This window comes from Pan paniscus, chromosome 6 (genome assembly GCF_029289425.2).
Source record: "Pan paniscus chromosome 6, NHGRI_mPanPan1-v2.0_pri, whole genome shotgun sequence".
Classification (NCBI taxonomy): domain Eukaryota; kingdom Metazoa; phylum Chordata; class Mammalia; order Primates; family Hominidae; genus Pan; species Pan paniscus.
Window position 1 is genome coordinate 90899545 of NC_073255.2, and position 143782 is coordinate 91043326.

Consider the following 143782-nt stretch of genomic DNA (forward strand, 5'->3'; position numbering starts at 1 on the left):
CTTGTTTAAGCCCCAGTTTGGGAACTTGAGGGAGAGAAGGGATTTCTTTTTTTTTTTTTTCTTTTTTAATGCACGTACTTTGGTTTTCCGTGCAACCAACTCCTAAAGCCACGACTTCACTCCCCACTTGGCAGGGATGCCCGCCTCGTGCTGTTGACCTTGGCAGTGGGTCTGCGGGGACTGGAGCTCTCACACCATAAATTCCTGTCTTCTAGGAATTCAGCCTGGGAAAGAAAAGAAACACGGAGGAGAATATTTGATTAACATTTTTCCAACGTGACCACATCACAGGGGCGTGTGGCCGGAATTCTCACCCTGGACTGGGTAGGGCGGGACTCGGCTCGTGGCCCGGCTGCTGGGGAGGGTGGGCCTGGGTTTTGGGGGGCCCTCCTGGCCTAAAGGAAGAGTGGGGTCTGGGCTGGCATTTCCCCCTTGGGATCGGGGCTGAGGAGGTTCCTGGACAGAAGCTGGGCCAGGTCGGCCACCCAAAGGGTGAGCAGCTCAGGGAGCTTATCTTCAACCTCAGGACCACCAGGGATTGGACCCTGAGCTCAGGATGGACCTCAGGGGTGGGGGCCTCTGGCCTTGCCTTCACCATCTGCTCCTGACTCTGGGCAGAGCCCTCTCTGATCCCAGATTGAGTCTTTTTTTTTTTTTTTTTGAGATGACGCCTTGCTCTGTCACCCAGGCTGGAGTGCAGTGGTGCCATCTCAGCTCACTGCAACCTCCACCTCCCAGGTTCAAGCAATTCTCCTGCCTCAGCCTCCCGAGCAGCTGGGATTACAGGTGCCAGCCACCTTGCCTGGCTAATTTTTGTATTTTTAGTAGAGACAGGTTTCACCATATTGGCCAGACTGGTCTCAAACTCCTAGCCTCAAGTGATCCACCCGCCTCAGCTTCCCAAAGTGCTGGGATTACAGGCGCGAGCCACCACACCTGGCCTACGTCTTAACTCCAACTCCAGACTGAGACCTGGCTCCAGGTCTACCGTGTCCTCTGAGCCCGGCTCATGATGACTTGTGGCCCAGACCCCAGCTGGTTTTGGGCTTCCCTCTGTTTGAGCTCTTGCACAGCAATCCTCCATACCCCCTTCACTGTCTGAGAACTTTTTTTTTTTTTTGAGACAGAGCCTCGCTCTGTCACCCAGGCTGGAGTGCAATGGTGCGAACTTGGCTTACTGCAAACTCTGCCTCCCGGGTTCAAGAGACGATTCTCCCACCTCAGCCTCCTGAGTAGCAGGGGTAATTTACAAGCGTGCACCACCACGCCCAGCTAATTTTTTTTTGCATTTTTAGTAGAGATGGGGTTTCACCATGTTGGCCAGGCTGGTCTCGAGTTCCTGACCTTAAGTGATCTGCCCTCGTCAGCCTCCCAAAGGGCTGGGATTATAGGTGTGAGCCACCGCGCCCAGCGCTGTCTGAGAATTTCTGACCTTTTGTCCTCAGCCTCAGGCTAGCTCTAGGGGACTGTCCTTACCCTTGTGTCTCCAAATGTCCAAGTCTATGGCCATCTCTCTGTGGATGAGAGGCCACTTCTGCCAAAGGGTGACCCCACCCATGCTTGGTTCCCCTTCCCTCCCCTCCACCTGCTCAGACGTCTCAGCCCACGAACCACCTTTAGGGTTCCAGCCACGCCTCCTTTTATTGGCCCCTTCTCGTTGGCATTTAAGCATTCCATAAACAAAATAAAAGAAACCCCTTCTTGAACCCCACTCCCACCTCTAGCTGCCCCATCTCTCACCTCTCTGTCACAGCCAAACTCTTCAAAGAGCTGTCTGCACACGTGTTTCTACTTCTCACCTGCTGCTCACTCCTTGGCCAGCTCCTGCCTGGCTCTGGCCCCCACCCGCCACCCAAACACTCTCACCCAGGTCAGCAGTGACTTCCATGCAGCCCAACTTGATAGCATTGTTGTTTTTGGTATTTATTTATTTTGAGACAGGGTCTTGCTCTGTTGCCCAGGCTGGAGTGCAGTGGCATGATCCTAGCTCACTGCAGCCTCCAACTCCTGGGCTCAAGTGATCCTCCTGCCTCAGCCTCCTGAGTAGCTGGGACCACAGGTGCATGCCACCATGACTGGCTAATTTTTTTTTTTTTTTTAACTTTTTGTAGGGATGGGGGGCCTCACTATGTTGCCCAGGCTGGTCTTGAACTCCTGGGCTTGAGCAATCCTCCTGCCTTGGCCTCCCAAAATGCTGGAATGACAGGCATGAGCTACCACGTCCAGCCCAGCTTGATGTATAGAAATGCAAATCTTTGCCAGGTGCAGTGGCTCATGTCTGTAATCCCAACAGTTTGGGAGGCCGAGGCAGGAGGATTGCTTGAGCCCAGGAGTTCAAACCTGGGCAAGATAGTGAGACCCCATCCCTATGAAAAGTAAAAAAAAAAAAAAAAAAAAAAAAAAAAATTAGCCAGGCATGGTGGTGCATGCTTGTAGTCCCAGCTACTTGGGAAGCTGAGGTGGGAGGATAACCTGAGCCTGGGAGGCGGAGGTTGCAGAGCCCAGGAGTTCGAGGCTGCAGTGAGTTTTGATTGCACCACTGCACTCCAGCCTGGGTGACAGAGTGAGACCCTGTCTCAAGGAAAGAAAAAAGAAATGTAAATCTCATCATGCCACTTGCCTAAAACCAGTAACTTCCCACCAGCTGTAGGATAACAGAAAATCCCTTTTGTGCCCGCAGGGCCCTGTGATATCTGGCTCCAGACTACTGCGCCCATCTCACCCCCAGCTCTCTTTCTCCAGCTCTGCTCCAGCTATCTTCTCCCCCTTCCCCCGGCCTTAAGCCACTTTGTTCCCCTCTGAGCCAGGACTTGGCGTCCCTCTCCTGAAGCCCTCTCTTCCTCATCTCTCTTCTCTTGCGACTGTGGCTGGCTGATGTCTGCTCAGCTACTGTCTTCACTCAGACATCACTTCCACTAGGAAGCCTTCTGTTATCTCCAACTCTGGCCTGGGCTCTCCCACATCCTATATGTCATGATTTCCTGGTTCTCTGACTTCCAGTTTGGAAGCCCCCCAGGAGCAGAGGCTGGGTCTGTGTGCCCACCGGTGGTTTTCCTGTTCCAGGGATAGGGCGGCCACTCAGAAAACATTTCTGGAATGAATAAAGAATGGGCTTGTCTATGAAAGGTCCCCCAGTAGACCATGAGCTCCAGGTGGCTGCGTCTCTGGCTTATTTTTCTTTGTTTTCCTAAGGACTGGGGAAGCCCAGGTACATAAGAAGGACAGTGGAGATTGGCTAAACTAACGAATGAATGAAAACAGGGGCTGGGGGGTGGTGAAGAGGGGAACAGAGGGGCTGCTACCCTAGAAGTTCTTGGACCATGGAGCTGTGAGCAGGGAGGCATGGGAACCAGGAGACCCAAGTGTTTCTCCTTTTCAGAGATGGGGGAGATACTGAGGTCAGGAGTTTGAGACCAGCCTGGCCAACATGACGAAACCCCATCTCTACTAAAAATACAAAAATTAGCCAGGTGTGGTGGTGCACATCTGTAATCCCAGCTACTTGGGAGACTGAGGCAGGAGAATCACTTGAACCCAGGAGGCAGAGGCTGCAGTGAGCCAAGATCACACCCCTGCACTCCAGACTGGGCAACAGAGCAAGACTCTGTCTCAAAAAAAAAAAAAAAAAGATGGGGAGGATATTGGGTCACTGGTGGGAAAACAGGGCAGAGAAACTAGCCTCAGGCTGTCTTGGAAGAGGAAGAGTGGGTTGGGGGTGTAGGGATACCCCATCAGCAGGGAAGAGGTTCACAGCATCATGGCACAGAGAGGTGCCTGTCCTTTGACAAAGAGAATCTGAGGCCCAGAGAGGGTTGGCAGCTTGCCCAGACACACACAGTGGCTGGGGTTAGAGCTGGACACTGGAACCAGGACCCCAACCTTGGGACATGGGCTCAGCATCCCCAGGAGACTGTGCCACTCTTGGCTTTAACCTTCACTTCCTGTGCCCACATCGTCATACCTGGTGAGCCCACCTGGCTGTCTACACCACCTGGCTTTTCCAGAGCCTCTTTTCTCCTCTGCAACCTGCTTATAATACCCGCCCATCAGCCCTCCTGAGGCAGCTTAGTCATGGGCCTCAAATTCCCTGGAACCCACTGACCTCTCCCTGCCCACCTCGGCCAGGCCCTGCCACTCTCATTATGCACTTGACCCTTGACTCCTCTGTAGTGCAAGCTTTGTACTAAAGTGCAAGCTTCCCTTTCTCTGAGTTTTGCAGGCTATCCTTCCAGTTCCTCCTGTTTGGGATTAATTCCTACCCTATCCCCCAGAATCATTTACATGCTGATGTAGGGTAAGGAGTGGGGGGCAGCCAAGGGTTGGAGGAAAGTTGAGACAGGGTCTCACTCTGTTGCCCAGGCTGGAGTGCAGTGGGGTGATCATGGCTCACTGCAGCTTCAACTTTCTGGGCTCAAGTGATCCTCCTCCCTCAGCTTCCCGAGTAGCTGGGACTGCAGGTGCACATCACCAAGCCCAGCTAATTTGAAAATTTTTTGTAGAGACGGGGTCTTGCTATGCTTCCCAGGCTAATCTTGAACTCCTGGCCTCCAGCCATCCTCCTGCCTCAGGCTCAAAGCCCTGGGATTACAGGCGTGAGTCACTGTGCCCAGCTGGAAATATTTTTTCTTAGAACATCACCAAACGATCCTACATTTCATTTAAAAGAAAACACCAATGACAACTGTTTTAGAATTCCAGGACAAGAGGAGAAATGAAATGAAGTAAGACCTTGCACATACTGATATTAAGAACAGCATTTACTGTACACCTACAAGTGTGGCAGGCACCAAGCCAAGTGCTTTACAGAGATTACCAACCTGTACTCACTACGGCCCTAGATGAGGTTGTTGCTGGGGGAGTCTCCATCACCACCTCTACCTCATATGTGAAAGGACTTTTGCTAAAGAAACACTCCTGTCCTTGCTTTCCATCCCTGTGTCTCCTCTCTCAGTATTTTCTGCTGTGCTCCATAGTAATTTTCTGGGCATAGGGTTTATCTGAGAAAGTGTGTGTGTGGTGAAGATCTAGGGGGTCTGGTACTACCTATGACTAGGGGGCTTGAGTCTATCTAAAGCAGGGGCGAATGTCAGGAAGCCCACTGAGGCTTTGTTTTTTGTCTTGTTTTTTTTCCATCATTATCCCTTTCATTTCCTTTTCCTGTCTTATTGCATTGGCTAGGAACTCCAGTGCAATGCTAAATACAAGTTGTGGCAGTGGATAGCAACCACCTCTACTCAATAATAAGGCTGACGTTTTATCAGCCTTATTATCAGCCATCTGATGTCTATATCTAGTTCTCAATTTGTTCTGAATGTGTGAGGGAGATACTACAGGCCTCTGTGTTAGTTTATTCTTGCACTGCTATAAAGAAATGCCTGAAACTGGGTGATTATAAGGAAAAGAGGTTTAATTGGCTCGTGGTTCCACAGGCTATACAGGAAGCGTGGCTGGGGAGGCCTCAAAAAACTTACAATCACGGCAGAAGGGTGAAGGTAAAGCAGGTACGTCTTCACATGGCTGTAGCAAGGGGAAGAGAGAGAGAGGGAGGTGCTACACATTTTAAACCACCATATCTCACAAGAACTCACTCACTGTCACGAGAACAGCACCAAAGGGGAAATCCCCCCGCAATGATCCAATCACTTCCTACCAGTCCTCACCTCCAACTTTAGGGATTACAATTTGACATGAGATTTGGGCGGAGGCACAGAACTAAACCATTTCAACCTCCCAGAAGTCCATTTTACAGATGAGGAACTGTGAGGTAACTCGCCCAAGGTCACACATTTATTAAGAGGCAAAGGTCTTATGTGGATCTCCACCAGTTTGACTTCAAAGCCCATAATCTTAACTACTGTGCTATAAACTCTTCCATAAAACATAGTCTAAGGGAACAAACATCTAATAGCGTGATGCTGGAGTGAGATCAGGGATACGCACCATTGGAATAGGTTACAAAGCAGCGATTATGTATAAGAACCAATCCTACATAAAAATGCAATCCATGATAACACAAGCACTACACAACAATGGGAAATGGGGCAGGCATTTGAGGTGGAAGCAAATAAGCTAACGCTTTGTATCTAACACTAAAATGACCTCCAGACAGATTATAAAGTGAAAACTTACATAAATATGTAATAAAATTCTAGACTAGCTAGTAGGAAATAAATTGAATTCTTTTTTAGCCTCTGGAAAAGCGTTCATAACTTTTCTTTAACTTCCTTAACATTCCTTAAATTTCCTAAGGAGTTTTATAAATGTTCTAGCAAAAGAAGAAATCACATGGAAAAAGACAAACCTGTTTGGCCATGTGGTGAGCGGTATTGTCGGGTGGCGAGGGGGTCCCCGAGAGCACCACTACTGCGGACATGTGCAGGAGTGACCGAACGCGTAGGAGGAAGCCACAGCGACCAGCAGTGTCCGTCATTTTTGAAGACCGAGAAATGACACCAACATACTTTCGTGATTGCCATGTTGTGCTGTCTGGGATCCCCCCGCCCCGGCAGCCTTTGGATGGTCACACAAGTCACACCTTTAGGAACACTTACACCCTTGATTGTGCACAAGACCACACACCCTTGGAGTTCCGCAAATGCACTTTCCCTCGGCTTCATGCACCCATTGGTCTCCCACAGAAGTGCTCCTTTGGGGCTGGTTGCGGTGACTCACGCCTGTAATCCCAGCACTTTGGGAGGCTGAGGCAGGTGGATCACATGAGGTCAGGAGTTCGAGACCAGCCTGACCAACATGGTGAAACCCCCATCTCTACTTAAAACAATACAAAAATTAGCAGGGCATAGCGGCTCACGCCTGTAATCCCAGCACTTTGGGAGGCCAAGGTGGGCAGATCACTTGAGGTCAGGAGTTCGAGACCAGCCTGGCCAATATAGTAAAACCCCATCTCTATTAAAAAATATATAAAAATGATCTGGGCATGGTGGTTCACGCCTGTAATCGCAGCACTTTGGGAGGCCAAGGGGGGCAGATCACTTGAGGTCAGGCGTTCAAGACCAGCCTGGCCAACATGGTGAAACCCCATCTCTACTAAAAGATACAAAAACGAGCCAGGCATAGTGACATGTGCCTGTAATCCCAGCTACTCAGGAGACGGAGGCAGGAGAATCACTTGAACCCAGGAGGCGGAGGTTGCAGTGAGCTGGGATCATGTCACTGCACTCCAGTCTGGGCAACAGAGCGAGACTCCATCTCAAAAAAAAAAAAAAGTCATCGATTACAAGGTGCAGCAGTTGTAAGGTTTCCCGTGCCCTCTGCAGAAGCGGTACCACTCCCGCAGGGGTGAGTGCACCCACACTGCAGCCACGCCAAGTGCCTGCCCTTCTCCCTCGGCCCTCGCTTCTCTCTGCCTGTCCGGTAACCTATGCACGATGCCTGTCCAGCCACACACCCACAGCAAGGCAGAGACCTCTGAAGAGGAGCCAGTGTTGGGAGACCATTGTACCCGCCGCTGGTGCCCCGATAGCCGACTGGGCTGCGTGTCCCCAAACCAGATGGCTAGGCTGCTCCCTCACCCAGGGTCCCCTGTGACCAGGGACAAAGCTTCAAGCCAGGTTCAGGCCTTCTCTGGGCTTCAAATGCACTGGCCCTTCCAGGGACTTCCCCTGCAAGACTGATTTCCTGGGCCCTTGCCCCAGGCGGGACTGGACAAGGAGCCAGCCCTCGGGCACCCGCCTCGTTGCCGCCCACCTCGAAGTCTTCGTGGAGGGCAGAACATGTTTTTAAAACACAAAAAACCCATCCTGTCTGAACCGAACATTTTTCCCTGCTTGTTGAACAACACCATTTACATTCCTGGGCCAGTCGGCGGCCAAGATATTTATAGCCCTGTCCTGGCACTCCATCTTGCCTAATTGGCGCGGCCTGACGGGGCCCCTATCCGTCATGGTAAGTGGGCCTCTCACCAGCCTCCAGCGGGCCCTCTGCCAGCCCGGACGTTCCCAGGTCTGGGTTGGGGAGGCAGCCCTCACCCTGTCTGCTGCCCAGGCCCCTCTCCAGGGGGCTTGGTCATGCCAGGGAAGCCCCCAAGAGCAAACAACTGGCCCAGGCCATCTGGACCATCCAGACCAAGGGCGGCCGGGGATCACTGACGGCATTTGCCCAGACTTCCCAGGCATCCATGCTGTCCTCAGCCTCCCTGCCACCCTCACTCCATCCCCCTAGCTTACAGAGAAAGCCCTGTCATTCTGCTGCCTGATGACCTCATGGTCCCCTGTCCTGCAGGATGGAGCCTCAGCTCCTTTGTGGGCTCTGGAAGGACCATCACTGTCTGTCCAGTGACAGCCCTGCCACTTCTCGCTCTCTGTCCCAGCCATGAGGAGGGACTTGATGCTTCCCAGCAAGGGAAGATGGGCTCCAGGCTTTATTTATTTATTTATTTATTTATTTATTTATTTATTTATTTATTTATTTTGAGACAGAGTCTCTCTCTGTGGCCCAGGCTGGAGCGCAGTGGCGCAATCTCGACTCACTACAATCTCTGCCTCCTGGGTTCAAGTGATTTTCCTGTCTTAGTCTCCCAAGTAGCTAGGACTACAGGCATGCACTACTAATGCCCAGCTAATTTTTGTACTTTTAGTAGAGATGGGGTTTCACCATGTTGGTCAGGCTAGTCTTGAACTCCTGACCTCAAGTGATCCCCTCTGCCTTGGCCTCCCAAAGTGCTGGGATTACAGGTGTGAGCCACGGTGCCTGGCCAGCCAACCCATCTTCTGAGGCTCAGTTTCCACATCTGAAAAATGGGAAGCAGTAATACTCCTTGTCTCATAGGGTGTTTGAGTTAGATCCAGTAGGAGAAGCACTGCATAAGTACTAGCTGCTTGAAAAAATGTTTTTCATTTAGAGACAGGGTCTAATGCTGTTATTATTATATTACGTCATTACGCTCTCACGCTGTTATCAGTTGCAAATTCATTCAACGATGTGAGTGCCTCCCAGGGGCACAGCAGTGAGTGAGATGCATAAGGCTCCTGCCCTCATGGTTCTTACAGTTTGGTGGCAGAGACAAAAGGTGAACATGTCATTATAAATTAAGGTGAATTCTCATGAAGAAGACACACGAGGGGCTCTGAGGGAAAAGACTGGGGGAAATCTAGTTTGAGTTGCTGAAGAAAGTAAGCTCTGGCCAGGCGTGGTGGCTCACACCTGTAATCTCAGCACTTTGGGAGGCCAAGGTGGGTGCATCACTTGAACTCAGGAATTCGAGGCCAGCCTGGCCAACATGGTGAAACCCATCTCTACTAAAAATACAAAAATTAGCTGGACATGGTGGCGGGCAACTGTAATCCCAGCTACTCGGGAGGCTGAGGCAGGAGAATCATTTGAACCCGGGAGGCAGAGGTTGCAGTGAGCCAAGGTCGTGCCACCACACTCCAGCCTGGGCAATAGAGTGAGACTCTGTCTCAAAAAAAAAAAAGGAAGTAAGCTCCAAGCTGAGACCTAAAGTATGAGAAGGGACCAGTGGGGAAAGAATTGCAGGGAAGAGCATCCAGGCAGAGGGAACAGCATATGCAAGCACACAGATTCCAGGGGAAAAGAATTGGGGGACACTGAAATTGGGGGAGGTGAGGCAGCACCAGGTCATGACGAACCTCAGAGCCATTTGGGGGGTGTCGATTTTGGTGCAAGTGCAACAGGAAGCCCTTGGGGAAAGGGGCGGTTTAAGCAGGAGAATGAGATGGGGCCTGATTTACATTTTCTGCAGGTTATTCTGGCTGGAGGGGGTAGAGAGGAGGCAGGGAGGCGGGGAGGAGGCTGTGCTGGCCTCCAGGGCCAAGCTGGTGGTGACTTGACACAGGGGTGGCAGCGAGAACACAGGGAAGTGGATTTGGGATTTATTTTGGAGGTAGAATTGACGAGTCTTGGCGGTGGCCGGGGTGTGGGTGGTGAGGGCGGGACGATCCAAAGATGCCTCCCAGTTTTCTGGCCGGAGCCACCAGGCAGACGATGGTGCCATTTCCTGAGATGGGGAAGTCACAGGGAGGGGCAGGCTGGAGAAGAAACCAAGAGTTGACTTTTGGACGCGTTATGTTCGAGCTGTTATTGGTCCTGCATGGCTAATGACTGACAGAGCTCCGTGGGCCTCAGAATTACAGAAGTCACCCCTGTTCCCCTGTGGCCCCTGCTCATGTGTGGCCCATGAGGTGTTTCAAGACACTGAAATTATTCGAGCATCCTCTAGCCCCTCCTTCTTGGGGCCAGCACCACCTTCCCAGCAGCAGAACTGACTCTCTCCAACTACGTTGTTCTTTTTTCTTTTTTCTTTTCTTTCTTTCTTTTTTTTTTTGAGACGGAGTTTCTCTCTTGTTGCCCAGGCTGGAGTGCAATGACGTGATCTCGGCTCACCACAACCTCTGCCTCCCGGGTTTAAGCGATTCTCCTGCCTCAGCCTCCCAAGTAGCCGGGATTACAGGCATGCACCACCACCACACCTGGCCAATTTTGTATTTTTAGTAGAGACGGGGTTTCTCCATGTTGGTCAGGCTGGTCTTGAACTACTGATCTCAGATGATCTGCCCGCCTCGGCCTCCCAAAGTGCTGGGATTACAGGCTTGAGCCACTGCGCCTGGCCCCAACCACTTCATTCTGAAGCAATGAAGGACCTCAGCCTTGTCCACAGCCTCAGTGGGAAGGTGTCCACATCTCTGTTGGGATCCCCTGACTGCTGTGAGCTCCAGGCCATGGGCCTGTCCCCCTTCCCTGTCCCCCTAGTTCAGCCCCCACCCCTGGGTCTGCTCTGCAGAACTCTATCAGTTTTTTAGAGACAGGGTCTCTGTCACCCGGGCTGGAGTGCAGTGGCGGGATCCCAGGTCCCTGCATCCTTGAACTTCTGGGCTCAAGCCATCCACCAACCTCAGCCTCCTAAGTAACTGAGATCATAGGCATATGCCACCACGCCTGGCTTTTAAATTTTTATAGACACTGGGTCTTGCTATATTGCCCAGGCTGGTCTTGAACTGGCCTCAAGCAATCCTCAGCCTCCCAAAGTGCTGGGATTACAGGCATATGCCACCATGCCCAGCTAATTTTTAACTTTTTATAGAGACAGGGTCTTGCTAATGTTGCCCAGGCTGGTCTCCAACTCCTGGCCTCCAGCAATCCTCCAGCCCCAGACTCCCAAAGTGCTGGGATTACAGGCGTGAGCCATCACACCTAGCCCTGCAGAACTCTTTAGAACCACGTAGACTCCAGTTTGAACCCCGCCGCTGCCATCCATATCTACTAGTTATGTGAGTGTTCTGCGTCGGTGGAATGGAGTAATGAACAATGTTCCCTTAGGGGTGTGGAGAGCATTCATTGAGATAATGCTTATAAAGATTTCATGCCAAAGCTACTGAAAAGCAAGTGTGAAATTTGTTGATTTTATTATTTATTATTGCCTGATCTCCCACCCAAGCCCATCATAAAGGTCTAATTATGAAATCCGCAAGCCAGAGGCCCTCACCACCTTCTTGTCTTTTTCTGCCTCCCCCACCCCTCCATCCCATAGCAACCTTACAAAGCTCTGATGGTGGGATTCCAGGCATCGTCAACCAATGGGAAGGGAGGGGGCACTGAGTCACCCCATACTGGCACGTGGCAGCCTCTGGGGGCTGTGAGCAGGGCTGGCCTTGTCTGGTGACTGGGGAGGGAGCTGGCAGAAGGCCGGGGAAGGGGGACAATGGGCCTTTGTCTTTGCCGAGGTTTCTCCGTCCAAGATGCTCTAGCCCCTAGACAAACATGACCTCATTCCTCCTCCAGGCTCCAGGACCCAGGGCAGAGACAGGCGGCTTGGAGTTGGACGCACCCACCCCATTTCACAGACTGGAAAACCAAGTCGCAAAAGGAAAGAAGAAAAGGGGACACCGAGGCTCCAGCCCTAGGACCCAGGCAGAAGTCATGGCCTCCTGGGTTGCTGAGCCCACGGAGGGGACTCACAAGAGGGTCTTCTAGGCAGCAAAGGTCTAGCTAGCCCGCAAGCTCCCGGGACAGACAGGTTGCGCTTGGATCTGCTACTCATAGCTGTGTGGCTCTAAGCAGCTTACTCACCTTCTCTGGGCCCTGGTTTCTGCATCTGATGTAGGCCTGGCAGCCTCTTTCTTGCAAGGTTATGGTGCCCTTGGAGATCGCTGCTAAGGATTCAGACAGGCCTGCTTTAAGCCACGGCACCTGCTCCCACTGCCCTGCCTTTAAAGGGGTGATCTTCCAGGGAAGACAGTGGAGATTAAGGTCCATCCCACGCAAGCCTCCGGGGTCCACAAACATCCCTCTCTTGCCAGGGGCTCTGCAGTGACAAGGCCTGGTAGGAGTCTGGCATATCTTTCTGGTAGCTTCCTAAGTGATGTTCTCCCACACTGGCCTTACTGGGCTTTCATCCCCTGCCCACAGCAGCCCTCACTTCCTATGCCGATCCCCACTCCCCAGAGGGTCTTCTCCAACCTGATCTCCATCTCCACAACCATCTGGGGACACGCCTGCACCTGAAACCTCAACAATTCAAGTTGCAAGATGCCAGCTGGAGGGACTCCCAGCCATTCTCTCAGTCTCATCTCTAAGATGGGATAGTGGGACTGGGCATGGTGGCTCACTGCTATAATCCCAACACTTTGGGAGGCTGAGGCAGAAGGATGGCTGGAGGCCAGGAGTTTGAGATCAGCCTGGGCAACATAGCCAGACCCCATCTCTAAAAAAAAAAAACTAAAAATTAGCCGGGCATGGTGGTGTATGATCCCAGCTACTTGGTAGGCTGAGGCAGGAGGATTACTTGAGTCCAGGAGTTCAAGGCTGCAGTGAGCTATGTTTGTGCCACGGTACTCCAGCTTGGGCGATAGAGCAAGACCCTGCCTCTAAAAATAAATAAGTAAAATGGGGCCGGCTGCGGTGGCTCATGCCTGTAATCCCAGCACTTTGGGAAGCCGAGGTGGGTAGATCACCTGAGGTCAGAAGTTCAACACCAGCCTGCCCAACATGGCAAAACACCATCTCCACTAAAAATACAAAACATTAGCCAGGCCTGGTGGTGGGCACCTGCAATCCCAGCTACTCAGGAGGCTGAGGCAGGAGAATCGCTTGAACCCAGGAGGTGGAGGTTGCAGTGAGCCGAGATTGTGCCATTGCACTCCAACCTAGGCCACACAGCGAGACTTCGTCTCAAAAAATAAATAAATAAATAAATAAACAAATAAATAATAAGTAAAATGGGATAATGGTAATTCTTGGGGACTTGGGAGCATTGGGTGAGAGAGGAGACTCCAGATACCTGCACAGGGCTGGACACAGAGTAGATGCTTATGAAATGACAGGCTTATTAATACCAATTATTCATCCTTCTCAAAGGTCATTCAGAACAATCTCCCAAGTCACTTACAGAAAGTAAAACCAGAGAGGGTTAGTTCTCAGCCGTTGTCACACAGCCTGTCAGTGTCAGGGCACAGTGCAGACCCGGCCTCTGGGTGCTGCCTTGGAGGTTCTCAGGCCGGGCCCTGGTTCTCAGCCCAGGGACCAGGTGAGGGAGGAGGGCGAGTGAGGCTGGAGACGACCCAGGCTCTGGCCTTTCCCTTGGCCCCGTCTTCCACCGCGGCTGCCTTCCCAGTGAGATAAACAAGGGATCAGTGGGAACAAAATGGATGAAGTAACGGGGAAGATATGAGAGGCCGCGCCCAGCCCCCAGCCCGCCCCACCCGCCTGCCCGCCAACAGGGACTGCTTCAGGAGAGGCATGGCTGGCCCCTGAGTCTCAGCCCGTGCCAGGCACTAAGGGTGCTCAGCGCTGGCCAAGCCCTGCCTGATCCCTGGGCTCAGGTGGCAAACCCCCCGTGGTGCCCTTGGACCCTCCCTGGGCCCTGTCCCTAAGCCCCGCCCTCCCTGAGCTGGGATTATTTCAAATCCCCTCCACCAGAGTCTTGGAGGAGACAATTGCACGCTCCCCAGTGCAGATTCAGAGCCCCAGGGCTGTCTGGAGCGGACATGGGATTTGCCACCCTGGCTCAGCTGGTCTGGGGTTCAGCCTGACGCAGCCTGTCTGTGTCTCTGGGGCACCCGCAGTGCGTTGCTGCCTGAGGCCAGCTCCCTGCCATGGTGGAGGGGCTGCGTCTGCCCAAGGCCTCTCCAACCCCGGTGCCAGCTCCCTGCCCCTGCAAATTTCTGCCCATCCTGACCTCTCCAAGCAACCCCGGAACTCATGGGGGGCGTCTCCAGGGCCGGATGGAAGGCTGGCACTGCTGCCAAAGCCTGGACACCCACCCAGCCGGACACCACCCCGGGTACCTTCCCCTGCTGAGACGTAGACAAAGAGCGAGTGTGTTGGCCGGACAGGGCTCCACCCGCCGGCTGTGAGCAGCCAGGACCTGCAGCCTTGGGCCAAGGACCCCAGAGGCTCAACATCTGCCCTCCTTGCCTCAGAAGGAGGCGAGAAATGAGCCCTCCGCCTGCCAGGGAACACCACTGGAGTGCCCACCGGTGCCCTGAGCTGGGAGCCTGGCACAGATGGGGTGTACGGTGGGCACCCCAGGGCCTGCCTGGCTCACTCCGACCTCAGTTGCCCTCAGCAAACAGTCTTCAAACTGCCCCAGGCCCTGACCAGGCTAAGACGGGGCTGTCTCTCTCCCCTCTCAGGTTTTTTGCAAACAACAGAGCTGGAACGGTGGAGCCCCAGGCCCTGGAGTCTGCATTTTGTGACTCCTTGGGTGATACGAAGGCAGGTGGTCTCTGAGCACACCACTCTGGTCCCTTCCCCATTTCCCCATCCCCTCCCCGGCTTCAGAGGGCCCTGTCCCTACCTGGAGAGGGAGACTCCTTCATCCCAGCTTCCCCGGTACTCAGGTCCCCACTTTTCCGGCTGACTTTCTGCCCCCCACGCCCCAGGCATCCTCTGTTATGACCATGGAGAACCACATTTGTTTCCCCAGCACACAACCACCTTCCCTCTTCACGAGCTGGTTCCTCTGTCGGAAATGCTTGTTTAGTGGTCTCCTTTCTACCCAAAATATTCCCACTCAGCCTCGCAGGCCAGCTCCTATGTCGCCTCCAAGAAGCCTTCCTTGATCTCCGCCTGGTCCTTGCGGTCCCTCTGTTCTAACATATCTTCTACTAGTGCTCATCACACCGGAATAAAATCGCCTCCCCTCTGGCTAGGCGCTTGTCAAGAACTGAGGCCGTGTCTGAACCTCCCACACTGAGCCAGCCAAGGGCTGCTGGCTGAGCAGGACAAGCCACGGGACCAGGCCACCCCCCAAACTATGACAGCACACTTGCCCAGACTCAGACATCTCAGGGGACGTCACGTGTGGAGTGTGGGGGAAAGGGACTGACATTTGCTGAAGTCCTATGACGTCCTAGGTTCTCTTGTCCCCTTTCTTCAAAGGAGAAGACTGAGTCCCAGGGAAGAGAACTGACTCGCCCAGGGTCACTCAGCTTAGAGGTGGTGAGGTTGGCCTGGGAACCCCTGTGATCATTCTCCAAACCTCACTGACCCCAGGGGATCACAGTCTCCAGCTCACCCCATCCCCTAGCAGGACACACACTGCATGAAGTTAAGAAAAATTCTAGGCTGGGCACGGTGGCTCACACCTGTCATCCCAGCACTTTGGGAGGCCAAGGTGAGAGGATCGCTTGAGTCCAGGAGTTTGAGACCAGCTTGGGCAACATAGCAAGACCCCACCTCTACAAAAAAAAAAAATTACAAAAATTAGCCAGGCATGGTGGTGTGCACCTGTAGTCCCAGCTACTAGGGAGGCTGAGGTGGGAGGATTGCTTGAGTCCAGGAGGTCGAGGCTGCAGTGAGCCAAGATTGCGCCACTGCACTCCAACCTGGGTGACACAGTGAGATTCTAGTTCAAAAAAAAAAAAAAAAAAAAGAAGAAGAATTCTGAGAACAATGACTTGCCCAGAGCCAGGGGACTGACTTTAGAGAGTGAAACCGAGAAACTGGCACTTGCGACATACATGGTCCTTGCATGTGTGGCATACAGTGGTTGCACGTGGCGAGACTTGCCAGCTCATGAGTGCAGGACCCCTGCCCCTCTGGCCTGGGAGCCAGCTGCCCCGGGGGCCACGGGCTCCTGAGGCTGCTCCCCCGAGAGTCACCAGGCAGGGTCTGGATCGCAGAGTTGACACTAAACACACCCTCGTGCAGCAGACAGGCGTGGGAGGCACCCCCGAAGAGGCCAGTGCTGTTTTGAACAGAGCGGGGATGAGGTGACCCCTGACTCCCTGCCAGAAAGCCACTTAGCGGCAGCCGCTGGTGCACCGGAGACACCCAATCTGTCAGCACAGGCTGCGTGACGGGCCGGCGTCCAGCCATGGCCGCGAGGGGAGCCACCAGAGAGGAGCCAGATGGGCCCAAGGCCCTGGCTCAGGGGGAGGCAGGGGCTGCGGTGGCCATCCGTAGGGAGCCACTCTGTCTCTTTTTTTTTAAATTTAAATTTAAGAGATAGGGTCTCACTCTCTCGCCCAGGCCGCAGTGCAGTGGCGCAATCATGGCTCACTGCAGCCCCAACCTCCTGGGCTCAAGGAATTTGAGGCTAATCCTCCCACCTCAGGCTCCTGAGTGGCTGGAACTACAGGTGCACTCCACCACATCTGACTAATTAAAAAACAAAATAAAACATAAAAACAAAAAACGTTTGTAGAGATGAGGTCTTTCTACATTGCCCAGGCTGGTCTTGAACTCCTGACCTCAAGTAATCTCCCCGCCTCGGCCTCCCAAAGTGCTGAGATTACAGGTGTGAGCCACCATGCCCTGCCCAAAGTAAAGTTATTTTGAGAATTGTCTGTGTTCACTGTTTACACTTTTCACTTACTACTTCCCTCCTTCATCCCCTCCAACCTGGCTTCTATCACCCCTATTCCACCAAAACTCCCCAGCTCAAGTTCACCGATGACCTTTCTGTGGATCAATCTTGTGAACCCTTTTCACTCCTTATTTTACTCAAAATTGCTGCAGCATTTCATGTTAGCTTTTTTTTTTTTTTTCCTTTTTGAGACAAAGTCTTGCTCTGTCACCCAGGCTGGAGTGCAGTAGCACAATCTCGGCTCACTGCAACATCCACCTCCTGGGTTCAAGTGATTCTCCCACCTCAGCCTCCCAAGTAGCTGGGACTACAGTGCGCGCCACCACGCCTGGTTAATTTTTGTACTTTTAGTAGAGATGGGGTTTTATCATGTTGCCCAGGCTGGTTTCGAACTCCTGACCTCAGGTGATCCACTCTCAAAGTGCTGGGATCACAGGCGTGAGCCACCACACCTGGCCACTCACACTAGTTTTTTAATTTTTTTTTTTTTTTTTTTGAGACGGAGTCTCACTCTGTTGCCAGGCTGGAGTGCAGTGGTGCAATCTTGGCTCACTGCAACCTCCACCTCCCAGGTTCAAGTGACTCTCCTGCCTTAGCCTCCTGAGTAGCTAGGACTACAGGTGCGTGCCACCACGCCCCGCTAATTTTTATATTTTTAGTACAGACAGGGTTTCACTGTGTTGGCCAGGCTGGTCTCGATCTCTTGACCTCGCATTCACACTAGTCTTAACTTCCCACTTTGTGAATCCATTTTCTCTTTTCCTCTGTGACCTGCATTCTGATTTTCCTCCCCTCTCTTTAGGCTGCTCCTTCCCCAGTTACTCCCATCTCTCGCTACTCTCCCTTTTCCAGCCCTTAAAGTTGGGGCTCTTTAAGGCTCAGTCCTGAGTCCTCCTCTCTTCTCACTCCCCACACCCTTCTGTGGGCTGCGGTTCACCTTGTTCCCTTTCTTCAATTACCAGCTATGGTCAGTATCAACTGGGCTACAGGCTGGAATCTCCAGGGGTGTATTGGAAAAATTCCAGGCCAGGCAGAACCCTTGGCCATTCTATTGGTCTAGGGGTGGAGCCCAGGCATCATTATTTTTAAAACCTTTCAAGCTCTCATTTTAATCTGCAGCCAAAGTTGAGAACCACGAGAAGAGATGCTGCTAACTCCCAAATCCTTCACGCCTATCCCCAAAGGACCCCTGATGAGCTTTGCTGTCACTATAGATTAGCTTGCAATTTCCAGAATCTTACATACTTTTTTGTTGTCTGGCTTTTTTCATTCATGGTGATGATTTTGAGACGCATCCATGTTGCGGCATGTATCAATAGTTTCATTCTTTTTTTTATTGCTGTCGCGTTTCATTATATGCTCATAGCCGGATTTGTTTATCCTTTTACCCATTGATGGATATTTGGGTTGTTTTTAGTTTTTGGCTTTTGCAAATAACTCCGCTATGAATATTCATGTATAATGTGTGCAAAGACGTCCTCATGTCGTTTGGGAAACACCTACGGGTGGAGTGGCTGGGTCTTTTGGTAGGTGTATGATTAGCATTTTAAGAAACTGCCAAAAGGTTTTCAAAAGTGGCTGTGTTTTCTTCCACACCCCCCGGTCATGAAGGAGAGTTCCAGGTTTTCCCCATTTTTAAATTGGGTTGTTTTTCTTCCTAGCATTGAGTTGTCTAAATACAACTGAAAAAAATATTTCAGTCTGTGGTGCATCTCTTTATCATTTTTTCCTTCCTTCCTTCCTTCCTCCCTTCTTCCTGCCTTCCTCCCTTCTTTCCTTCCTTCCTCCCTTCTTTCCTTCCTTTCTCCCTCCCTTTCCTCCCTCCCTCTTCCTTTCTTTCTTCCTTCCTTCACTCCCTCCCTCCTGTGTTCCTTCCTTCCTTCCTTTCTTCCTTCCTTCACTCCCTCCCTCCTTTGTTCCTTTCTTCCTTCCATCTTTCCTTCCTTCTTTTCTTCTTCCTTTTCTTTCTCTCTCCTCTTTCTTTCAACAGGGTATCACATGGTTACCTAGGCTGGAGTACAGTGGTGCAATCACAGCTCACTGCAGCCTCGAACTCCTGGTCTCAAGGTATCCTCCTGCCTCAGCCTCCCAAGTAGTTAGGACTACAGGCACACACCACTGTACCTAGCTACTTAAAAAAAGTTTTTTTTTTCTAGAGACAGGGTCTCACTAAGTTGCCCAGGCTGGCCTCGAACTCCTGGCCTCAAGTGATCCTCCCACCTTGGCCTCCCAAAGTGCTGGGATTACAGGTGTGAGCCACCATGCCTGGCCTTTATCATTTTCTAAATAGTGTCTTTGAAGAGCTAAAGTTTTTTGTTTGGGTAAAGTTCAATTTATTTGTTTGTGTGTGTGTGTGTGTGTGTGTATTTTGTATTCTTTGTGCTTTTTGTATTGTATTTCCAAAGTATTTACCAAGCCCAAAGTAACTAAAATTCTTTTTCCCCTGAGTTTTCTTCTGGAAATGTTTTATCATTTTAGCTTTTACAAATAGTTACGTGACCTATTTAGAATTAATTTTGGTGTATGGCGTATGGTAGGGGAAAACTTCTTCCCCAGTCGGCTTTCCTCATTGAAGAATGGTTTGCTATGACTCCATTTTTTTTTTTTTTTGAGACAGGGTCTTGCTCTATTGCCCAGGCTGGAGTGCAGTGGGTGATCTCGGCTCACTGAAACCTCTACCTCCTGGGTTCAAGCAATTATCATGCCTGAGCCTCCCAAGTAGCTGGGATTACGGGCATGAACCACCATGCCCAGCTAATTTTTGTATTTTTAGTAGAGACAGGCTTTCACCATGTTGGACAGGCTGGTCTCGAACTCCTGACCTCAAGTGATTCACCCGCTTCGGCCTCCCAAAGTGCTGGGATTACAGGCTGAGCCACCGCGCCCAGCCTACAACTCAAATCTAATCCTGTCACTCCCCTGCTTACACTGTTGTCCCCAGGCAAACCTCAGCCCCTCTGGCCCAGCTTTGTAGACGACAACTGGCCAAAGTCCATGTCTCCAGCTTTCATCTCCCTGTTCTGTGGACACTAAAACCCATTTGCCAAACATATCAAATGTCTCTTTCGCCTGAGGGCTTTCCTTATGCTGCTGGTTCTGTCTGGAAGTACCACTCATCATCCATCTTTTCTGTCACTACAACCTTTTTTTTTTTTTTTTTTTTGGAAACAGTGTCTCACTCTGTTGCCCAGGCTTGAGTGCAGTGGCGCGGTATCTTGGCTCACTGCAACCTCCGTGTACTGGGTTCAAGCGATCCTCCTGTCTCAGCCTTCTGAGTAGCTGGGATTATAGGCAGTCACTACCACACCTGGCTAATTTTTGTATTTTTAGTAGAGACGAGGTTTTACCATGTTGGCCAGGCTGGTCTCGAACTCCCGACCTCAGGTGATCCGCCCGCCTCGGACTCCCAAAGTCCTGGGATTTCTACAAGTGAGCCACACGCCTGCTATACAACCTTTGGGGTTTGTTATAGGTCCTTCAGGGGTTAACTTAGAAGCTGTCTCCTCTTCCCACCCCAAGAGCCTTGGATAGGGCTGATGGTTCCTCCAAGCCCCAAGTCCTGCTGAACACTACTGAACACTGGATTTATTTATTTATTCATTTATTTAATTTGAAGGCAAAGTCTTGCTCTGTCGCCCAGGCTTGAGTGCAGTGGCATGATCCTGGCTCACCGCAACCTCCGCCTCCTGGGTTCAAGCGATTCTCCTGCCTCAGCCTCCCGAGTAGCTGGGACTACAAGCACTACAAGCCCAGCTAATTTTTTGTATTTTTAGTAGAGATGGGGTCTCACCATGTTGCCCAGGCTGGTCTCAAACTCCTGAGCTCAGGCAATCCACCCGTCTCGGCCTCCCAAGGAGCTGGGATTACAGGTGTGCGCCACGGTGACCCTGAACACTGGACTTAGAATGCTCTGGTATTGCCTGCCTGCTTCTGCCTCTTGACTGGGCTTCCTCCAGGCAAAGGCAGGTGTTCCTTCATTCTGAATGTCAATCAACATATTTAACCACCTGCACCACCCTTCCAGGCCATACCAGCTAATAACCAGCCCCGCCACTTGGTGGCAGCATGCAGCATGACGCAGATGAGGCTGGGGCCTGGCTGTGGAGTGAACGACCCTGGACATGACGCCTTTGCACACCTTGCCCTGCATCAACCGCATGGCTGTTTCCCTTGGGAGCTCTTAGTGGGAGGAGGAGCTAAGGCTGGGAAGGGAAGCAGAAGCTGAGGTTTTGGCAATACAGATTCAGGAAGTTGGGGAGAAATGAGCCCAGAAGCTCAGAATGGGTGGGGTGCAGGGCCTGAGTTGGGACACAGAGGGCTAGCCCCAGGTCAGGGTTTGTGCCCCCATAAGGAGCTCCCACATGAGGCCCCGGGACCCGCCAGCAGCAGCAGGTCTTTTGCACCATCTTCCCAACGCTGTTTAGGCAAGGGGTGAACCTGAGGTCACCCAAAGCCTCCAGCCGCTCTCCCAAACAGCCGCCTACCACTGGGGACCCAGGAGGCCAAGTCAATAACCCGAAATCATAAAATCTCAAAGGCGTTGAGCATTTGGAAGGAGGAGCAGACGCAGCAAATGGGGCCTTTTCCCAGGCAGCTCGTGTGGAACAAGAGAAACAGATTTACGAGCGTCTGGTTGAAGCCAGGTTGTGGGGTGGGGTGGGGATGGGGGGTTTGGTGGAGACGCAGAACATTTCTAGTGCACAGGAAGGATGATAAATGGGAATGAGCTGCACGGGCTCCATGGCTGTGATTTAAGATGCGTGAAATGCGGGCTCTCTCTTTCGTGTGCTTTGTTACAGATTTGGAAGAACATAAATGTATGTATCAGTGTTTCATGGACTCTCCCAAGACCTGCAAACTCCGGTCCTCCTTCCTCTGAAAGGTGGGCCATCTGAGAGCGATGTTGGACATGGGTGTGTACCGGGGAGCACGGGCTGGTTGCCCATCCTTGGCCCTGAACTTGGACTCCCAGATGTAGCCACATGGCCCAGACCTCCCCCCGACCCGGCGGCACAGCGGCTTGAGAAAGGCCCGCCTCTGAGTCACAGGCAAGGCTCTAACGCTGTCTGTGGACTCTGGACTGAGACCCACAGGCTTGAAGGGGAAAGGGCACCCAGTTTACAGTCATGTTCATGCACACGCACACCTGCACACGCACACACCTGCACATGCATGCCTGCCCACACATGCCTCCACATGTACACCTGCACGCACATGCCTGCACACACGCTTGCAAACGCACACCTGCACACACAATCTGCACACGCACACCTGCACACACATGCCTACACACACGTGCACACGCATGCCTGCACACACATTTGCACACGCATGCCTGCACACACACTTGCACACACATTGCACACGCATGCCTGCACACACGTGCACACACATTTACACACGCACACCTGCACACACACTTGCACACACATGCCTGAACACACACGCCTGCACACTTAAACTCTTCCTGGTGCCAGATTTTGTCACAGGGAAGAATAAGGAGCCAGGTTCTCTAGAACCATCCCTCCCTCCAGCCTGTCTCTTGAGGATCAGTTGATTTATGGGGTCAGGGTCTCCTGACCCATTGGGAAACCTCCCTGCCTGTCTCTACCTTCCAGCACAGTCCAGGAGATCTGTGGGGTTGATGTCAGCTCCTCAGACACCCTCAGCTGGTATGAGACAGGTGGAAGTTTCTCAGGGTCTGCAGCAGCCAGGTGAGGGGAACAGGGAGAGAGGATAATCCAGCCTGATCACCCCAGGCTCTGAAGGTCTCTCGGGGGAGGCCCCTGCCGGCTCAGGTCTGTGGAAATGGGTTAGAAAGGGTCAGAAAGCCCCGGAGATGGTTGCCCCATGTCCACGTCCTGGGTGCCATGTCCTTGGGGCAACACTTCTCCCTTTTCAGCCACTACTGTCCCACCTGCCATTTCTTCAGCCAGCCCCAGAGGGCCCGAGGCTGTTCTCCAGTGTGCAGATTCCAGGGCCTGGTGCAAGGTGGGGTGCCCTGGGGGGCCACAGGGGTACAGAGGCTGCAGCTCTGAGCAGGGCTGGGGGTACCCTGGGAATTCAGCCCCCGCCTGCACAGGGAGGAGTCCTGGGCAGGTGGCCCTGTGAATCGATGTCTTCCAGGAGTTTGCAAACCTTGTGGCCCTGCTTTCGGGAGCCCCAGGGGATAGTCATCTGACCGCCATGGCCAGCCTTTAGAACTCCAGTCCCGAGGGACAGAGATGGGCTTAGGAAGTGTTCTGCAGCTCTGCCTGGCTGTCAGCACACCATAAAGAATGAGAAAGCGCTGCAGAGCCCTGCCATCTTGCACACGCACTGCGGGGGTGGAGGCGTCCTCCTGCACAGAGTCCCCGTGCTCCCTCCCCTCGGCCCTAGAGTTAGAATCCCTTCCAACTGTGGTCTCTTGTCTATACCTCAACCAGGGGACCAGTGCGGGTGCCTCAGCCCAGGACCGCCCAGCGGCAATATGACCACTCCAGTCCTGAATTTCTAGAGCTGGGAAGGGCTACCCTCCTTTTCCATCAAACCATCCAGGGCCAACGTGCGACCTCGAATCACCCTCCCTGGCTAGGACTACCCAGCCCCTCCGTGGCCTCAGGCTGTCTGAGAACTGCCTTTGACTTTGTTTCCTGGAGATGGTCCTGAGGGGCAGCCCTGGGTCTCTTGATCATTTCTGGGAATATCAGGGTGAGTGCCATCCCCTTTGCATTTGCTACAGAAAGTTCTGGGCCTCCTGAGGACTTTTCTGTCCAGCTCCATAAAACAGGGTTTGTTTTTGTTTTCTTGAGACAGGGTCTTGCTCTGTCACCCAGGCTGGAGTGCAGTGGTGCAATCTCGGCTCACTGCAGCCTCCAGCTCCCAGGTTCAAGTGATTCTCCTGCCTCAGCTTCCCAAGTAGCTGAGATTACAGGCACGCACCACTACACCTCGCTAAGTTTTGTATTGGTAGTAGAGACAAGGTTTCATTATGTTGGCCAGGCTGGTCTCGAACTCCTGAGCTCAGGTGATCTGCCTGCCTCAACCTCCCAAAGTGCTGGGACTACAGGCGTGAGCCACTGCGCCTGGCCCATAAAGCAGGTTTTTAACTAGAAGATTCACGGAGGGACTTTGGGGAACTTACTGAATTTTGCATGTATCTGTACAGATGCGTTTTTTTCTTTTTCTTTTGGTCTGGGAAGAGCCCTGAAGATCAGCAACCATAGCTGAAGGAGGGAGGGACAGACAGGCCCTAGAACTGCAGCCAGGGCCTGGCACAGCCTTTCCAAGTCCAAAGCTATAAGGCCGGGTTCAATACAACTTCCCTTTCACCCCAAGGGAAACTGAGACCCAGCAAGATGGGGACTTGGCTCAGGGCATACACCTGCGCAGAGGAGAGCTGGCCTGGAAGTCCAGCCTGGGCTGCAGTTCTCAGGAGGGCTGGGGATACCCTGAGAATTCAGCCCCTTCCTGCACAGGACAGCAGAACACTTCCCACCTGTGTCCTTAGCTGTCCTGGGAAGGTCTCATCGGCAGGTTCTGGGGTGGAATGAGCCTCCTGTAAACCCTAATATGCACAGGTACACACACACATGCAGACGTGCATATAGACATATACACACATGCACACTTATGCTCATATGCACACATCCATATAGACATATACACACATGCACACACACAGACACATGTGCATATAGACATATACACGTATACACACGTATATATGCATACAGACATATACACACATGCACACATATACACATATGCACACGTGCATGCACACACATGCACACACTCCCCCTCAGCGTGCAGCAGAAAGAGTGTCATTTCCCCAGCAAGCTCGCCCACCGAGCCCTCGCTTGCTCCTCTGTGGGTGTCTGGTCTCCCACCCCGGCCGCAGCAAAAAGCTCCATGAAATGATTGATGAGAAGCCGGGGACAGGGAGAGAGGCCGCAGCAGGATGGCGTGCTGGCAGACTGGGGCATCACCTGGAAAAAAATCACAAGGCTGTAAACACAGGCAAACAATAGGGAAGACGGGCCCTGGGGCTTCATAAAGAGCGTGCGGCCGGGACAGAGCTCAGGGCCCGCTTGGCTCGGGGGCGGCTGAGGGGACGGCAGACCGGGGGCTGCTCCGGGCTTGGCTGGGACGGACGTCTCGGGCCATGGCTGGCCCGTCCAGCTCAGAGTTGGCTGGGAGGCCTGGCCTCCGCACAATAAACAACACAGAAAGATAAATCGAAAATGTGTCTGGAACTGGTGGGGAGAAGGGAGAGGTGGGCGGGGGTCACTGGGAGGCCTGTCTCCTTCCTTGGCCACTGCCCCCTCTGGGAGAAGGGCCCAGAGCTCTGGTGGGGAAGCTCAATCTTGGACCCCACAGGCCTGCTGGGGGTTGGAGGTGGTAGGCCCAGAGACAAGATGCCTTGAACATGTAGAATCAGAGGGCCTTTGAGGAGAATTTCCACCTGGAAAATTCCAGGGGTGTGTGAGGGCTCTGCATGGAGTTGAAGTGCTGGAGGGCAGAGAGGGGGGCCTCAGGCCAGGGCAGGCCGGCCTTGGGGAGCCCACAGACCCTTCTGAGCACGCCTGTGGGCCTGGGGACACAGTCTTAGACTGGACAGCCATGTTCCAAACCACAGGGTCTGGGGGCCGCAAGAAAGTAAAATTCTATACTTTTTTATTTTGTTTTTGAGATAGAGTATCGCTCTGTCGCCCAGGCTGGAGTGCCCTGGCGCGATGTCTGCACACTGCAACCTCCGCCTCCCAGGTTCAAGCGATTTTCCCACCTCAGCCTCTCGAGTAGCTGCTCTCATCCTTATTTCGCCCCTGGGTCACCCTGACTCAGTCTCAGAATGTCCCCCCTCCCCAGGCGACCTCACACACGCAATGCCACCTGCACTGCCCCAACTTCTCGGCCTCTACCCCTGCTGGACGCTTGCTCTTGCACCAGCATGCTGGACTTCTCGCCTTGCAGGTACAGGCCCTGAATAGCCCCCATCATCTCTCCTGCCAACGTGTCCTCCAGGAACCGCTTCGGTTGCCTGGGCCAGAAGCCAGGGAGCTGAACTTGACTCCCACATCCTCATGCCCGCTATTGCACCCAAGAAATTCTTCCTCCCCACCTGTTCCCCCAGTAGTCCAGCACCCCATGCAGTCCAGGCCTTAAAGCAGTTGCCTCCTCACAGGCCCCCGGCCTGCCCACCAGGCCACCTCAGCCAGGAGGATCTGTGGGAAACACTGGGTTGCCCCCATCAGACGTCAATAACCTATGCCTCTCTTTGCTTCCCGGGTGCCCTCAGCTGCCCCCAGACCCTGTGGTTTGGGACATGGCTGTCCTGCCTAAGAATGTGTTTAATCTTTAAGAAATGTCTCAAAAGTATGGAATTTGGGCCGGGTGTGGTGGCTCACCCCTATAATCCCAACACTTTGGGAGGCTGAGGCGGGTGGATCACCTTGAGGTCAGGAGTTCAAGACCAGCCTGGCCAACATGGTGAAACCCCATCTCTACTAAAAATATAAAAAATTAGCAGGGCGTAGTGGCGCACGCCTGTAATCCCAGCTACTCAGGAGGCTGAGGCAGGAGAATCACTTGAGCCCAGGAGTTGGAGGATGCAATGAGCTATGATTGCACCACTGCACTCCAGCTGGGGGTACGGAGCAAGATCCTGTCTCTTAAAAAAAAAAAAAAAGGAAGTCAGAATGGGAAGGAAACCCTCATGCTCTGGGAAGGGGTCTGAGTGAGGAGACACAGCTCTGGCCCAGAAAGTCTAGTCTAGTGGGGAGGTGGTGGTGTGGGACACAAGGCCATTCCCTGAGAAGCCCTAGTCAAGGGTGGCAGTTGGGGACAGGGACCCTCAGAGCCTGGGGAGAGATGTGGTCCCAATCCTCAGGCCCCACTCATCAGGCCTCCCTGGGAGGGTCAGCGGGCATGGGTCTGGCTCCAGGTACCTTCAGCTCCTGAAGGGCCAGCTGGCACAGGCACGAGCCTGCATCCACCCGCAGGAAGCCGGTGCCCGGGAAGTGCCAGAGGGATGCCAGGCACAGGGCCAGGATCAAGGACAGGGTTGGCCCTGCCAACAGCTTCAGGGCCAGGGCTGGGTGTGCCCGGTTCTGGTCCCTGCAGGGCTGCTGAGGAGGGCAGAGGGCGAGGGCCTGTGGCAGCTTGTAGGCAGGAGGGTACCCCCTGTACCCGCAACTCAGGCAGCCACCTCTCTCAGGTCAGGGACTTCCAGGACCACCTACTGCCCTTGCATTCCCACAGGGGCACATGAGTGGGGCTTCTACAGGCTGGAAGGTCCCCAATCCCTGCTTGAGGATGGGCCCCAAGTGTTCCACATTGAACTAGAAGCTCTAGAAGAATGGGATGCAAAGTGACCCACTATGTGCTTTCTCAGCCCAAATCATTGCTTACACTACCCTGGTGGGGAATGGCGTCACCCAGCTTCGTAGACGAGGAAACGGAGGCTTAGAGAGGGTGAGCATCTTACTCAGAATACACAGCTAGGAGATGGTAGAGCTTAAATTCCAGCCCACGCCATCCTATGCTCTAGGCTACCCCAGAGCAGGCTTCCCTGGGGGCAGGAGCCGGGTTGCCTCCATCAGACACTGATAACCCATGCCTCTCCTCGCCTCCCAAGTCCCATCAGCTGTCCCCGGACTCTGTGGTTTGGGGCATGGCTGTCCTGCCCGACAATGCGTCTGATCTTCAAAAAATACCTCAAAAGTACAGAGTGGAGGAATGAATGAATGTGTCCCCAGGGCCCCGTTAGACCAGTGTTGGACACTGGGGCCACAGAAAAAAGGAAACCAGGCTGATGCCTGCCTCTAGGAGGTTTTTGTTTGTTTTTTATTTGTTTTGACATGGAGTCTTGCTCTGTCGCCCAGGCTGGAGTGCAATGTCACAATCTCTGCTCACTGCAACCACCACCTCCCAGGTTCAAGCGATTCTCCTGCCTCAGCCTCCCAAGTAGCTGGGATTACAGGAACGCGCTACCATACCCACCTAATTTTTGTATTTTTAGTAGAGACGGGGTTTCACCATGTTGGCCAGGCTGGTCTTGAACAACTGACCTCGTGATCCGCCCGCCTCAGCCTCCCAAAGTGCTGGGATTACAGGTGTGAACCACTGTGCCTGGCCTAGGAGGTTTTATATTGGTGAAGAAGACAGGCTAAGACCCAAATCGGTGCCCCCAGTGTAACAGTTGATGTGTCACACCAGTGTCACATGGGTGTCGCATGGGTGCACAGCAGCCTAAGTGGGGCAGCCTCGAGGGGGTGGTCAACTCCCTCAGGCTGGCAGGAGGTAGGGAGGAGGTGTGAATGCTTCATGGAGATGGGGATGTTTTAGCCAAATCTTGAGAGAAGGCTATTCCAGGCCTGGGCTGCAGGGGCACTGCTGAACAGCCAAGACTTTCCAGGAGTCACCTCACCTGGAAGGCAGGTGAGGTGCACAGGGAGAGGGACCCAGAGAGCACCGATGCCTTAGGGGCCAAGACTCCAGGAGCCTTGACTATGCGGCTAAGGAGCTGGAACTTTCTCTGCAGTACACAGGAAGCTGGGGAAGGGCATCAGGCTCAGGGGACACAATCATACGGTTGGACTTGCCACTTTCGCATGCTCACCCTGACTGCCGAGGGGTTTGGACAGGCAGTGTGAGCCTGGTGGCAGGGGATTCTGGCAGAGGCTGGTGCAATGATCCCAGTAAGGGATGGAGAGGTCTGTGCTTAAACACTGCCACATGGCTGCAGGGTGAGAGCGAGAGTGAGAGCAAGAGACAGAGATAGAGAGAGAGAGAGAGAGAAAGAAAGAGAGAGAGAGAGCACAAGCTGTCTGGAAAATTGTGAACCAAATTTCATGAAGGAGTGGAACTGAAAGTCAGGGGGGTGGTTATAGAGGGCTGCCTGGACTCTGGGGAGACTGTCAGTTTCACCTGCTGAGATGAGACACCCAGAGGATCGGGGGAGACTTGCAGAGGATGAGTGACTGGGGCCACCCAGTGGGATATATTTGGGTATGTGGACCTCCATTTACCTCCTCTCACCTAGAAAGTCTCCCCTAAAACACCCACTTACTGCCAGTCCCCAGCTCCCCTCTCCTACCTTAGATCTCATCTCCTTCTCCTCACCTCTTGGTGGGCGCTGGGCAGCAAGGGAGCCAAGCCCAACCCCGGCCCCAGAGGCCTCACTCCCCCTGCTCAGTGAGGCTCTGTGTCCAGACGCCAGCTGCCTGCTCAGCCCCGTGGCTGGCTGCGGCTGGCATGGACCCAGGGCTGGCTTATGGATGGTGCTCCAGGCACCCAGGCCCACTGGCGTGGGAGTTGTGCCTGGACCATGGGGAGAGAGGGCGATGGCCTGGGGAGCCGGGCGTTCTGGCCACCCGCGGTGCAGCAGGCACCAGGCCCTGGCAGAAGCAGGCTGGGCTGGGGGTGGCAGGCAGCCCTGGCCCACAGGCGGCTGGCTGGCTGAGTAGCTGCTCATCTTGTTTTCCATCTCCTCCCCAGATTACCATCCAGCCTTCCCCCATGGGCCCTGGGAGGAGTGGATGGGGACAGGGGGCTTCCGTGCACGTCTCAGGGGCGTCGGATGAACCTTGAATCCTCCCAGCTCTGCTTTCGCTGTGCACCTTGGGTGGTTGCCAAGCCCGAGCCTCAGTTTCTCCACTATGACATAAAGTGTCTGGGGCAGCTCTAGATGAAGGTGAGGCAGGCATGACTGTGGCACAGGAGGGTGGCTCTCCTGGCAGAACTGCTGCCAAGAATCCTGATGTTAGACGGAGTCTCGCTCTCTGTCGCCCAGACTGGAGTGTAGTGGCATGATCTCAGCTCACTGCAACCTCTGCCTTGTGGTTCAAGTGATTCTCCTGCCTCAGCCTCCCGAGTAGCTGGGATTACAGGTGCATGCCACCATGCCTGGCTAATTTTTGTATTTTTAGTAGAGATGGGGTTTCACCATGTTGGCCAGGCTGGTCTCAAACTCCTGACCTCAAGTGATCCCCCTGCCTCGACCTCCCAAATTGCTGGGATTACAAGTGTGAGCTGCCATGCCCAGCCTTGACTGTCCTGTTCTAAAGGCTTCATCTAGTGAAAGACTCCTGGACCCCTGGACCCAAAACAACAAGGACAGGAAGGGAAGCAAGTCTGGGACTTGTCCTGGAGTACCAATCTCCATAGACATCGGACCATTTTGCTGATAGTGCAAAAGAGCATCAGCTCAGGATGGCAGGAAGGAGAAAAGCCTAGGTATCTGCTCTGACTCTGTCCTTGCCCTGCTCTTCTCTGGCTTTGATTCTCCTTTGAATGATGTGGATGTGCTGGTGGGCTCCGAGGACCCTCCTAGTGCTTGGCTTTAAGGATCCCAGATCGTTCTTTTATTTTTTAGACAGAGTCTTGCTCTGTCGCCTAGGCTGGAGTGCAGTGGCACAATCATAGCTCACTGCAGTCTCGAACTCCTGGGCTCAAGCTATCTTCCCACCTCAGCCTCCTGAGTAGTGGGAACTGCAGGCATGTGCCACTATACCCAGCTAATTTTTTTTTTTTTTTTTTTTTTGAGAGACAGGGTTTCACCATGTTGCCCAGGCTGGTCTCGACTCCTAGCGCCCAAGTGATCCACCTGCGTTGCCCTCCCAAAGTGCTGAGATTACAGGTGTGAACCATCACACACAGCCTCCAAGATCCTCCTTATTTACTGGCCAGGCATTCATGCTCTTAGAGCCCCCACCCCACACAGTGACTTCTCAGGTCTCCAACACTTGCCTGATCAGATAGCCTCTCCTGAGACCCCCTTCTTCCTCTTCTCTGGTTTTCCAAGGCCTCCTGGTTCCCTGACACCCACCTCAGCCCATCCCTTCCCAGCATTCTTGCCCTTGAACTCCCCAAGGACATTCTGCGAAGTCCTGCTGTCAGGCCTGGAGTTGCTCCCTCCCTCCCAGCCCTGCTCAGCTGCCATGAGCCTAACCTCCCCCTTACCTGGCCCAGTCATGGGCTCCAGGGCAGGGGCTGGGCCTCAGCATCCCTGTGTGCCCCCTTGAAATCAGGCATATAGTCCCAAAACAGCAGGAGGTTAGAAAAGGAACCAGAAGGCCCTGGCCTGGCCCCGAATCCCTGTGCTGTCATTTCAGACTGGATGACCTCAGGAAATTCTCCCCCTGAGTCCATGCCACCCCTGCCAGTTCTGTGCCTCCCTCTGAAAAGTGGGGCTACACCACCCCTGCCTGCCTGCTCACAAGTGAGAATTGAAATCAAGTGCTGGGCCTGGCATGGTGGCTCATGCCTGTAATCCCAGCACTTTGGGAGGCTAAGGCAGGAGGATCACTTGAGGTCAGGAGTTTGAGGCCAGCCTGGCCAACATGGTGAAACCCCCATCTCTACCAAAAATACAAAAATTAGCTGGGTGTGGTGGCGGGCGCCTGTAATCCCAGCTACTCAGGAGGCTGAGGCAGGAGAATCGCTTGAACCAGGAAGCAGAAGTTGCAGTGAGCCGAGACTGCCACTGCACTCCAGCCTAGGTGACAGAGTGAGAACCTGCCACTAAAAAAAAAAAAAAAAAAAAAAAGAAAGAAAGAAGAAAAGGAAAAAGAAAGCAAGTGCTATATGTGAATGAGCTCAGGTAATCTGCATAGACTCTACCCCTTAACTTAAGCCCAGCAGGCTGACACTGCAGTGAGCTATGATTGCAACACTGCACTCCAGCCAGGGTGACAGAGCAAAACTCTGTCTAAAAATAATAATAATAACCAACCATTTAAGATGCCCTTATGTGGTAGATTAAGTGGTGGAGTGTATTGTTTATCCTCTGTTGATAGATGAGGAAGCTGGTGCTTGGCAGAAACAGTGAGTGACTTCCTCAGGGTCTCCAGGCTGCTGAGAGGTGGGGGCTGGAAATGCTCCCAGGTAGTCTGAGACAGAAGCCCTGCTGGGAAGTCCTCCCTCAGGAGACAGGAGCCTGTGGACATACCTTGCGCCCTGTTGCACCCTCTGTGAACGTGAGGAAGTGCTGCTCTTTTCATCTTAGAGATGAGAAAGGGAGGCCTGGAGAGGAGGCAGTGACTTTTGGAGGCAACCCTGAGTCGATGGCACAGCTGAAGCACTGACTTCTGCTTTTAGCTCTTCCCTCCTCCTGGAATTTCCTGATTTCTTTGAGATCTGAAGTAAGGGGTACAAGGCTCCTGGGCCTCCATGAGCCAGGTGGCCCTGATGGTGAGCCACCCACAGATCCGCAGGCATCGATTGCAGGTGCCAAGCCAGTCGGCACAGACCTCCACCATCGGCTATCATTGCCATGCAAGAAAAGAGTCCCAGCTCACAGGCAGACATGAGCCACAAGGCAGGCAGGACCTGCAGCCTGGCCACACCCATCATCCAGGGTCACCTCTCTGTCCAGACCCATGCCTGGTTATTAAGCATTTAGTGATGGCAGGAGACCCACCTGGAGGCTGGGTGGGTGATGGTGGCAGTGATGATGGTGGAGTTGGTGAAGATAGTGGAAGTGAGGATGAAGGTAAGGACAGGTATGAAGGTGAAGGTGGAAGTAAGGATGGAAGTGAAGGTGGAGGTGAGGATAGAGATGAGGATGAAAGTGAGGATAAAGGTGAGGGTGGAGGTGAGAATGGAGGTGAGGATGGAGGGCAGGAGGAAGGGGAGGACAGAAGTGAAGATGGAGAGAAGAATGGAGGGGAGGACAGAGATGAGGATGGAGGTGAAAGAGTGACAGTGAGTGAGAATAGAGTGAGAATGGAGGGGAAGATGGAGGTGAAGAAAGGAGAATGGAGGGGACAATGGAGGTGAAGATGAAGGTGAAGATGGTGGTAAAGGTGGAGGTGAGGATGGAGGTGTGGATGGAGGTGAAAGTGGAGGTAAGTGTGGAGGTGAGTGTGGTGATGAGAGTGGAGTTAAGGGTGGAGATGAGGATAGAGGTGTAGGTGTAGGTGAAGGTGGTCTTGAGGATGGAAGTGAAGGTGGAGGTGAGGATGGAGGTGACAATGGAGATGAGGATGGAGGTGAGGGTGGAGGTGAGGATGGAGGTGAGGATGGAAGTGAAGGTAGAGGTGAGGATGGAGGTGAGGGTGGAGGTGAGGATGGAGGTGAAGGTAGAGGTAAGGATGGAGGTGAGGGTGGATGTGAAGGTGGAGGTGAGGGTGGAGGTGAGGGTAGAGGTGAGGGTGGAGGTGAGGGTAGAGGTGAAGGTAGAGGTGAGGACAGAGGTGAGGATAGAGGTGAGTATGGAGGAGAGGATGGAGGTGAGGACGGGTGAGGACGGAGGTGAGAGTGGAGGGGAGGATGGAGGTGAGGATGGAGGAGGTGAGGATGGAGGTGAGGGTGAAGGTGAAGGTGGAGGTGAGGGTGGAGGTGAAGGTGGAGGTGAGGATGGAGGTGAGGGTGGAGGTGAGGGTGGAGGTGAGGGTGGAGGTGAAGGTGGAGGTGAGGATGGAGGTGAGGGTGGAGGTGAGGGTGGAGGTGAGGATGGAGGTGAGGGTGGAGGTGAGGGTGGAGGTGAGGATGGAGGTGAGGGTGGAGGTGAGGATGGAGGTGAGGATGGAAGTGAAGGTGGAGGTGAGGATGGAGATGAAGGTGGAGATGAGGATGGAGGTGAGGGTGGAGGTGAAGGTGGAGGTTAAGGTGGAGGTGAAGATGGAGGTGAGGGTGTAGGTGAGGATGGAGGTGAGGGTGGAGGTGAAGGTGGAGGTGAGGATGGAGATGAAGGTGGAGGTGAGGGGGAGGTGAAGGTGGCGGTGAAGGTGGAGGTGAGGACAGAGGTCAGGATGAAGCTGAAAAGGTGAAGATGGAGGCAAGGATGGAGGTGAAGATGAAGGTGAAGATGAAAGTGCAGATGAAGGAGAGGATGGAGGTGAGGATGGAAGTGAAGGTGGAAGTGAGGATGGAGGTGATGATGGAGATGAGGATGGAGGTGAGGATGGAAGTGAAGGTGGAGGTGAGGATGGAGGTGATGATGGAGATGAGGATGGAGGTGAGGGTGGAGGTGAGGACGGAGGTGAGGATGGAAGTGAAGGTGGAGATGAGGATGGAGGTGAGGGTGGAGGTGAGGATGGAGGTGAGGATGGAAGTGAAGGTGGAGATGAGGATGGAGGTGAGGGTAGAAGTGAAGGTGGAGGTGAGGGTGGAGGTGAGGATGGAGGTGAGGGTGGAGGTGAGGATGGAGGTGAGGGTGGAGGTGAGGATGGAGGTGAGGATGGAAGTGAAGGTGGAGATGAGGATGGAGGTGAGGATGGAAGTGAAGGTGGAGGTGAGGGTGGAGGTGAGGATGGAGGTGAGGGTGGAGGTGAGGATGGCAGTGAAGGTGGAGGTGAGGATGGAGGTGAGGGTGGAGGTGAAGGTGGAGGTAAGGGTGGAGGTGAGGGTGGAGGTAAAGGTGGAGGTGAGGGTGGAGGTGAGGATGGCAGTGAGGGTGGAAGTGAGGATGGAGGTGAGGGTGGAGGTGAAGGTGGAGGTGAGGATAGAGGTCAGGATGACGTAAAAAGGTGAAGATGGAGGCGAGGATGGAGGTGAAGATGAAGGTGAGGACAGAAGTGAGGACAGAGGTGAGGATGGAGGTTAGGATGGAGGTGAAGATGGAGGTGAGGATGGAGGTGAAGATGAAGGTGAGGACAGAAGTGAGGACAGAGGTGAGGATGGAGGTTAGGATGGATGTGAAGGTGGAGGTGAGGAAAGAGGTATAGGTGTAGGGGAAGGTGGTCTTGAGGATGTAAGTGAAGGTGGAGGTGACGATGGAGATGAGGATGGAGGTGAGGGTGGATGTGAGGGTGGAGGTGAGGACAGAGGTGAGGATGGAAGTGAAGGTGGAGGTGAGGATGGAGGTGAGGGTGGAGGTGAAGGTGGAGGTGAGGATGGAGGTGAGAGTGGAGGTGAAGGTAGAGGTGAGGATGGAGGTGAGGATGGAGGTGAAGGTGGAGGTGAGGGTGGAGGTGAAGGTAGAGGTGAGGGTGGAGGTGAGAATGGAGGTGAGGGTGGAGGTGAGGGTGGAGATGCGGATGGAGGTGAGGGTGGAGGTGAGGGTGGAGATGCGGATGGAGGTGAAGGTGGAGGTGAGGATGGAGGTGAGGATGGAGGTGAGGGTGGACGTGAGGGTGGAGGTGAGGGTGGAAGTGAAGGTGGAGGTGAGGACAGAGGTGAGGATGGAGGTGAAGGTGGAGGTGAGGACAGAGCTGAAAGTCACGGTGAGGATGGAGGTGAAAATGAAGTTGGGGATAGAGGTGGAGGTGGAGGTAAGAACGGAGATGAGGATGGAGGTGAACACAGAGGTGAGAATGGAGGTGATGGTGGAAGAAATGATAAAGATGGTGAAGACACTGGCTGTGGCAATGGTGGGATGGGGATGCCATTGTGGGTCATGAGAAGAGCTCTTGACTGACATCCCTCCATGAATCTCGAAGCTCACCCAGCCACAGAGTGGATCCCTTCATTTCAGTCCCAGCAGCCTCCTCCAACCATTTCAGTCCCAGCAGCCTCTCCCAAGCAGTCAGGATCCCTGAAGAGCACCTGGCTGTCCACAAGACAATAGGCAGGAAGGGGATCCAGTGGCCCCCCAGGCTTAGCTAATGTGAGTGAACACCAGGCAGGAGCCAGACAGCAGATGGGATAGGAGTTTCCAAGCCAGTGCTTGGGGACAGGCCCACCCATTCAAACACAAAGCAAGGCCCTGGCCACAGCCGGGAAGGATTGCAAGGGCCTTCCTGAGCAGACACAAAGCAGCCCTGAGCCGCTGGGGGTGATAAGGAGCGGAGGCAGGGCCAGGCAGAGGGTCTGCAAAGAATTACACTGGAAAGCTGGAAGGGGGACATTGGGTCTAGTGGTTTGGCCTGAGGAGAGCTGTCAGGACAGGGGAGGATGAGGTTGGTGGAGACGCCTGAGGCAAGGGTGTCTGGGGGTCTTGTTGGCAGCATGGTGGCAAAAGCTCCAGAGGTAGCCACGCGTGTGTTCTAAGGCAGCCGCTGGGAATCCCACTACCTCTGGCTCGCAAATGCCTCTCCTATTGTTAACATGAACACAGACCTGTCAGGCCCTCCATGATCGATGCCTGGACTTTTCCATTATCTACGGGCAGCCTGCCACTCACGGTTCCCCGGGCGTGCCCACTTCTGGCCACCGCCAGGACCCCAGTGAAGGACTGGCCTGGAGGAGCCTGGCTGGGAGCATGGGCCAGCCTTCCCGACTCGCTGCCCAGGCTGTGGGCCTTGCCAGGTGTCAGACTCAATTTCCTGACCCTTCCTGCCCAGAGAACAAAACATGTCATCTCTCCACCCAAGCTGGGTCCACCCAGGACACTGGCTTGGCAGGAGGAAGACCTCTGGGGGTCCAGACCAACTGACCAGGCAGGCAGGGTAGGGGCGGAATGCAGACAGGTCATGGGTCCAATTTGTCACCCATGGGACAAATTGCCAAAGGGAAGGACGCCAGGGGATGGGGTGGCCAGGGAGGCTGCAGGAGGTATTGGAGGGACCCCCAGGCCCAGAGTCCAGAGACCCCCCATTCAATCCCGACTCACCCTGTCCCATGGGCAAGAATCAGGGCCAACTCCACTGGCAAATCAGGTAGTTGTGTAACTGGATTTTTGAGGTCCACCCCACCTTCCATTAGTCAGCAAAGATCCCTCCTACGGCCAACCCCATATCCTTACACAATTTTGCACTTATTGCTTTTATTAAAAGAATAGCTTTATTGTGATAAAATTCACACACCATACAATTCACCCATTTAAAGTGTACAATTGAGGCGGTGGTTTTTAGTATATTCACAGGGTTGTGCAATCATTTCCACAGTTTATTTTATTTTATTTTATTATTTTTTGAGACGGAGTCTTGCTGTGACGCCCAGGCTGGAGTGCAATGGCGTGATCTCGGCTCACTGCAACCTCCACTTCCTGGGTTCAAGTGATTCTTCTGCCTCAGTCTCCCAAGTAGCTGGCACTACAAACGCATGCCACCATGCCCAGCTAATTTTTGTATTTTTAGAAGAGACGGAGTTTCATTATATTGGCCAGGCTGGTCTTGAACTCCTGACCTCAAGTGATCAGCCCACCTCGGCCTCCCAAAGTGCTGGGATTACAGGCATGAGCCACCACACCCAGCCTCACAGTCCATTTTAGAACATTACATTATCCTGATAAGAAAACCTCTGCTTTTTGGTCTGGGTACAGTGGCTCCTGCCTATAATCTCAGCACTTTGGGAGGCTGAGGTGGGGGAATTACTTGAGCCCAATAGGAGTTTGAGACCCGCCTGGGCAATATAGCAAGACTGCATGGCTATAAAAAATTTAAAAATTAGGCCAGACACAGTGACTCATGGCTGTAATCCCAGCACTTTGGGAGGCTGAGGTGGGCGGATCGCCTGAGGTCGGGAGTTCAAGACCAGCCTGACCAGCATGGAGAAACCCTGTCTCTACTAAAAACACAAAATTAGCTGGGCGTGGTGGCACATGCCTGTAGTCCCAGCTACTAGGGAGGCTGAGGCAGGAGAATCACTTGAACCTGGCAGGCAGAGGTTTCAGTGAGCCAAGATCATACCATTGCACTCCAGCTCGGGCAACAAGAGCAAAACTGTCCCCCAAAAAAAAAAATTAAAAATTAGCCAGGAGTGGTGGTACACACCTATAGTCTCAGCTACTTGGAGGCTGAGGTGGGAGGATTGCTTGAGCCCAGGAGTTGGAGGCTGCAGTGTGCTATGATGGCACCACTGCAGTCCAGCCTGCACAACAGAGCAAGACTCTGTCCCTCGTTTAAAAAAAAAAAAAAAAAGCTTAAATCCCTCCTAATCTCTGGGCAGCCTCCTGGTCTTTGAGCCTGGAGTGAAGCTGAACCCACAGGTGAGAGAACAAGAGGCCCCAGGTACAGGGAGAGGGGATTGCAGAGCTGGAGGCAGGTGGCCCAACTACCACCCAGCGGATATGAATAAGCACCCACTGACTAGGTGCTGTCATAGTCATTGGACAGCTCTGGGTCCCAGCTGTGGGCAAAGCCCAGACTGGGTGCTTTGGGATTCCGGCTCTGTGCCTGGCATCACTTCTGGCCCTGTCTGAGTAGCAGCTTCCTGCAGACAGATGTGGCCTTGTGCCCTGTGCTGGCAGGCCCTCCGGAGAGCTGAAGGTGCCTTAGGACCCAGGCCCATGCCTGCTGACCTCCACTGATCAAGAGAGGCCTGATGAATGGGGGCTTTTCTAAGTGGGACCACATCTCTCCTCAGGTCACAGTGCCCAAGAAAGGGTCACAGCTTCCCCCTCTGATTGGGGCTTCTCAGGGAAGGGTCCATGCCCCACTCAGATCAGAGTTTCCAAAGCATGGTTGTACCTCCCTCACCAGACTTACTTTTTGGGGGAGCTCCCTATGTCTTCCCTCCGACCTTTTGCAAAGCATGCCTATGCCTCTCCCCTTAGGGTAAGGCCATGTCCTTTCTGTTATACCAGCTTCCTAGGAGTTGCACCCACTGTGTGGCCTTCTATCTGAGACACACTTTCCTCACCCGTAAAGTAGGGAGAGTCATATTTGTGTCATAAAATTGCCATGGATGGAACAAGAATAGCATAACATCACAATATTAACCATCCAATCAATACTTACTATAGCCATACTATGGAATGTTATTGGCAATGAAAAGAAACAAGAACTAATACATGCCACAACATGGATGGACTTTGAACCCATGATGCTAAGTCACAAAGAATCAAAGATGGTATTATTCCATTTATATGAATAGACAAATCTCTAAAGACAAAAAGTAGATTGGTGATTGCCTAGGGCTGAGGGTGGGGCAGAATGGAGGGATTGGGGGATGAGGGCTTCTTTTAGGGATAAGGAAAATATTGTAAAATTGATTGTGATGATGGATGTACAATTCTGTGAATATACTAAAAGTCATTAAAGTATACATGTTAAATTAATGAATTGTATGGTAAAGTAAACTATTTTGATAAAGCTGTAAAAGGATGTACAGACATGTGAGGAAGTAGGAAAATATGACTTATAATTTTTAAAAAATCAATGAAACAGATCCAGAAGTGATCAAATTAGTTTGCAAGACTTTAAATTGGCTATAGAAATATGTTCAAGATTTTAAAGGGAAAACAAACATAATGAGGAGAGAAATAGAAGATTTAAAAGAGAACCAATGGAACTGCTGGAGCTGAAAATATAATGTCTAAGATAAAAAAAATATAGGATGAGCTTAACAGCAGATTTGACACTACAAAGACAAGATCAATGAATCTGAATATATCCAAACTAAAGCACTGAGGGAAAAAAGCAAGCCAAAAAAATTTTAACAGAGGCTTGGTGACCTGTAGGACAATATTAATCCATCCAACACACATATAACTGGAGTACCAGAGGCAGAAGAAATAATTGCTGAATTTACTTCAAATTGCAAATTTGATTAAAATCATAAACCCAAAGATCCAAGAAACTCAAAGAGCTCCAAGAAGAATAAATATTAATTCAAAGAAAACCACACCAAAACATATCACAATCAAGTTGCTGAATACCAAAAATAAAGAGAAAAATCTTAAAAGCAGCCAGAGGGCGAAATGACACATTATGTAGAAGGAACAAAGATAAGAATGACTGCTGACTTATTGTCAGAAACAATGAAAGCTAGAGGACAATAACATGACATCTTTAGAGTGCTGGGGTTGGGGGGGAAGCTGTTAACCTAGAATTCTTTACTCAGTTAAAATAGTCTCCCCTAAATGAAGACAAAATAAAGGTATTTTCTAAAGAAACAAACGGTGAGAAAATTTATTGCCCAGCAGAAATTGCACTACAAAAAATTATAAAATTAAAATTTCAGGCTAAAGGAAAAAGATACACATAAACATGAGATACAAGACAATGAAAAACACTAGGAATGGCAAATATGTGGACTAATGTAAGAGATACTTTCTCTTATTTTCATTTCTTTAAAAGATAATTGGCTGGGAGCAGTGGCTCATTCCTGTAATCCCAGCACTTTGGGAGGCCGAGGCGGGCAGATCACCTGAGGTTGGGAGTTCGAGACCAGCTTCACTAACAAGGAGAAATCCCATCTCTACTAAAAATACAAAATTAGCCGGGCGTGGTGACACATGCTTGTAATCCCAGCTACTCAGGAGGCTGAGGCAGGAGAATTGCTTGAACCAGGAGGCAGAGGTTGTGGTGAGCCAAGATCACGCCATTGCACTCCAGCCTGGGCAACAAGAGTGAAACTCTGTCTCAAAAAAAAAAAAAAAAAAAAAAAAGGAATTGTTTAAAGAAAAAAATAGCAGTGTATTGTGGGGTTTATAACTTCAGAGATGCATGACTACAATAGCATAAAGGACGGAAGAGTGAAATCAAAGTATGCTGCTGTAAGGTTCTTGTATTATTCATGAAGTGTTAAATGCAGTTTAAGGGTAGATTGTGAAAAGTTAAAAATACGTGAAACGGCAGTTGTCTGACATGAACCACAGGCAGTGCTGAGACGTGATCCCCAAGAGAAGAGAAATAAAGTGAGTTCTAAGATCTGGAAAATTTGCAAATATTAGGAAATTATCATACTTCTAAATAACCTATAGGTCAAAGAAGAAATCACATGGGAAATTAGAAAATATCTTGAATTAAATAGAAATGAAAAAACAACCTATTAATATTTGAGGGGTGCAGCCTTAAGCAATGCTTTGAGGGCAATTTATAGCTCTAATTGTTATACACAAGAAGAAAGCTCTAAAATAAATGAGTGATGGTTCTACCTGTGTGTGTGTGTGTGTGTGTGTGTCTGTGTGTGTGTCTGTGTGTGTGTGACAGGGTCTCGCTCTGTTGCCCAGGCTGGAGTGCAGTGGTACAACCAGAGCTCACTGCAGCCTCGACCTCCCAGGTTCAAGCAATCCTCTTACCTCAGCCTCCTAAGTAGCTGGGAGTACAGGCATATGCCACTGCACCCAGCTAATTTTTTAATTAATTCATTTTTTTTTTTTTTTGGTAGGGACAATGTCTTGCTATATTGTCAGGGCTAGTCTCAAACTCCTAGGCTCAAGTAATCTTCCTACCTTGACCTCCCAAAGTGCTAGGGTTACAGGCATGAGCCACTGCACCCAGCCAAGGGTCTACCTTACATGCTAGAAAATGAAAGAGCAAATTAAACCTGATGTAGAAAAATACGAATCATAAAAAGCAGAAATCAATTGAATAGAAAATGAACCAATAATGAAGAAAATCACTGATACCAAAAGCAGTTTCTTTGAAAAGTCCAAGTGTTGATGTATTCATTATCTATTGCTGTGTAGCAACACAACCACCGCAAACAGTGGCTTTAAACAACATGTATTTATTTTCTCATAGTTTCTGGGGGCCAGGAGTCCAGGCACAGCTTAGCTAGGTCCTCTGCTTCTAGCTCACTAAGTTGCAATCAAGGTGTCTCATCTGAGGCCAACTGGTGGAGAATGGACTTCTAACTCATGTGGTGGTTGACAGAATTCAGTTCCTTGCAGGCTGCTGGACCAAGAGCTTCAGTTTCCACCTGGCTGTCAGCCAGAGGCCGCTCCCATCTCCTTGCCACATGGCAGCTTACTTCCTCAAAGCCATTAGGTGTATGGTGGGGAGGACAAGAGTGTCCTAGCAAGATGGACTATTATCTTACATAATGTAATCACATACACATCATCATGTACATGCCTTCACCTGTGTTATATTCTATGATTTAGAAGCAAGTCACAAGTCACATCCACGCTCAAGGGGAGGCCACACAAAGGTGTGATGGCAGGAGGTGGGACTCATAGGGCCACCACAGTCTCTCACCACCACTGATAAGACTCAAGCTATATTCTTTAAACCAAAAATGGAGAATACTGCATTATCAATATTAGTCATGAAAGAAGAGACATTACTAAAGCTTCTGTGTACATGAAACAGATAATAAGGGAATGTTATGAGCAATAGCATGCCAGTACATTTGATAGCTCAAGTAGCATGGACAAATTCTTTGAAGACACAAATGACCAAAACTGGCTCAAGAATAAATAGAAGTTTAGAAGGAAAACATAGCGCTGTAAATTCCTATATTAAAAATGAAGCAAGATCTCAAATCAATAACCTAAACTTCTACCCTAAGAAACAAGAAAAAGAGGAACAAAGTTAAACTCAAAGCAAATACAAAGAAAGAAATAATATAGATTAAGGGGAAATAAATGAAATAGAGACAGAAAAGCAATAGAGAAAGCTAATGAAACCAAAAAGTTGGTTCTTCAAAAAGATCAACAAAATTCACAAATCTTTAGACTTGCCGAGAAAAAAAGAGAAAAAAATTCAAATTACTAAAATTGAGAATGGAAGAAATGACATTACTATTTTTTTTTTTTTGAGACGGAGTCTTGCTCTGTTGCCCAGGCTGGAGTGCAGTGGCACAATCTCAGCTCACTGCAACCTCTACCTCCTGGGTTCAAGTGATCCCCCTGCCTCAGCCTCCCAAGTAGCTGGGATTACAGGCACACGTCAACACAGCCGGCTAATTTTGTATTTTTAGTAGAGATGGGGTTTCACCATGTTGGCCAGGCTGGTCTCGAACCCCTGATCTCAGGTGATCCACCCGCCTCGGCCTCTCAAAGTGCTGGGATTACAGGTGTCAGCCACTGCGCCCAGCCAGGACATTACTATTAACCTTACAGAAGGATAGAGAATTATAAGGGAATACTATGAACAATTGTATCCCAGGGACAAATTCTTACAAAGCCTCAAGCTATTAGAACAGACACAAAAAGAAATTAAAAATCTCAAAATATCTATAACAAGAGATTGAATTAATAATTAAAACAAAACAAAACAAAGCAAAACAAAAACAAAAGAACTCCTTGCAAAGAAAAACCCAGGACCAGATGGCTTCACTGATGATTTCTGCCAAACATTTAAAGAAGAATTAATATCAATCCTTCAAAAACCTTTCCAAAAATAGGGGGGAAATTTTCCAACTCATTCTGAGGTCCTGACACCAAAACCACACAAAGACAAAACAAGAAAAGAAAACTATAGACCAATAATTCTTACAAATAAAGACAAAAAAATTCTCAGCAAAATACTAGAAAATGAATTCACTAACATACAAAAAGGATTATATACCAATGATCAAGTGAGATTTATGCCAGGAATGTAAGTTTGCCTCAATATACAAAAATCAACGCAGTTAATACACCCTATTAATGGAATAAAAGGCAAAACCATATCATCGTCTCAATAGATGTAGAAAAAGCATTGTCAAAATCCAACACCCTTTTGTGATAAAAACAATCTCCAAACTAGGAATAGAAGGATAATTTCTCAACCTGAAAAAAGACATCCATAAAAACCCACCTATCATCATACACAGTGATGAAAGGTAGAAAGCTTTCTTCCTAAGATCAAAAACAAGACAAGAATGTCCCCTGTCAACACTTATATTCCACATTGCATCAGATGTTCTAGCCAGGGCAGGAGAAAGAAATAAAGGCATCCAGATTAGAAAGGATTAAGTATAACTGCCTCTATTTGCAGAGAATGTGGCCTTGTATAGAGAAAATCCTCAGGATTACACAAACACACAGACATATATACACACACACAACTATTAGAACTAATAAATGAGTTCAGCAAGGTTGTAGAATACAAGATAAATATATAAAAATCTGTTATATTTTTTGGAAATGAACAATCCAAAAAATTAGATTAAGAAAACAATTCCATTTATAATAACATAAAAATAAAATACTTAGGAATAAATTTAATAAAACAAGCACAAGACATACTCTGAAAACCACAAAACACAGTTGAAAGAAATTAAAGAAGTCTTGATTGGGTGCAGTGGCTCACGCCTGTAATCTCAGCACTTTGGGAGACCAAGGCGGGTGGATCACCTGAGGTCAGGAGTTCGAGACCAGCCTGGCCAATATGGTGAAACACCGTCTCTACTAAAAATACAAAAATTAGCCAGACATGGTGGTGCCTGCCTCTAATGCCAGCTACCAGGGAGGCTGAGGCAGGAGAATCGCTTGAACCCAGGAGGTGGAGGTTGCAGTGAGCCAAGATTGTGCCATTGCATTCCAGCCTGGGTGACAGAGTGAGACTCCGTCTCAAAAGAAAAAAAAAAGAAACAGCAATTAAAGAAGACCTAAATAAATGGAAAGACATCCTGTGTTTATGGATTGGAAGACTTAATATTGTTAAAATGCCAATAATCCCTAAAATGATCTATGGATTCAATTTAATCCTTATCAAAATCTCAGCTGCCTCTGTTGTAGAAATTGACACGCTGCTTCTAAAATTCATATGGAAATGCAAGGGACTCAGAATTACAAAATAATCTTGAAAAAGATGAAAAAAATTGGAAGACTCACATTTCTTGACTTTAAAACTTACTAGAAAGCTGTAATAATGAAAACATCATGGTAGTGACTTAAGAATCTACATTGGATTAATAGAATAAAACTGAGACTCTAGAAATAAGCCCACACATTCACAGTCAATTGATTTTTGACAAGAATGTTAGTCTTTTCAACAAATGGTGAGAGACAACTGTATATCCACATGCAAAAGAATGAATTTGAGCCCCTACCTCATTCCATGTACAAAACTTAACTCAAAATAGATCATAGACCCAAATATAAGAGCTAAAGCGACAAAACTCTTAGAAGAAAAGATAAGTATAAATCTTTATGACCTTGAGTTAGGCAATGGTTTCTTAGATATGACACCTAAAGCACAAGTAATAAAAGAAAAAATTCATAAATTGGAGTTCATCAAAATTTAAAACTTTGTATTCTTTTTTTTCTTTGTTCTTTTTTTGTAAGGACAGGGTTTCTGTTCTTGTTTTGTTTTGTTTTTTTTTGAGACGGAGTCTTGCTCTGTCACCCAGGTTGGGGTGCAATAGCGCAATCTCAGCTCACAGCAACCTCAGCCTCCCAGGTTCAAGTGATTCTCCTGCCTCAGCCTCCCGAGCAGCTGGGATCACAGGCACGCACCACCATGCCAGGCTAATTTTTGTATTTTTAGTAAAGACAGTGTTTCACCATGTTGGCCAGGCTGGTCTGGAACTCCTGACCTCGTGACCCGTCCACCTCAGCCTCCCAAAGTGCTGGGATTACAAGCGTGAGCCGCTGCGCCCAGCCCCTGAGACAAGGTCCTATTCTGTTGCCCAGGATGAAGTGCAGTGAAGTGATCATGGCTCCCTGCACCTTGAACTCCTGGGCTCAAGTGATCTTCCTGCCTAGCTGGCACATCATCAGGCATATAGGCATGTGCTACCATGCCCAGCTAATTTTTTTGATTTTTTGTAAAGATGGGGAGCAGGGGGCGGGTCTCATTATATTTTCCAGGCTGGTCTTGAACTACTGACCTCAAAGTGATCCTCCCACCTCAGCCTACCAAAGCACTGGGATTACAGGCATAAGCCACCCCACCTGGCCAAAAACTTTGTTTCAAAGCACCCAGAAAATGAAAAGACAAACCACCTAATTTTGTGTTTTTAGTAGAGATGGGGTTTTACCATGTTGGCCAGGCTGGTCTCAAACTGCCGAACTCAAAAGATCCGCCCGCCTCAACCTCCCAAAGTGCTGGGATTACAGGCGTGAGCCACTGTACCCGGCCTAAATTAAGGATCTTGAGGTGGAGAAATTATCCTGGATTATCTGGATAGGTCCCATTGCAAAGTTTCTCGTAAGGGGGGAGGCAAGAGGGTCAGAGTCAGAAAAAAGAGATGTGATAATGGAAGCAGAGATTGATACAATGAGATCAAGAGCCAGAGCAAAGGGGGTGGGATTTAGGCCAGGCTTGGTGGCTCACACCTGTAATCCCAGCACTTTGGGAGGCTGAGGCGGGCGGATTACGAGGTCAGGAGATCGAGACCATCCTGGCTAACACGGTGAAACCTCGTCTCTACTAAAAATACAAAAAATTAGCTGGGCATGGTGGCAGATGCCTGTAGTCCCAGCTACTCGGGAGGCTGAGGCAGGAGAATGGCGTGAACCCTGGAGGCAGAGCTTGCAGCGAGCCGTGATCGTGCCACTGCACTCCAGTCTGGGCGACGGAGCGAGACTCCGTCTCAAAAAAAAAAGCAAAGGGGGTGGGATTTGAAGATGCTGCACTGTTGAATTTGATGATGGAGGAAGAGGCCATAAGCCAAGGAACTCAGGCAGCACCTAGAAGTGGAAAAAGGTAAGCGTCTCCCCCAAGACCCTCCAGAAGGAACTTGAAGCTGTAACATCTTGATTTCAGACAGACTGACTTTAGACTTCTGACTTTCAGGACTGTATGGTAATACACGTATTAAGTCACTATATGGCAATGTTAGAGTAGCAATAAGACACAAATATACATGTCTATATTTAAATTTACTCCTAGATATTTTGATTTTTAAACACTATTATTAATGGCTTTCTTTTGGCCGGCACGGTGGCTCATGCCTGTAATCCCAGCACTTTGGGAGGCCGAGGCCAGCGGATCACTTGAGCTTGTGAGTTCAAGAGCAGCCTGGCCAACCTGGTGAAACCTCATCCCTACTAAATATACAAAAATTAGCCACGCGTGGTGAGGCATGCCTGTAATCCTAGCTATTCGGGAGGCTGAGGCAGGAGAATCACTTGAACCCGGGAGGTGGAGTTTGCAGTGAGCTGAGATTGTGCCACTGCACTCCAGCCTGGGAGACAAATAATAACAATAATAATAATAATAATGACTTTCTTTTTAAAATTTCAGTTCCCACTGTTTGAGCTAGCATATGGAAATTCAATTGACACTTTGTTCTGCTAACTTATTAGTTCTAGTAGCTTATTTCCTATTTCCTAGGATTTTCTACATAGATGATCATGTTGTCTGCAATAAGGACAGTGTTACTTCCTCCTTTCCAATTGGTATGCCTTTTATTTTTTCTTCTTTTATTATTGCACAAGCTAGAACCTCCAGTACCATGCTAAATGCAAACAGCGAGAGTGGACATGTTTGCCTTGTTTCTAATCTTAGAGAGAAATCATTCATACTTTACCCATTAAGACATTAGCTTTAAGTTTTTGTAGCTATATTTTTTGCTGTTGAGACAGTCCCCTTTTATATTTAGTTTGCTGAATTCTTTTTTTTTTTTTTTTTTAAATTATCAATGGGGCATGCACGGTGGCTCATGCCTATAATCCTAGCACTTTGGGAGGCTGAGTGGATCACTTGAGGCCAGGAGTTCGAGACCAGCCTGGCCAACATGGCAAAACCCCATCTCTACTAAAAATACAAAAATTAGTTGGGCATGGTGGCGCCTTCCTGTAGTCCTAGCTACTGGAGTGGCTGAGGCACGAGAATTGCTTGAGCCTGGGAGGTGGAGGTTGCAGGGAGCCGAGATCACACCACTGCTCTCCAGCCTGGGCAATGGAGCAAGACTCTCGCTCTCTCAAAAAACAAATTATAATAATGAATGGATTCTGAATGTTATCAAATGCTTCTTTTCTGCAACTATTGAGATGACCATGCATTTTAAACCTTTCTTCTGCTAATATATTGCGTTACATTGGCTTATTTTTGTTTTCTTTGTTAAAGCAACATTGTATTTCTGGAATACATTTCACTTGACCTTGATATTTTATCTCTTTTATTTATTGGGTTTGACTTGCTAATCTTTCTAAAGCATTTTTGCATCTTTTTCCATGAAGGCTGCTGGTCCATATCAGGGACCAGCAGACCTTGTTCTGTAAAGAGTCAGTAAATATTTGAGGCTTTGCAGGTCATATAATTTCTGCTATAACTACTCAACCACTATAATAGGAAAACAGGAAGAGACAGTATGTACTTTAATAATTGTGGGTGTGTTTCAATAAAACTTTATTTACAGAAACAGATCGTAGTCTGGTTTGGCCCCACAAGCCATGGTTTGCTGACTCCTGGTCTATTTGTTAGGTGTTTGGTTTTGGTATCAGAGTTAACACTGGCCTGATAAAATTACTTAGGAAGTGTTCTCTTCTGTGTTTTCTAAAAGTTTTGGTGGGATTCGTATTACTCCCTCCGTAATTATTTGATAGGATTTACCAGTCGAGCCATCGGACCTGAAATTTTTATCAGAAAGATTTACATAAAAAATTAAAATTTTGGCCAGGCATGGTGGCTCATGCCTGTAATCCCAGCACTTTGGGAAGCCGAGGTTCTTGAGGCCAGGAGTTTGAGACCAACCTAGGCAACACAGCAAGACCCCATCTCTACAAAATATATATAAAAATTAGCTGGGCTTGGTGGCGTGCACCTGTGGTTCCCAACTACTCAGGAGGCTAAGATGGTAAACCAGGTACAGACAGAAAGAGCTCTAAGAGAAGCTCTCTATTGGTGGTTCAGGGTCCCCTGCAGATCAGGAAGAATGGAGACAGCCCCAGTTTGTTTTTTGTGATGTTGTTTTTGTTGGTTGGTTGGTTTTCGGTGTTAATTGCCATTCCCTGCTGCCCCAGCTTCCAGGCAATCCCATGACACGGTGAGACAGGCAAAAGCAGTTGGAGAGCCACCAAATGGTTTGAGAGGGAACACTTCTCTCAAGAGTCTGTGGCCCAAGAGTGCTGGAGGGGTTCCTGTTGCTGTCTTTCTCTCTATGCTCTACTTGGCACTGCAGAAAGACGCAGTCATAAGAAGTATGTGGCAGAGCAGAGAAACTGAAGCCCTGGCTTTATAGAGGACTACGGAGGGGCCCTTGGGGGCTGAAAAGTGTCAGTGAAATTGATGAGAAGAGGGAGCTAGAGATGACAATTTGATAAACAATTTATATAAACTCCTCTGCTCACCCCTGAGCTGTGTGTGTGTGCATTTGACCCTAAACAGCACAGGCTTTCAGAAAGAAATTACAGGACGGACCACTCCCCAGGTTCCAGGCTGGCCACTGCGTGGTAAAAAAAGAGATTTGCTAATCTTTTTAAAAAGACTTTTTTTTTTTTTTTTACTCAGGACATATCTGAATAGTACTGCAAAGTATTTGGGAAGTAAACTGACATTGTAACAACAGCTCACAGAGTGCAGGTAGGAAGTTGCAGCTTGAACCTAACCAAATTCATTGTCTTTTTTTTTTTTAATTAAACTTCTCCATAGCATTTAAGCAAGACTCAGAACCACATAACAATATGTTTGAGACATCCAAAGCACAATTCAAAATTATCCAATATATAAAGAACTAGGAAAATCTAAACATCTTACATGGAAAAAGATAATTAACAGATGCCAACCACAAGATGGCACAGATGTTGGAATTATCAAACCAGGATTTTAAAGTAGCTATTTAACTATTTTTCTTTTTTTCTTTTTTTTTTTTTTGAGACAGAGTCTTTCTCTGTCACCCAGGCTGGAGTGTGCAGTGGCGCGATCTTGGCTCACTGCAACCCCTGCCTCCTGAGTTCAAGCAATCCTCCCACCTCAGCCTCCTGAATAGCTAGGATTACAGGTGTGCACCACCATGTCTGGCTAATTTGTTTTTGTATTTTTAGTAGAGACGGGGTTTTACCATGTTGGCCAGGCTGACCTCAAACTCCTGACCTCAGGTGATCCGCCCCCCTCAGCCTCTCAAAGTACTGGGATTACAGGCATGAGCCACCATGCCTGGCCTATTTAACTACTTTTCTAAGGGAAAATATTTTTTAAATGAGGAGAAAGATAGAAACCCTCAACAGGAAAATAGAAGATACAAAAAAGAACTAAATAGAAATTTTAGAACTGAAAATATACAATCATCGAGTTTTATAATTAACTCAATGAGTTCAGTAGCACAATGTGTATGACTGAAGAAAGAGCTAGTAGACTTGAAAACAGGTTTTAAAACGTTATTTGATGGCTCACATTTGTAATCTCAGCACTTTGGGAGGCCAAGGTGGTAGATCACTTAAGCCCAGGAATTTGAGAACAGCCTGGCCAACATGGTGAAACCCCATCTCTGAAAAATACAAAAAAAAATTAGATGGGCGGATGGTGGGTACCTGTAGTCCCAGCTCCTTGGGAGGCTGAGATGGGAGGATCTCTTGAGCCTGGGGAGGTCGAGGCTGCAGTGAGCTGTGATCGCACCACTGCACTCCAGCCTGGGTGACAGAATGAGATCCTGTCTCAAAAAAGAAAAAAAAAATTATCCAACATGAACTACAGAGAGGAAACAGATTGGGGGGAAAAAAACCAGCAACAACAAATAGTCTCAACAGAGTAAAAGAATGTGGTGCAAAAGTTATTTGAAGAAATAATAGTTTAAAACTTCTGAAACCTGGAAAAATAAAAAAGCTTACAGATTCATGAAGCTTAGCAAACTCCAGTTAAGATCATCTCAAAAAAATCCGTACCCAGACACATCATAATCACACTGCTGAAAACTAAAGACAAATAAACTATCTTGAACACAGTCAGAAAAGTGACACATCACATAGATAATAACAGTTATTTGAACGACTAGGGATTTATCATCTGAAACCATGAAGGCCAGAAGGAAATAACACACCCCATGGAAGTGCTGAAGGAAAAGAAAGGTCAACCCAGAATATTATATATCTAGTAAAAACATCCCGCAGGAATGAATGTAAAATAAAGACATTTTGAGATTAAGAAAAACTAAGAGAATCCACTGACAGCAAAACTATACTAAAAGAAATGCTAAAGAAAGTTATTTATTCAAGAGAGGAATAATACCAGAGGGAGTCTTGAAACCTCAGGAAGAGCAACAGAAATGATAAATATCTGGGCACATAAAATGGACTATTTTTCCCACTTAAGTTCTTTGAAATATGTATGACTTTTTTTTTTTTTTTTTTTGAGACTGAGTCTCACTTTGTCACCCAGGCTAGAGTGCAGTGGTGCAATCTCGGCTCACTGCAGCCTCTGCCTCCTGGGTTCAAGCCATTCTCTTGCCTCAGCCTCCCAAATAGCTGAGATTGCAGGCACACGCCACCATGCCCAGCTAATTTTTGTATTTTTAGTAGAGATGGGGTTTCACCATTTTGTCCAGGCTGGTCTTGAACTCCTGACCTCAGGTGATCCACTGCCTCAGCCTCCCAAAGTGCTTGGATTACAGGCGTGAGCCACTGCGCCCAGCCTAAAATATGTATGATTATTGAAAGCAAAAAGTATAATATTGTCTAATAAGTATTTTAAAAATAAGCTTTATTTTTTAGAACAGTTTTAGATTCTACTGGAGTTTTCAATGTTTGTAGATGGAATAATCTGATAACTACAACATAGTAAGGATAGGGGAAAGGAACCTACACGATAGCCAGGTACATTTTACAAGTAGTAAAATATTAATTCTAAGCAGAAAGTAAAAAGTTTGGTGTACATATTGTAATTTTTAGAGCCACCACTAAAAGAATACTATACAAAAAGATATAGTAAAATAATCAAGTGATAAATTAAAATTGAATACTAAAGCAATATTCAAATAACCCAAAAGAAGGCAGGAAAGGAAACAGTGAGGAATAAAAAAACAGAGAGAGCAGCCGGGCTCAGTGGCTCACGCCTGTAATCCCAGCACTTTGGGAGGCCGAGGCGGGCGGATAACCTGAGGCCAGAAGTTTGAGACCAGCCTGGTCAACACGGTGAAACCCTGTCTCTACTAAAAATACAAAACATAGTGGGGCATGGTGGTGGGTGCCTGTGGTCCCAGCCACTCAGGAGGCTGAGGCACGAGGATCGCTTGAGCCCAGGAGGCAGAGATTGCGGTGAACTGAGATCGCACCACTGCACTTCAGCCTGGGCGACAGAGCAAGACCTTGTCTCCTGTCTCAAACAAACAAACAAACAAACATAGAGAGCAAACAGAAAATAATGAATAAAATGATAGACCTAAATCCAAGTACATCAACAATAACAATGAATGTAAATGTTCTAATCACACCAACTAAAAGACAAAGATTGACAGAAGAGTTTTTTTTTTAAAAGACATGACTATACATTTTGTTGTTGCTGTTGTTTTATTTGTTTTATTTTATTTTATTTTTTTGAGACAGAGTCTTGCTCTTTCACCCAGGCTAGAGTGCAGTGGCGCCATGTTGGCTCACTGCAACCTCTGCCTCCCGGGTTCAAGCAATCTTCGTTCTTCAGCCTCCTGAGTAGCTGGGACTACAGGTACGCGCTGCCACACCTGGCTAATTTTTTTGCATTTTTGGTAGAGACAAGGTTTTGTCATGTTGCCCAGGCTGGTCTCTAACTCCTGGCCTCAAGTGATCCGCTTGCCCCGGCTTCCCAAAGTGCTGGGATTATAGGCATGAGCCACTGCGCCTGGTCTGACTATACATTTTAATATAGGTAGGCTATAAGTTTAAAAATTGAAAAAGATATGTTATGTAAATGCTGGTCAAAGGAAAACCGAAGTGGTTATATTTACATAAGACAAAGTATACCTCAAAGCAAGGAAATTTACTATAGATTAAGAGGGACATTACATAATGGTAAAGACCCAAGGCAACACCATTTAAAATGTATACACATCTAAAAACAGAACCTCAAATATATAAAGCAAAACTGACAGAACTTGAGGAGAAAAAGACAAATTCACAATTATAATTGGAAACGCCAATGCTCCTCTTCAGGTATGGACAGAACAGATAGAAAATCAGCTAGGATATAGAACTAAACACAATCATAAACCAACTAACACTGATGAAACACTCCCATCCACAACTGTAGTCTTTTTGAAGGCACATAGCCAGGCATGATGGCACGTGCCTGCAATCCCAGCTATTCAGGAGGCTGAGGCACGAGGATCACTTGAACCCAGGAGTTGGAGGCTGTAGTGCACTATGATTGTGCTGGGAACAGCCACTGCACTCCGGCTGGGGTAACATAGCCGAGAGCCATCTCTAAAAAAAAAAAAAAAAAAGCACATGGAACATTCACTAAGATAGACCATGTCCTTGGTCATAAAATAAACCCAAAAAAGTGTTTATAATTTAAAATTACATAAAGTATGCTTTCTGATGATAATAGAATTTAACTAGAAGTCAGTAATAGAACACTAAAAAATATTCAAATGCCTAGAAATTAACTACACACTTCTACATAATCCTGGGTGAAAGGGGAAGTCTCAAGGGAAGTAGAAAATACTTTAATTTGAATGAAAATGAAAATAGAACATGTCAAAATGTACAGGATGCAGCCAAATTAAAGGGGAATTTATGTAATTAAATGATTATATTAGAAAATAAGAGGCTAGGCACAGAGGCCCACACCTGTAATTCCAACATGTTGGGACGCCAAGGTGTGAGGATTGCTTCAGGTTAGGAGTTCAAGATTAACCTAGGCAACATAACAAGATGCTGTGTCTACAAATTTTTTTTTTTAAATTAGCCTGGTGTGGTGGCACATACCTGTAGTCCCAGCTACTCGGGAGGCTGAAGCAGGAGAATCACTTCAGCCATGAGTTTGAGGCTGCAGTGAGCTGGGATTCCGTCATGGTACTCCAGCCTAGGTGACAGAGTGAGACGCTGTCACAGGAGAAGAAGAAAGAAGAAGGAAGGGGAGGAGATGGAGGAGAAGGAGAGGAGAAGGAGGAGAAAGAGAAAGAGAAGGAAAAAGAGAAAGAGAAGGAAAAGGAGGAGAAGAAGTGAAATAGAAAGAGGAGGAAGAGGAGGAGGAGGAGGAAGAAAGTTCTCAAATCAATAACCTAAACTGTTTCAAGAAACTGTAAAAAGAAGAGTAAAATAAACTCAAGGCAAGCACAAAGAAGGAAGTAACAAAGGTAAGAGCAGCAACCAATGAAATTGAAAACAATAGCGAAACCAATTAAACCAAAAGCTAATTATTTGAAAAGATGTGTAAAATTCCTAAACCTCTAGCCAAATAACAAAAAAAAAAAAGAGAGAGAGAAAAGAAAGGAAACAAGACATAAATTATCAATATTGGGAATGAAATACATGATATCACTACAAATTTCACAAGTGTTAGAAGGATAATAAGGGGATATTATGAGCAAGTCTATACTCATAAATTTGACAACTTAGATGAAATGAACCAATTTCTCAAAAACCACAAACTACAAAACTCACACAAGGTAAAATAGATAATTTGAATAGTCCCATACTATTAAAGAAATTGAATTTGTTGTCAAAAAAAAAAAAAACAACCTTTCAGAGGAAATCTCAAGGCCCAGATAATTTCTGCAGAGAATTTTTACTAAAGATTTAAAAAAGAAAAAACAACAATTCTACACTTTTTTTTTCCAGAAAATAGGGGAGTGAATATTTCCAAAATTGTTGTATAAAGCCAGCATTACCTTTACACCAAAACTGGACTATGTTAGTACAAAAACAGAAGCCTACACAGACCAATAGTCTGTATGAACATAGACAAAAGAAATCCTCAAGAAAAGTAGCAAATTGAATGCATCAATATATAAAACAGTAATAAATCACAACAAAGGCAGTTTTATATTAGCAATGCAAGGCTGGTTCAATATCTGAAATTAATCAATGCAGTGTTTCTTATTAACCGCTTATTAACAGAAGAAAAAACATCTAATTATATCAATACATTGATCAATGTATCCATTTCTTAAAATAATCAATATATCAATATGATCATATCAATATATCATATGACCATATGCAGAAAAAGCATTTGAGAAGATTCAACATCCATGCTAAATAAAAACTCTTATCAAAGTAGGAATAAAAGGGAACTTCCTCAACCTGATAAAGGACATCTCTAAAATCCAGAGCTAAAGTCATACTGGTAAAAAACGGAATGCTTTCCCCCAAGTTAAGGTACAAGGTAAGGATGTTCATTCTCATTGCTCCTGTTCAACATTGTACTGGAAGACCAAAGTAGGACAATAAGGCAAGAAAAGAAATAAAGACCATACAGATAGAAAAGGAAGAATTAAAACTGTCCCTACTCACAGAACTTATGATTGTCACCATAGAATATCCCAAGTGCTGGGTGTGGTGATTCATGCCTATAATTCCAGCACTTTGGGAAGCTGAGGCAAAAGGATCACTTGAGTCCAGGAGTTCGAGACCAGCCCTGTCAACATAGCAAGACCTCATCTCTACAAAATATAAAATAAAAGTAGCCAAGCATGGTGGCATGCCTTTAGTCCCAGCTACTTGGGAGGCTGAGGTGGGAGGATCACTTGAACCTGGGAAGTCAAGGCTGCAGTGAGCCATGTTTGTACCATGGCACTCCAGCCTGGGTGATAGAGCAAGACCCTGTCTCGAAAAAGGAAGGGAGGGGAAGGGGAAGGGGAAGAGGAAGGGAAAAAAATCTCAAGAAATATTCAGAAAGAGGCTGGGCGCAGTGGCTTATGCCTATAGTCCCAGCACTTTGGGAGGCCAAGGTGGGTGGATCCCTTGAGCCCAGGGGTTCAAGACCAACCTGGGTAACATGGTGCAACCCTGTCTCTACAAACAATACAAAAAATTGGCTGGGTGAGGTGATGCACACCAGTAATCTCAGCTACTCAGGAGGCTGAGGTGGGAGGATCCCTTCAGGCCGGGAGGTCGAGGCTGCAGTGGGCTGTGATCACGACACTGCACCCCAGCCTGGGCAATAAAGTGAGAGCCAGTCTCAAGAAAAAGAAAAAAAGGAATCTACAGAAAGAAAAATATATTATAACTATAAATAAGTTTGTTAAGTTTGCAACATAGAATTGTGTATTTATGTGCTAGCAACAAAAGATTAGAAACCGAAATTTTAAAAACGTCATTTACAAAACACCAAAACAATGAAATACATAGGTATAAAATTAACAAAACATGTGCAAAATATTTATGCTAGAAATGTCAAAATGCTTTTAAAAGAAATCTAGAAAGATCTGGCTGGGCGTGGTGGCTCAAGCTTGTAGTCCCAGCACTTTGGGAGGCCAAGGCGGGCGGATCATGAGGTCAGGAGATTGAGACCATCCTGGGTAACATGGTGAAACTCTGTCTCTACTAAAAATGCAAAAAATTTAGCCGGGTGTGGTGGCAGGCGCCTGTAGTCCCAGCTACTCGGGAGACTGAGGCAGGAGAATGGCGTGAACCCAGGGGGCAGAGCTTGCAGTGAGCTGAGATCGCGCCACTGCACTCCAACCTGGATGACAGAGCAAGACTCCATCTCAAGAAAAAAAAAAAAAAAGAAAGAAAGAAAGAAAAGAAATCTAGAAAGACCTAAATAAACGAAGAGGCACACCATGTTCACAGATTAGAAGACTTGATATAGGTAGGATGTCACTGCACCCCAAACTGATCTGTAGATTTAACAAAACACAGATCAAAATCTGAGCAGGATTTTTGTAGATATATACAAGCTGGTTGTAAAATGTATATGTAAATGCAAAGGAATTAGAATAGCCAGAGCAAATTTGAATAAGAATACAGTTGGAGGACTCATATTACCTGAATTTAAGACTTACTATAAGGCTATAGTAATTAAGACAGTGTAGTATTGGCAGTGAGACACAGGTCAATGCAATAGAATGAAACAGAATACATCAATGCAAAAGAATATAGAAATAGACACACAGAAATACAGCCCACAGATTTTTGACAAAAGCACAAAGACATTTCAATATAAGTATAATCTTTATAACAAATGGTGCTGAAACATTGCATATTATTTGGCAAAAATAAATGAACTTCAACCTAACCTCAAAGCTTATGCAAAAAAAAATTAGCTCAAAAAGATCACAGATCTAAAAGTAAAACTAAAACTTTTAGAAGAAAACATAGAAGAAAATAATTGTGACATTAGGTTAGGCAAAGAGTTCTTAGATACAATATCAAAACCACAATTTGCAAAATAAAAGATTAATTGGACTTCATTAAAATGATAAACTTTTGTTCTCTGAAAGATTACTATTAAAATGAAATGACAAGCTACAGAAAGAAAAAATTATTTTTTAAGATGGACTTACTCTGTCAACCAGGCTGGAGTACAGTGACACAATCACAGCTCGCTGCAGCCTCAACCTCCTGGGCTCGAGTGATCCTCCCACCTTAGCCTCCTCAGTAGCTGGGACTACTGGTATATGCCACCATGCCTGGCTAAGTTTTTTTATTTCTTTTTCTTTTTCTTTTTTTTTTTTGTAGAAACAAGGTCTCACTATGTTGCCTGGGCTGGGCTCGAACTCCTGGCCTCAAGTGATCCTCCTGCCTTGGACTCCCCAAATGGTGGGATTACAGGTATGAACCACTGTGCTCAGCCCCAAGAAAGAAAATCTTTACAAAACATATACTCAACAAAGGAATTGTACCTAAATATAAATAATTATTAAAACTCAACAGTTAGTCTATTTCCCCAACTTCCTCAGGCAAAGTGGGGGAAAAATTGAACAGACACTTCTCCAAAGAAGGCAAAACAGATACAGTATATGAACAAGTGCTTTATATGATTGGTCATTAGTGAATGCTACTTAAAACCAGAAGAGGATACCACTAAACACCTCCTTAGAATGGCTAAAATTAAAAGGGCTGCTCATATAAGTGCTGACAAAGATATAAAATGACTGGAACTCTCATACAATGCTAGTGGGAGTGCACAATGGTACAACCACTTTGGAAAACAATTTAGCAGTTTCTTAAAAGATTAAGTATATACCTACCAGATGACATAGCATTCCACTGCCAGGTTATTTATTGAAGAAAAATGAAGGCATGTGTCCATACAAACACTATGATCTAGATGCTCATAGTATCTTTATTGGTAATAGCCAAACACTAAAAACTACCTAAATGTCCATCAACAGGATGAATAGATTAAAAAATTGTGGTATATCCATTCAATGGAGTACTACTTAGCAAGAAAAAGGAATGAACTATTGATACACATAACATGTATGAATCTTAGAATAATTATGTTGAATGAAAGATGCCAAAAAGAGCATATAGTAAATGATTCCATTTATATGAAATTCTAGAACTGCGTAGTACAACGTAGAAGGTACTAGCCACATGTGGCTGCTGAGTGCTTGATAGGTGACTAGTGCAAAATAACTGACTTTTAAATTTTACTTAATTTAAAATTTAAAATTAAAGTAAAATAAAATATTTTCTCCATTAAACAACTTTATCGTTTTGGTAGAACTGCATTTCTTTCATGACTGTGTTATATTATTTTTGCATTGTGGTATGAGAGTTGGGCTTATGCAATTGTTTCTAGTATTATGTACTAGGTGTACATGACATTGACACATCTAGTCAATGTCAATGATCTAATTCAACTGGAATATTTTCTTTCTTTTTTTTTTTTTGAGATGGAGTTTCGCTCTTGTCACCCAGGCTGGAGCGCAGTGGCTCGATCTTGGCTCACTGCAACCTCCACCTCCCAGGTTCAAGCAATTCTCCTGCCTCAGCCTCCTGAGTAGCTGGGATTATGGTGCATGCCACCACGCCCAGCTAATTTTGTATTTTTAGTAGAGACAGGGTTTCACCATGTTGGCCAGGCTGGTCTCGAACTCCTGACTTCAGGTGATCCAGCCACCTCAACCTCCCAAAGTGCTGGGATTACAGGCTTGAGCCACCAACCCCAGCCTCAAATTGAATATTTTCTATGTACCATTGTAATATTGTAATATGCATATTGATTGAATATTTTATGTAGATAGCGCTAGTTATGGTGATGCTTATGTACATTGTGATGGGTAGGAAAAATTACAATACTCTTATTTTCATTATGATTTAATTAATTCATTTTTGCAGTTTAAAAAACAAGTACAGATGCATTTTAAAATTTAAAACAGGCCGAGCTCAATGGCTCACGCCTGTAATCCCAGCACTTTTTGAGGGCAGATCACCTGAGGTCAAGAGTTTGGGACCAGCCTGGCCAACATGGTGAAACTCCATCTCTACTAAAAATACAGAAATTAGCCGGGCATGGTGGCGGGTGCCTGTAATCCCAGCTACTTGGGCAGGAGAATTGCTTGAACCCAGGAAGCAAAGGTTGCAGTGAGCTGAGATTGTGTCACTGCGCCCCAGCCTGGGTGACAAGAGTGAAACTCTGTCTCACAAAAAAATAAAAATTTAAAATTTAAACAAAGTCATACTATTGAGGCAGAATCAAGTAGATGTATAACAGGAAAGGGAAAAAAAAGGACTGAAAGAAGGTATATTGCAAATTTCTTTTTTTTCCTGCCACCTCCTCCTCTCTATTGCAAATTTCATGATAAATAACAATTTGGCTGTATTAGAGCAAAATAAAACAAAACCTATTTTTCTGTTGTTGTAAATTTGTTTTCTTTTTGAGACAGGGTCTTGCTCTGCCACCCAGGCTAGAGTACAGTGGTACAATCATAGCTCACTGCAACCTCAACCTCCTGGGCCCAGGGGACCCTCCCACTTCAGCCTCCTGAGTAGCTGGGAACACAGGCATGTGCCACTAATTTTTAAAATTATTTTATTTTTGTAGAGATGGAGTCTCCCTATGTTGCCCAAGCTGGTCTCAAACTCCTGGGCTGGCTGGGGGTGGCAGCTCACACCTGTAATCCAAACACTTTGGGAAGCTGAGGTGGGCAGATCGCTTGAGGTCAGGAGTTCGAAACCAGCCTGGCCATGATGGTGAAACTCCGTCTCTACTAAAAATACAAAAATTAGCCAAGCATGGTGGCACAAGCCTAGAATCCCAGCTACTTGGGAGGCTGAGGCAGGAGAATCACTTGAACCCAGGAGGCGGAGGTTGCAGTGAGCCAAGATTCTGCCACTGCACTCCAGCCTGGGCAACAGAGAGAGACTCCATTTCAAAAAAAAAAAAAAAAGATATCTCTGCTCTGATGACAATGTAGTTTTTGAGTTGTAATGTGCTTTAAGTTATAAACCACAAACTGAATTTTGAAGTGCCGGTGCTTTTCAAAACGGAAAGTAAAAGAATTCATAATTCTTCATGGTGATTACAAGTTGAAATGATATTTTGAATATAGTGGGTTAAATATATTATTAAAGTCGAATTTATTTTACTTTTTAATGTGCCTACTGAAAATGGAAAACTACTACATGACTCCCCTAACATTTCTATTGGCAGCAGTACTTTAGAAAATGCTAACTCATTTTAGCATCTCCATCACTATAGTGATGGAAAACAGACCAATTATTCACTGGGAGGGGGAGATGAGTGAAAGACAGGATGAGCAGACTACAAAGAACTGACCGGGTGCGGTGGCTTACACCTGTAATCCTAGCACTTTGGGAGGCTGAAGCAGGCAGATCACTTGAGGTCAGGAGTTCGAGACCAGACTGGCCAACATGGCGAAACCACGTCTCTACTAAAAATACAAAAATTAGCCAGGCATGGTGGCACGTGCCTATAGTTCCACCTACTCAGGAGGCTGAGGCAGGAGAATCTCTTGAATCCAGGAGGTGGAGGTTGCAGTGAGTTGAGATCAGGCCACTGCACTCCAGCCTGGGCAACAGAGCAAGATTCTGTTTCAAAAAAAAAGAAAAGAAAAAAGAAACTCCAAAATTCTACTTTTAGATAAAAACAACAGAAAAAAAAACTTGCAAAAGCCTGTCAGAATCAATTTTTTGCAACTCTGGAAATTAACCAAAGGCTTGTAGCAACCCAGGAGCGCTTATTCACGAAAAACAGCTGAATCTCAGTAAGAACAGCAAGGTTTGTGGTGTTTGAACTTACCCCAGTCCCATCCTCCACTCCTCCAGCTCAGTGGTAGCTTTGAAAATAACAGTCCACATTCTGCTGGAGCAGAATGAACCTCATTCACCTAGAAATGTAATTAGTTATTTTGACCAATCTGGTGGTTCCCTGTAAGATCAGCTCAGAATGCTTGTCTTTATTTTGCCTAACTCAGAGCTGGCCCAGTGCTAGAGCCACTACCTTGGGGTAGATGGTGAAGGTGTTTATCAAAAACATTTGCAGGCGAATGTTTAGTCACTGCTGCCTGAGTCATTGGATAACAATGGGGCAAACAATAGCCTAACCAAAAAGCTTGGCAAGAAAGGTCAAGAATGAAATGTCCATAAGGGATTTGACAGCTCCAACATATTCTGGGAATCCAGGAGGCTATAGACATGTCCAAGGATGATTGCATACTCTTCGGCAAAGGCTGGGAGATTTCTTGCTTCCAGAAAGGTTCAAGTACATCTTTGTCTAATCATTAGCTGGAATAGAGACTTCAGTGGCCATGCTTGACAAAGAATACAGAATTTGTTCAGCATCACTGAACAAACAATAATGACCACAATAAGCAGAAGCAATGACAAAACCTGGGGATAAAGAGGAAATCCTATTTCCAGAGTTGTATATTATAATATTTCAAAATGTACAGTTTTCAACAAAAAATTATAAGGCAGGTAAAGAAATACAAAAGTATGACTTATAGATGGTGGGGTCAGGGGAAACGGGAAGCAATCAATAAAAACTGTTCCTGAGGAAGCCCAGACATTGGATTTTCTGACAGACTATATTTATTTATTTTTATTTTATTTTATTTTTGAGACAGAGTCTCACTCTGTTGCCCAGGCTGGAGTGTAGTGGTGTGATCTTGGCTCACCACAACCTCCACCTCCCAGGTTTGAGTGATTCTCCTGCTTCAGCCTCTTGAGTAGCTGGGATTATAGGTGTGCGCCACCATGCCCAGCTAATTTTTTGTATTTTTAGTAGAGACGCGGTTTCGCCATGTTGGCCAGGCTGATCTCAAACTCCGGACCTCAAGAGATCCACCCACCTCAGCCTCCCAGATTGCTGGGATTACAGGCTGGACAGACTTTAAATAAACTATTTTAAATATATTCAAAAAGCTAAAGAAACCATGTCTAAAGAACTAAAGGAAAGCATGAGAACACTACCTCACCAAATAGAGAATATCAAAAAAGAGATTGAAATCATACAAAGGAAGGAAATAGAAGTTCTGGAATTGAAAAGTACAAGAACTGAAATGAAAAATTCACTAGAAGGGCTCCACAGATTCAAGCAAGAAGATTTTTTAAAATAGCACACTTGAAGATTAGTCAATTGAAATTATCAAGTCAGATGAACAGAAAAAATAAAAAAGAATGAAGAAAAATGAACAGAGCCTCAGAGAACTACGGAATGCCATAAAGCACACCAACATATGCATAATAGGAGTCTCAGAAGAAGGGAGAGAGAAAGGGGAAGAAAGAACTTTTCAAGAAATAATGGACAAACATTCCCAAATTTGATGAAAACATAATCTGTACATCTAAGAAGTTCGACAGACCCTAACTAGAATAAATTCAAAGAGATCCATACCTAGATACATCATAATCAAATTGTCAGAGGTTAAGAAGAGGATCTTAAAAGCAGCATGAGAATAGAGGTTCATCACATACAAGGCATCCTTAATAAGACTAATGGCTGGTTTCTCATAAAAAAAACCATGAAGGCCAGAGGGAGCAGGATGATATATTCAAAGAGGTGAAAGAAAATAAAATCAACCAAGAATGCTGTATCTGACAAAATTATCCTTCAGAAATGAAGGAGAAATTAAACATTCCCAGATAAACAAAAACTGAGAGAATTTGTTCCTAGCACACCTGTCCTATAACAAATGCTAAAGGGAGTCCTTCAGGCTGAAATGAAATAACACTAGCCAGTAACTCAAATCCACACAAATAAATAAAAAACACAGGGAAAGATAACTACCTAGTTAAATATAAAAGACAGGGTAAATATATTTTTTGTTTGTAACTCCTATTTTTCTATCTGGTTCCAAAGACAATGGCACAAAGCAATAATTATAAATCTATGTTGAAGGGAATACAATGTATAAGGATGTAATTTGAGCAAGAACAGCATGGGAGGGCAATGAAGTTATATAGCAGCAAAATTTTATATACTATTGAAATTAAGTTGGTATTAATCAAAACTACTATTAGCCAGACACAGTGATGAATGTCTTTAGTCCCAGCTACTTAGGAGGCTGAGGTAGGATTGCTTAACCCTGGGAGGCAGAGGCTGCAGTGAGCCAAGATCATGCCACTGCACTCCAGCTTGGGCAAATTGGAGTGAGACCCTGTCTCAAAAGAAAAAATAAGGAAAAACCCACAAAACTACATTGCTATAAATAAAGATGTTAATTGTCATCCCCAGGGCAAACACAAATAACTAAAAAATATATAGTAAAAGTAACAAGGAATTAAAATGGTATACTAGAAAATATCTAGAAAACATAAAAGAAAGCTGTAATGGAAGAACCAAAGAATAAAAAGGCAAATGACATATAAACTGGCAGAAGTAAATCCTTATGATTAATTACATTAAATTAAATGGGTTAAACTCTCCAACTAAAAGGCATAGATTGGCAGAATGGATTTAAAAACACAAATAGGTTGAAAGTGAAAGAACGGAAAAAATATTCCATGCAGAAAGTAACCAAAAGAGAGTTAGAGTGGCTATAGTAATGTCAGAAAAAAATTAGCTTTAAGAAAAAAAATGTTATTATAGAGACAAAGAAGGATGTTATAGAATGACAAAAGGGTCAATCTTTCAAGAAGATATAACATTTGTAAGCCTATATGCATCTAAAAACAGAGCCTCAAAGTACAGGAAGCAAAAACTGCAGTAATTGGAGGGAAAATAAACAATGAAACAATAATATTTAGCCACTTCAATACTCTTTTATTTTATTTTTTTTTTTTGAGACGGAGTCTTGCTCTGTTGTCCAGGCTAGAGTGCAGTGGCGCGATCTCGGCTCACTGCAACTTCCACCTCCCAGGTTCAAGCGATACTCCTGCCTCAGCCTCCTGAGTAGCTGGGATTACAGGCATACGCCACCAAGCCTGGCTGATTTTTGTATTTTTAGTAGAGACAGGGTTTTCCCATATTGGCCAGGCTAGTCTCGAACACCTCACCTCAGGTGATCCACCCGCTTTGGCCTCCCAAAGTGCTAGAATTACAGGTGTGAGCCACCATGCCTGGCCTCCGTTTTTAATAATAAAGAGAACAACTAGATATCAGATCAGCAAAAAAAACAGAATGTATGCCAACCGGACCTAACGAACATCTATAGAACATCCTACCCAACAACAATATGATACGCATTCTTCTAAAGTGCACATGTAATATTCTCCAGTATAAATTATATGCTAGGTCATAAAATACGTCTTAATAAATTTTTTGAAACTGAAATAATCCAAAATACGTTTTCTGACCACAATGGAATGAAATCAGAAATTAATAACAAAAAGATATTTGGAAAATTCACAAATATGTGGAAATTAATCAACATACTTCTAAATAACCAGTAGGTCAGAGTAGAAAGTAAATTAGAAAAATCACAAGGTAAATTAGAAAATATTTTGAGTCTGAGCACGCTTGCTCACCCCTGTAATCCCAGCACTTTGGGAGGCCTAGGCAGGCAGGTTGCTTGAGCCCAAGAGTTTGAGATCAGCCTGGCCAACATGGCAAGACCTATCTCTACAAAAAATACAAAAAATTAGCCAGACATGGGGGTGCACACCTGTGGTCCCAGCTACTCAGGAGGCTGAGGTGGGAGGATCACTTGAGCCCAGGGGTTGCAGGGCGATATTGCACCACTGCACTCCAGCCTGGGTGACAGAGCAAGACTCCGGTCTTAAAAATATATATATGTATATATATATATATATGTATATGTGTGTGTATATATATATATATATATGTATATGTGTGTGTATATATATATATATATATATATATGGAGAGACAGAGATGAAAACAAAACAATGAAATGAAAACAAAAACATAACATATCAAAATCTGTGGGCCAGAGGGAAAGCAGGGCCCAGAGTGAAATTTATAGCTACAAATATTTACATTTAAAAAGAAGAAAGATCTCAAATCAATAATCTAACATTTTGCCTTAAGAAAGTATAAAAAAGAACAAAATAAGCGCAATGGAAGCAGAAAGAAGGAAATAATATAAAGTAGAAAAAATTAAACAGAGGAATAAAAGATTAAAGAAAATCAATAAAACCAAAAGTTGGTTCTTTGAAAAGATCAACAAAATTGACAAACCTTTAGCTAGACTGATCAGCCTGGGAAATGTAGCCAGACATTGTCTCTAAAAAACAAAAATTTTTTTTTTTTAATTAGTCAGGCATGGTGGTGCATGCCTGTAGTCCTAGCTACTTGGCAGGCTGAGGCAGGAGGATCGCTTGAGCCCAGGAGTTCCAGACTACAGTGAGTTATGATTGCACCACTGCACTCCAACCTAAGCAACTGAGTGAAACCCTTTTCCTTTTTCCTTTTTTTTTTTTTGGAGACAGAGTTTTGCTCCTGTTGCCCAAGCTGGAGTGCAATGGCACGATCTTGGCTCACTGCGAACTCCACCTCCCGGGTTCAAGCGATTCTCCTGCCCCATCGTCCTGTGTAGCTGGGACTACAGGCACGCACCACCAAGCCTAGCTAATTTTTTGTATTTTTAGTACAGACGGGGTTTCACCATGTTGGCCAGGCTGGTCTTGAACTCCTGACCTCAGGTGATCCACCCTCCTCAGCCTCCCAAAGTGCTGGGATTACTGGCATGAGCCACCGCGCCCGGCGTGAAACCCTTTTTCTCCTAAAATGAAAAGAAATGAAATGAAATGAAGATGAAAAGGCAATCTGCAAACTAGGAGAAAAAATTTTGAAATTGATTTTTCACAAAAGATTCAGATTATATGAAAAAAAACATATGAATTAATAAAAAAGATAAGCAACCCAATTTTTAAAAAGATGGGCAAGTCCTAAACAGGCTTCACTGAAGAAGATATGTGAATTGCCAATAAGTACATGAAAAGGTCCTTAACATCATGAGTCATCAGAAAAATGCAAACTAAAACTTTGAGTTATTACTATATATCCCCAAAACAATTAAAATTCGCAAGGCTGACAAAACCAAACATTAGCCAGAAGGGAAGTGCCTGGAAATCTCATACACTGCTGATGGAAATGTTATTAATAAGATAGTATAGGCTGGGCGCGGTGGCTCATGCTTATAATCCCAGCACTTTGGGAGGCTGAGACGGGTGGATCATGAGGTCAGGAGATTGAGACCATCCTGGCTGACATGGTGAAACCCCGTCTCTACTAAAAATACAAAAGTTAGCTGGGCGTGGTGGCACACACCTGTAGTCCCAGCTACTCAGGAGGCTGAGGCAGGAGAATTCCTTGAACCCAGGAGAGGGTGGTTGCAGTGAGCTGAGATCGCGCCACTGCACTCCAGCCTGGGGACGGAGTGAGACTCCATCTAAAAAAAAAAAAAAAATTGTACAGCCACTTTGGAAAACAGTTTGGCAGGTTTTTAAAAACTAAAATATATACCTACCATACGACCTAGTCATTTCACTCCTAGGTTTTGCACAAGAGAAATGAAAGTATATGTTCATACTAAGACATGTATAAAAATGTTCATATCAGCTTTATTCATAATATCCAAAAGTGGAATTTGGAAGCAACCCAAGTGTCCATCAAAAGAATGGATAAACAGGTTAGGCACAGAGGCTCACATCTGTATTCCCAGCACTTTGGGAAACCAAGGCAGGCAGATCACCGGAGGTCAGGAGTTCAAGACCAACCTGGCTAATATGGTAAAACCCATCTCTACTAAAAATACAAAAATTAGCTGGGCATGGTGATGTGTGCCCATAATCCCAGCTACTCAGGAGGCTGAAGCAGGAGAATCGTTTGAACCCGGGAGGTGGAGGTTGCAGTGAGCCGAGATCACAGCACTGCACTCCAGCCTGGGCAATAGAGCAAGACTCTGTCCTCAAAAAAGAAAGGAATAAACTAATGACACATGCAAAAACATGAATAAATGTTAAAATCATTTTGCAAAAGACACATACATGCTATATTATTCCATCTATATAAAATACTATAAGATGCTAATAAATCTGTAGTAACAAAAATTAAATCAGTGATCATCAGGGGCTGGGAAAAAGGAAAGTATATTCATTTCTTGTGACTGCTGTAACAAATTATCACAAACTTGATGGATTGTAAGAACAGAAATGTATCCTCTTACATTTCTGGAGGCCAGCTGACCAAAATCATTATTGCTGAGCCCAAATGCAGGTGTCACTAGGGCTGTGTGGGATCCCTCTGGAGACACCCCAGGGAGAAACCTCCAGCTTCTGGTGACCACAAGCATGCCTTTTTTTTTTTTTTTTTTGATGGAATTTTGCTCTTGTTGTCCAGGCTAGAGTGCAATGGTGTGATCTCAGCTCACTGCAACGTCCACCTCCTGGGTTCAAGTGATTCTCCTACCTCAGCCTCCCCAGTAGCTGGGATTACAGGCATGTACCACCATACCCAGCTAATTTTTGTAGTTTTAGTAGAGATGGGTTTTCAACATGTTGGCCAGGCTGGTCTCAAACTCCTGACCTCATGATCCGCCTGCCTCAGCCTCCCAAAGTGCTGGGATTACAGGCATGAGCCACCACACCTGGACTGCTGCCAGCATTCTTTGGTTTGTGGCTGCGTCACTCCAATCTCTGCCTCGGTGATCACACTGCCTTCTCATTTTCTGCCAAATCTCCCTCTGCCTATTTCTTATAAGGACACTTGTGATTGCTTTTAGCCCCCGCCACCCCCAGATAATGCAGAAGAATCTTCCCATCTCAAGACCCTTCACCTAATCACATCTGCAAAGTCTTTTTTTTTTTTTTTTGCCACACAACATTAATACATTCATAGGTTCCAGGGATTAGAGCATGGATATCTTTAGGGAAGGACATTATCCAGCTTCCCACAGAGGAACTGACTATAAAGGGACAAGGGGCAGGTTTTAGGGATAACAAAAAAGTTCTATGTGTTGATTGTGGTGGCAGTTTTTTGAGATATATATCTACGAGAAGTCATTGAGTTATATACTTTAACTGGATGCAGTTTGTTGTACCTGAAGTATGGCTCAATAGTATGCATTTGAAACTTTTTTTTTTTTGAGATGGAGTCTCTCTCTGTTGTCCAGGTTGGCGTGCAGTGGCACAATCTTGGCTCATTGAAACCTCTGCCTCCCAGGTTCAAGCAATTCTCCTGCTTCAGCCTCCCAAGTAGCTGGGACTACAGGCGCGTGGCCACCACGCCTGGCCAATTTTTTGTATTTTTAGTAGAGAGGGCGTTTCACTGTGTTAGCCAGGATGCTCTCCACCTCCTGACCTTGTGATCCACCTGCCTTGGCCTCCCAAAGTGCTAAGATTACAGGCGTGAGCCACCACGCAGGGCCTGGATTTAAAACTTTAAGAAGAAAAGTAATAAATTAAATTGCCACCTTAAGAAGCTAGAAAATATAAGCAAATGAAACACAAATAAGTAAAGGAAAGAAATACTACAGCTAAAAAGAGCGATCAGTGAATTAGAGAACAAACAATAGAGAAAACTAACAAAACCAAGAGTTATGTGGCCAGGCGCAGTGGCTCACGCCTGTAATCCCAGCACTTTGGGAAGCCGAGGCAGGCAGATCACTTGAGGTCAGGAGTTTGAGACCAGCCTGGCCAACATGATGAAACCCCGTCTCTACTAAAAATACAAAAATTAGTTGAGCGTGGTGACACGCACCTGTAGTCCTAGCTACTCCGGAGGCTGAGGCAGGAGAATCACTGAAACCCGGGAGGCAGAGGCTACAGTGAGCCAAGATCACATGACTGCACTCCATCCTGGGAGATAGAGTGAGACTCCAACTCAAAAAAAAAAAAAAAAAAAGTTCTTTAAAAAGATTAATAAAACTGATGTACTTATAACAACACTGAACAAAAAAAGAGAAGAAAACATAACTTACCAATAACAAGAACAAAAGAAGGAATATCTCTATTGATCATATAGATATTAAAAGATAGTAAGGGAAATTCTGCTTCCACCAAGAATATAGAAAGGTGGGTCTGGGTGCGGTGGCTCATACCTGTAATCCCAGCACTTTGGGAGGCTGAGGCAGGTGGATCACAAGGTCAGGAGATCGAGACCAAACCCCGTCTCTACTAAAAATACGAAAAATTAACTGGGTGTGGTGGCAGATGCTTGTAGTCCCAGCTACTTGGGAGGCTGAGGCAGGAGAATCACTTGAACCCAGGAGGCAGAGGTTGCAATGAGCCGAGATCGTGCCACTGCACTCCAGCCTGGGCGACAGAGCAAAACTCCTTCCAAAAAAATAAAAATAAATAAAAATAAAAATAAAGGTGGAAAGAGTATCACTCTGCAGTGGGCTGAATGTTTATGTCTCCCCCAAATTTGTATGTTAAAGCTCTAACCCCTAAGATAATGGTATTAAGAGGCAGGGCATTTGGAAAGTGATTAGGTCATGAAGGCAGAGCCCCCATGAACGGAACCAATATCCCTCCCCTTTCTGCCATTTGAGGACACAACAAAAAGATGGCTGTCAGGGCCAGGCACAGTGGCTCATGCCTCTAATTCCAGCACTTTGGGAGGCGGAGGCAGGCAGATCATGAGTTCAAGAGACTGAGATCATCCTGGCCAACATTGTGAAACCCCGTCTCTACTAAAAATACAAAAATTAGCAGGACGTGGTGGTGCACACCTGTAGTCCCAGCTACTTGGGAGGCTGAGGCAGGAGAATCGCTTGAACCCAGGAGGGAGAAGTCGCAGTCTCAAAAAAAAAAAAAAAAGATGGCTGTCTATGAACCAGAAAGCTGCCCTCATGAGTCACTGAAGCTGCCAGCACCTTAATCTTGAACTTCCCAGCCTCCAGAACTGTGAGAAATGTCTGTTGTTTATAAGCCATGGTATTCTGTTACAATGGCCTGAATGGACTGGGACACATTCCCACCCTAACAACAAGATAAAGCAAGATAAACCACAAAATCATACTTTCTTGAACCTATCATATTTTTGAGGTTGTATGGCAACAAAACAACCTGAAATCCAAGGAGGAACAAGTGCCTCAAAGGATAGACAGGCCAAAAGCACTGACTTACTTGTAGCAGAGCATGAGGGGGAAAGATACTAGGTGGTATTCATGTGGGCAAGAAGGATTCCAGTGAAGTTTAGAATGAGTTTCTAAGTGCTGGGTGTGACCAGTATGAGAGTACAGAATCCTTGGAAGCAAAACACACAAGGGAAGCTCACACTTACTTTAGCCAACTCTTCTCCACATGCCTCCACCAGGTTCTCATGAGAAAGTTTGGGGGCAGGGCAGGAAACTGGAGGAAGCCTCTATCACTGGTACAGACTAGAGGTGAGGACCAATAGCCTCTGAGGGAAACAGTAATGAAAACAACAAAACCCCAAATCAACTTAATTTCTAATTAGATTGGCCCAACCCCAAATCCCCAACAATAATTGCGTGGCAGTAAAAGAGACGTGCATTTCTGAACATAAATACTATTTTCTTCAATCGCTACTGTTTACTCATGATGTTGGATATTCAATCAAAAATTATAAGACACACATAAAAGCAAGAAAAAGCAATCAATTTGTCAAGAAAGAAAGCAAGCAACATAACCAAACTCAGAGGTGACCCAGATGGTAATGATTTGAAAGGGTATTTAAAATAACTATGAGTAATAGTTTAGAGACTCTGGTGGAAAATATAAATGCAATGTATAAACAGGTGGGTGATTTCAATAGACAGATGGAAATTATAACATGAAGAAAATGGGCATGCTAAGAGCAGAAAATGTGATAAAAGATAAAGAATGCCTTTAACCTGTAATCCCAGCACTTTGGGAGGCCGAGGCGGGCAGATCACGAGGTCAAGAGATAGAGACCATCCTGGTCAACATGGTGAAACCCCGTCTCTACTAAAAACACAAAAATTAGCTGGGCATGGTGGCACATGCCTGTAATTGTAGCTACTCGGGAGGCTGAGGCAGAAGAATTGTTTGAACCCTGGAGGCAGAGGTTGCAGTGAGCCGAGATCACACCACTGCGCTCCAGCCTGGTGACAGAGCGAGACTCCATCTCAAAAAAAAAAAAAAAAAAAAGAATGCCTTCAATAAGTTTGTCCATCAATCCAACACAACCAAGGAAAGAACTTGAAGGTAAGTCAATAAAAAACACACCAACTGAAACACAAAGAAAAATAAGAGTGGAAAGAAAAAAATCATAGTATCCAAGAGGAGTGGGACAATATCATACATTTCATATATGCAATTGGAATACCAGAGGATAAGAATAGGGAAGAAGAAAAAAATCTGGAAAAACTATGACTGAGAATTTTTCAGTATCGTTAATATGCCAAATGACAGACCCAAGAAGAATTTCTAATAAAATAAATTCATTAAAAAATCAAACATGACCCGGCACAGTGGCTAACACCTGTAATCCCAACAGTTCGGGAGGCCAAGGCAGGAGAATCACTTGAGCCCAGGAGTTCGAGACCAGCCGGGGCAACATAGCAAGACCCCATCTCTACAAAAATAAAAATTAGACAAGCATGGCAGTGCATGCCTGTAGTCCCAGCTACTTGAGAGACTGAGACAGGAGGATAACTTGAGCCCAGGAGGTCAAGGTAACAATGAGCTGTGATCATGCCACTGCACTCCAGCCTGGGCAACAGAGTGAGCTACTGTCTCCAAAAATATATATTCAAAATTAAAAATAAGGCTGGGCATGGTGGCTCACACCTGTAATCCCAGCACTTTGGGAGGCCAAGGTGGGCAGATCACCTGAGGTCAGGAGTTCAAGACCAGCCTGGCCAACATGATGAAACCCCATCTCTACTAAAAATACCAAAAATTAGCCGGATGTGGTGGTGCATGCCTGTAATCCCAGCTACTTGGGAGGCTGAGACAGAAGAATTGCTTGAATCTGGGAGGCAGAGTTTGCATGAGTCGAGATCGCGCCACTGCACTCCAGCCTGGGCAACAGAGCAAGACTCCATCTCAAAACAAAAGCAAAAGTAAAATAAATTTTAGGAGTGCCTGCGATTGCAGGCGCGCGCCGCCACGCCTGACTGGTTTTCGTATTTTTTTGGTGGAGACGGGGTTTCGCTGTGTTGGCCGGGCTGGTCTCCAGCTCCTAACCGCGAGTGATCCGCCAGCCTCGGCCTCCCGAGGTGCCGGGATTGCAGACGGAGTCTGGTTCACTCAGTGCTCAATGGTGCCCAGGCTGGAGTGCAGTGGCGTGATCTCGGCTCGCTACAACCTCCACCTCCCAGCCGCCTGCCTTGGCCTCCCAAAGTGCCGAGATTGCAGTCTCTGCCCGGCCGCCACCCCGTCTGGGAAGTGAGGAGCCCCTCTGCCTGGCTGCCCAGTCTGGAAAGTGAGGAGCGTCTCTGCCCGGCCGCCATCTCATCTAGGAAGTGAGGAGCGCCTCTTCCCGGCCGCCATCCCATCTAGGAAGTGAGGAGCGTCTCTGCCCAGCCGCCCATCGTCTGAGATGTGGGGAGCGCCTCTGCCCCGCTGCCCCGTCTGGGATGTGAGGAGCACCTCTACCCGGCCGCGACCCCATCTGGGAGGTGAGGAGCGTCTCTGCCCGGCCGCCCCGTCTGAGAAGTGAGGAGACCCTCCGCCTGGCAACCGCCCCGTCTGAGAAGTGAGGAGCCCCTCCGCCCGGCAGCCACCCAGTCTGGGAAGTGAGGAGCGTCTCCGCCCGGCAGCCACCCCATCCGGGAGGGAGGTGGGGGTCAGCCCCCGCCAGGCCAGCTGCCCCGTCCGGGAGGGAGGTGGGGGGGTCAGCACCCCGCCCGGCCAGCCGCCCCGTCTGGGAGGTGTACCCAACAGCTCATTGAGAACGGGCCATGATGACAATGGCGGTTTTGTGGAATAGAAAGGGGGGAAAGGTGGGGAAAAGATTGAGAAATCGGATGGTTGCCGTGTCTGTGTAGAAAGAGGTAGACATGGGAGACTTTTCATTTTGTTCTGTACTAAGAAAAATTCTTCTGCCTTGTGATCCTGTTGATCTGTGACCTTACCCCCAACCCTGTGCTCTCTGAAACATGTGCTGTGTCCACTCAGGGTTAAATGGATTAAGGGCGGTGCAAGATGTGCTTTGTTAAACAGATGCTTGAAGGCAGCATGCTCCTTAAGAGTCATCACCACTCCCTAATCTCAAGTACCCAGGGACACAAACACTGCAGGAGGCCGCGGGGTCCTCTGCCTAGGAAAACCAGAGACCTTTGTTCACTTGTTTATCTGCTGACCTTCCCTCCACTATTGTCCTATGACCCTGCCAAATCCCCCTCTGCGAGAAACACCCAAGAATGATCAATACAAAATAAATAAATTAATTTAAAAAAAAATTTTTAAAAACCAAACACCTAGAAATATAATATTCAAACTATTGTAAACCAAAGATAAAGCAAAAGTACTGAAGGCAGACAGAGAAAAAGACACATTATATACAGTGAAACAAAGATGAGTATTACATCAAAAAAAAAATGCAAACCAGAGTCAATTGGTATGATATTGTTAAAGTACTGACAGAAAAATAGCAACAACAAAAAAACACTGTGAAGCCAGAATTTTCTAGCCAGTGAAAATAGCTTTCAAAAATGAGGAAATAAAATATTTTTCAAACAAACAAAAGCTTAGAATTTGTTACTATCAAACCAGCACTGAAGGAATAGTAAAGGAAGTTCTTTAGACAGGTGGAATATGACATCAGTTAAAACTTGTATCTATCAAAGAAATAGAAAGTGCTTGAAATGGCATAAACAAAGGTAGTTACAATTTTTTTTCTTAATTTTGATGGTTCTAAAAGATAACTGAAGCAATTATAGCAAGGTTGCAGGATGTAAAGCTACCACATAGAAGTCTATTGCTTTTCTTTTTCTTTTATCTTATTTATTTATTTATTTATTTTGAGATGGAGTTTCCCTCTGTCGCCCAGGCTGGAGTGTAGTGGCACGATCTCAGCTCACTGCAACCTCTGCCTCCCCGGTTCAAGTGATTCTCCTGCCTCAGCCTCCCGAGTAGCTGGGATTACAGGTGCACACTGCCACGCCTGGCTAATTTTTTGTATTTTTAGTAGAGACGGGATTTCACCATGTTGGCCAGGATGGTCTCGAACTCCTCACCTCAAATGATCTGCCCGCCTCGGCCTCCCAAAGTGCTGGGATTATAGACGTGAGCCACAGCACCCGGCCATCTATTGCTTTTCAATATATCAGCAAGGAACAAGTAGAATTTGAAATGGAAAATACATTCCCATTTGCATTAGCTCTCCCGAAAATGAAATACTTAGGTATACATGTAACAAAACATGTAGAAGAACCCTCATCTATTGCTGGTGGGAATGCAAATTGGTAGAGCCATTTTGGAAGACAATTTGGTGGTTTCTTAAAAAACTAAATACAAGCCAGTTTCAGTGGCTTACACCTGAAATCCCAGCACTTTGGGAGGTCGAGGCAGGCGGATCACCTGAGGTCGGGAGTTCGAGATCAGCCTGACCAACATGGAGAAACCCCGTCTCTACTAAAAATACAAAAAATTAGCCAGGCGTGGTGGCACATGCCTGTAATCCCAGCTACTCGGGAGGCTGAGGCAGGAGAATCACTTGAACTTGGGAGGCGGAGGTTGCAGTGAACTGAGATCGTGCCACTGCACTCCAGCCCGGGCGACGTGACAGTGCGAGACTCTGTCTCAAAAAAAAATACAAACTAGGCTGGGCGCGGTGGCTCACTCCTGTAATCTCAGCACTTTGGGAGGCTGAGGCGGGTGGATCACGAGATCAGGAGATCAAGACCATCCTGGCTAACACGGTGAAACCCCATCTCTACTAAAAATACAAAAAATTAGCCAGGCGTGGTGGCGGGGGCCTGTAGTCCCAGCTCATGCCAGTGCACTCCAGCCTGGGTGACAGAGTGAGACTCCATCTCAAAAAAAAAACAAAAAAAAAAACTATCCAGCAATCACGCTACTTGGCATTTACCCAAATGAGTTGAAAATTTATGTCCCCATGAAACCTGCACAGAGATGTTTATAGCAGCTTTATTCATAACTGCCAAAACTTGGAAGCAACCAACATGTCCTTCAGTGGGTGAATGGATAAATAAACTGTGGTATATTCAGACAATGAAATATTTTTCAGCACTAAAAAGAAATGAGCTATCAAGCCATGAAAAGACATGAAGGAAACTTAAATGACTATTACTAAGTGAATGAAACCAATCTGGAAAAGCTCCATATTCTATGATTCCAACTATATGACATTCTGGAAAAGGCAAAACTATGCAGACAGTAAGAATATTAGTGGTGGCCGTGTGCAATGGCTCACACCTGTAATCCCAGCACTTTGGGAGGCCGAGACAGGTGGATCACCTGAGGTCAGGAGTTCAAGACCAGCCTGACCAACATGGAGAATTCCTGTCTCTACTAAAAATACAAAATTAGCCAGGCATGCTGGCGCATGCCTGCAATCCTAGCTATCTGGGAGCCTGAGGCAGGAGAATCGCTTGAACCAGGGAGGTAGAGGTTGCAGTGAGCTGAGATCGCACCATTGCACTCCAGCCTGGGCAACAAGAATGAAACTCCATCTCAAAAAAAAAAAAAAAAAAAGGTTAGCGGTTGCCAGGGGAGAGAGGGATGAATAGGCAGAGCACAGAGGATTTTTCAGGCAGTGAAACTATTCTGTATGATACTATTATACAACGGTGGACACATGCCATTATACATTTGTCAAAACCCATAGAATGTTGGCCGGGCGCAGTGGCTCATGCCTGTAATCCCAGCACTTTGGAAGGCCAAGGCGGGCGGATGACCCGAGGTCAGGAGTTTGAGACCAGCCTGGCCAACATAGTGAAAGCCTGTCTCTACTAAAAATACAAAATTAGCTGGGTGTGGGGCTCACACCTGTAATCCCAGCTACTGGGGAGGCTGAGGCAGGAGAATTGCTTAAACTCAGGAAGCAGAGGTTGCAGAGAGCCGAGATCACGCCATTGCACTCCAGCCTGGGCAACAAGAGGGGAACTCCATCTCAAAACAAAACAAAACAAAACAAAACAAAACAAAACAAAACAAAACAAAACAAAAAAACCATAGAATGTATAACACCTAGAGTGAAGCCTATGGAAACTGTGAACTTGGGGGATAATGATGTATTAATGTAGGTTCATGGGTTGAGTATAAAATCATTGCCAAATTGAAGGTCATGAAGGTTTACCCCTGCTTTCTTCCAAGAGTTTTATAATTATAGCTCTTACATTTAGGTCTTTTTTCTATTTTTGAATTATGGTGTCAAGTATGAACTCTGGTATATCCAAATATACCATTGTGATGAGGGATGTTAATAGCAGGGAAGGCTGTATGTGGGGATGGGGCAATATGAGAATTCTCTGTACTTTCTGCTCAGTTTTTCTATGAACCTAAATCTGCTCTAAAAAATAGTCTAGGCTGGGTGCAGTGGCTCACGCCTGTAATCCTAGCACTTTAGGAGGCCAAGGCAGGAGGATTGCTTGAGGCCAGGAGTTCGAGACCAGCCTGGGCAACATAGCAAGACCTCACCTGTGAGCCATGATCACACCACGGCACTCCAGCCTGAATGACAGAGTGAGACCCTTTCTCTTAAGAGAGTGAAAGAGGGCTGGGCACAGTGGCTGACGCCTGTAATCCCAGCACTGGGAGGCCAAGGCGGGTGGATCACCTGAGGTCGGGTGTTCAAGACCAGCCTGACCAATGTGGAGAAACCCTATCACTACTAAAAATACAAAAAAAAAAAAAAAAAAAATTTGCCAGGCATGGTGGCACATGCCTGTAATCCCAGCTACTTGGGAGGCTGAGGCAGGAAAATCACTTGAACCCGGGAGGCAGAGGTTGCAGTGAGCTGAGATCGCGCCATTGCACTCCAGCCTGGGTGACAAGAGCGAAACTCCATCTCAAAAAAAAAGAGAGTGAAAGAGAAAGAGAAAAATACAGTCTGTCTAAAAAAGAGATAATTGACTGTCTAACAGCAAAAATAGTGGCAATGAATTGTATATTTGTAGCAGATGTAAAAGTAAAAGGAATGGCAGAGACAGCACCAGCAGAGGGAGGGATTGAGAGTATACTGGTGAAAAGTTTTTACTCTGCACATGAAGTAGTATATGACTTGAAGATGCACTTTGATTACTTAAACATTTTAATTGTAAGCCCTCATATGTAGCTGGTGGGAATGTAAAATGATACAACCACTTGGGAAAATAGATTGGCAGTTTTAAAATAAGGCATGCAGAGTGATGTCACTGAAAATAGCAGAGTAAGGAACTCCAGAAATCCATCAGTCCACTAAAGCAATAATTAAGCTGGCAAAAAGTATCAGATTCAACTGTTTTGGAACTCTGAAATTAAAAAAAAAAACTTACAACAACTAAAAGAGTGCTTAATTAAGAAATAACCTGTTAAATTTTGGTTGGGAGAATGTTGCAACTTTTTGCTTAGTGCCTACAGTCTCCCACTGTCAACCTCAGAGGTGGCTGTGGTGATGACAGTTTATGCCCCCGGTGTGGCTTGGTAGTGCCAGAGTAGGGGAATAAAGAACTCTGTTCTATACACTTGTAATAAGCAATTCAAAAATAAAATTAAGAAAGCCATTCTATCACACCACAGCACTCCAGCCTGGGTGAAAGAGTGAGACTCCGTCTCAAAAAAAAAAAAAAAAAACAAACAAACAAAAGAAAAAGAAAGCCATTCTATGTGCAATAGCTTCAAAAGGAATAAAACACTTAGGAATAAATTGAACAAAGCAGGTGCAAGACTTGTATGCTGAAAAGTACACAACATTGTTGAAAGAGATTAAAGAAAGCCTAAATAAATGGGAAAGCATCCCATGTTCATGGATTGGAAAACAGTATTGTTAAGATGGCAATACCCACCAAAACGATCTACAGATTCAATGCAATCCCTATCAAAATTCCTACTGCCATTTTTCACGGAAATGGACAAGTTTATCCTAAAGTTCAAATGCAAATGCAGTGAATCTCAAATACCCAAAAACAATCTTGAAAAAGAACAAAGTTGGAGGACTCAAATTTTCCAGTTTCAAAACTTACTTACAGAGCTACAGTAATTAAGACTTTGTGATGCTGCCATAAGGACAGACATATAGACCAGTGAAATAGAGTTCAGAATCCAGAAAAAAAAAGCCAGTTCATCTATTGTCAATTGATTTCCAACAAAGGTGTCAAGATCATTCAATGAGGGAAAGAATAGTCTCTTCAACAAATGGTGCTGAGACAACTGGATGTCCATATGCCAAAAAACAAAGTTAGACCTTTACCTCACCTCATGTATCTTTACCTGACACCATAATTCAAAATGGATAAAAGACCTAACTGTAAGAGCTAAAATTATAAAACTCTTAGAAGAAAACAGAGGTAAATCTTCAAGACCTGGGATTTGGCAATGATTTTCTAGATATGACACAAAAAGTACAAGCAACAAAACATAAAATAGATAGGTTGAACTTCATCAAAATAAAAAACTTACATTCATTAAAAGACACTATCAAGAAAGTGAAAAAAAACCCTACAGAATGACAGAAAATATTTTCAAGTCATATTGCTAATAAGGATCTAGTTTCCAGAGTATATACTCTCAAAACTCAATAAAAAAAGACAAACAACTTAATGAAAATATTGACAAAAGACTTGAATAGACATTTCTATAAGGAAAAAATACAAATTGCCAAAAAGCACGTGAAAATATGTTCAACATCATTAATCATTAGGGAAATGTAAGTGAAAACCACAATAAGACACTACTTCATACCCATGAGGATGACTATAATAAAAAAATGAGGCTGGGCATGGTGGCTCATGCCTGTAATCCCAGCACTTTGGGAGGCCGAGGCAGGCGGATCACAAGGTCAGGAGATCGAGACCATCCTGACTAACATGGTGAAACCCCATCCCTACTAAAAATACAAAAAAATTAGCCGGGCACCTGTAGTCCCAGCTACTTGGGAGGCTGAGGCAGGAGAATGGCGTGAACCCGGGAGGCAGAGCTTTGCAGTGAGCGGAGATTGTGCCACTGCACTCCAGCCTGGGTGACAGAGTGAGACTCCATCTCAAAAAAAAGAAAGATAAATTTTTTTGAGGGCCTGGAGAAATTGGAGTTCTCACATGCTGCTGGTGGGAATGCAAAATGGTGCAGCCTCTGTGAAAAACAGTGTGGCAGTTCCTCAAAAAGCTAAACATAGAATTGCCCTATGACCCAATGTTTCCACTCCTGGATATATACCCAAGAGAACTGAAAACATGAGTTCACACAAGAACTTGTTGGCTGGTTGCAGTGGCTCACGTCTGTAATCCCAGCACTTTGGGAGGCTGAGGCGGGTAGATTACGAGGTCAGGAGATCGAGACCACCCTGGCTAACACAGTGAAACCCCATCTCTACTAAAAAAATACAAAAATTAGCTGGGCTTGGTGGCACGTGCCTGTAGTCCCAGCTACTCAGGAGACTGAGGCAAGAGAATTGCTTGAACCCAGGAGGCAGAGGTTGCAGTGAGCCGAGATCATGCCACTGCACTCCAGCCTGGGTGACAGAGCGAGACTCCGTCTCAAAAAAAAAGAAAAAAGAAAAAAGAAAAAAAAATTAGCCGGGCATGGTGGTGCGTGCCTGCAGTCCCAGCTACTCAGGAGGCTGAGGCAGGAGAATCGCTTGAACCCAGGAGGCGGAGGGTGCAGTGAGCAGAGATCACATCAGTGCACTCCAGCCTGGGCAACAGTGAGATTCCGTTCCCACCCCCAAAAAACAAAACTTGTACGTGAAGGTTCACAGTGGTACTATTCAAAATACCCAAAAGTCAGACCCTAAAGGAGCTGAAAAACACACACAAACAAAAACAAAAACAAAACAATAGCCAGAAGGTGGAAACAACCTAAATATCCACCAATGGATGAATGGATAAACAAATTGTGGTCTACCCATACAATGAAATATTATCCAGCCCTAAAGAGGAATGAAATTTTGATACACTCTGCAAAGTGCATGAACCTTGAAAAACATTATGCTAAGTGAAAAAAGCTAGACACAAAAAGCGACCTACTGTTGATTCTATTAATATGAATATCCAGAACAGGCAAATCCATAGAGACAGAAAATGGATTAGTGATTGTCAGGGGTGGGAAAATGGGAGATTGGGGAGTGACAGCTTAATGGGTATTGGATGCCCTTTTGGAGTATGGTAGTGGTGATAGTTGCACAATATTGTGGATGTACTTAATGCCATCGAATTTTACATTTTAAAATGGTTAAGATAATCCGTTTTATGTCATGTATACTTAACCACAATTGTAAAAAACAGTCATCAATAAAAACATTAATATAAAAACCATAGACTTATAAGAAAATAGTCACAAACTATGTATCTGATAAAGAACTTGTATCCAGAATATATAAATAGCTCCTACAAATCAATAATTTAAAAAAATTAAGATCCCAATTAAAAAAAAAACAGGCAAATCACCTAAATATTAGACACTTCTCTAATGAAGTTGTCTAAATGGTAACAAGCTCAACATAATTAGTCAGCAGGAAAATGCAAATTAAAATCACAATGAGACACCACTGTGTATCTATTAGGATGGTCAAGCTAAAAAAGGCTATTGACTGTATGACTCTTCTCTAAAGGTTAAAATTTAAAAGACTGACAACACCAAATTTGGTGAGAACATAGACCAACAACCTCATCCACTGTTGGTAGAAATGTAAAATAACACAAACACTGTAAGCTGAGTCTTGGCTGTTCTTGTTCGGTTAAACATCCACTCTTCTTATTGCCCATCTATTCCACCTCTAGTTAGTTACCCTAGAGAACATTCTAGAATGATAAAAATTTTCTCTGTCTTGACTGGTGTTAGGAACTGAATGCTTTTGTCTCCTGCCAATTTACACATTGAAGCACTAACCTTCCACAATATGATGGTATCTAGAGATGAGACCTTTGGGAGGTAATTACATTTAAATGGATTAATGAGGTTGGGAACTCCATGATGAGATCAATATCCTTATGAAAAGAGGAAGAGAGACCAGAGCTCACTCTCTTTCTACCATGTGAGGACACAGCAAGATGGCGGCCATCTGTAAACCAGAAAGAGGACCCTCGCTGGGGACCAAATCTGCCAGCACCTTGATCTTGGACTTCTCAGCCTTGAGAACTGTAAGAAAGAAGTCTGTTCTTTTAACCACCCAGTCTGTGGTATTCTGTTATGACAGCCTGAGCAGACCAAGGCAATTGTGCTGTGGGTAGCACAAATACGTGCATTTGTCAAAACTTATCAAGTTATATGCTTAAAACATGTGCATTTTACAATATTAAATTGTATCTTAAGGAAATGTAAAGAAATGTTGGACTCGGCTGGGTGCAGTGCCTCATGCCTGTAATCCCAGCACTTTGGGAGACCTAGGCGGGAGGATCACCTGAGGTCAGGAGTTCGACACCAGCCTGGCCAACATGGTGAAACCCCATCTCTACTAAAAATACAAAACATTAGCCGGGCGTTGTGGCAGATGTCTGTAATCCCAGCTATTCAGGAGGGTGAGGCAGGAGAATCGCTTGAACCTGGGAGGTAGAGGTTGCAGTGAGCTGAGATCGTGCCATTGCACTCCAGCCTGGGCAATAAGAGTGAAACTCCATCAAAAAAAAAAAGAGAGAGAGAGAAAGGAGAGGAGAGGAGAGGGGAGGAGAGGGGAGGGGACGGGAGGGGATGGGAGGGGACGGGAGGGGAGGGGAGGGGAGAAAAGAGAAGAGAAGAGAAGAGAAAAGAAAAGAGGGCAAAATTTAAACAAGCGATGACTCCAGGTTAAAAAAAAAAAATTAGCGGGGAGTTCCTTGTACGACTCTTGCAACTTTTCTGTAATTCTAAAATTATTTCTTAAAATGTTTCAAAAAACAAACAAAAAAATTTTAATAAAGTAAATTGGCAAAGCCAGCTTCCAGGGATGAAGAGAGCAGAGAGGGTTTTGAGATCACCCCACCAAAGGGTGCTTAGGAAGGGAAACCCACTTTGCACACTGTCTTATCCCATCCAGAATCAAGGAGAAATGCCACGTGGATTCTCCCTTTTGGAAGAGGCAGCAGCCTGGCAGAAAGAAAAGAAGCCAGGCCGGGAGCCAGGATACCTGGGCCCCTGTTCCAGCTTTGCCATAGCCTGTGTGAGATGGCCCCTGTCCTCTGGACCTCACGGTCCTGTCCACACCGCGAGGTGGCCAGAATCTCCAGCCACTCTGTTTTCACCACTCTGGATGGCCCCAAAGCCAGCATGGGGCTCGCCAGCAGCTCAAAGACCCGCTGCAGCCCCGCTGAGGGTTTCCACTTTCCAAGAATTAATCTCTCTGCCTGCACTGGCCGCCTGTTGGACCGTCGGCCTCTCAGCACTCTGCCTGCCTTGTCCCCGGGCCAGCCTCAAGCTCGTGATGCGATTTTCCAGGCTGAGGCATCTCACCCTTGGAGCCTCCAGTTCTCACTCTTCCCTGCCACAGTCTGAGACAACCCCTGCCCCCAGCACAAAAATGTACAGCAGCAGCAGCAGCAGCTGGCGTCTCTATTCTGCTGGGACTCTCAGACCTCCAGGATGGTGGCCACAGAGAGAGGCCTGACCTCAGGGCAAGTGCAACTCATGCTCTCCAGGCAATGGTAGACAGGTCTCACCTGCTGGCTCCAGCTGCCTATATCCAAATGTCTACACGGGAGTCTTGGAGACTTCCTCTACAGGCTCCAGCCTCCCCAGGACAGAGAGATATGGCTGGTCGTGGCAGCGCATGCCTGTAATCCCAGTGCTTTGGGAGGCCAAGGCAGAGAGGATTGCTTGAGGTTAGGAGTTTGACACCAGCCTGGGCAGCACAGTGAGAACCTGTCTCTACAAAAATGAAAAATTAGCTGGGCATGGTGATGCATGCACACCTGTCGTCCCAGCTACTCCAGAGGCTGAGGCGGGAGGATCACTTGAGCCCAGGAATTGGAGGCTGCAGGGAATTATGATCATGCCACTGCACTCCAGCCTGGGTGACAGAGCGAGACCCTGTCTCAAAAAAAAAAAAAAAAAAGGCATCTCAGGGTCTACTTCTGAGAAACCTGACCTCAGGCAACTCCCAAGACTGAATCTCCGGTCTCGACCCTACTTTCAACCCCAACTGTATATATATCCAGGGTCTCCCTATGTTGCCCAGGCTGGTCTCAAATTCCTGGGCTCAAGCCATCCTCCCACCTCTGCCTCCCAAAGTGCAATGATTACAAGCATGAGCCACTGCACTCATTCTAGCTGCTTGCTTTAAGGAATACCCCAGCCAGTCTTTCCTTCACCACCACTTGTGTCCAAACATCTGGGTGCAGCGTTTCCCTGTTTAACCGCCCTCCACAGCTCCCCTCTGTCTTCTAGATAACACACTCTTCAGCATGGTGTTTGAGGTGTCAGGGTCTGACCGATGTCGGCTCAGGGTCTGGCTTCCTGCTGGCACAGGGGCCGGGTGGTGACGCGGCCTCAGCCCCGCCTGGGCGTGCCCCTCGGGCAGACATCCTTCCCAAGCCCCACTGCACCAGGCTGCCCTTTTTCCTTCATTTTCAAAAATGAATTTTCATAATTCAATCATTTAGAATGTTTCTGGCACTGCATCTCTCATAATCTGATCACTGTGCTGTTTCCCCGAGGGTGTTTATATTTTGACGGTTTCTAGCCGGGCTTTGGGTGATCCCACATTTCGACTGTTTTCTCGTCGCAGCGATCAGATGTGTCCTCTGGTGTCCCCTGGTTGTGTGTTTGGACCTCCTTCCAGGGCCCTCATGTCTGGCAACTGGCTTCCTGGGTAACTTCTTCAAGACACCATCTGGATGTCTTTAGACCGGGGGCCAGGCCGGAAATCACTCCACAGGGTCACCACTGCCACCTCCCCTGCCTCTGCCTGCGCCCCTGTGGGTTCTGTGCATCATGGGGAGGCCAGTGCCCCTGGGCCTGCTCCCAGCGAGACGTACAGACCTCCCCTCAGACCAGGCCCAGCAGGACAATTTCCTGGACACCTGTCTGGGACCCCCGCTCCACCACCCTGGCTTGGCAAAAAGCAGGTCTTTCCCACAGGAAACTTACATCCAAGTAGAACCAGAAAGCAGCAACAGTGCCCAAGAGCTTTTTATAGGTGACAAAGTGCTTTTGCGTGCACCGATCCCATTTGCACCGCATTAGAAGTCTGCGAGGTGGGCGTGATTATAACCATCTCCCACTCACAAAGGAAGAACTCGGGGCGTAGAGGGAGCATCGAGGATGCCTTCTGGGCCTCAGGGAGACCACAGTAGTGCAGCAGGGGCCTCAAACCTAGACCTCTGGCCTCCAATGCTGCACTTGAAATACACAGGCTCATAACTATAACCAGCTGTGCATGGGAAGTGCTGAATGGTACTGAGTTGAGGAATCTTGGGGATCCAGGGAGATTCTTGCAGGGGCAGCCCAGAGTTGGACACAAATGTCAAGGAACAGAGACAATTCAAATGTGTACCTTCCCATGTGCCCTCTCATCTGGGCCTCCTCCCACCTCACACAAGGGGTGACTCTCACGCACCCCGTTTTCCCAATCAGGAAACCAAGGCTCAGAGATGTAAGGACTGGGTCAAGGTCACCCAGGCAGCAGCGGGGAGGGGGGGAGGAGGGGAGGGGAGGGCTGTGAATCCAGCGGGCCGGGAGATACCAGGCCCTCTTGGCCTCACCTGGGTGACTGCCAGGAGACCACGGGGGGACAGAGGGGGCATTAGGAGTGGGGCTGGGGCCAGGGTGGAAGGCAGGTGCCCTCTTGTGCCAGGCAACAAACATGGCCTTTATAGGCACAGGGCAGCCTGCAGGACATTGGTGACATGGAGTGGAAGTGTGGCTGTGGCGGGACCTGTCTGCAGCCTCCCTAATCAACAGAGAGGGTGAGGAGACGTCAGGGAGTGGGGCTCCAGAGAGGCCAACAGGTGTGTTCAGACAACCAGGTTTCCAGCCACCGAGAGGAAGCCAGCTCTCCGCTCGTTCACTGCAGGGAGCTGGGTCCCCAGCCCCTTGTTTTCCTCTCCTGCTTTGTTCTGTCTCGTTCTGATTGGGTGTGTTGGCCTCTCTACAGATGTTGGGGGAAGGGCTGGGAAGGAAGGTTTGTTTCCAATTGGTTTCAGGAGGCTGGAGGGAGACGTCTGTTTTTCCGAACCAAAGCAGAGCCGGTCCACATTAGGGCCGAGGCATGAAATCCACTCTAAAATGTTCCGTGTGTCTCCAGCATGGGGCTGGTCCTCACCATCACTGTCTCCCATCCGGGCCCACTCCCTGGACCAGAGCGGGAGATGATACTCTGCCAGTCTCCCCTGACCCGAGTCATAGCAGAATGGCTCAGGGCAAAGCATGCAGCAACAGCTGCCAGTCCCACAGCACTTGACATGTTTGTGGCTGGCTGGAGCCAGCTTGGGCTAGTCACTACCACTCCGCCTCCTCCAGGAAGCCCACCCTGACCACCACCACCCACAGGGTTTCACAACACTGCCTCCCCATGGCCTAGGCTCTGGGCAACTTCACTGCCAATTTATGCTTGGTCAGATCCCGCATTGCACTGCCACGTTTCAGAATTTAATATCAATCTCCTTCTATTGCATGTTTTCTTCTCATGTATCATTAATTCATTCAATTATTTATTGAAAAAACTTATTAAGTGGTTACTGGCGATGGACACAGTGTCTCACACTTATAATCTCAGCGCTATGGGAGGCCGAGGCAGGAGGATGGCTTGAGCTCAGGAGTTCGAGACCAGCCTGGGCAACATGGCAAAACCCCATCTATGCCAAAAATACAAAAATTATCAGGGAATAGTGCTGTAATCCCAGCTACTCAGGAGGCTGAGGCAGGAGGATCGTTTGAGCCTGGGAGGCAGAGGTTGCAGTGAGCTGAGATCGCACCACTGCACTCCAACCTGGGCGACAGAGTGAGACCCTGTTTCAAAAAAAAAAAAAAAAAAAAAGAGCAAGTGTTGATGCAGCAAAGAGAAAGGCTGGGGAAGGCTTCCTAGAGGAGGGGATTTTTGAGCTGAGTCTGAAGGAAGAAAAAGAGTTCCCAGGGTAGACAGAGAGGGCAGGAGTACCACTGTGGGACCAAGGTTGGAAAGGCATGGAGGGAGGGCATGGGTGGAGAGGTCAGTATCATAATGATTATGCCTGCCATGGTGGTTCACACCTGTAATCCCAGCACCTTGGGAGGCCGAGGTGGGAGGATCACTGAGCCCAGGAGTTCGAGACCAGCCTGGGCAACATAGTGAGACCCCCATCTCTACAAAAAAAAAATTCTTAATTAAAAATTAGGCTTGGCGCAGTGGCTCATGCCTGTAATCCTAACACTCCGGGAGGCCGAGGTGGTCAGATCATTTAAGGTCAGGAGTTCGAGTCCAGCCTGGCCAATGTGGTGAAACCCCGTCTCTACTAAAAATACAAAAATTAGCCATGCATGGTGGCAGGCGCCTGTAATCCCAGCTACCAGGAGGCTGAGGCAGAAGAATCGCTTGAACCCAGGAGGCGGAGGTTGCAGTGAGCCGAGATGGTACCACTGCACTTCAGCCTAGGCGACAGAGTGAGACTCTGTCTTAAAAAAATAAAAAATAAAAATTAGCTGGGCATGGTGGCATGTGCCTGTAGTACCAGCTACTTGGGAAGCTGAGGCAGGAGTATGGCTTGAGCCCAGGGGTTGGAGGCTGCAGGGAGCTATGATCGTGCCACAGCCTAAATGATAGAGGGAGACCCTGTCTCTAAAAATAATAATGATGATGATGAAGATGAAAACATTTGTGGAGGTGTAAGGGACCGTTCTGAATGGTTCACTTGTATGAATGTGTTTGATGACCCACATGGTAGGTAGGTAGGTAGGTAGGGGGATGATATTCTCTCCATGTTATAGATGAGGAGATAGAAACACAGAGAGGTTTAGCAATGTGCCTGAGGTCACACAGCTAGCAAGCGTCAGAGCTGGCTACAGTCTGGCTCTAGAGCTGTGCTCTTTTTTTTTTTTTTTTTTTTTTTTTTTTGAGACAGAGTCTTGCTCTGTCGCCCAGGCTGGAGTGCAGTGGTGTGATCCCGGCTCAGCAACCTCCGCCTCCCGGGTGCACGCCATTCTCCTGCCTCAGCCTCCCAAGTAGCTGGGACTACAGGCGCCCGCCACCACGCCCAGCTAATTTTTTGTGTTTTTAGTAGAGACAGGGTTTCACTGTGTTAGCCAGGATGGTCTCAATCTCCTGACCTCGTGATCCGCCCGCCTCAGCCTCCCAAAGTGCTGGGATTACAGGCATGAGCCACCGCGCCGGGCCTAGAGCTGTGTTCTTAACCATGATAAGGTACCGCCTGACTGGAGATGTATTACTGTGTTTCTTCCAAAGGGTTGTGGACACGTTTCAGCACAAATAAATTAGCATACCCAAGTCAAACAATTGATAACACCTTCCCCGCACCCTCCAAAAGTCCTTCTAATCTTGTTCTCTCATTGTTTCCTTGTCAATCTCCTTTCCCCAAAAACAGCATAAGCCCCTCCTACTAGAGTCTGTCTCTGGGGGTTCCCCCCAGGCCCCCCATTTGTGACCCATCTGGAGGTGGCCCCAGCCCCGGCAGTACTTACAGGATGGAAGTGTTGATCGAGGGCCCCCACCACAAGTCACCTGAGCTGCCAAACACGCAGAAGCTGGCCAAGTGGCGAGGCTGAGTGTGAAATTTTCCAACTCGTCTCCCCAGCCCGCTCAGCCCTGAGCCCCGCCACCCCAGGAAAGATGAGCTCACACAGAAGGACACTCCTGCATCTCGCCGGCTCTGAACTGCAAATGGGCGCTGGAGTCCCTTCCAATTTCCTAACTTGAAAAACCTGTCTGCACGCCCCAGATGCAGAGTGTGTTTGCCACGCATGATTGTGCTAAGGAACGGTGCCTGGGGCTGACTTAGCCTCAGCCCAGGCCCGAGAGCTAGGGCCTCGAGAGCGTGGCCTCACCAAGGCAGCCATGCAGGGCTGGCTTTGGGGACCATGTCTGGAGCTTCAGGCCAAGTTAGTTAGCAAAGGTGAGGCTGGAGGTCAGGAGACTGGCAAGGAGGCAAGTGCTGAAGAATGATGCTGAGACTTGAACTAGAGTGGAGGCCATGAAGCTGGAGAGGAGGGGAGGCTCTCTAAGACATTCGAAAGCTGCCAGGGACAGGGCTTGGGTTCTCCATCCAGCTTGGTTGCTGGAGGTAAGAAAATGGGAGTAGCACAGGCCAGGCGTAGTGGCATACACCTGTAATCCCAACACTCTGGGAGGCCGAGGTGAGCGGATCATGAGGTCAGGAGATTGAGACCATCCTGGCCAACATGGTGAAACCCCATCTCTACTAAAAATACAAAAATTAGCTGGGTGTGGTGGCACGCACCTGTAGTCCCAGCTACTCGGGAGGCTGAGGGAGGAGAATCACTTGAACCCGGGAGGCGGAGGTTGCAGTAAGCCGAGATTGCACCACTGCACTTTAGCCTGGGCGACAGAGCGAGACTGTCTCAAAATAAAAAATTTAAAAAAAGAAAAGGAAAAGAAAAGAAAAGAAAATGGGCATAGTGAAAGAAGAGGGGGATCCATATCTGTGTGGCTAGAGAAGTGAAGCAGTGTTTGAGGTGGGTGCAGAGAGGGAGGTTCATCGGGGGGACCATGGAGAGGACAGTTGGGAAAGCATGGATTGTGAGGGACTTGGGGCCACCCAAGTAGAGATGTCACCAAGCAGTTGACTGTTGGCCCACTCTTAGAAGAGAAGGCAGGGGCTGGGCACAGTGGCTCACACCTGTAATCCCAACACGTTGTGGGGCCGAGGTGAGAGGACTGCTTGAGGTCAGGAGTTCGAGACCAGCCTTGGCAACATGGCAAGAACCTGTCTCTACAAAAAACTTAAAATATTAGCCAGGCATGATGGTGTGTGTCTGTAGTTACAGATAATGAGGAGGCTGAGGTGGGAGAATCATTACAGCCTAGTAGTTCAGGGTTTCAGCGAACTATGATGGTGCCACTGCATTCCAGCCTCAGTGACAGAGTAAGACAAAGAAAGATAGAAAAGGAAGGGAGGGAGGAAGGAAGGAAGGAAGGGAGGGCAGAGAGAGAGAGAAAGAAAAGGAAAGAGAGGAGAAAGAGAGAAAAAAAAAAGAGGACCGGGTGCAGTGGCTCACACCTGTAATCCCAGCAGTTTGGGAGGCCGAGGCAGGAGGATCATTTGAGGTCAGGAGTTCAAGACCAGCCTGGCCAACATGGTGAAACCCCATCTCTACTAAAAATACAAAACTTCACTGGGCATGGTGGCATGCACGTGTAGTCTCAGCTATTAGGGAGGCTGAGGCAGGGGAATTGCTTGAACCTGGGAAGTGGAGGTTGCAGTGAGCCAAAATTGCACCACTGCACTCCAACCTGGGTGACCAAGTGAGACTCCATCAAAAAAAAAAAAAAAAGAGAAGAACAGAAGGAAGAAAAAGAGAGAAGGACAGAAGGAAGGAAGAAAGAATGAGAAAGGGCTGAATGGAGACTCTTGGATGCCATCTTCACTGGACTGACAGTCAAAGCCTCAGAAGGGCATAAGATGGCTAAGGTGATGTCCTAACCGTAATATAGATGGAGTCCAGAAGGGTCTTGGGGGAAGGCCCATCCAGGGCTTCAGGAGAATCAAGACAGGGACAAATGAGAGTTCAGAAGGGCAGGGAGGACCTGGCAGAGCAAGCCCGTGGAATTCTCGGTAAGACGGGAAGACTAGGGTTCAAGAAGCAGGGACTGGGGTATTTTCTACACTGACAACCAATAGCCTGATTCTCCAGACACCAACTGGGTGTCCAACAATTCAATTCAGGCTGGGCGTGGTGGCTCATGAATGTAATCCCAGCATGCTGGGAGGCTGAGGCAGGAGGATTACTTGAGCCCAGGAGTCTGAGTCCAGCCTGGGCAACATAACAAGACCCGATCTTAAAAAAAAAAATTAGCCAGGTGTAGTGGCACACCTATAGTCCCAGCTACTTGGGAGGCTGAGGTGGGAGGATTGCTTGATCCTGGGAGGTTGAGCCTCCAGTGAGCTATGATCACACCACTGCCCTTCAGCCTGGGCAACAGAGCAAGATCTTGTCTCAGAAAAAAAAAAATCAATTCAATTCTGACACTAACCACCCAGAATGGCTTGAACCCATTGAAGCAGAGGTTGCAGTGAGCTGAGATCATGCCACTGCACTCCAGCCTGGGTGACAAAGCAAGACACCATCTCAAAAGAAAAAAAGAAAACAGGCTGGACATGGTGGCTCACGCCTGTAATCCCAGCACTTTAGGAGGCCAAGGCAGGCAGATCACGAGGTCAGGAGATTGAGACCATCCTGGCTAACATGGTGAAACCCTGTCTCTACTAAAAATACAAAAAATTAGCCGGGCGTGGTGGTGGGCAACTGTAGTCCCAGCTACTCGGGAGGCTGAGGCAGGAGAACGGCGTGAACCTGGGAAGCGGAGCTTGCAGTGAGCCAAGATCACGCCACTGCACTCCAGCCTGGGCGACAAAGCGAGACTCCATCTAAAAAAAAAAAAAGAAAGAAAGAAAGAAAACAAAGAAATCAAATCATTAATAGTAAACTTCTCAACAAAGAAGAGCCTAGGACAAGGTCGCTTCATTGGTGAATTCTACCAAACGTTTGAATAAAAAAAAAATGCCAATTTTTTCTTAAACTCTTCCCAAAATTGCAAGAGGAGAGAATGTTTCCTAACTCATTCTATGAAGCCAGCATTACCTTGATACCAAAGTCAGGGAAAGACACTATGAGAAAACTACAGATTCATATCTCTCATGAGTATAGATGCAACAAAATACTAGCAAACCAAAGTCTGCGGCATGTTAAAAGAATTTTACACCATGACCAACGACCAATGTGAATTCTCCCCAGAACGCAAGAGTGGTTCAACACATGAAAATCAAGCTATATAATACACCACATGAATAGGATGAAAGGAAGGGGAAAAAAAAAAAGCACACACACACATGATCATTTCAGTTGATGCTGACAGAGCATTTGACATCACCCAGCTCCTTTTATGATTAAAAAAATCAACCAAGAATGAAAGCAAACTTCCTCAACAAGAAAAAGTCCACAAGGCTGGGCTCAGTGGCTCATGCCTATAATCCCAGCACTTTGGGAGGCCGAGGAAGGCAGACCACTTGAGGCCAGGAATTTGAGACCAGCCTGGCCAACATGGAGAAACCCCGTCTCTACTAAAAATACAAAAATTAGTTGGGCGTGGTAGCGGGTGCCTGTAGTCCCAGCTACTCAGGAGGCTGAGGCAGGAGAATCGCTTAGACCTGGGAGGCGGAGGTTGCAGTGAGCCGAGATCGCACCAGTGCACTCCAGCCTGGGCAATAGAGCAAGACTGTCTCAAAAAAATAAAAATAAATAAATAAATAAAATGGACAAAGAACTTGAAAAGACATTTTACCAAAGTTGATATACAAATGATGAGTATCTATAATATTCATTAATAAATACATTCGAAAGCACTCAACATCATTGGTCATTGGGGAAATGCAAATTAAAACCTCAATATACAGCCGGGAGTGGTGGCTCATGCCTGTAATCCCAGCACTTCGGGAGGCTGAGGTGGGCGGATCACGAGGTCAGGAGTTTGAGACCATCCTGGCCAACATGATGAAACCCCGTCTCTACTAAAAATACAAAAATTAGCGGGGCATGGTGGTGCCTGCCTGTAATCCCAGCTACTCGGGAGGCAGAGGCAGGAGAATCACTTGAACCAGGGAATCAGAGGTTGCAGTGAGCTGAGATCGCACCACTGCACTCCAGCCTAATGACAGAGTGAGAATCCGTCACACACACACACACACACATACACACAAACTCAATATACCACTATATTCCCATTAGAATGGTTTGTGAACCAATGTGAACCTGATAGAGCCAATGCTTCAAGATGGATCTTGAGTGGCTAACTGGGCCTAAATTTAAAATAGAGCCAAGTTGACATTTGCTAACTAGAGGCACTCTATGCTCCTCAAAAACCCTGCCTCTGTTCAACTTTGGGACTCCAGAGCTCACCTGAACCAACCAATCAGAACTAAGCAAGTTTCAATCCTTCATTTGCATAAACGAACACGATTGGGAACCTGGGCGGGAACTTTTGCTGTAAAACCTGAGCCCTCCCTTGGTTCTCTGGAATGCACATCTTCTTTGACACTGAAGGCTGTGTCTCCTGGGTTTGCAAACTGTTCACTGGAATAGTCTCTTTCTTCCAAATTCATCTTCGGAGAACTTTTGTACAAAGGCTAAAATGGAAATGATTAGGGGCCAGGCACGGTGGCTCACACCTGTAATCCCAGCACCTTGGGAGCCGAGGCAGGCAGACCATGTGAGGTAGGTGTTTGAGACTAGTCTGGCCAACATGGTGAAACCCCGTCTCTACTAAAAATACCAAAAATTAGTTGGGTGTGGTGGTGCATGACTGTAATCCCAGCTACTTGGGAGGCTGAGGCAGGAGAATCATTTGAACCCAGGAGGTGGAGGTTGCAATGAGCGAAGATCGTGCCACTGCACTCCAGCCTAGGTGACAGAGAGAGACTCCATCTCAAAAACACAAAAAGAAAATGACAACACCAAATGTTGCAGAGGTTATGGATGAATGAAAACTCTCATATATCGTTGGTGGAACTGTAAACTGGTAGCAACCACCCCGGCAGACAGTTTGACAGTTTTTTAGTCGTGGCCGGGCGTGGTGGCTCACGCCGGTAATCCCAGCACTGTGGGAGGCGGAGGCGGGCGGACCACGAGGTCTGGAGTTCGAGACCAGCCTGACCAACATGGTGAAACCCTGTTTCTACTAAAAATACAAAAATTAGCCAGGCGTGGTGGTGTGTGCCTGTAATCCCAGCTACTGAGAAGGCTGAGGCAGGAGAATCACTTGAATCCGGAAGGCAGAGGTTGCAGTGAGCCGAGATCGCACCACTGCACTCCAGCCTGGGCGACAGAGTGAGACTCCATCTCAAAAAAAAAAAAAAAAGCGTTAGTCGTACACCTGCCATACAGTGCATAATTCTACATATTCCTAGGCATTTACCCAACAGAAATTAAAAATATACATCTACACAAACACTTGAACACAAATATTCAAGGCAGCTTTATTCCTAACAGTACAAAACTGTACACAGCCCAGATGTCCGTACCCAGAAGAGTGGAAAATAAATGATGATATATCCATATAGTGCGATAGTACTCAGAACAAAATATATGCAGAATCATACATGAATGTCGAAAAATATTATACTGAGTGAAAAAAGCTGGACCCAAAAAATGTATACACATGGTCCCTGACTTACCATGGTTTGACTTATGATTTTTTCAACTTTATGATGGGACAAAAGCAATATGCATTCAGTAGAAACTGTCCTTCAAGTACCCATAAAACCCTCCCATTTTTCAATTTCAGTAGAGTATCCAATAAATTACATGAGAAATTCAACATTTTATTACAAACTAGGCTTTGCGTTCAATGATTTTGACAAACTGAAGGCTAATGTAAGTGTTCTGAGCACATTTAAGACAGGCTAAGCTAAGGCTCTGCACCGTGGCTCACGCCTGTAATCCCAACACTTTGGGAGACTGAAGCAGGAGGATCACTTGAGCCCAGGAGTTCAGACCAGCCTGAGCAACATAGCAAGATCCCATTGCTACAAAATAAAAAAAATTAATCAAGTGTGCTGGCATGCATCTGTAGTCCCAGCTAGTGGGGAGGCTGAGGTGGGAGGATCGCTTGAGGCCAGGAGGTTGAGGCTGCAGTCAGCCGTGATGGCAACACTGCACTCCAGCCTGGGCAACAAAGCAAGACCCTGTTTTCTTAAAAACAAACAAATAAATAAAAGTCTATAAATTTGTTTCATTTCTGCAGTTGCACTAGTTACATTTCTAGTACGTTTCTAGTACTCGGTAGCTCCACCGGCTACCATACTGGACAATCTGCATTGGCAGATTAAGAAGTTCCATCATCACACAAAGTTCAACTGGGCAGTGCTGCTTTGGAAGGTCCCTGGGGCACTGGGTCTCCACTGCTCATTAGCAGACCCTTTGTTGGCTTTTATTCCTTTCCCTGCCTTCCTCTCTTACCCATACTTTCTGGCACCTTCTCCCATGTAAAAGATCTGCACCCACAGCATTGTCTTAAGGTCAGAAGAACCTCGGCGAGTGCATTGAGTGAGTGACATTGGTGTGAGGTGGCGGCAGCTGAGGTGGCTCCAAGGCACAGTGGCCCTGCCAGCCGTTCCCACCCAAAACCATCACCATGAAGGAGCCGAGGGACTGTGTTCCTGCCGTCACCTCTCCAAAAGTGACAGGTAAAGGGATGTGCAGAGATCACTGTACAGGAAGGTCAACAGTCCTGAGATCTGGGGCTGAGCAGTCCAGAACCTCCAGCTCTAAGTGGTGGGACTGGGAAGTCAGAGCCCCTGGTCATCCCTTCCCCACCCGCCTCCCACCTAAAGCTCCCACCCACCCCTCTCTGCAGCCAAGCACTGGTGTCCTACATCCCCCTGAGCCCAGGAATGGGAACTCCCTCCTAAGGAACCTCCACATTCCCAAGGAGGACACGGAGACTCCAAGAAGGGAGATGATTCCACGGAGTCCACACAGCTGCTCAGAAGTCAGCTGGCTCCTGGCACCCAGGTCGTGGCTGGACCCCAGCGTCCAGGCTCAGGGGCTGAGGCAAGGATCATGGGAGTTTCAGGTGATACCAGGCTCAAGACCCCCCACGCTGGAAGGGGCTGGCACCTCCCAGCTGGGGATCTTTTCTAGAGCCACAGGCCCTCCTAGGGGGGACAAAAGCAGTGAGCCGGCTGGTCCCACTTCCTTGGTCCGCAGCCTTTGCTCAGCTGAAAGGCACGTTGTTCTAGAAGCCCTGAGCGGACTTCCTTCATGGACAGAGCATTATTTGGCTCAGTGACAGGGTGTAAGGGGGAGATTCGTGGACAGGGTATTTGGAACATCTCACCCTTCACCCTCACATTCCCTCCCTCCCTTGAGTGTCCAGAGCAGGGCTGAACGGGGTGGCAGTTGGAGACTCCACAGTCATGTATGTCCCCACCCCCCAGGGCACCATCAAAAGTAAATTAACATTTTTTCCATTTCCCCTTTATTGCAAACACATTGAATGCCGTTGCACAAACTCCATCTCTCCCCTGGCTTCCCCACCCCCTGGTTTCCCGGCCTGGGCTTCCAGGGCAGGGCTGGCTCAGGGTGAGAAGGTAGGTCTCATGCCCCTCTCTGGGCTCCAAGACCCTGCTGCCCCCAGAGACACGGCCAAGTGTCTGGTCCCCTGACTCCTCCTCCTCCCCTCCCCCTGCTGCCAGCCCTCCTGGCTCCCAGGCCCCCACCCACCCTGACCTCTCCCATGGAGTTAAGAATCCCGGAGGAGCAAAACTTTTCCATACTTACCAGTGCTCAGAAACATTGAGAACTTGGACCTTCCAGGGCCCAGGGCTGGGAGTGCAGCCTGGACTCAGATGGCGCCATCTCAGGAGGGTCCCCAAAGAAAGGACTAAGACCCTCAGGCAATCATTCATTCATTATTCGTGCATTCGTTCATTTGTTTGTTCAGTAAACTCTTTTTTTTTTTTTCTTTTCTTTTCTTTTCTTTTTTTTTTTTTTGAGACAGGGTCTGGCTTTGTCACCCAGGGTGGAGTGCAGTGGCGAGATCTCGGCTCACTGCAACCTCCACCTCCCGGGCTCAAGCGATTCTCCTGCCTCAGCCACCAGAGTAGCTGGGATTACAGGAACGTGCCACTACATTTGGTTAATTTTTGTATTTTTAGTAGAGACAGGGTTTCACCATGTTGGCCAGGCTGGTCTCGAACTCCTGGCCTCAAGTGACCCACCCACCTGGGCCTCCCAAAGTGCTGGGATTACAGGCGTGAGCCACTGCGCCTGGCCTCGTTCAGTAAATTCTTGCTCGCCCTCTGCTCCAGGCCCTGCGGAGAGGGCAGAAGGATCAGGCACAGCCTTGCTCTCAAAGAGGTCCCAATGTGGTGGGGAACACCGTGGGGCAGTGGTGGCGGTCTGATGTGGTAAGTACAGGGTGCCACGGGAATGGGAAAGATCATGGGGCGCTTCACCAAGGGGGGGGCTTTTCACTTGGCAAGGTGCTTTGTGGAATAGTGAAGGAAGGTTCATTCCAGGCAGCAGGAATGGTCGGGAGAAGCTGGAGCGAGGATCCATGAGGCATAGTTGGGAGTGATGAACCCGGGGAGGTGGACAGGACATAAGGTGTTGGGGGGGGATTGGCCTGCGTCCGGCTGGAGAGATGGGAAAGGACCAGACCACAGAGGGCCCGGCAGGGCCTGGAGGGCAGTGGGGAGCCAGCGAAGGGCACTGAGCTAAGGAGGGGCACAGTCAGGTTTGCATGAGAAGTAGTTCATGCAAGCCTTTGGCTCCCTATGGAGAACCAGCCGGAGGGGCAGGGCCCAGGAGCTGGTGACATGGATGTTACAATACCCCAGCCAAATAGAATGAGCTTAGGATGAAGGCAGTGGCAGTAGGGAGAGAATGAAGTCAGTGGATCATGTGGATTGGCCTTGGTCTACCAATGCGACAGAGGGTAGAGGAGAGGGGGAGGGTGGAGCCTCCGATGATGCCAGCATCTCTCTCTGGGTGCTTCGATAGGTGTCAGGGCCCTTCTCTCAATGAGGGGAGGAACAGGGCTGGGGGATCAGTTAGCCCTGGACTTAGGGGTATGTGGGCCTATGGGTCCCCGGGTGGAGGCGTCAGCCTGGTTCTGGACACGCTGGCCTGGAGCCCTTTTGAGGACCAGGCTGGTGACCCAGGGAGAGTGTGGTGTCAAGCCACAGGATGGAGGAATGGCTCAGAAAGAGGACCTTGAGGCCGGGCATGGGGGCTCACGCCTGTAATCCCAGTACTTTGGGAGGCCGAGGCAGGTGTATAACTTGAGGTCAGAAGGCCGAGACCAGCCTGGCCAACATGGTGAAACCTTGTCTCTACTAAAAATACAAAAATTAGCCAGGCATGGTGGTGTGTGCCAGTAATCCCAGCTACCCAGGAGGCTGAGGTATGACAATCACTTGAACATGGGAGGTGGGGATTGCAGTGAACTGAGATCGTGCCACAGCACTTCAGCCTGAGCAACAGAGTGAGACCCTGTCTCAAAACAAAAACAAAAAAACAAAAAAAACCCAAAACAAAAACAAAAACAAACAAAATTAAAAAACAGACTTCGAGAAAGGGTCTGAGATGAGATCTGAGGGCCACCTACACGAAAGGGATGGGCAAGAGGAGATCAGAGGAAGGCTCTGGAAGAAAGGCAGGAAGAGACTGTCACGGGCAGGGGCTTTGCAGCAAGAGGCTCCGCAGTGGCTTGGACCACATGTCAGGGAGGAGGAGCGACCGCTCATTAACAAGAGTTGCTGCAGCTTCCGTCTGTCCATCTGTCCGGGGAGGACTGGGGACAAAAGCCAGGCTGGAGAGAGTTCTGGAGAGAGTGGGCCGTAAGGAAGTGAGGGATAAGAAGTGTAGATGACTCTGACTGGGCTCAGTGGCTCACGCCTGTAATCCCAGCACTTTGTAGATGACTGGCTGGGTGCAGTGGCTCATGTCTGTAATCCTAGCACTTTGGGAGGCCGAGGTGGGAGGATCACCTGAGGTCAGGAGTTCGAGACCAGCCTAGGCAACATGGTGAAACCCTGTCTTTAATAAAAATACAAAAATTAACAGGACGTGGTGGTGAACGCCTGTAATCTCAGCTACTCAGGAGGCGGAGGCAGGAGTATCACTTAAGTCTGGGAGTTGGAGGTTGCAGTGAGCTGAGATCACACCACTGCACTTCAGCATGGGTGGCAGAACGAGACTCTGTCTAAAAAAAAAAAAAAGAAAGAAAGAAAGACAAAGTGTAGACAACTCTTTGAAGCAGCTTGGCTGGGAAGAGATACAGAGAGCTGGGTGGAACTGAACGTGGCCTCACAGGGGTCTTTAAAATATATATATATTTTTTTCTTGAGACAGGGTCTCACTCTCGCCCAGGGTGGAGTGCAGTGGTGCAATCATAGATCATTGCAGCCTCAAACTCCTGGGTTCAAGCCATCGTCCAGCTTCAGGCCCCCAAGTAACTGGGATAACAGGTGCCCACCACCATACCCGGCTAATTTTTATATTTTTGTAGAGATGAGGTTTCACCATGTTGCCCAGGCTGGTCTCAAATTCTAAGCTCAAGCAATCTGCCTGCCTTGGCCTCCCAAAGTGCTGGGATTATAGGCGTGAGACATCCAGTGCGGCCAAGGGACTTTTAAACATTTTTAAATGAGAGAAAATGGACCGTGGGGCCAGGTGTAGTGGCTCACGCCTGTAATCCTAGCATTTTGAGAGGCCAAGGAGGGTGGATCTCTCTAGGTCAGGAGTTTGAGACCAGCCTGGCCAACAAGATGAAACCCTGTCTCTATTAAAAATACAAAAATTAGCCAGGCATGGTGGCGGATGCCTGTAATCCCAGCTATTTGGGAGGCTGAGGCAGGAGGATCACTTGAACCCGGGAGGTGGAGGTTGCAATGAGTCCAGATTGCGCCACTGCACTCCAGCCTGGGTGACAGGGCGAGACTCCATCTCAAAAAAGAAAGAAAATGGAGCGTGGTCATATGCTCAGGGCTGGGAAACACTGGCAGGCGTGGGAGAGCAAAAGGAGGGCCCTGGGTGAGGTCCCTCTGTCCAGAGCACATCTGGTCCACGGTGGATGGTTTCTGAATAAGCAAGTTATTGGGGACAGACGGCAGGAGCAGGCCCAGACATGGTGCAGGTTGCCTTGGTGATGGGCGATGCAGAAAGGGGAAGAAGAGCTAGCCGTGGGGGTTTTGGGGATGGGGAAGCAGGATACGCGGGAGTCTCCATGGGGCAGCTGATGTGCCTGGAGCGAGAGAGGACAGCAGAAGAGGCGCCCCCGACTCCATGCCCCAGGCGACACTACCGCTGGGCACAGGTCCTCCTTCCCTCTGTATCGACCAGGAAGCGCAGTTATGGTGGTGAGGGTGGAGGGGGTGCAGAGCAGGAGCGAGAGGGGTTGGGAAGAGCCTCCGACCACAAGGCAAGAGGAGGCCTGGGCTCCAGCCCAGCCCTACCTTGGACTCAATAAGAGACCCAGAGCCGACCTCTCTGCCCCGAGAACCTCTACTTCCCCATGTGAAGAATGGGGCCTTGGCCTCCATGTGCCGTAGGGGGCTTGTTACATGGCGTCTCACAAATCTTGCATTTCAGGCCTGCAGAACACAGAAAAGTCCATACTTGGGAATTCCAGGATCCTGACATTCTATAACATAATTTCTGTGTTGCCACCAGGGATGGGTCCAACCGACGTCTCTCCCTTCACAGTGGCTCTGTCTGCCCATCCCAGCCGCCAGCTCCCCTCCCTTTCCTTCTCCCCGTCAACTCCGGGCACAGCCAGCCTCGAACACATCCCAAGTGAGCACTTGGCAGGCGGGGACCATGATTCATGCCCTTCCAGCAGGCTTCGTGGCTCGCCCGCCCGCCAGAGTAGGCAGGATATTCTTGGCCTCACCGTTCACTCAGGATTAGCAGGGCGGGGGTGGCTGGGGCTGGGGGAGGCAGACTGTGTTCTCCGGCCTCAGCGAGGTTGGGGGCGTTCATGTCTGAAGTGGCAGCCAGCCTGGCCAGGGAGGGAACATCACCCCATAAACTGAGGCCACGTCTGGGACCCAGACAGCAGAATTGGGGTGGGGCCATCGGAGGAAGGCTGCCACCTGCTCCGTGTCCAGGGAAAAAAAGGAGGGCCAGGAGTCCGGGGGCAAGCGAGGCCGCTCACCCCAAACCCCTGATCCTATTTCCCTCCATGAGCCTCTTCCTTGTTGGGGGAGCCCGGCCCTCTCCATCCCCACTGCCTAGAGCCCAGGCTGGGCCAGGAGTTCGAAGCCAGCTCCCAAACAGCCAAGGAACAGAGAAGTCAGCAGCCTCCAGCCACTCCCTCCCACTGCCAACCCCAGCTCCCCCAGTTCCCCACCAAAGCCACGCCCCCACCCACCCTCAGACCAGTACTTCAGGATGAACCTGGAGCTCCCTGGATAAGACTGTGCCTCCCCTGTCAGACCATCATTTCAGAGCAAGACTGTGTCTCCCTAAAACCAAGTGTCCCGAGCCTCACTAGTGCACACACACCAAGGCCAGCATCCCAGGCTAAGGCCATGCCCCTTAGACCATGGTTCCCGGCCAGAGCTCTACCTCCTCCCTCAGATCAGAACCCCCAGGGCAAGGCCTGTCTCCCCATCAGGGGTGACAACAGAAGACTGGATCATCAAAGTGGGCGGCCCAGGAAAGAGAGTCAGAGGAGAGTACGAGGTCCCCACCCACCATGGGCTCACCTGGGCCCAGAGGAATCCGTTCTTCCCAGGTCAGGTGCAAAGAGTTCCTTGGTTCAGAGCAGGAGCCCGGGGCTGGACCATGGGTGAGGGGAGGTTATTTTGGAGCAGGGTCTCTTGGCAGGGAGGGGCCAGGTTTGCACAGGGCGGAGGCAGCAGTTGAGCCTCTGGTAGGGGCAGCTCTCCCCACTCCCTGCAAGGCTGTGGCGGTCCTCTATGAAAATGCATTGTCCCCCTCCTCCAGGGCTCCAAGATGCTCTCCCCAAGCAGTCATCACCCCAGACCTGGGTCTCTGAGGCTCAGTGTGGGTGGGTCTGCCTCTGCCACCCGGGGCTCCAGCTTTGTGTCAGACCCAGGAGAATTTCACTCCTGACTCCACCCTGGTACTTCTCCACCTTTCTAACCTCGGTTTTCCTCATCTGGAAAATGGGGACAGGGACACCTACAGCAGGGGGTTCCATGGTGTGCCCTTTCCCCTTGGCTGGCCACAGGTAACTCTGGGTGACCACAAGGCCAAGGTGCAGGAAGCAACGAAGCTGAGTCCAGCCCGTCCTTCCATCCCATGTGCAGCGCCAGGACCTCCAGGAAGTCACTGAGACAGAGCCACATGGAGGAGCAGGGACGTATTTGGCTGGCCTTGGGAGGGTTGGCCTCAGTAGCCTGTGGGGAGGCAAATTCCAGGCCCCTCTGGGCTTCCTCCTGGGTCCATTCTCTCACCCAAGCTCTGGCTTGGGCACCTGGCTATAGCCTGTCTCCACGGAGAGCTAGGGACCCATGACCAGCCCAGGGGAATGGGGGACACAGGGCATACATTCCTCTCTCTTTCTCTGCCTCATTCTCTGTTCCCCCAGACCAGGAGACAAAGGACTCGATTTAAAATCTGGCTTTGCCATTCACCAGTTATAAGGCATTGGGCAAGTTATTGAATCTCTCCAAGCCTCAGTTTTCCCATCTGTAAAGTGGGAGTGGCCAGGTGCAGTGGCTCACACCTGTAATCCCAGCACTTTGGGAGGCCGAGGCGGGAGGATCACTTGAGCCCAGGAGTTCGAGACCAGCCAGGGCAACAAAGTGAGAACCTGTCTCTACAAAAAATTAGCTGGTGTTGCCAGGTGCCATGGGCTCACACCTGTAATCCCAGCACTTTGGGAGGCCGAGGCAGGTGGACCACCTGAGGTCGGGAGTTCAAGACCAGCCTGGCCAACATGGTGAAACCCTGTCTCTACTAAAAATACAAAAATTAGCCAGGTATAGTGGCAGGAGCCTGTAATCCCAGCTACTCGGGAGGCTGAGGCTGGAGAATCACTTGAACGTGGGAGGCGGAGGTTGCAGAGAGCCGAGATCGTGCCACTGCACTCCAACCTGGGTGACAGAGCAAAACTTCATCTCAAAAAAAAAAAAAAATTAGCTGGTGTGGTAGTGTCCACTTGTAGTCCCAGCTACTCAGGAGGCTGAGGTGGGAGGATTGCTTGAACCCAGGAGGTTGAGGCTGCAGTGAGCCAAGGTCATGCCACCCCACTTCAACCTGGGTGACAGAGAGAGAACCTGTCTCAAAAATAAAATAAAATAATAAAAAATAAAATAAAATGGGAATGATAGCAAAACCCAGGGCCATTGGAGAATGACATGGGCTAAGGCAGGAAAGAGCCTGGCCCTGTGGGACGGGGACGGCAAACCTGGGCACAGTTATCTTCATCCTCTCCAGGCTCCTCTGAGGAGCACCCAGAGACCCCAGCTCAGGGAGGCAGTGCAAACCAGGGACCCCCAACTTCCTGGTCCGGAGCCCCTGCTGGAGAGGGACATGGGTCCTCAGCCCTGAGCATCAATGAGGTTTGGGTGAAGGGAGAGACAGAGGCCCAGCCAGACCCTGCCAGAACCTGGAATCAGCCCTGGTTCATTCCGGATCCAAGCGCTGAGACCTCTCCCAACCTGGGCGCCCAGCCAAGCCCCCCTATGATGGTGCCAGATCCGGAGGACAGCCCGACTGGGCCGGAGCTTGCTCTCTGATGAGTCCTTGAAAGTCCACCAGCCCGAGCTCCTCTTCCGCCTTGAAGGGGGCCTGCATATGTAGGGCTGCATTCCCGGCATGCCATGGCTGGGGGAGCAACTGGAGGTCTCCCCAGAAAGTGCATGACTCCAGGTCAGATCCTGGGAAAAGGCCACAGCCCCAGGACCTGAAGCAGAGGGACTGACGGCCAAGCCGGCACTGGGGGAGAAGGAGGGGAGTTAGGAGGAGGGGAGTTGGGGGAGGGGGAGTTGGGGGCGCCTGAAGGGGAGGGGGAGTTGGGAGACGGGACTTGACAAGAGGGTGGGGCTCAATGAGGTGGGACAGTGAGGAGGAGGAGTAAAGGGGCTTAGGGGTGGGGAAGGCAACTCAATGGAGAAAACGGGGGTTCGTGCATGGCAGAGGGCCCAGGCTTTCCCTCCCTGGTCATACTTCTCCTGCCACTCAGCTCTCTTCACGCCACCCACTCTAAGACATGCCCTCTGACCTCCCACCTGCCTGGGGCTGACCACTCTGCCTTGTCTCTTTCCATCCAGGGCCTTGGAGAACTCCAGCACAGAATGGCCCGAGGCCTGGACACTCTCTGAGGACATCTCTGCAAAGGCCCCACTGGCCCAGGCCAGTGGGATGTGGGCTCCTGGCCCTGTCCAGGCTCTCATGCCATGGGGCAGGGTGGCAGGGGCCCCTCCCTGGGTTTGCTCTGGGGTGGCAGAGAGCCACTGTGGTTCAGTTCAGGGTGGTGAGCAGCTCACTCTGGCAGCCCAAGGAGGCCTTCCTGGAGGAGAAAGCCTGACCCTCCAGCTGGGCTTGAATGGGGAAGAGGCTAGGTAGAGGCCTGGCAGTGGGGCAGGGGTGGGGACTGTCTGTGAGCAGCTGTGTGGCACGTATGGCAGGAAGAAGGACTGGAGAGGTAGACAGGCACTGCCATCCATAGCCTGGAAAGTGTCACCAACAGGGCAGGATTTCATCCGAGAAATAACAGGGAGGCCGGGCACGGTAGCTCTGGCCTGTAATTCCCACGCCTTCAGAGGCTGGGGCGGGAGGATGGCTTGATCCCAGGAGCTTGAGACCAGCCTGGGTAACATAGCGAGACCTCCATCTCTGCAAAAAAAAAAAAATTTTAATTAGCCAGGTGTGGTGGTGCACACCTGTAGTCCCAGCTACTAGGGAGGCTGAGGCGAGAGGATCACCTGAGCCCAGGAGGTTGAGGCTGCAGGGAGCTATGATCGTACCAGCACACTCCAGCCTGGAGGACAAAGCAAGACTCTGACTCTTCGAAAGAGGCAGTGTATGCGGGGGAGGGACTGCCAGGATGGGGGTCCCGGCTTTGACACTCTCCCTGAGGAGCAGGAGAAGAAAGGGGGTACCCTGGGGGCTGCTGTTCCTCATCGGGCTCAGGAAACTTCTGGGCTCTGTCCCCACCCACTCACACACTTCATCCATGAAGGATGCATTATACAAGGAAGCCGGGTGGTTCATGCATCCATCCTCAGGCCCTCTCCAAGATCAAGGGTGAGACCAGCTTCCAGGCCCCAAGTCCCGTCAACCGAGAGGGGCTGCGGGTCACAGGGCCTGTGGCAGCTGGAGCAATTCCTCCCCCAAGCCTCTCACCACCCACCCCCTGGGGAATGCAAGTTGCCCTGGAAATACTGTTTAGGTACAAACACTTCTTCAGGCTATGTCCTGGGGGAGAGTGGGGAGGAGGAAGCAGGCTGGGCAGAGGCCAGGGGCGTGGGAGGTATAGAGAGACCCCTTTTGGTCACCAAGTGGCTCCGCTCCCCGGGGAAGGGAGGACCAGGGCTGATGCTGCATTTCCTGAGGCCCAAAGGGAGAGCTGGGGGTGTATAGGGGATTCCCAGCAGAGGACAGCCCTAGATCAGAGCCCCAAGGCCCGGATTCTCCACTCTGGTCTGCTACTGGGTCTGAATCTCAGTTTCCCCGTCTGTAAAATGGATAGGTTTTCTCCTTGGTTCCTTCGACCCGTTTTTCAACTTTCATGTTCTCTGCTGCTGTCATAGTCTCCTCTGAGGGGAAGAGGGGTCCAGAGGCCTTTCCTGCACAGCCTGTCGGAGAAGCCCCTCTCTGCCACTCACTTCCTGACTCCGTGTGCCCACGTGAGAAGGAGCAGCTGGTGGGTAGAGCTGCTGAAGGGCCTGAGCTGGAGAAATATCCTGGAAGGGCAGGGTGGGGAGGAATTTGGAAATTTTTAGAACCTTGACAGCCCCGTGAGTCAGTGGGGCAGATGGAAGCGATTAGGCGCTGGCAGGAGGCACCGTGGGGCGGAGACGGGAACCAAGTATGGCTTGGAGCTCAGACCCCGAGGAGGACGGGTGGCTTCCTCCAAGCCTGCATAGCCAGCTGCCGGGGGCCGGGCCTGGTGTGCATGTTTGAGGCACCAAGCTAGACCGTGCAAAGAGGTTCATGTGATGGGGTGCCCAGGATGCTAGGGCCACAAGAAAGGGATGGGACACAGAATGAAGGAACACTCCTGCCACTGGGTCACAACATTGCTGTCCAGAGGAGGGCAGGTTTCCATTGCCTGTCCCCCGCCCCCAATATCTACACCCCTTCCCAGAAGGATCTACCCTACTGATAATACAAACACATTCCCCAACAATCCAAAATCATATACTCGGCCGGGTGCAGTGGCTCATACCTGTAATCCCAGCATTTTGGGAGGCCGAGGCAGGTGGATCACCTGAGGTCAGGAGTTTGAGACCAGCCTGGCCAACATGGCAAAACCCTGCCTCTACTAAAAATACAAAAATTAGCTGGGCATGGTGGCGAGCGCCTATAATCCCAGCTACTCCGGAGGCTGAGGAAGAAGAATCACTTGAACCCAGAAGGTGAAGGTTGCGGTGAGCAGAGATCGTGCCACTGCACGCCAGCCTGGGCTACAGAGTGACTCTGTCTCAAAACAAACAAACAAACAAAATCATATACTCCCCTGACAGCAGGCTACCCTTGTGTCTCTCAGGGATGTCTCATCTCTAGGGGAAAAGAAAGCAAAGAGTAAGTCATCTTTCAAAGAATTCAATTTTTTAAATTTTTTTAGAGACAGGGTCTTGCTCTGTCACCCAGGCTGGAGTGCGGTGGGGTGTGATCACAGCTCCCTGCAGCCTTAAACTCCTGGGCTCAAGTGATCCTCCCACCTCAGCCTCCCCAGTAGCTGGGACTATAGGCATGCACCACCATGCCCAACTGATCTTTAAAATTCTTTGTGGAGATGAGGGTCTCACTGTGTTGCCCAGGCTGGTCTCCAACTCCTGGCTCAAGTGATCCTCCTGCTTCGGCCTCCCAAAGCACTGGAATTACAGGTCAGGATTATGCCCAGACTTATGTGCTGGACTTAAGTCACAGTGCCCAGCCAGAATTCAGTTTTAGAACTGAATTTAGATCAAGCACCTCCTTGGGCCAGGCACATGCCAGGTTCTAAGGATCCTAAGAAAAGCCAACTGAGGCCGGGTACCATGTCTCACTCCTGTAATCCCAGCACTTTGGGAGGCCAAGGCAGGAGGATCACTTGAGGTCAGGAGTTTGAGACCAGCCTGGCCAACATGGTGAAACCCCGTCTCTACTAAAAATAGAAAAATTAGCCGGGCATGGTGGTCCACACCTGTGATCCCAGCTACTCGAGAGGCTGAGGCAAGAGAATCGTTTGAACCCAGGAGGCGGAGGTTGCAGTGAGCTGAGTTTGTGCCACTGCACTCCAGCTTGGGTGACAGGGCGAGATTCTGTCTGACAAAAAAAAAAAAAAAAAGAAAAGCCAACTGAATGTCTTTCCTCAAGGAGTTCCCAGTCAAGTAGGGGAGACTGGTCACTAAGAATCACAACCTTGATGCTTTAGAATGGATCCCTGAGGCCAGGATGGGTAGCTCCCGCCTGTAATCCTAGCACTTTGGGAGGCTGAGGCGGGAAGATCACTTGAGGTCAGGAGTTTGAGAGCAGCCTGGCCAATACAGTGAAACCCTGTCTCTAGTAAAAATACAAAAATTAGCCGGGTGTGGTGATAGGCACCTGTAATCCCAGCTACTCAGGAGGCTGAGACAGAAGAATTGCTTGAACCTGGGAGATGGAGGTTGCAGTGAGCCAAGATCTAGCCACTGCACTCCAGCCTGGGAGACAGAGCAAGACTCTGACTAAAAAAAAAAAAAAAGAATGAACCCCCAGAGCCTGTGTGGCAGCAGGCTGGACTGGAAGCCCGTGCGGTGGAGGCTGGAGAGAGAAGGGGAGCAGGAAGGGGCAAGTAGGTAGGAGGAGCCCAAAGGAAGCCTAGGAAGAGGCAGTGGGGGGTTCCACCATGCTGCTCCCCGACACAGAAGGACCAGCAAGGAGCATGGGATGCAGGGCACATGGGGGCAGGCAGAGGAGTGAGGACAAAAAAAGGGAGTGGACGGCCAGGTGCAGTGGTTCACACCTGTAATCCCAGCACTTTGGGAGGCCAAGGCAGGAGGATCACCTGAGGTCAGGAGTTTGAGACAAGCCTGGGCAACATGGTGAAACCCCATCTCTACTAAAAATACAAAAACTAGCCAGACGTGGTGGCATGCACCTGTAATCCCAGCTACTCAGGAGGCTGAAGCAGGAGAATCACTTGAACCCAGGAGGTAGAAGTTGCAGTGAGCCGAGATCACGCCATTGCACTGCACCCTGGGCAACAAGAGCAAAACTCCATCTCAAAAAAAAAAAGATCACTCTGGTAGCCTGTGATCAGGCCAAGATAAAATCTAAACTAAGTGGCAGTAGGTAAAGAAGAGGGCACAGGCATAGGAGGGCTTTAGGAGGTAAAGTCAGCTTTGGGTGGAATTGGCATCTTAACAATAATAAGCCTTCCAATCCATGAACATGGGATGTCTTTCCATTTATTTAGATCTTTCATTTCTTTCAATGATGTTTTGTAGCTTTTGGTGTACAAGTCTTGCACTTCTTTTTAAACAATTTAAAAATTTAAACTTGATAATGTGGTATAGGGAGGTGAGGTGGGAAAAGGAGGCATCTAGGAAGAGAGCTGTGTTCCTGTGGGGAAGCAGGAGGATGGAGATGGTGCAGGTGGAGATGAAGACAGTGGAAGAGGAGCTTGAGGTTGGGGCAGTCACCGAGTCTCCCTTGAACCTGACTTTCCAACATCTGGGACATCTCTGTGGAGAAGGCCTACAGAGCTGGCTGAAAGACTGAAGCCTTCAATAAGGATGAAGGGTCCTAAACACAAGGCCAAAGAGCTCAGAATTTTCTTGTGGATAAGATGATGGGGAGCTGTTGGCAGCTTTATGCAGAGAAGTGACACAATCAGGTTTAGAAGAATTATTTGAGCAGGAGGGAGGAGATTGGCTCAAGCAGAGAGACACTGCAGGTAGGGAGACTTAGGATTAAGAATTTAAATGTTCCCTTAGAGGCCAGGATCTGAGCAGCGGCCAGGCCAGGAAATGGGGTCATAGAGCAGACCTCAGTTAGCAACTGACCCAGGCTAAGTGTCACAGGTGGATCTCACTTCATGCAAGTGGAGTCTTGACAAGCTGGGTCATAAATGACACTTATGTTGATACTTGAGGCCAAATTCTGCTTTCAATGACTCAATCCAAAAAAGAAATTAAGAAAAAACAATTCCATCTACAGTAGCAACAAAAAATAAAATACTTAGGAAAAAATGTTTTAAAAGAAGCATAATACTTGTACACCGAAAGCTACAAAATATCATTAAAAAATTAAAGATCTAAATAAATGGAAAGACATCCCATGTTTGTGGATTAGAGGCTTGTTATTGTTAAGATGACAATTCTACCCAAAGCTGATGACAATACTACCAAAAACAGATTCAATGCAATGCCTATCAAAATCCAAGTGTTGTATTTGCAAAAATGGAAAAAATCCATTCTAAAAATCAGATGGAATTTCAAGGAACATCAAATAGCCAAAACAATCTTGAAAAAGAACATTTGGAGGACCTACACTTCCTAATTTCAAAACTTACTACAAAGCTACAGTAATTAAGACAATGTGTTACTGGCATAAACATAGACATATAGATCAATAGAATCGAATTGAGAAATAAACCATTACAATTGTGGTAAATTGATTTTTGACAGCAGTGTCAAGACCATTTAGTGGGGAGAAAATAGTCTGTTTAACAGATGGTGGTGAGACAACTGGATATCCACATGCAAAAGAATGAAGTTTGACCCCTACCTCACACCATATATAAAAATTAACTCAAAATGGATTGAAGATCTAAATGTAAGAGCTAAAATAAGAAAACTCTTAAAAGGCAACATCGTGGTAAATCTTCGTGACCTTAGACCTGGCAATGGTGTCTTCGATACGATGCCAAAAGTACAAGCAACCAAAGAAAAAATAGACAAATTGGATTTCATCAAAATTGAAAACTTTTGTGCTTCAAAGGACACTATGAAGAAAATGAAAAAGACAACCCACAGAATGAGAGAAAATATTTGCAAATCTTATCTTAAATGACTTGAGACTATGTTAAATGAAAGGCTCTTCTTGGAAACTTCTTCATAGTGGGGGTGGAGGGGGAAAGAGCCTACCCCAATGTACAGCATGCAGGCATCCTGCCCTGCCCTTTGTGGAATGAGTTTACCCAAAGAGGATCTGCTCATATAGGAAATTGGGGAAGTTAAAGTGGGGGAGGGTGGGAGGAAGGAGAGACACTTGCCCCCAGGGCAGCCACAGTTCTCTGGGAACTTGCTCACAAATTCCCTGAATTCCCCCAAATTAATTTTAGAATGAGTCCTCGAAACCCAAGGAGGCCAAGGGACGGCCCGGCGCCAGTTTGGGCAGCTCTCAGAAAGGGGACAGCATGAGGGAGAGGCCGTCTGGCCTGGCCTCGTTTCCCAGCCAGGCCCCATCCATGGGAAGGTCACGAGAGGCACGAGCCGGGGCCAACCCCCGTGCAGGGCGCGGGCGCAGGCAACAGGCCAGGAGGTCCTGGGGCCTGAGGTCTCCATTCCCACTGACATCAGTGCAAGGTGTCAGGGGGCCTGAATCATCGGGGCTGGGGCCAGCCCCCCTCCCTGGGGGTTGTGGGGAGAGCATAGCAGAGGCATGAGGCAGCCCCAGCCAGGCGGGCGGCCCTAGGCTGGGCTGGCCCGCTGACTGCTTTATAGAATTAGTGAGTGGGACTCGCCACAGTGGGGAGGTGGAAATGTCATCGTCCTGGATTCCAACAGGCTGTACTCCCCCTCTTTCTGATTCACAAAATTAATTTCAATGGCTAGAGAGGAGTCTGTCAGCAGGGCCAAGGGGTCATAAACACGGGGAATATTAATAGCTTCAGCCAGGCTGCCTGAGGGGCTGGGGGGCCCTCCAGAGGGACTGATTTATTTAGTCTCCTCATTAATGATGTGGAAAGACAAGAGTTTGCCCGAGCCTGAGGCGGATACTGACCTACATCAGGGCAGGAATTGCCCAAGCTAAGGACACACCACGGCAGACCATCCTGGGCTCTATCTCCCCCAGGCACTATTCCTCTTGGTTTTATCATGGTGCCCTGGCTCTATATCCCAGCCAGGCGGGCCCAGGTGAGGCACCATTATTGAGCCATCTCAAAGCAGCAGACGGTGGGAGCTAGGCACACCAGGCGCATACCCTGGCCAGGTAAGGATCGATCTCCTTCCAGAGCTGAGATCTCAAGAATAATGCATATTCATGCACATGAACACACATGCTCAGACCTTTCCATGTTTCTGACGACAAGACCAGCCCTGCTTCCCCTCTCTCCAGCCGGTGGCTGGACATACAGGACCAAGTCAAGGTGTAGAGTACCTAGCCATCCCAGACTGGCACATGACAGAGTGAGCCAGGTGCAGCAGGAATATACATTCCAGGTAAGGATGGGCGCCTTCCTCAACAAGGACCCTAGCCTCCTTAGCCCTCCACCCCAACCTCACCCTGCCATTAATCAACCTTATATGTCACTCCCAAATCTAGGATATTTAACACTGGGAGTTCAGGGAAATTCTACACACATGTGCATGCAGAATATATTCAACACCTGTTCCCCAACACACTTGGCAGAGCCCCATTCTAGGGCATAGCTTGGCCTGCTAAGGGGAACAGAAACCAGGGCAGCTGGCACGCTCTGGCCCTTCCCAAGTCCCCGGGTCCTGAGAACATCATTCCAAACTACCCTTGGGGCCCCAGAGTCGGAGGTCACAGACCAAGGAGTCTGTGAAGAGGGTCAGCTGGCAGTGGCTTGGGGAGATCCAGTTGGGAGGCGTGCCCAGGGCCCACGCAGACGGGCTGGGGGAGCCTCCCCTGGGAAGCCCTCCACTCCCAGCTGCACACTCCTGGCTGCCAGCGCTGGGACAGACACAGACGGACTGGGCCTGGCAGCAGCTGCAGCTGGGAGCCTGCCGAGTCCTGGGCTGGAATGAAGGAGAAACCTGTCCAGCGATGAGATCAAGGCAATGGCACAAGTGTCCCCCCCAGGGAGCCGAGCTCTGTGTCCCAGGACATTCCAAACTCTGCGAACAAAACATGGGATGGGAGGCTAGCCAGGCTGGGCCAGGGCCAGGTGGCCCCCCACCTCTCCCATCAACGGATGGTTTTGCGGGGGGAGCCCAGCCTCCTCCTGCGGGGGCTGTCCTGGCCCAGCAGTGGGACCGGCTGGGAACACAGCATGCACTGCCGGGAATACTGCCCACACAAGTCGCCTGGGGACGCCGCATCCAGACACCTGCCACGTTCCCTCGGCAGGGTGCCACATGTGGTCATCTGCCTGAACCCGACGCTGCATGGGGTGCTGTAGGTGACCCATGCTGCACATCCTCCTGCTTGGCTCTGTTTAACTTAGCAAACACCTTCGAAGCCACGATCGTATTTAATAACACCTGACGGAGACCTGGTCTGGCTGGTTTCCCCCATTTTATAGGAAACTGGGGCCCAACGTGGAGTTTGCTGGGGGCCACACGGTTATCAAGTGCTGATGCAGGATTCTCACCCAGGATTGCTGCCTCCCCAGCTCAATTCTTGCAGTTACACTTTGTGCTGGTAGTCGGAGTCCACCAAGACTCTGGGCTCAGCCTCCCTGACCGAAACCCTAATTCCATAGCAGCACCTCTAAAATCAGCAGGTTCAATGCCTTGATTCTATAAATGGGTAAAGTGGGGGAAAAAGGGACAAGGCCTTGCTAAGGTCGTAGAGCATCAGAGGTGAAAGTGGAATTCAGCTTCAGATGTTGATGCTCGTAGGAACATGAGCCAGGCATGATTCCAGGACAGCTGGAAGGCAGCCAATGTGCATGGCTCAGAGAGCCGGGGAGTGGAGAGAAATCGTGGTGGCTTCCTGGAAGAGGTGTACTGCCCCCCAAGCAAGGCCTCTGTGAAGCCCACTCAAGTGACCCTACGTAGAGACAGTCACAGATCAACAGAAGGAAAATTACAGGCTAGGCTCATGCCTGTAATCCCAGCACTTTGGGAGGCTGAGGTAGGAGGATCACTTGAGACCTGGAGTTTGAGACCAGCCTGGGCAACATAGCAAGATCCCATCTCTTATAAAAAAAAAAGAAAGAAAGAGAGAGAGGGAGAGAGAGAGAAAGAAAGAAAGAAAGAAAAGAAAGGGAAAGAAAGAAAGAAAGAAAAGAAAGAAAGAAAGAAAGAAAAGAAAAGAAAAGAAAAAGGGGAAGAAAGAAAGAAAGAAAAAGAAAGAAAAGAAAAGAAAAGGAAGGCAGGAAGGCAGGAAGGAAGGCAGGCAGGCAGGAAGGAAGGAAGGAAAGAAAGAAAATTAGCCAGCGTGGTGGCACGACCCTGTAGTCCCAGCTACTCAGGAGATTGAGGTGGGAGGATCATTTGAGCCCAGAAGTTTGAGGCTACAGGGAGCTATGATCACACCACTGCACTCCAGCCTGAGTCAGAGATTGAGATACCATATCTATTAAAAAAAAAAAATTCTTCTTTGCAATGGCAAAGAAGAATGAGAGGCTACGGGGGTGAGCTGTAACTGCCTGTGTAACCTCAAAACTGTCCCTTCCCCTCCCCGGGCCTCAGTGGCCTCATCAATACAATAGGGACACAGGATGTTGGCTGTGGCCAGATCACACAGTGACTCTTGCCAGCTCAGCCACTCCCGCAGCAGGGTTCTGAGGACTGGCTCAGGGCTGCCCAGATACTGGCCATGGCTTAGGAGCCCCCAAGTCCAAGTGGGGTGCCTGGGGAGGAAAGAGGCAGGCTACTGCCTGCTAAGCTGGGATGTGAGGTCTGAGGAGGAGCCCGGTGAAGGCCAGAGATAGGGTCGGTGCTGCAGGAGGGGCTGGAGGAACAGCTAGCGGACAGAGGAGAGGAGGCCTAGGCGTGGACGGCCGGGGTCAGCAGCAAGGATTATATTCTGTAAACGATAGGAAACTGAGGGGATTAGGCGGGACAAGGTCATGGTCAGAATGACCTAGGGAAGGCGTCATCCATGCAGTCCAGGCAGATGATGGTGGAATCCGACACCAGCAGCAGCCAGGAGGTTTCAGCAGAAGCTGAGTAGGCCCCTGACAGGAGGCAGAAGTGGAGTCCTTCTCTCCTGTCCATCCCAGACTGGGGGGCCCTGGGGGGCAAAAGAAGGGCTCTGGTCCCCAGGTTAGGCATCTGAAGGCAGGATGAGCCCAGTGACTGTGTGCTGACCCCGGCATGTGCCTGGCCATCCCAGCCCTCAGCACGAAGAGTCCACCCTCCGGCTGGACCAGGTCAGGCTGACCAAGGGCATGACTGACAGGCAGCCTCTTCCAAGGAGCTACGTTGTTTGACTCTCCTGGCTCCTCCCAGTGGCCAAGACTTGTGGCACAGAATGGTTTCCAGAAATAAATGGTTCTGGCCGGGCGCGGTGGCTCATGCTTGTAATCCCAGCACTTTGGGAGGCCGAGGCAGGCAGATCACCTGATGTCAGGAGTTCGAGACCAGCCTGGCCAACATGGTGAAGTCCCGTCTCTATTAAAAATTCAAAAAGTAGCCGGGCATGATGGTGCACGCCTGTAATCCCAGCTACTAGGGAAGCTGAGGCAGGAGAATCGCTTGAACCTCAGGGGTGGAGGTTGCAGCGAGCCAAGATCGTGCCACTGCACTCCAGCCTGGGCAACAGAGTGAGACTCCACCTCAAAAATAAATAAATAAATAAATAAAAGAAATTAATGGATCAAACATCAACGTTGAAGTAGGGTAGACCATGAGCAAAGACAAATTCAAGAAGGAATTCCTCCATCTGGACCCAGTAAAGGCTCACTGAGCGTTTACTCGGTGTCAGGCTCTGGGCCAAATGTGGGGGCCACAAAGAGGAGAAAGACAGGGCCTGAGAGTTCACGGAGGGGACAGTGCCCAGAGATCCGTAGGCCCTGCAAACCCAAGGACACCAGGCAGTGAGCGCCAGGACTGGGAAGGACCTGGAAGATCTCGGCCTTTGTCGGTGGAGAGGAGATGGGAGGAAGGAGGATGCTGAGAGCGCCAGGGGGTCAAGACAGCAGGGAGGGCACTGGAGAGGGGGTCTGCAAGGAAGTGGGAGAAGGAGAGAAGGGAGAGGACTCCCCCATCCAACTCCAGGATCAAGGACCCCAGCCTGCTTTCCTCCAAGCCAGGTTTTGGTGGAGACACAGAAGTAGGGCCACTGGCCATTTTCACCTTTTAAAAACCACAGCCATTTGAAGCCAGGCGCTGGAGCCAAATTTCTGGGAGAGACAGAGTCCCTGTGGGCGCTTCCCCTGACGTCAATCGGGGTTTCTCTTGTGTGTCTGCGGCTTTGACAGGAGGAGGCCAGTTTAGGGGGCTGAGCTAAGAGAAGGAGAAGAGGACCGAAAGCCAAGTGCCGCTCCCATTCTTCCAACCTCCCTGCCCATGGATGGAGCCCTTGTCAGGGTGGTTCAGGGACCCTGCTCAACAGCAGGGCAGGTGTCAGTTACAGGACAGGAGCTGGGGTCATCTAGAATCCTGCACACCATCGTGACCCCTCTGCCCTGACATGAAAGCCACACCCCGTGTAGTCTGGGAGGCTCTGTGCCAAGGAAGCCATTTTGATGCAGGGCAAGCGAGCTCTAGAATTGGGGCTTAGCCCGGGAGCACTCTTGGCTTCACCCAGGAAAGAATTCAAGGGTGGGCCGGGTGCGGTGGCTCACGCCTGTAATCCCAGCACTTTGGGAGGCTGAGGCGGGCAGATCACTTGAGGTCAGGAGTTTGAGACCAGCCTGGCCAACATGGTGAAACCCCATCTCTACTAAAAATACAAAAATCAGCCAGATGTGGTGGTGGATGGCCTGTAATCCCAGCTACTCGGGAGGCTGAGGCAGGAGAATCACTTGAAACCAGGAGGTGGAGGTTGCAGTGAGCTGAGATGGCACCACTGCACTCCAGCCTGGGTGACAGAGCAAGACTCTATCTAAAAAAAAAAAAAAAAAAGGCTGGGCACAGTGGCTCACACCTGTAATCCCAGCACTTTGGGAGGCTGAAGCAGGTGGATTACTTGAGGTCAGGAGTTTGAGACCAACCTGGTCAACATGCCAAAACCCTGTCTCTAGTAAAAATACAAAAATTAGCCAGGCATGGTGGTGCATCCCTGTAATCCCAGCTACTCGGGAGGCTGAGGCAGGAGAATCACTTGCACCTAGGAGGCAGAGGTTGCAGTGAGCTGAGATCGTGCCACTGTACTCCAGCATGGGCGACAGAGTGAGACTCCGTCTCAAAAAAAAAAAAAAAGAAAGGAATTCAAGGGTGGAGGTGGTGGTGTTAAATAGCACCTTTTATTGAAGCAGCAGTGAACAGCGACAGCACAGCTGCAGCTCCTTGCAGAGCAGGGTTATCCTATAAGCAGTGTGTCCAGAGGCAGGCCTGCACTCATATTTTTTTATACCCACTTTCAATTATATGCAAATTAAGGGGTGGCTCACGAAGACTTTTCTAGGATGTGGGTGGTAACTTCCAGGTTGCTGGGTCATTGCCATGGAAAGGGGTGGTAAATTTCAGATGTTGCCATGGCAATGGTGAACTGACATGGCACATGGGTGGGCATGTCTTACGGAGAGGTTCTGCCTCCGACATGCTTTAGCTAGTCCTCAATTTGGTCTGGTGTCTAAGCCCCGCCTCTGGAATCAAGTCCCACCTCCTACCTCATTTTGAGGTAGAGGTGGCACTATCTGCCACTAAGGGACAGTAGAGCCAAATATGAGTGACCAAGTCCCATGACACAATCCCAGGAGGTTCTGAGAACATGTACCCAAAGTGGATGGGTTACAGCTTGATTTTATACATTTTACTGGGACATAAGTTATAGGGAAACATTGATCGATGTGTACATTGGTTCTGTCTGAAAAGGTGGGACAACTTGAAGGAAGGTTTTGGGGGAGGTTCCAGGTCATACATGGATTCAGAGATTTTCTTTTTTTCTTTTTTGAGACAGGTTCTCACTCAATCTCCCAGGCTGGAGTGCAGTGGTGTGATCTCAGCTCACTGCAACCTCCACCTCCCAAGTTCAAGTGATTCTCCTGCCTCAGCCTCCCGAGCAGCTGGGACTACAGGCTTGCGCCACCACGCCTGGCTAATTTTTGTAATTTTATTTATTTATTTATGTATTTATTTATTTGAGACTGAGTCTCTTCGGCGAAGACCTTCATCTTAGGGTTCCCAAGAACTGTCCACCTGCCTGCCCCTCCCTCCCCCTGCCCAGTCCAGCCACCTCACTCCAGGCCAGAGCTCCTGCAGCGGCCCCCCCCACCCAGCAGCCCTCCACATTCCAATCCTCTTGACACGGCTGCCAGTCCAGGTTTCGGGAGTTCAGCCCAGCTCCCAGACACTGAGCTTCTCAGATAGGGAAACTGAGGCCCAGAGAGGGCCCAGGTGCTCTCTGGCACACCCTGTGTCCTCAGGCCCTGCACAGGCATGAAGGCACATTTTGCTGGAGAGAGAACACGACTGAAGCCATCTGTCCACCCACCAAGCCCAGTCCCAGCCGGTTGTAGGGGCTGGGGGCTGGGGGTGCAAATACAGGAGGGACAAAGATCACCTTCAACACACACCTGCCCCTGTCAGCTCCACACAAGCAGCCTGTCCCAATACACATTGATGTCCTAGTCTGACACCATCTGAGCCTTGAACTCAAACCCAGAGTGACACCAACACCCAAGCCAGCCAAGCTCATCTGCAACCCCAGACAGAGCACCAGCCGTGGCCCCTGTGACCCCAGAATAAACCTGACCCTGACCCCAGACTCAAGGCTAACCTCTACCCTGGACTGAATCCCAACTCCAACTCCTCTCAGAACCCATCACCTGTCCCACACGGAAGTCCAGCCATGGCTCCAGGCTGAGCCCTGACCCGACCCCAATCTTAGATCAAGTCCTGACCCCTACCCCAGACTGAGCCCTGACCCTGGCTCCAAACTAGCCTTCGTCCCAACCCTTGACCAAACCCAATCCCTGCCCCAGACAGAGCCTTGAGCCCCACACCAAACCAAACCCCAACTCTCCACTCAGACTGAGCTCCAACCTGGAAACAGGCTGGTTCCTGAGCCCGCCATAGGCTGAGCTCTGACTCCAGTGCCAAGCCCTGATCCTCACCGTGACCTCAAACTAAACCTGACCCCAAGGCAGAGCCTTGACCCAGTACAGACAGCCCAGGAAAGGCTCTCAGGACAGCAGACACCAGCCCATCCCCTCTGCTGCCAGGCAGGGCAGCAGGACTGGGGCCACCAGGTACCGGAGAGGAAGAGAGGATACTGGCCACTCATGAGCTGTCACACTGGCCAGCCCTGCCCTCCCTGGCTCAGGTTTATCAAATTGTGGGGTGGGGGCTGCACAGCCTGCCTGCCTCTGCGTGGGTGAATGAAAGGCTGGCAGAGGGGGCCTGGATCCTTCCACGCTGCTGCAGACGGGTCTTTCAAGGAAGGGAGATGAACCCAGGGGAAGGTCCTGGCCCAGATGGGACCAAGGAAAGCCTGGCATTGGGCCACTGCCCCCATGAGAAGCAGAAAATGTCCTGAGTCTACTGGACAGGGGCCATGCTCTGCAGAGGATACAGCCAATTCGGCCACCACACCAGGGCACAAGGCTAGGAGGCTCAGAAGTGCAGGACCCCCCAACCTCCTAATATCAAGAGATGAAGGACTGGGGGGGAAATGGTCCAAATCCTCAGGGCTAGCTGAGTCCTGGGGGACTCCGAGCCTGAGGGGTTATTCCTCCTTCCCATCCAGGTGCCCTCTGGTCTCCGGATGTGGGGCCAGGGCCCCCAGGAAGGCCACCTGAGCCCCCCTTCCTCATGGCCCCAGTCCCTGGCCCCAGTCCCTGCCTCTCTGTGAGAACGTGCACTCGCAGCCACCGGGAAGAGATCAGCATGAAGGAATGTGCTGTCTGGGGGCCAGCGGACAGGATGGGCCGCCGGAGAGGGAGCGAGTGAGGAGAGCCGGCGAAGATCGGAGCTGGGAAGGAAAACAGAGATGAACGGGGGCAGCAAGCCAGGCCACGCCGGCCCAGCCATTGTTCCCAGCCCCGCGGGTCAGGTGCACCGGGCCCACCGCCCGATCCCAGCCTCTGCTCAGCACGGGCTGCCCAGACTTCCCCAGGCCTGCCCGCCTCCCTCCTGTCCCAGAGCCTAACCTCTGGGGTCCTGCCCAGCCTAGGAAAAAGACAAAGCCTGTCCTCTGTGCCGCCAGATAGCCCTCTGGGCCTCTGTCTGCCTCTTGGCAATGTTTCCTCTCTCACCCCCAAGGCCCTGGTCCTTCCACAAGCCTTACTCTGTCCAGACCTCCCTTGTGGGAGGAAGTCTTTGGTTTCCATGGTCTGATAAGCTAATCCACACACGGGTGTTAATAGCTGATAATGACTGAGATCAGCTCTCAAGTGTGGCCCCCGACCAGTAGCTCCATATCACCTGGAAACTTGTTAGAAAAGCAAATTATCAGCCCCAGCCCAGACCTACTGGATCAGAAACTCTGGAAATGACACCCGGTGGTCTGTTTTATGTTTTTGTAGTTTTTGTTTTGGAGACTGGGTCTTGCACTGTCACCCAGGCTGGAGTGCAGTGGTACAATCATAGCTTACCGCAGCCTCAAACTCCTGGGCTCAAGCGATCCTCCTGCCTCAGCCTCCTGAGCAGCTGGGACTACAGGCATGCACCATACTTGGCTAATTTTTTTAATAGTTTGTAGAGACAGGGTCTCTCTATGTTGCCCAGACCGGTCTAAAACTCCTGACCTCAAGCCATCCTCCCATCTCAGCCTCCCAAAGTGCTGGGATTGCAGGTGTGAGCCACCATGCCCAGCCTCAGTGGTCTGTTTTAACAAGACTTCTAGGGGATTCTCATACACATTCAGGTTTGAGAACTACTGACTTAGAGCTTAACACATGTCCATAGAAATAATAACAGGCCAGGCATGGGGGCTCACGCCTGTAATCCTAACACTTCAGGAGGCTGAGGCCAGAGGATCACCTGAGGCTGGGAGTTCGAGATCAGCCTGGGCAACATAGTGAGACCCCATCTCCACAAAAAAATTTAAAAATTAGCCAGGCGTGGTGGTACATACCTGTTCTCTCAGCTACTTAGGAAGCTGAGGTGGGAGGATTACTTGAGCCTGGAAGGCAGAGGTTGCGGTGAGCTATCATTGCACCACTGCACTCCAGCCTGGGTGACAGAGTGAGACCCTGTCTCTATTTTTATAAAAAATGAAAAGAAAAAATAAAAAAGAGGCCAGGCATGGTGACTCATGCCTATAATCCCAGAACTTTGGGAGGCCGATGTGGGTGGATCACTTGAGGCCAAGAGTTCAAGACCAGCCTGAGCAACATGGGGGAAACCCGTCTCTACTAAAAATACAAAAATTAGCCAGGCATGGTGGCATTTGCCTATAGTCCCAGCTACTCAGGAGGCTGAAACAGGAGAATCTTTTGAGCCCAGGAGGCGGAGGTTGCAGTGAGCTAAGATTAAGCCACTGCATTCCAGCCTAGGTGACAGAGTGAGACTGAGAAAAGAAAAAGAAAGGAAAAGAAAAGAAAGAGGAAAGGAGAGAGAGGAAGGAAGGAAGGAGAGAGAGAGAGAAAGAAAGAAAGAAAAAGAAAGAAAGAAAAGAAAGAAAGAAAGGAGAGAGAGAGAGAGAAAGAATGAGTTGAATGAATGAACAAGTGAGTAAATGAGTTTTAAGAAAGCCCAGTCTTATCCCCAGACTTCAGTAGAATGGTTTCTTCTTGACCATCTGGTGTCCAAGCCCTGTGGATAGTTGAGAGCTGCAGAGTGGAATAGAGAAAGACTGGCAGCTGACTCCCTCAGAGACGGAGCAGGTCTCAGCAACTTCACCTGCCAAGAGCCCATCCAGCAGGTAGGGCCTGGGGTACAGCCAGACTCAAAGAGGCCCAGTGAAAGCTGATGGGAGGAGGTGGTCTACCAGGCCAATAGGAGGTAGTGACAAGAGTCTGGGACTGGGGGCTTATGCCTATAATCCTGTAATCCCGTAATCCCAGCACTTTGGGAGGCCGAGGTGAGCCCAGGAATTTGAAACCAACCTGGCCGACATGGTGAAACCCCGTCTCTACTAAAAATACAAAAATTAGCCGGGTGTGGTGGCACGTGCCTGTAACCCCAGCTACTCGGGAGGCTGGGCAAAAGAACTGTTTGAACCCAGAAGGCAGAAGTTGCAGTGAGCCCAGATTGCGCCAATGCACTCTCAGCCTGGGCAACAGAGCGAGACTCCATCTCAAAAACAAACAGGCTGTGCGTGGTGGCTCACGCCTGTAATCCCAGCACTTTGGGAGGTGGGCGGATCGTGAGGTCAGGAGATTGAGACCATCCTGGCTAACACGGTGAAACCCTGTCTCAACTAAAAATACAAAAAATTAGCCAGCCGTGGTGGCGGGCACCTGTAGTCCCAGCTACTTGGGAGACTGAGGCAGGAGAATGGCGTGAACTCAGGAGGTGGAGCTTGCAGTGAGCCGAGATCACACCACTGCACTCCAGCCTGGGCGACAGAGAGAGACTCCATCTTAAAAAAAAAAAAAAAAAAAAGGGACCCAAGCTCGGATGCCAGGCCCCTGAACATTGAATTTGGCTCCTTCGGAAATCTCCTAACTAAGATCAGGCTGAACCTCAGGGGCTGGGACAGAGCTGAGCCCAGCAGTGGCGTGCCGGGACTTCTGCTGCAAGGAGGGGACCAGAAGCTGCAGGGTGAGAACCCAGCATGGTCTGAATCTTGTGAACTCATCCCTGAATCTGGCCTTTTTTTTTTTTTTTTGAGATGGAGTCTCGCTCTGTTGCCCAGGCTGGAGTGCAGTGGTGTGATCTTGGCTCACTGCAACCTCCACCTCCCAGGTTCAAGCGATTCTCCTGCCTCAGCCTCCTGAGTAGCTGGGACTACAGGCGCACGCCACCATGCTTGGCTAATTTTTGTATTTTTAGTAGAGACAGGGTTTCACCATGTTGGCCAGGATGGTCTCGATTTCTTGACATCATGATCCACCAGTCTCAGCCTCCCAAAGTGCTGGGATTACAGGCGTGAGCCACGGCACCTGGCTTGAATCTGGCCTTTGAATCAGATCCCTCCTGAAGCTGGCATTGCCCTTTCCAGAACTTCAGAGCAACGTGATGCCTAAAGTCCTCTTGGCTTTCCCAGCTGCCTAGGTCTTGCCCAGTCTTGGCCACAGGTGACTTAATTGTGGCTCCTGTCTCCAGGACAGATTAGAGAGATGCACATAGTCTGTCTTAACCTCCTTGGTTTTTGTTTGGTTTTGTTTTTGTTTTTCTTTGAGACGGAGTCTTGCTTTGTCGCCCAGGCTGGAGTGCAGTGGTGCGATCTTGGCTCACTGCAATCTCCACCTCCCAGGTTCAAGCGATTCTCCTGCCTCAGCCTCTGGAGTAGCTGGGATTACAGGTGCCCACCACCTGGCTAATTTTTGTATTTTTGGTAGAGACGGGGTTTCTCCATGTTGGCCAGGCTGATCTCGAACTCTTGGCCTCAAGTGATCTGCCAACCTTGGCCCCCCAAAGTGCTGGGATTATGGGCTTGAGCCACCACGTCCAGCCTCAACCCCCTTATTTTGTCCACCTGCCGGCTCATCTCCCTTCAGGGCCAAGGAAGAGAAGACGAAAGAGTGTGGCCGGATCTCCACGCTTGCACGACACTAGGAAACCTCATGTGGCCAGCTCCAGCCCATATTGAAAGGGGTTTCACTCAACATAAAAAGAGAAGCATCTTCACTCACAGCTGTCACCTCTGCAGGGTTATTTGACATTTCAGGTCCAGTAACTCCCGAGGTATCCTCTCGACCTGTGTGGCCCAGAAGATGTCCTGAAAAAGAGCCCATGGGGAGAAATGACTTTGGTGTCACATAGGTCCAGGAAACACTGTGCACCAGGGTCCCTTCTTAGAAGGTCAAAGCTCCTATTTTATGTATGTCTGTGTGTATTTATTTATTTATTTAGAGACAGAGTCTCTGTCACCCAAGCTGGAATGCAGTGGCATGATCTCAGCTCACTGCAACCTCCGCCTGCCGGGTTCAAGCAATTTTCTCTTAGCCTGCTGGGTAGCTGGGATTACAGACACCCACCACCATGCCCAGCTCATTTTTGTATTTTAAAGCCCCTATGAACAATTCAAGATAGCCAGGCCTGGTGGCATGCACCTGTAGTCCCAGCTACTCTGAAGGCTGAGACAGGAGGATCGCTTGTGCCCAGGAATTCCAGGCTGCAGTGAGTTATAATTCCACCACTTCAGTCCAGCCTGGGTGACAGAGTAAGACCCTGTCTCTAAAAAATAAATAAAAATTAAAAATTAAAAAAATTCAAGGCTCTGATAAGTCCTGCAAGATAATAGCCGGTCTGACTTTGTGTTTCCTAGGCTTCTTGGATCCAGAAGCTTTTCCCCCTCCCAAAGTAATAGTCAATGGAGCATCACTTGGGAAACACATCCAAAATGCAGAGGGCATCCTTCCAGAGTTCCGAGAAGGAAAAACAGGAGTTGGAGAAGCATCTTGCTAAAGAGGCATAGAAGGCAGGGGATACTGGAGATCCACGAAGGCTCAGCCTCTCTCAACCTCCAGGAGCCCCCATCTCCAGAGCCACTGTCCCCAGAAAAGGTGTCATTGAGCAGAAACCTCAGAGGAGGGGAAAGATTCCTTAGCTGTCTAAGAGACAGCCTCAGGTAGGCTGGTGCGCCCAGCCAGCAAGGGAATGAGAGGCATCTCCCAGCATGCCCTGGGGAAGGTACAGCCTGGTCCTCTGGTTGGACTTGAATTCTCAGACCAGCTCATGTCTGTCTACACCTGACTCCCCAACTCTGCACAGTAGGACATATGACATCTGTCCCCCACCCCCCTCCCCGATTCTGTCCTCTCCTAGGTCTTCTGCATCTGCCTAGGGTGTGAGATGACCTCCTAACCCCCCACCTGGGGGCTTGGAGGCTCCTGTCCTCTTTGGAGTGGAGGAGAGAGAAAAAACTCCTGCCTCAGCTACCTCCCGCCTGCTTAGACTCTTGGCTGCCTTCTGAAGCCAGACAATACAGGGAAATGTTTGCGCCCAAACAACTTTGCTGCATCAGGAACTGCTTGACCCTGCCCAGGAAAGTAAACTTCTAGAGCTCCACCCTTTTGCTCCCTCGGTCTGCAAACCAGGGATCAAAGCTGGAGGGGCAGCCCAGCAAGGGGTTATCAGAGCCAAAGGGGTCACAGGTGTCCCAAGGTGGGCAAGAGGGGAGAGCTCAGGGGTCGCCTCTCTCTAGGGACCCGGGCTTGCCTTCCTGGCTAATTCAGAAAAGGAGTTCTCTCCTTGACAGTGAAATATGCAAAAGCCAGATTGCCAGTAGTTTTCTGGAGAGCTATGGCTCTGAATTTAATCTGGTCTAAAGATAATGAAAATAGCACTTTGACTTGATTTGAAAAATGTATTAATTCATTCCACAAGCATTTGCTGCACTTGGGTTCTGTGCCAAGCCTAGCGTTGGGCACTGGAGATCCAGTGTGGATCAGCTAAACGCTGCCCCGGAGAGACCCACGGTCTAATGGGGGAGAGAGACACACAAATGGAATCGGAGGGCAGGCAGCTCTGCTTGGTCCCCAGCTGAAGTTCCCCCTGGGAAATGCCAACCTTGGCTAAACTAAAGGCTCAGGAGATTGGCACACACATAGCTGGGACAGGTTAGGGGGCCTGTCACTAAATACACCTGCAGCCATCTGGCCGCCCTACCATGGAAACTATAGGATCAGTGCATAGTTTCAAAACCGGACGTCCTGTCCTCATATTCGATAAAGACTCCAATGCCCTCCAGGGTCCCCTCCCGGCAGCCCTTCCCTTCCTCTCCGATGGGAAGTCCCTTTGCCAACCTCAACACAGCCCTGAGGTGATGAACATCAGCTGTGAGCCAACATTGAGAAAAGCAACACGGGGCAAGAGAAGATCGGCTTCTCCTGGCTCATGGGCACAAACACATTCACAAATATGTGGACACTCCCAGAGGATGACCTCCGGGCATTCCAGTGCATCGACCTTTGGGACATGTCAGCTTCCCATTTCCAGCAGCGGGCTGTGGAGGGGAGGGAGAACCAGTGATCCAGTGACTGCCTCCCCTGTCCAGGCTCCCAACTCAACCCTAGTGGAGCTTGGACAGCAACTCATCCTGTCTTAGCCTTTGGGGACATCAAGCACGGGGTGGAAGGGGCCAGGAAGATGGAGAGCAGGAGGCCAGGGGCGGCTAAGGTCAAGACAGTCAGTCTGTTTGTCATGGCCCCTCACGCCCACCTCGCCCGCATGCCAGAGACTGTGTGTTTTCGTCTTTTTCTTGGAGGGGGAGGGATGCGGCTCAGGGCCTTGAGTGATGAGTTAAGTGACAATGAATTTGAACCACATGGAGCCCGGGCTTAAGGGGAAAGTGTTTTGGTGAAATGCAGCTGGGATTTCATCAGCCCCCACCCCCCAGACGGTACAAAAATAGTCCAGGCCAGGCAGGCTGTGACCCACAGGCCTGGCCCAATTTCGCCACCCCCTGTCCTGGAGAAAGGCTCGGAGTGGCCTCTTTCCCTCGATCTGGGTTTCGTAATCTGCCTCTTTGTTTTGGTCGCTGGTTTGTTGATGGGCTGGGTTTGTCTGGGAGAATTTGCTCCCTCTGGAAGAGAGGGTGAAGCCAGGAGACCCTCTCTTACTGTTTGTAACAAGTCTCCTTGGGGCGTCGGGGAGGGGCCAGAGCTGGGCTTGCTGGCCCCAGGCAGGGTAAGAGTGACATGGTCACGGCTTGGGACCAAGACCAGCTCGGGGAGCCCTGCAGCTTTGGGGATGTGGGTGGGTCATGGGCACTGGGGCAAGAGGTGGGCTTCACTCAAGCAAAAGCTGAAAGGTCTATCACCCTCTCAAAGCCAGCTCCACCCTTCAGAGGGGGAAACTGAGGCAGAGGCAGGGTGTGAGTGATCCCAGGCACTGGAGTCTGTTAACAGCATGGAGGAGGCATCTGGAAGTGTTTGTGGGTTGAGAAAATGACAAAAGCCCTTTGCCCCAGTCCCTCTCAGCTGAGCCCAGGAAGGAAAGGAAGGCAGGGCTGCCTGAAACCCCCACCCCAGGGCACACCCGGAAGGTGGACAGGCCCCACCTCCCAGAGCTTCTGTCACACATCATCTCCTTCCCTCCTTCCCCATATGTGAATGGTGGTAGCCACCTCCCTGGGTTGGGATGAGGGGAGGTGACCCTAATCGTGCCCTTGCAGGCTGGTGGCAGCAGGACCCACAGGGCGGCAGCTCCCAGAGGGAAAGAGATGCACACGCTGTGAGGCCAGGGGCTGCTGGGACGGGGAGCGAGCCTGGGGTAACAGGGCCATTAATTTGACAGTCGAAAGTCACATCATCCAGGCTGGGCACAGTGGCTCACGCCTGTAATCCCAGCATTTTGGGAGGCCAAGGTGGGCAGATCCCCTGAGGCCAGGAGTTCGAGACCAGCTTGGCCAACATGGCGAAATCGTCTCTACTAAAAATACGAAAAATTAGGCGGGCATGGTGGCGGGCACCTGCAATCCCAGCTACTCTGGAGGCTGAGGCAGTAGAATTGCTTGAATCAGGGAGGCGGAGGCTGCAGTGAGCCGAGATCACGCCATTGCACTCCAGCCTGGGCAACAAGAGCGAGACTCCATCTTAAAAAAAAAAAAAAAAAAGGCCGGGTGGGGTGGCTCACGCCTGTAATCCCAGCACTTTGGGAGGCTGAGGTGGGCAGATCCCGAGTTCAGGAGATAGAGACCATCCTGGCTAACATGGTGAAACCCCATCTCTACTAAAAATACAAAAAATTAGCCGGGCATGGTGGCAGGCGCCTGTAGTCCCAGCTACTCAGGAGGCTGAGGCAGGAGAATGGCGTGAACCCGGGAGGTAGAGCTGGCAGTGAGCCAAGATCGCGCCACTGCACTCCAGCCTGGGTGACAGAGCGAGACTCTGTCTCAAAAAAAAAGATAGAAAGAAAGAAGAAGAAAAAAAGTCACGTCCAGAAACTCGGCCCATCCTGGGTACCTAGAACAATGCTGGGTCTTGCCATCTTGTCTGTTGGGATCATGTGTGACAATCCCCAAGGGAACGAGGCTGCAGGGACACAGGTGTTCAAGGCCGCTTTGAGAACTAGTCTCCCATCTCGCGGGACTCAGGCAGGACCCGGGTGACCGACCAGAGCACCGAGGTCCAGAGAGACCCGGTCCTGGGGACCAGGGGTGGACACAGGGCAGGTGGCCCTTAAACACTGGTGGACATGTGCTTTAGGACCATAGCAAGGGACATGAAGGGTGACTCAGACTGACCCGGGGTGCCCATCTGTACTCAGGCCCTTGGGGTGGGGTGAGGGACCAGGAAGGGCCACCTTGAGAGACTGTAGGGGTAGCCAGAGTGGCTGGGGGTAAAACCAGAGCCTTCTGTCCAGCCCCAGGCAGGGACGCTGAACCCATCACAATTCCCTGCCCAGGGGCTGAACCAGCAGCTTCCTCCTAATACCAAGTTCAACAGTGTAAAGTCAAGTTAATCTTAGCCTTACCAGAATCACAGCACTTTGGGAGGCCAAGGTGGGAGGATCGCTTGAGGCCAAGAGTTCAAGACCAGCCTGGGCAACATAGCAAGACTACATCTCTACAAAAAAAAAAAAATTAGCTGGACGTGGTGGTATGTACCTGTAGTACTAGCTACTCAGGAGGCTGAGGCCGGAGGATCACTAGAGCCCGGGAGTTGGAAGCTGCAGTGAACTATGATCATGCCATTGCACTCCAGCCTGGGTGACAGAATAAGACCCTGTTTCAAAAAAAAGAAAAAGAAAGAGGTCGGGCATGGTGGCTCACGCCTGCAATCCCAGCAATTTGGGAGGCCGAGGTGGGCAGATCCCCTGAGGTCAGGAGTTCGAGACCAGCCTGGCCAACCTGGTGAAACCCCATCTCTAATAAAAATACAAAAATTAGCTGAGTGTGGTGGTGCATGCCTGTAATCCCAGCTACTCGGGGAGCTGAGGCATGAGAATCACTTAAACCTGGGAGGTGGAGGTTGCAGTGAGCCAAGATCGTGCCACTGAACTCCAGCCTGAGCGACAGAGCAAGACTCTGTCTCAAAAAAAAGAGAGAAAAGAAAAAGAAAGAAACTTCCTCCTCTGTCCCCTTCAGGCCACAGCTCCCCAGGGAGAGCCAGGCCCCTAGGACCTCAAGACAGGGCCCATGTTGGTCCTTCCTGCCTCAGTCTCCCCATGCAGGGCTGGGCCAGAGCACCTCAAAAGCACACAGGAAGCGTGGCCAGGGCGACCCCTTTCTCCCTGCCTCTGCCCCCTGCCCCAGGGACCCCAGGACCCAGCCTGTCTGGAAACCCCTGCTGGCCTGGCCTCCTTCCCTGCTCTTGCTACCCAGAGAGTTTCTGTTCCCTCCACTCCATTGTTCTCCCAGTACCGCTGGCCCTCTCCACTGCCCTCGGCCCTGGGCCAGCCCCCACAGGCCAGGCTGAGCCCAACTGGGGCACAGGGACATCACGCCAAGGCTCTGGGAAGCCTGGTCCCACACCCCGAGTTTGGGGAATGCGGGAAGTTTCTTCTCGGCCCTCTTGGCCGAGGTGCGAATTAGGGGCTCGATGAGGCAGCTCCACAGAGACACACCAATGGAATCGGAGGGCAGGCGGCTCTGCTTGGCCCCCAGCTGAAACTCCCCCTGGGAAATGCCAACCTTGGCTAAACTAAAGGCTCGGGAGATTGGCACACATATGGCTGGGATGGGCTAGGGGGCCCGTCACCAAATGCACCTGCAGCCGTGTGGCCGCCCCACCATGGAAACTAGAGGATCAGTGCATAGTTTGCAAAACCAGAGATCCTGTCCCCACGTCCGATAAAGACTCCAATGTCTCCTGGGGTCCCCTCCCAGCAGCCCTTCCCATCCCCTCTAATGGGACATCCCTTTGCCAACCTCAACACAGCCCTGAGGTGATGAAGTCACCTGCACTGAAGTCCCGGCTCTGCCGCTTCTCAGCTATGTAGATACATGACTTTGCCTCTCCGAGCCTTAGTTTCCTCATCCGTAAAATGGGGATGACACTGGGACCTTCCAGCCAAAGGTGTTGTGGGGAGTATGTGGGATATCACATCACGGAGAAGTCCTCTCTGTGTGCCTGGCACGAAGGAAGGGCCCGGTGAAGAGCACCTCTCATGCTTCCTAGAGAGGGGTGGGGACTCTGGGTGACGAGAGAAGTTGCTAGAGCATACCTGCGGATGGGATGAGATGGGAAGGTCCATCAGGATGGTCCAAGGATGATGCCAACGGCCCCAGGGTGCTTTCTGCTCATTCTGTCTCTGTAGGTCCGCTAGCAGGTCAGACAGCTGCAGACACAGAGGGAAGCCCCCCTCACACACCCAAGGGGAGACCCCCAGCCCCAGCCTTGGAAGCCCTGGTGATCATAAAAACAATTAGCCAGGCAAGGTGGCACATACCTTCACCCCCAGGTATTCAGGAGACTGAGATGAGAGGATCACTTGAGCCCAGGGGTTTGAGACTAGCCCTGAGCAACATAGCAAGACCCAATCTCTATAAAAATTAAAAAATTAGCTGGTCATGGTGATGTGCACCTGCAGTCCCAGCTACTTGGGAGGCTTAGGTGGGAGAATCGCTTGAGCCTAGGAGTCTGAGGCTGCAGTGAGCTATGATTGTGCCACTGCACTCCAGCCTGGGCAACAGAGCAAGACCGTCTCAGAAAAGAAAAAAAAAAGGCGTGGGCCGGGCACAGTGGCTTGCGCCTGTAATCCCAACACTTTGGGAAGCTGAGGCAGGTGGATCACCTGAGGTCAGGAGTTCGAGACCAACCTGAGCAACATGGTGAAACCCCGTCTCCACTAAAAATTCAAAAATCAGCCAGGCGTGGTGGCACGTGCCTGTAATCCCAGCTACTCCGGAGGCTGAGGCAGAAGAATTGCTGGAACCCAGGAGGCAGAGGCTGCAGTAAGCCGAGATCGCACCACTTCACTCCAGCCTGGGCAACAGGAGTGAAATTCCATCTCAAAAAAAAAAAAAAAAAAAAGTGTGGAGGTACACAGGCTTTGAAGTCAGACCCTCTGGTTTGAATCCCAGGCAGCACCCTCACCTCAGGGTCAGGTGTTCCCCCAGGAGACTAGGCCACAGTGGGTGGGTCCTCCAAGGTTGACCTCTTGGCCCTCCACAGCCCCAAATTCCCACCCTTTAAAAGAGCCAGGGGAGGCCGGGCACGGTGGCTCACGCCTATAATCCCAGCACTTTGGGAGGCCGAGGCAGGTGGATCACGAGGTCAGGAGATCGAGACCATCCTGGCTAACATGGTGAAACCCCATCTCTACTAAAAATACAAAAAAAAAAAACTTAGCTGGGCATGGTGGCGGGCGCCTGTAGTCCCAGCTACTCGGGAGGCTGAGGCAGGAGAATGGCGTGAACCCAGGAGGCAGAGCTTGCAGTGAGCTGAGATCGCGCCACTGCAGTCCAGCCTGGGCGACAGAGCGAGATTCCCTCTCAAAAAAAAAAAAAAGAAGAGCCAGGGGAACCCAGCTCCCTGGCCACCGGAATCAGATCATGCAAAGCCCATCTTTGTTTGACTTTGGAAGGCTTGACAAGGTGGGACACTGCCCTTCCACACCTGGACACCTCGTCTGACGACCTGGGGGAGATAGGACAGATGGTCCTGGTAACTCAGCCAATTCTGCTTCTCCTCCTGGGCACAGCCCAGGGACATCACCTCTTAGGGCCTTAGCGCCATCCCTCTCACTGTCTGGCTCTGTCTACCTCTGTCTCTGCTCTTTCTGTCTCCCCAACCCCACCCCAGCTTGCAGAGAGGCCGGATGTAGCAGTGGTCCATCCTGGCCAAGGACACAGATTTGGCCAGGCATGGTGGCTCAGACCTGCAATCCCAGCACTTTGGGAAGCCAAGGCAGGAGGATCGCTTAACTCCAGGAATTTGAGACTAGCCTGGGCAACATAGTGATACCCCATCTCTTTTTTTTTTTTGAGATGGAGTCTCACTCTGTCGCCCAGGCTGGAGTGCAGAGGTGTGATCTTGGCTCACTGCAACCTTTGCCTCCCAGGTTCAAGTGATTCTCCTGCCTAAGCCTCCTCAGTAGCTGTCACTACAGGTGCATGCCACCATGCCCAGCTAATTTTTGTATCTTTAGGAGTTGCACCATGTTGCCCAGGCTGGTCTTGAACTCCTGAGCTCAAGCAATCTGCCCGCCTCAGCCTCGCAAAGTGCTAGGATTACAGGCATAAGCCACCACACCCAGCCATGAGACTCCAACTCTAAAATATATAAATATGTATTTTTTATATATATATATATATAATATATATATTAGCCAGGTGTGGTAGCTTACACCTGTAGTCCCAGCTACTCAGGAAGCTGAGGCAGGAGGATTGCTTGAGCCCAGGAGTTTGAGGCTGCAGTGAGCTATGATCATGCCACTGCACTCTAGCCTGGGCAACAGAGACCTTGTCTAAAAAAAGGGGGAGGGAGACACAGACTTTGGAGCCAGTCTTCCCGGTTTGCATCCCAGCTCTGCTACCCAATAACTAAGCAGAACTTAAGCCTCAGGTTCCCCATCTGTAAAATGGGTTAAATGGTAACAACAGTGCCTCCCTCCCAGGGAGACTGGAATGAGTTAATACAAGCAAAGCCCTCAAAACAGTATCTGGCCCATAGCGAATATTTAATAAATGCTAGCCCTCGTTATTTTTTATTTGTGTCTTCATCCTGCATGTTTGCTGACTCAAATTTTCCTTGGGTAAGGAGGTGCGGGAGAAGGCATGGGGCTCTGTGGTTTGAATTGCCTGTTGCTCCAGGCCTCCGGGCTGCAGGCTACAATAAAGCACTTCTTTCAATCTGGGCCAATGATGCTTCGATAAAGCTTGACCACAGGATGCAGGATCGCCAGGCTCTGCAAACACAACCCAGGCCTCGGAGGCCGGGCCAGCACCAGAGCTAAGACTGTTCCGGGCAGGCAGGCAGCAAGGTCCCCAGTTCCAGGCCACGGGCTGTGGCCATCCCCTGCTTCCCTCCTCACCCCCCACTCACCCCAACCCTGCATGCCAAATCTCCGGCCTCCACCCCAAGGCTATTCACATCCCCTATCCTAGAAGACTGAGAATCTGGGAAGGCAGCATCGCAGAATCCTTGAATCTTGGAGTTACAAGGCTTTAGCATAGTGCTAGGAGGTTGCCTCACACAGCCTCAGACTCCTTGCAAGAATAACCTCTGCCGACTGGGTTCGGTGGCTCATGCCTGTAATCCCAGCACTTTGGGAGGTCGAGGCAGGCAGATCAACTGAGGTCAGGAGTTTGAGATCAGCCTGGCCAACATGGTGAAACCCCACCTCTACTAAAAATACAAAAAATTAGCCGGGTGTGGTGGTGCATGCCTGTAATCCCAGCTACTCTGGAGGCTGAGGCAGTAGAATTGGTTGAACCTGGGAGGCAGAGGCTGCAGTGAGCTGAGATCACGCCATTGCACTCCAGCCTGGGCGACAAGAGTGAGACTCCATCTAAGAAAGAAAAGAAAGAAAGAAAGGAAGAAAGGAAGAAAAGAAAGGAAGAAAGGAAGAAAAGAAAGAAAGAGAAAGAAAGAAAGAGAGAGAGAGAAGGAGAGAGAGAGAGAAAGGAGGGAGGAAGGAAGGAAGGAAAGAAGAAGGAAGGAAAGCAGGCAGGCAGGCAGGCGAAGGAAAGAAAGAAAGAAAGAGAGAGAAAGAAAGAGAAAGAGAGAGAGAAAGAAAAGAAGGAAGGAAGGAAAGAAGGAATAACTTCTACCATTGCCATGTTCCTGACAGAGCAGTCCCACCAGCTTGGATCCCTCCATGACGGGGAGCTCACTACCACAATTGTGACTTAAGATTCCCACGTGCTTTTAGCTCATTAGGATCACATGTCCCTAGTGAGGTCAGAGGGGCCTACAACCCCACTGAAAAGGAACCTGTCCAGGCCACCACCAGGCAGTTCCCATGGAGTGTCTTTGCCCAGGCAGCCTTTTGTGCCTGAGATGGTCATTTCTTCCAGATGCCCTTGGGTGACCTCCTCCTCAGGCTTTCTTCTCTGAGTCTGGGGCCCCTGGGGAGACATCCAGCCTCTACAGTGCCAAGCACGGGTGTTGGCAGGGAAGGAGGGAGAAGAGAGGATTCCTGGGAAGGGACAGCAGGGCTGGTTGTGTGAAGTGAGTTTCGTGATGGGGACCCCAGTGCAGCGCCCCACCCCCCAACAGTTGGTGGCACCCCCTGCTGTGCCCAAGGCATCCCAGGGGGACGTGGGCAGCCAGGCGATCCAGGGGGCCTCAGAGGCTTTTTCAAGCGCTACCAAGGGGCTGCCGGGTGTGTTGGTGCAGAGTGGCTGCTGTCACCACCCCTGGCAAGGGACTTGTTTCCAGATTATGTCTAAACTAATCTATTCCCCAGGCAGCACCCAGGAGAAGCCCCATGAGCCCTCTGCACACAGGACCCTGCCTCAGGACAGGGAACCCAGGCAGCACCGACTCCAGACCCAGCTAGGCACGGGGAGAGGCGGGGTGACCACAGGGCTCCAGCTGTCCAGATGTGCAGCCAGCATTCTGCCGTAGAGACGGGGCGGAGCTGCCGCGAGGGGCCCAGATGGGCCGCGTTAACCTGGGAACAGGCTCTTTGGGGCCCAGATGCTCTGTGTTTAGCCGGCTAGCTGGTTTTGGTCTCCAGATGTGAGCCTGGGGTGAGGGGCGGGACACAGATCCAGATGTGTGCACTATATGCAGGCGAAGCCGTAGGGACCAGCTGCAGCACCCAGGCCCAGGGCCCTCCTGATCATGCCGTCTCCAGCGCCTCAATCCACGCCTACAGGGCCCTGGTCCAAGAGGGGGTCAAGGTTCACTCAGGCTCAGAAGTTGGCAGAGCCCACAGGCACCCTCATGGCGGGAACAGGGACAGAGCCCAGGGACCTGCCCAGTGCCACACAAGCCAGGGACAGGCAGGACCCCCAACAGGAGTAGAGAGTCTGGGGTCCCTCCAGCCACAGGCAGCTGCAGGTGAGGGGCTTGGGGAAATGCCTTCCTCTCCCTAACCCACACAGACACTCTCAGACACACACAATTAAGTAATCTGGACAGCCCTGGCCAACCAGTGGGAGGAGGTGCTGCATTCACTGTGGAGGAGAATTATCAGGGGACACAGTCCTGCCCCAGGGGGATCTCAAAGAATCCAGCCTTCTCTGGGGGCCCCACCCCTCAGCCTCCTCCTGCTCAACCCAGGAAGTGCAAGAGCCCCGCTAGGTGGAGGACTTGGGGCTGACCGCTGACCCCCCAATCCCAGGCACTTTTGGGATCTCAAGCCCCCAACCCCAAGCCAAGGTGGTCAAAGGCGAAGAGGCGTGAAAGAAGAAAAGGCACTACCACTGCTAAGCAAGCGCTGGATGGAGGGGGCCGGAGAAAGCCTCCCGAGGGATCCCAGACACGACGGCTTCCCAGGTGCCCGGCCATCCTCACCCATCTAGCACAGATATGGGGGGCAGCTGGGGAAGCCCAGAGACCCCTGCATTAGCCCCCAGCATGGTCCTGAGACCCTGCAGCCTCCCCCTCCTGCCACCCAGAGGGCCTCCATCCTAGATAACCCCAAGTCTCCCAGCAGCCCCCTTCTCAATACCAACAGCTGCCCAAGGTCAGCTGCCTCTCCCCAGCACCCTCCATCAGCCCCTAGAAGTGCAGCCGAGAGTCCGGGCGCGGTGGCTCATGCCTGTAATCCCAGCACTTTGGGAGGCTGAGATGGGCGGATCACCTGAGGTCAGGAGTCCGAGACCAGCCTGGCCAACATGGCGAAACCCCGTCTCTACTAAAAATACAAAAATTAGCCGGGCATGGTGGTGGGGCACCTGTAATCCTAGCTACTCAAGAGGCTGAGGCAGGAGAATTGCTTGGACCCAGGAGGTGGAGGTTGCAGTGAGCTGAGATCGTGCCCCTGCACTCCAGCCTGGGGGACAGAGCAAGACTGTCTCCAAAACAAAACAAAAAAAGAAGTGCAGCTGAGAAGGCAAGGACCGAGGCACAGGGCAGGACTTCAGGAAAGCCCCTTGTCCTCTAAGTTTCAGTCCCACGACTGTCCAGCGGCCCCAGCTCTGGACTCTGAGACAGGAAGTCATCGTGGCCACAGCGGCCACTGGTCAAGGTCAATGATCAAGTCCACCTGACCATAGGGCAGCCTAGCAGGGGAGGGGCGAACAGGCACAGCTACTCTTGGGGCCATCGGGCATCTTGCCAGCTCCTTCTCACCCTGTCGGGGCAAAGCAGCTCAGGAGAGAGACAACAGGACCGGCACAGTCTGGCCTGGGTGGGGAGGCTGGCTGGGGGAGCTGGATTGAAGCGAGAAGCGCTAATAGGTTATGTCAGGCGAGCGCTCTGGGGAAGGGGCCGCGCCTCTCGGCTCTGGCAGCCCCACCTGGGGCCTGAGCCCAAGAGCTGGGGCCTGGAGAGAGACGCTGGCTCAGTGCTGAACCCAGTGTGCAGACCGGGGAGCAGGAAGGCAGGACAGAAGTGAGCCCCCATCCCCCACTGGGCCTGGGGCAGCAGGGGGTGCTGGTGATAGACACACAGACCCCTCTGGTGGGCTAGGCAGGTCCCAAGTGACAGAGGCCGCCCATGCTTACATGATGGGACTGGGCTTGGTGGAGAGCGAAGCCCCAGGGGGTGGGACCACCCCTCTGCTCAGGGGAACCCTCTTATTATGTATCCCCTCATTTCCTTTTCTGTCCAGTCCCCCCATCCTGGGCGCCAGGATCCCATCCCCAAACCCTCCCGACCCTGATCTCTCCCCCAAACTCCCGCTGCTCTGCGTGGACTTCACCAGCCCCTCCCCCATCCTTCAGTGCGCACTTTGACAGCCCCTAACACCGCAGCCTTTCCTGGGGTTGGGATGAGGTCAGGATGAACCGGGGGACAGGGAGAGGCCTGCAAATGAACCCCTCGCCCGGGAATGTGGGTTCCAGGAGCTCCGGGAGGTGGAGAGGGTCTCAGAACAAGAGGCGGGAGGGGGGTCAGGGAAGGGCCAGGAACTCGGGCCGGGGCCTGCGGGCAGACTGAGGAGGGGGGCCCTTACAATCACAACGGGGCAGCCAGGGCCCTGTGTGTCTTGGCGAAGTGGGACCCCTGGCCCGCCAGGTATGTAACAATTCCAGCCATTTCCTGCCCTATTAATGAAAAAGGGACTGATATAAATACACGCTCAGCATAAATAAATACAGGCCAGGCCCAGGACTGCATAGCAGACAGATTGCGTGAAGCTGCTGGCCGGCCTTGCAGCCAGCTCCCCCCACCCTGCCCATGCCCCGTCCACCCCCTGACACCAGCCACCACTTGTTTTCTTCCAGTAGGCCAGGGCCCCTCCATGCTCACAGGCCTGAGACAGACGGACTGACTGCTCCCACCCCGGGCCTCAGAAGCTGCAGCCCCCAGAAAGGCAGCAGGCCTGGGAGATGGGGAGCCAGGGAGTGGGGTCCCAAGAGCCTCCCATGCCTGCCCTGAGCGGGGACCGCACGTGCACAGACCAGGCAACAGCCCTGTGACATCTGGGGTGCTGTGATTATACCCTGATCACAGGAGGGGAAACTGAGGCTCTCAGGGTTTAGTAAATTGCCAAAGGTTACACAGCTGAGAGGTTGTGGATCCAGCATCCAAACCCAAGGCTCTCTGACCCCAAGGCCTCTGCTGTGCCCACCATTGTGAGTGGCAGCCGAGGGGAGATTCTGGCCTTCTCCCTTTCCCCCAGGATGCCAGGGACCTTGGAAGGCCGGAAGAATTCAAGTCCTAGAAGAGATCTTGCAAAAGCAGCAATAACTCCAGGACAGGGGATTCAGGGAGCCAGAAGTCAGCCAGTGTAGGGCCTTATTGGCAGGCTGCGTAGACAGGGGGACTGCTCCTCTCCTGCCCCACCCCACCTCTTACCTGGGCACTGAGGAACAAGGCCTGGCATCAAGGAACCCCAAATGCTGACTCTCGGCCAGGCGCAGTGGCTCACACCTGTAATCCCAGCACTTTGGGAGGCCAAGGTGGGCAGTTCGTCTGAGGTCAGGAGTTTGAGACCAGCCTGGCCAATATGGTGAAACCCCGTCTCTACTAAAAATACAAAAATTAGCCAGGCGTGGTGGCGCTCACCTGTAGTCCCAGCTACTCGAGAGATGAGGCACAAGAATTGTTTGAACCTGGGAGGCGGAGGCTGCAGTGAGCGGAGATCATGCCACCGCACTCCAGCCTGAGTGACAGCGAAACCCTGTCTCAAAAAAACAAAAACCAAACCAAATGCTGACTCCCTTATCGGGGATCACCCCACCCATCCCGCATTGCACAGACATGGGAACCGAAGTCCAGAGTGGGCAAAGAGAGCCTCATCCAAGGTCACACCCAGTGACCTAGGCGGGCAGAGGCAGAGGCACAGAATCCAAGCTTCTGTCCCCAAGCCCGGATCTTCTCCATGGGGCTTGGGCCACATTCCTGTCCATCCCCACCTTGGACCCAAACTGCTCTGGGGCCTCCTCCTTTCCTCCAGTCCCTGCCTCAGCAAAGAGCTGACATCACCTACTCCTGCACTCATGCTTCCCTGAAAGCTGTGTGTATGTTCTAGAATCCCAGTCATGTTACCCCTCTGACCAGGTGCTTATAGGTCCTTCCTGGTACATGTTCTGCCTCATCGGCCAGATGGGACCCCTCAGATGTCCCTCCTAGAGCAGGACAGCCTTGCTGCTTAGACTTGGAGGAAGGGTCTGGAAGTTCACCCACATCCACCCTGAGCTGTAAGGGAGGCCCTCACTGAGCTGGGAACCCAAGTGGAGAAGAGCCACGCTCACACCACCACCCTCTGGCTTGGGAGTAGGTGAGAGGTAACTGCAAACACTCAAGAAACCATCCCTTCCCCTCTCAGCAGAATCACTCACCTGAAGGCTGAGTCTTGGGGATTGGAAGCATCACAGCCTGAGCTGGCATAGCAGCATCAGCCACCCATGCAGCAGGACCCTGTGTCCTTACTCACAGGTTAGGGGAGTGCTGAGATACTGGATAGGTTTCCCCTTTCCCCGGGGAGACAGATGGCTCTTCAACAGATAGCAGGTGAGTGGGTGTGGTTGGTTCTGTGGATGAATGGATGGGTGGGTGGGTGGGTGGATGGATGGATGGATGGATGGATGGATGGATGGATGGATGGACGGATGGATGGATGGATGCATGAATGGGTGGATGAATGGGTAGATGAATGGGTGAGTGGATGGTTAGGCAGATGGGTGGCTGAATGGATGGGTGGTTGGGAGGATGGATGGATGGATGGGTAAATGGATCAGTGGATGGATAGATGGATGGATGGATGAATGGATGAATGGATGGATAGATGGGTGGATGGATGGGTGGATGAGTGGGTGGGTAGATGGATGGATGCATGAATGGGTTGATGAATGGGGAGATTAATGGGTAAGTGGATGGGTAGGCAGATGGGTGGGTGAATGGATGGGTGGGTGGGTGGGTGGATGTATGGATAGGCAAATGGACCAGTGGATGGACAGATGAATGGGTGGATGGATAGATGGATGGATGGATGGATGGATGCATGAATGGGTGGATGAATGGGTAGATGAATGGGTGAGTGGATGGGTAGGCAGATGGGTGGGTGAATGGATGGGTGGTTGGGAGGATGGATGGATGGATGGATATATGGGTAAATTGATCAGTGGGTGGGTAGATGGATGGATAGGTGGGTGTGTGGATGGATGGATGGATGGATGGATGGATGGATGGATGCACGAATGGGTGGATGAATGCATAGATGAATGGGTAATTAAATGGGTAGGTAGATGGGTGGGTCAATGGATGGGTGGTTGGGTGGATGGATGGATGGATAAATGGATCAGTGGATGGATGGATGGATGAATGCATAGGTTGTTGGGTGATGATGGATGGATGGATGGATGGATGGATGGATGGATGGATGAATGCATAGGTTGTTGGGTGATGATGGATGGATGGATGGATGGATGGGTGGATGGGTGGATGGGTGGATGGATGGGTGGATGGGTGGAGGGATGGATGGGTGGATGTGTGAGTAGATGGGCAGGTGAATGGGTGAGTGGGTGAATGGATTGGTGGGTGGGTGGATGGATGGTTCTGTGGATGGCTTTGTGAGTGGGTGGATAGGTGGATGGATGAATGGCCAAGTGCATGAATGAATGGGCTCCTTGAAGCCTGGCTCACAACTGTTTCTCAAAGATTTCTAAATCTCTGAAATGTGAGGCCCTGGCACCCCCCAGAGGCCAAAGTCTCTAACTGCCCATCTCCCCTAAAGCCCTGGGCACCAATACTTCTGAGAACCAGGGGCACGCACCTAGAGAAAGTTAAGGATTCTGGGAAACAAAAAATCTAGAGACCCAGTGCTGGTTCTGCCCTTGACAGACTGTGACCTTGGGAAAGTTCAACCTTCTGAGGCTCAATTTTCTCAGCTGTAAATGGTGCTAATCAAACCTGATGCCTGTGTTGCTAGGAGATTTAAACCAAATTATGAGTAAATTGTCTGAGATGTTTGATATCTGGCCCATAGAAGATGCTGACGGAAAGTGATTTCCTTCCCAGAGGCAGTCCTGGGCTCACATGCAGGCACACACATGCACATCACTCACACAACATCTCTCCAGCCCATTAGGGAAGAGGGAGTGAGACCATAGGCTAGGCCAGACCAGGAGAGGCAGATACATTTATTCTCTGGGAGTTTCTTGCTCTGGCAAAACTGTTCCAGACTCTGAGTCCGAGGACGCAGACAGTGAGGGCAGCAAGGAAGACCCTGAGACCTCCTGGGGTTCAACCTCCTGGGCCTCGGCCAGCTGGGTCGTGTGCTCAAAGGCAGCCTGCAGCAGGTGGGAGGCCAGGCAGGTGGTCCAGGTGATGAGATAGGCCAGGTGCCAGGAGGTGAGGGCAGTCATAGTCTCCACCCACCAATACAGACGTCTCAGCTGTGCCAGGAGCTTCCTCACCACGCAGTTCACTTGCAAGGCCTGGAACAGGGAGACAGATGGGCAGGTGGCCCTTAGGAGCTCATAGGGTTACACTGCTTGGCTGTGGCTCCCCCCTGCAAGCCCAGCCAGCCCTGACCACACCCAGTACCCCAGGTTTGCCCTCCACACCCCAGCCTCACCCCGAGACCACCCACCTTACTGAGCTGCCTGCCCAGTCGGAAGCAGTGGGACTTCTGACACACCCTCCAGGTCACTACCACCAAGAGCAAGGCCACCAACATCAGGCTATGCAGACATGACAAAAACCGGTCTGTCCAGATGGCCACAGACAGGCCCAGCTGCTCCCAGGCACTGAGCAAGGCCAGGCCCAGGCCCTTGGTGCTGCCCCACATGCCAGCCCACATCAGCCTGGGTCCCTGTAGCACCAGCCACACGGGGACCTGTATCAGAGCCAGCCCAGCCCGGAGAGCCTGGCCCAGGGGGCAGGCTGCAGCTCCCAGGGGTAGGTGGGCCTGCCAGTTACAGGACCCCCGGGCCTCCTGGGCCAGCCCTGACACCCAGTGGTTGAAGAGGTTGATCTTGAGGAGCAGGAAATTATAGAGGTGATCTCGGTTCTGAACCAACTGCAGAAGAAGAGAGACAACCGTCAGCCATCATCACCCTCCTGGGACAGGAACCCCACTTTTTCTTTTTCTTTTTTTTTTTTTTTTTTGAGACGGAGTTTCACTCTTGTTGCCCAGGCTGAAATGCAATGGCGCTATCTCGGCTCACTGCAACCTCCACTTCCCGGTTTCGGGCGATTCTCCTGCTTCAGCCTCCTGAGTAGCTGGGATTACAGGCGCCTGCCACCACGCCTGGCTAGTTTTTGTATTTTTAGTAGAGATGGAGTTTCACCATGTTGGTCAGGCTGGTCTTGAACTCCTGACCTTAGATGATCCACCCGCCTCAGCCTCCCAAAGTGCTGGGATTACAGGCGTGAGCCACCGCGCCTGGCCAGGAACCCCACTTTTACTGTAGAGGTGAAGCTGCTGGACCACCTTGAGTCAGATCCCCATCTCAAGGCCTCAGCTCCCCGCATGTGCAAGGATGAACTCTGTCCACTTTGAAGGACTCCCTTCTGAGAAGGGAACATTAGAAGGTGTTTCATATTGTATTTGGGTTCCTTTCCATTGGATATTTTTTTTAAGAAACAGGATCTCACTCTGTTGTCCACGCTGGAGTGCAGTGGTATCATCATAGCTCACTGCAGCCTTGACCTCCCACACTTAAACAATCCTCCCATCTCAGCTTTTCAAAAAGCTGAGACCACGCAAGTGCATGCCACCATGCCTGGCTATTTTTTTTTTTTTAAAGAAATGGAGTCTTCTTATTATGCCTGGGCTGGTCTTGAACTCCTAGGCTCAAGCAATCCTCCCCCCATTAGCCTCCCAAGTAGCTGGAGCTATAGGTGCATCTCACTACGTCCAGTTAATTTTTTTTTTTTTTTTTGTAGAGGCGGGGTCTTGCTATGTTATCCAGGCTGGTTTCGAACTCCTGGCCTCAAGCAATCCTCCTGCCTCAGCCTCCCAAAGTGCTGGGATTGCAGGCATGAGCCACTATACCTGGCCTCCATTTGATTTAAATGATTATTTACAATACTCCAGACTGAAGGAGGTTGCATGGCTATTATTACCATGTTACGATCCCCCACCCCAATCCTGTGGGCTTTGAACCCAGGTCACTTGTCTTCTTCCAAGTAGCTGGGCTTTGCCTCTGCACCAGTTGTCCCCTGGCATCAGGAGGGCTGCTGGGGGCAAAGGACAATGCCATTAGGGGCAGGGAGGCGTGAGAGACGTGGGGCAGGGGTCACATAATTCACGACAGACCTAATGAGAAGGGTGAAGGAGAGAGATCCAGAAAGACTTCCAGATTTCCAGCCGGACACGGTGGCTCACACCTGTAATCCCAGCACTCTGGGAGGCCGAAGCAGACAGATCACCTGAGGTCAAGATTTCGAGACCAGCTTGGTCACCTGGTGAAACCCCATCTCTACTAAAAATACAAAAATTACCTGGGCATGATGGTGCATGCCTGTAATCCCAGCTACTCGGGAGGCTGAGGCAGGAGAATTGCTTGAACCCAGGAGGCGGAGGTTGCAGTTTGCCAAGATCGCGCCACTGCACTCCAGCCTGGGTAACAGAGTGAGACTCCATCTCAAAAAAAAAAAAAAGAATTCCAGATTTCTGATCTGGGTGGTGAGTTGGACAACGGCGTCTCCCATTCACTGAGATGAAGCTGCAGGACTGGGGTGAGGTGGGGGAAAGCTGTTCTTGAGTCCTGGAGTTGAAAGACCCTTCATCAGAGCTGGAAAGCCCCCAGCCCTTGAGTGACACCAATCCACCCACCTGGACCCCCCATCCCCGTGTTCACAGGCCCCACCATCTGAGATTGGCTGCAAGACCCCCCACTCATGGGCTGGATTTGCAGAGCTTGGGATGTGGAGGGTGGAGCTATGCTGAGACCAAAGAGTCCAGCAGGGAGAAGAATTAGGGTAGAGCTAGGAAATAGGACCTCCCAGGTTATGGTGCTGAGACCAGGGAGGAGGGAAACCTATGATATCCCACATGATCCCACAAGATCATTTCTATAGGAGAGGAAATGGGCTCAGAGTGGTGAAGTGATTTGCCCAAAGTCACACAGCTAGAGAGTAAAACAGCCAAGATGCAAATCTTTTTTTTTTTTTTTTTTTTTTTCTGAGACAGAGTTTTGCTCTTGTTGCCCAGGGTTGCCCAGGCTGGAGTGCAATGGTGGGATCTCGGCTCACCGCAACCTCCGCCTCCCAGGTTCAAGCGATTCTCCTGCCTCAGCCTCTTGAGTAGCTGGGATTACAGGCATGCACCACCATGCCTGGCTAATTTTGTATTTTTAGCAGAGACAAGGTTTCTTCATGTTAGTCAGGCTGGTCTGGAACTCCCGACCTCAGGTGATCTGCCTGCCTCGGCCTCCCAACGTGCTGGGATTACAGGTGTGAGCCACAGCTCCCGGTCCCAAGATGCAAATCTAATGGTGTCTGTCTTTCTCAACTGCCCCCTGTTATATGATCTTGGCTCACTGCAGCCTTGGCCTCCCAGGCTCAATCTATCCTCCCACCTCGGCCTCCTAAGTGTGACTGAGTTGTGACCCCAACCGCAAGCATGTGTATGTTTAAAAGAGATGAATGGGCCAGGTGCGGTGGCTCACACCTGTAATCCCAGCACTTTGGGAGGCCGAGGTGGGTGGATTACGAGGTCAGGAGTTTGAGACCAGCCTGGCCAATGTGGTGAAACCCTGTCTCTACTAAAGATACAAAAAATTAGCTGGGCGTGGTGGCGCACGCCTGTAATCCCAGCTACTTGGGAGGCTGAGGCAGGAGAATTGCTTGAACCTGGAGGTGGAGGTTGCAGTGAGCTGAGATCGCACCATTACACTGCAGCCTGCGCGACAGGGCAAGACTGCATCTGAAAAAAAAAAAAGAGAGAGAAAGATGAATGGGCCAGACGCGGTGCCTTATGTCTGTAATCCCAGCACTTTGGGAACCTGAGGCGGGCAGATCACAAGGTCAGGAGATCGAGACCATCCTGGCTAACAGGGTCTCTACTAAAAATACACACACACACACAAAAAATTAGCCAGGGATGATGGCATGTGCCTGTAGTCCCAGCTACTTGGGAAGCTGAGGCAGAAGAACTGCTTGAACCCAGGAGGCAGAGGTTGCAGTGAGCCGAGATCGCACCACTGCACTCCAGCCTGGGCAACAGAGCGAGACTCTGTCTCAAAAAAAAGAAAAAATGAATGGGAAAAACAATGATTCACCCATAGGAGTGACCCTCAATAGAGAAAATGCTGCCAGGTGTGGTGGCTCACATCTATAATCCCAGCACCTTGGGAAGCTGAGGTAGGAGGATCATGTGAGGCCAAGAGTTGGAGACCAGCCTGGGCAACGTAGTGAGACACCATCTCTACAAAATACAAAAATTAGTCAGGCGTGGTGGTGCACACCTATAGTCCCAGCTACTTGGAGGCTGAGTGGGGAGGATTGCTTGAGACCGGGAGTTGGAGGCTGCAATGAGCTGAGCCGGCACCACTGCGCTCCAGGCTGGGCGACAGAGCGAGACCCTGTCTCTAAATAAAGAAAAGAAAAGAAAATGTCAGCACTGTAGTTTGGAGTGGGGCTTCTGGGAGATGTCAGATTATTCTGGAAGACAGGCAGCCACCTAGTTCCACTGGATGGGACAGGCAGGGCTTGGGTCCGGCAGCTCTGAGGTGGCTTTGTAAAGGGCCTGGTGTGTGGTCCCCACCCCACTTACCCCCAGCCCCCACTCACCAGCACTGAGAGCCTCATAACCTGCAACAGAATCCCCAAAAGGCTGGATCTGACTGGAGGAAGGGCCTCCATGTCTGGCCTCCCCCACCTACTCCGGCTGGGAGAAGCAGGGTGACCTCACAGATGCCACAGGGTGGGGACCAAGTTACCATGGGGACCCGGTTGCCGCCAGAGACCCACTGCCTTTACCTGGCTCCTGCCGCTCCACTGCTTCCTCTGAAACCTCAGTCCACGTCTGAGCCCAACACGGCCAAGGAGGTCTTAGAGCCAAGCTTCCTTCAGGTCAGATTTCCCCAGATCTTGGAACAGGAATCAAGTGCCGCCTAGGAACGGGGTTCATGCCTGGATTCCCAATGCTTTGGGAGGCCAAGGTAGGAGGATTGCTTGAGGCCAGGAGTTTGAGACCAGCATGGGCAACATAGCAAGACCCTGTCTTACAAAAAAACAAAAAAAGAAAAAAAATTAGCCAGCCTTGGTCATGCACACCTGTAGTCCCAACTACTCAGGAGTCTAAAGTGGGAGAATCGCTTGAGCCCAGGAGATAGAGGTTGCAGTAAGCCAGGATCACTCAAGCCTGGGTGACAGAGCAAGACCCTATCTCTAAACAAAGAAAAAAAATTGAAGGGTGTTGAGTTTATTTGGGGAGTGGGCCCTGCAAGCATCCATAGGAAGTCAGAAAGTGAGGCAAGGGGCCAGGCACGGTGGCTCACACCTGTAATCCCAGCACTTTGGAAGGCCGAGGCAGGCAGATCACGAGGTCAGGAGTTTGAGACCTGTTGGGAACAGGTCCCCAAAATCTGGCCATAAACTGGCCCCAAAACTGGCCATAAACAAAATCTCTGCAGCACTGTGACATGTTCGTGATGGCCATGACACCCACGCTGGAAGGTTGTGGGTTTACCGGAATGAGGGCAAGGAACACCTGGCCCACCCAGGGCGGAAAACTGCTTAAAGGCGTTCTTAAACCACAAACAAGAGCATGAGCGATCTGTGCCTTAAGGACATGCTCCTGCTGCAGATAACTAGCCAAACACATCCCTTTATTTCGGCCCAATCCCTTTGTTTCCCATAAGGGATACTTTTATGGGAATCTAATCTAATCTATAGTTAATCTAATATCTGTAGAAACAATGCTAATGACTGGCTTGCTGTTAATAAATACGTGGGTAAATCTCCGTTTGAGGCTCTCGGCTCTGAAGGCTGTGAGACCCCTGATTTCCCACTTCACACCTCTTTATTTCTCTGTGTGTGTGTGTGTGTG

At 49.7% G+C, this 143782-nt stretch overlaps 1 protein-coding gene across 1 annotated transcript in view; it reads right to left on the reverse strand.

Annotated features, from left to right (window-relative positions):
- Positions 1–137894: 137894 nt before the first annotated feature.
- Positions 137895–143782, reverse strand: part of TMEM270 (transmembrane protein 270) — an 11052-nt gene continuing 5164 nt past the window's right edge. The window contains exons 1-3 of the mRNA XM_003815560.4: positions 142522–143782; positions 138374–138802; positions 137895–138218 (exon numbers count right to left, since the gene is read on the reverse strand). The exon at positions 142522–143782 is cut by the window's right edge and continues 5164 nt beyond it. Coding sequence (XP_003815608.1) covers positions 137922–138218; positions 138374–138802; positions 142522–142593 — 798 coding nt within the window. The 5' untranslated portion in view covers positions 142594–143782 and the 3' untranslated portion in view covers positions 137895–137921. The remainder of the gene's footprint in view (positions 138219–138373; positions 138803–142521) is intronic.